General features: G+C 39.0%; 1 protein-coding gene across 6 annotated transcripts; it reads right to left on the bottom strand.

The window, feature by feature from the left end:
• Positions 1–20,018: 20,018 nt before the first annotated feature.
• On the bottom strand, positions 20,019–81,989 carry TAB3 (TGF-beta activated kinase 1 (MAP3K7) binding protein 3). Of its 6 annotated transcripts, XM_023202942.1 has the most exons (11): positions 81,661–81,987; positions 64,023–64,124; positions 60,081–60,165; positions 59,724–59,827; positions 51,888–52,079; positions 46,536–47,982; positions 45,286–45,446; positions 38,738–38,831; positions 35,131–35,214; positions 26,345–26,446; positions 20,019–24,154 (listed from the first exon to the last, which is right to left on the bottom strand). In XM_023202942.1, exons 5-11 carry the CDS (start codon positions 51,987–51,989, stop codon positions 24,006–24,008), a joined length of 2,139 nt encoding a protein of 712 aa, XP_023058710.1. In that variant the 5' UTR covers positions 51,990–52,079; positions 59,724–59,827; positions 60,081–60,165; positions 64,023–64,124; positions 81,661–81,987; the 3' UTR covers positions 20,019–24,005. The 6 variants fall into 6 exon arrangements, with proteins under 6 accessions (XP_023058710.1, XP_023058714.1, XP_023058713.1 ...); XM_023202946.1 differs by lacking the exon at positions 26,345–26,446 and having other exon boundaries at positions 81,661–81,989; XM_023202945.1 differs by lacking the exon at positions 35,131–35,214 and having other exon boundaries at positions 81,661–81,988.
• Between the last annotated feature and the right edge of the window lie 59,676 nt (positions 81,990–141,665).

Raw genomic sequence — 141,665 nt, 5'->3', positions numbered from 1 at the left:
CCGTGCCTCATCTTGCCTTGCCTTGCCGTGCCTCATCTTGCCTTGCCGTGTCTCGTCTTGCCTTGCCATGCCTCGTCTTGCCTTGTCTTGCTCCTTGCCTTGCCTTGTGTTGCCTTGCTTGGGCATTGCCTTGCTTTGCCTTTTGCCTTGTCTTTCATTGCCTTATTTTGTGCTTTGCCTTGCCTTGCCTTTTATCTTTTCTTGTCTTGCCTTGTGCCTTGCCTGGACTTGCCTTTTTCCTTGCCTTGCCTTGGTCTTGCCTTGTGCCTTGCCTTGCCTTGCTTTGCCTTGTACCTTGTCTTGCTTTGCCTTGTACCTTGCCTTGCTCTGCCTTGCCTTGCTTTGCCTTGTGCGTTGTCTTGCTTTGCCTTGTACCTTGCCTCGCTCTGCCTTGCCTTGTGCCTTGTCTCTTGCCTTGCTTTGTTCCTTGCCTTGTTTTGCCTTGCCTTGTGTGTTACCTTTCCTTTCCTTGCCTTGTTTGTGCCTTGCCTTGCCTTGTGTGTTTGTCTTGCCTTGTCTTGTGCCTTGCCTTGCTTTGTTTTGCCTTTTGCCTTGCCTTGCCTTGCACCTTGACTTGCCCTGCCTTGGTTTGTGCTTTGCCTTGCCTTGCCTTGTGCTTTGCCTTGCCTTGCCTTGCAGCTTGCCTCGCCTTGCCTTGTGCCTTGCCTCGCCTTGCCTTGTGCCTTTTCATGCCTTGCCTTGTGCCTTTTCATGCCTTGCCTTGTTTCCTGCCTTGCATTGCCTTTTGTTTTGCCTTGTACCTTGCCTAGCCTCGTGCCTTGCCTTGTCTTGTTTTCTGCCTTCCTTGCCTTGCCTTTTCTACATTTGCCTTGTGCCTTGGCTTGACTTGCCTTCCCTTCCCTTGTGCCTTGTCTTGGTGTGCCCTTCCTTGTGCCTTGCCTTGAGTTGCCTTGCTTGGCCTTGCTGTGCACCGTGCCTGGCCTTGTCTTTTTCCTTGCCTTTCCTTACCTTGCCTTGCTTTGCCTTCCTTTGTCCCTTCTCTTCACTTGCCTTGCCTTGTGCCTTGCTTTGCCTTATGGTTTGCCTTGCCTTGCGCCTTGCCTTGCGCCTTGTATTGCCTCAACTTGTGCCTTGCTTTGCGTTGCCTATTGCCTTGGCTTCCCTGGCCTTGCATTCTACCTTGCCTTGCTCTGCCTTATTCCTTGCCTTTTGCCTTGCCTTGCCTTACCTTGTGTCTTGCCTTGCCTTGCCTTGCATCATGCCTTGATTTTTGCTTTTCCCTGCCTTGTGCCTGGCCTTGCCTTGCCTTGCCTTGTGCTTTGACTTGCCTTGTGCTTTGACTTGCCTTGCCTTGTGCTTTGACTTGCCTTGCCTTGTGCATTGCTTTGCATTGCTTTGCCTTGTGGCTTGCCTTGACTTCTGCCTTGCCTTGCCTTGCATTGTCTTCCCTTATGCCTTGCCTTGCCTTGTGGCTTGCCTTGTCTTGCACATTTCCTGGAGTTACCCTGCCTTGTGCCTTACATTGCCTTGCCTTGTGCCTTGCCTTTCCTTGCCTTATCTTGTGTCTTGCCTTTGTCTTGTGCCTTGACTTGCTTTTTCTTGCCTTGTGCCTTGCCTTGCTTATGCCTTTTCTTAGGTCACATTGCCTTGTGCCTTGGTATGCCTTGCCTTGTCACTTTCCTTGCCTCTTTTTGCTTTGCTTTGCATTACCTTGCGCCTTGCCTTGTTTTGCCTTGCATTGTGCCTTGCCTTGTGCCTAGCTTTGCCTTGCTTTGCCTTGCTTTGTGCCTTGCCTTGTCTTGTGCTTTGCCTTGCCTTCCCTTGAGTTTTGCGTTAGCTTGCCTTTCCTTGTGCCTTGCTTTGACTTCCCTTGCTTCATTTTGTCATGTGCCTTGCCTTGTTTTTTCCTTGCTTGACCCTGCCTAGACTTGCCTTTATTGCCTTGCCTTGTTTCTTGTTTTTTCTTGTTTTGCCTTGTTCCTTGCCTTGCTTTTTGCCTTGCCTTCCCTTGTACCTTGCCTTGCCTTGCACCTTGACTTGCCTTGTGATGCCTTGCCTTGTGTCTTGGCTTGCCTTGCCTTACCTTTCCTGAGCCTTGCCTTTCTTGCCTTGCCTTGTGTCTTGGCTTGCCTTTCCTTGTTTCTTGCCTCTTTTGCCTTGCCTTGCATTTTACTTTGCATTGCCTTGCCTTGTGTTTAGCCTTTCCTAGCCTTATAACTTGCCTCATCTTACGTTGCATTGTGTTTTGCCTTGCCGTGCCTTACGCCTTGCATTGCCTTTTGCCTTGCCTTGCCTTGCGTTGTGCCTTTCCTTGCCTTGTGCCTTGCTTTGCCCTGTGCCTTGCCTTGCCATGTGCTTTGCCTTGCGTTGCCTTGTGCCTAGGCTTTCCTTACCTTGTGACTTGCCTTGCCTTATCTTGCATTGTGCCTTGCCTTGCCTTCTGCCTTCTCCCTTGCCTTGACTTGCCTTGCCTTGCACCTTGCCTTTTTTTTTTTTGCCTTTTTTTGCCTTGTACCTTGCCTTTCTTTGCCTTGTGCCTTGCCTTGCTGTGCCTTGTCTTGTGCCTTGCATTGACTTGCCATGCCTTGTGTCTTGCCTTGCCTTGCTGTGCCTTGCCTTGCGCCTTGCCTTTCTTTTCCTTGTGCCTTATCTTGCCTTGCCTTGTGCCTTGCCTTACCTTTCCTCATGCTTTCCCTTGACTTGCCTTGTGCCTTCCCTTCCCTTGCCTTGTGCCTTGCCTTGCTTTGTACCTTCCCTTGCCCTGCCTTCTACCTTGCCTTGCCTTGCCTTCTACCTTGCCTTGCCTTCTACCTTGCCTTGCCTTGTGCCTTGCCTTACCTTGCTTTATACCTTGCTTTGCCTTGCCTCGTTTTGTCTTGAACCTTGCCTGACTTGCCTTGGGCCTTGCTTTGTGTTGCCTTGCCTTGGCTTGCCTTGTGCCCTTGAATCTCCTTGCCTTGCCTTGGAATTGCCTTCTTTGGAGCCTTGCCTTATGCCTTGCCTTGCCTTGCCTTGTGTCATGACTTGTTTTTTTGCCTTGCCATGCATTCTGCCTTGCCTTGTGCCTTGCCTTGCATTGCTTTGCCTTGTGCCTTGCCTTGATCTGCCTTGTGCCTTGCCTTCCCTTGTGCCTCATCTTGCCTTGCCTTATGCCTTGCTTTGATTTGCCTTGTGTTTTGTCATGCCTTGCCTTGCCATGTGCCTTGTGTTGCCTTGCGCCTTGCCGTGTTTTGCCTTGCCTTGTTTTGTTCTTTGCTTTTCCTGGCCATGCCCTGCCTTCTGCCTTGACTTGCATTGCCTTGGCCTTGCCTTGCATTGCCTTTCCTTCTGCCTTGCCTTTCCTTGCCTCGCCTACCTTGTCCCATTCCTTGCCTTGCCTTGTGCCTTGCCTTCTCTTGCCTTGCTTTGTGCCTTGGTGCTTGCCTTGCCTTGCCTCGCCCTGTGTCTTGCCTTACCTTGCCTTGCCTCGTGCTTTGCCTTGCCTTGTGCTTTGCCTTGCTTTGCCTTGTGTCATGGTTTGCCTGGCCTCGCCTCGTTTTGAGCTTTGCCTTGCATTGCCTTTGGATTTGCCTTGCCTTGCCTTTTCTTGGGCTTTGCCTTCCGCCTTGCCTTGCCTTTCCTTGTTCCTTGCCTTGCCTTGACTTGTGCCTTGCATTGCCTTGCCTAGTTTTTCTTTGTGTCTTGCCTTGCATTGTACCTTGCCTTGCCTAACCTTGCATTGTGCCTTGCATTGGGACATGCCTTGCATTGCCTTCCCTTGTGCCATGCCTTGCCTTGCCTGGTCTTGCCTTGCCTTGTGCTTTGCTTTGCCTTGCCTTGCCATGCCTTGTGCCTTGCATTGCCTTACCTAGCCTTCATTTGTGCCTTGCCTTGCCTTGTACCTTGCCTTGCCTTGCCTTGCCTAGGCTTCCATTGTGCCTTGCCTTGCCTTCTTCTTTGTCTTGTCTTGTCATTGCCTTGCCTTGCCTTGCCTTGTGCCTTGTGCCTTGGCTTGCCTTGACGTCCCTTGTCCCTTGTCTCGCCTTGACTTGTGCCTTGCATTGCATTGCCTTGTGCCTTGCATTGCATTGCCTTGTGCCTTGCATTGCATTGCCTTGCTTTGTGCCTTGCCTTGCCTCATGCCTTGCTTCGCCTCGTGTCTTGCCCTGCCTTGCTTTGTCCTGTGCCTTGCATTGCCTGGTTCTGCCTTTGCCCTTGCCTTTGCCCTTACCCTTGCCTTTGCCTTTGCCTTGCCCTTGCCCTTGCCTTGCATCTCATTCTATCACCCAGGCTGGAGTGCCTGGGTGGTGTCATCATGGCTCACGGCAGCTGAGCCTCCTGAACCCAAGCAATTCCTCCACCTCAGCCCCTTAAGTAGCCGGGGCTACAGTTGCATGCCACCACACCCAGTGAATTTTAAAATTTTTTGTAGAGACAGGGTCCCACTATGTTGCCAAGGCTGGCCTCAAACTCCTAGACTCAAGTGATTCTTGTGCCTTGGCCACCCAAAGTTCTGAGAGTACATGTGTAAGCCACCACATTTGGCTTCCCTGTTGTTAATTAATTCATGACTGATAAGAATTTATCTGGTGCTGCTTAGAGAACAAAAAATTGTAGAACAATTCTATTTTTTATCTAAGATACTTGCATGTTGAGATGCCATCCACATTTAGCCATTTAATACATAATATTGGTTAACATTTTATCAAGGAAAGCCTGCCCTAGTACCAACAGAAAAGAATGAAGCAACAAACAGATGGGCAGTTAGATCTTTCAAAACTGTTGATGGACCAGGTGCAATGGCTCAGGCCTATAATCCCAGCACTTTGGGAGGCTGAGGCAGGAGGATTGCTTGAGCCAGGAGTTCCAGACCACCCTGGGCAATGTAGCAAGATCTGCCTCTGCAAAAATAAAAAATTAAAGACAGAAAACCCTAGCTGGCCATGGTGGTATGCACCTATAATTCTACCTGCTTGGGAGGCTGAGGTGGGAGGATTGAGCCCAGGAGTTTGAGGCTGCAGTGAGCTGTGATTGCACAGCTGCATTCCAGCCTGGGCAACAGAGCCAGACCCAGAACCTGTCTCGAAAAAAAAATTGCTTAGGGAATAATGCTCATATTGTTTTATTGTTACTTGCTTGAGAGAGAATTAAAACTGGGATATTTTTGAAGAGAAATGTTGAAGGTTCACAAAAACAAGTACTATTATTCTTCAATTTATTACTACTTTCTGGGTGGTAGAAAAATAACCTGATAAATATTTCAGAACTTTTCCTTTAAACGTATTCATTATTCATTAATTCAACATTCTTTCAGTAGATATTTATTGAATGCTTAGACTATGCCAAGCACTGTTTTGAACTCTTGGGACTCGTCAGTGTAGGGTGGACATCCTGACTATAAAAGGCTCTCAGCCTCCCTTCACACACCGCAGCAACTGTCTTTTAATTACTGTAGATTTTATTGTTCCTTTTGCCTCAGCATAATGATCCATGTGACACTGAAATGGTAAACATTTACTGTCCCTAATGAGACTCCAATATCCAAGACTAAATCCTCCTTTTTAAAAAAGCAGAGTGTTTTCCTTAGCTGCTATGAGAAGGATTTTATAGCTCACCCTGGCATTTTTGGTAGGAAGAGAGCACTTCTAGAATGATTATGACTTGGAATGGGTCTCCTTTATACTCTATGATTTTTTTTTTCCTGAATCCCACCATCAAATATTCTCTGAGCTACAGCAATCTTAGTTAAAATTTTTCCTCTTCACCAAAAAATACAAACTGTAGATCAATTTCAAAGTGAGCAAAACTGATTGGTAATAAAGCAATGGTTACCCTTTCTGTAGATCTAACTCAGATGGGTAGCAAAAGAGCCTTCTGAGATGCCTGAAATATTCCATGTCTTGATCTGGTTGAGTACATGGGTGTCTATATATGTAAAAATTTTCAGGCTGTACATTGAAGATGTGTGTACTTCTATATATCAGTAACTTAAATAAGGAAATAGATTCTTATCCTCTCTCATTAAAATAACTCATCTGTTGCTCTCTCTCCAGTTTTTCCATTTAATTTTTTCATTTTAATTTACATGTTTATTTTCAAATATCTCTTGAATATTAAACTCTTTAGTTTTGCAGCATAAATTATTAGTAATTAAAGTCCCTGGCATGAGAAAATGGTAGTGATTCTGGTCTAAGTTGTAATCATGTGGAGAATGAAATAATGGAAACTCACATATAGCTCACAAACAGAAGCCATACTCTTAGGTTCTGTAAACTAGAACTCAGAGGTTTCTAGTACTAAAGGGAAGATGTGGAAAATGAATCCTGAAGGACAATTAAGGGCTATACCAGACCAAGTATTTCTGGGAATTCTCAAGATCCTTTACCTATGTCCACAGTTCCAGTGGATAAAGAGTTACCATGGCCAGATAAGCTGGGATCCCACTGCTGAACCTCCCTGTCCCCCAAACTGAAGTTCACATCTGTGCCTTCATGTCCATCTGTGATGATTTCAAAGTTTCTTCACCATTTACACACACTCCTTTAAAAATAAGAGAGCATCGGGCACCCCCTCCGTCTTTCTCAGTAGTGTTAATAGAATGATCCTAGAACGGGGTACTCGGGCCTGGGAACACTGCAGAATGGGGTTCCTGCATGCAGGCTTCGCCCCAAGGGCATAGCACACTTCCGTAGTGGCCCGGGCCAGGGCTGCTCTGGCACTGTTGGACAACCTGTGTTGTCCTCATACTGCGATCAGAACCATCACTGCCTCTCAATCCTCCACTGAGACTGGCTGGCTGTATTAAGCTTCTCTTTCCTTTGTGACAAAATACCTCAGTAGCGCTACCTTTCATTCATGAAATATGACTATTATCAGCTCCCCATCCCCACCCCCAACAATCTTCTTGACTTATTGACCCAAGTATACCAGACATTCATTCAATCGAGTCTTTGTTTTTGCTTCTTCTTTTGAGACAAGGTCTGGCTCTGTCACCCAGGCTGGAATGCAGTGGCACAATCTCGGTTCACTACAACGTCTGCCTCCTGGGCTCAAGCCATCCTCCCACCTCAGCCTCCCAAGTAACTGAGACCACAGGTGTATACCACCATGCCCAGCTACATTTTGTAGAGATAGGGTTTCACTGTGTTGCCCAGGCTAGTCTCAAATTCGTGAGCTCAAGTGATCTACCTGCCTCGTCCTCCCAAACTGCTGGGATTACAGATGTGAGCCACTGCACCCAGCCTCAATCAAGTCTTTATGCAGCTCCCATTATTTGCCAGGCGGTATGTACAACTGTATATACGTATAGGAAAAACCTCATTTGAAGACATGAGGTCTTTTTTTGTGTGTTAAATTGTTCCTCAGCAATGTGTGAAACAAGGGGTAGCATTAGGTAGAAAGATGTGACTTAAATCTACTTACCAGAATATTCAAGTCCCAGCTCCATGTCAGAAAAAAAAAATGCCCAACCCCTAATTTTTTTTTTTTTTTTTTTGAGATAGAGTCTCGCTCTTGTCGCCCAGGCTGGAGTGCAATGGCGCAATCTCGGCTCACTGCAACCTCAGCCTTCTGGGTTCAAGCTCAGCCACTTATATTTTATGAGAGATAAACCTAGAATGTTCCAAGTGGAAAGCCTATCTGTTGACCAAAGGTAATGTGTTTATACTAGTCCAAATAAGTGGTTATGAAAAAGCCAGAGTTCTAAAGTTAAAATGGAAAAGTAAGCCTGTGTATGTGAATTTTTTTTCATTTGATCTCTCGTGTCAAAAGCACAAACATCACAAAAGCTATAAAAATTTAAAGGGTTAATGATGTAAGAGTACTTTAAGCCAAATATATTTTGATGACCATGCAACTCAACCAAATCTACGACTCACTTTCAATGCAAATACACTTAAAAATCTCAAAAAAAGCCCCACTTTAGCGAAGTCAAATTTTCATGACAATTGCTTCACATCCATAGGATCTCAGGTATTTCACCAAAGTAGATGGTGTATGGCTGGTCATGGTGGCTCATGCCTGTAATCCCAGCACTTTGGAAGGCCGAGGCTAAGGGCCCTCTTGAGCCCAGGAGTTCAAGACCAGCCTGGGCAACATGGCGAAACCCTGTCTCTACCAAAAATACAAAACATTAGTTAAGTCTGGTGGTGCGTGCCTGTGGTCCCAGCTACTCGGGAGGCTGAGATGGGAGGATCCCTTGAGCCTGGGAGGTGGAGGTTTCAGTGAGCTGAGATTGCACCACTGCACTCCAGTCTGGGTGACAGAGTGAGACCCCCTATCATAAATAAATAAAAAATAAATAAAGTAGGTGGTGTTATCAGGGGGTCAAAATCCTAGTCCTCAGACATTTTAAAGCAAAAACTTTTGCAATTCTAGTCCAGTGGTTCTAATCCCTGGCTGGAGATGAGAATTATTAGGGAGTTTTTAAAACATTGATTCCTGGGTCCCAACAGCTATTAACTTCTGAGTTAGGTGGCCTAGGGTGAGGTCTGAACAAGATCTAGTCATGTAAAGCATGACTGTACCTTCGATTGGGGAATAAAAATCTGCAGCTCACATTGGCTTAAAGATAATACAGGACATAAAACAACAATCCATCCATCAACTGAAATTGTATAACTCTAGCAATCTGAGGGGGCCCAATCATCAGGCAAACATCCTTAAAGATCACACTAAAGACAAAGATCACGTGCTCAAAACGGGTATAAAAATCTCAAGTTTCTGAGGCAGAGATAGGCATCTTCCATTCCATTGCTGGAGATGATATGTGGGACTCCCTCAGAGAAGACTTAGAGACCAGAAATGAAATCAGTAGGTGCTTTTGTCAAAATACCCATTTGTAAGAGTTGCATAGAGCTCAGGAGCACAAAAAAGCACTACAGAGTGGGTCTAGTGGCTCACGCCTGTAATCCCAGCCCTTTGGGAGGCCGAGGCAGGCAGATCACTTGAGTCAGGAGTTCAAAACCAGCCTGGGCAACATAGTGAGACCTTGTCCTTACAAAAAATTTAAAAATTAGCTGGAAGTGGTAGCATGTGCCATAGTCCCAGCTACTCAGGAGGCTGAGGTGCCTGACTTCATAGAGTTAGGAAACTCATCTGCTGCCAAAACCTGCCTGATCCTTCTTTTGTGAACAATCATAATCATTTTTAGTGTGGTTTTAAAACCATGGACTTTTCCCACAGTTTAAAATTCAAAACTTATGTTTTTGGTGAAACAACTCAAAAGACCCAAAAAATCTGACGCATTTTAATTTGTATTTTATTACTCCCTTCTGAATCATAAGAGGTTTTCAAAACTATGGCATTAAAACCGGGGTATGGTGGCTTCTGCCTATAGTCCCAGCTACTCAGGAGGCTGAGGTAGGAAGATTGCTTGAGCCCAGGAAGTTGAAGGTGCAGTGAGCTGAGATGGCACCACTGCACTCCAGCCTGAAGGACAGAGTGAGAACCCATCTCTTAAAAGAAAAAACTAAAAATAAAATGATGGAGTTCAAGTTTATGGTTAAACTTCACCAGCGTGGCCAACATGGTGAAACCCCGTCTCTACTAAAAATACAAAAATTAGCTGGGCATGGTAGCAGGCACCTGTAATCCCAGCTACTTAGGAGGCTGAGGCACAAGAATCTCTCGAACCTGGGAGGCAGAGGTTGCAATGAGCCGAGATCACACCACTGTATACTATAGCCTGCGCAACAGAGTAAGATTCCATCTCAAAATAAAACAAAACAAAAAGCAACAAAAACCTGCCCTGTGAACAAATGTTAAGTATATAATACAGCATTGTCAGCACTATGCTCTACAGACCTCCAAAACTTAGTTTGCATAACTGAAACTTTGTACCCTTTAACCATCACTTCCCCATTTCCTTGTTCCCCTAGCCCCTGGCAACTGCTATTCTACTCTGTGCTCTATGAGTTGACTCTTGATTCCGCATATAAATGAAATCATATAGTATTTGTCTTTCTGTGCCTGGCTTATTTCTCTTGACCTAATACCCTCCAGGTTCATCTATATTGTTGCAAAGGGCAAGATTTCCTTTGTTTTTAAAGTAGAATAATATTCTGTTGCATGTACATGCTATAATTTCTTTGTAACATTAGAAAGTTATATTTCTTAATAGCATTTGCTATATGTGTGTCTATACACACTGTTTTACATCTTCAGTATACACTGCTTCATTCATTTGAGCTCCATGGGAGAGGGTATGTGGTAGAATTTATTTCCAATTGGGGAAGTGAGGCATTGTCTATAAGAATTTTTGTCAGGGCACACATAATTCTGGAAAAAGTGGACGTCTTAGCAGACAGGGTCCATCTGCCTTGTGCTTTATGTTTCTCTAAGAATGAGCAAAGATTCATATTCCCAACAGCACAAATACTTGCAAACTTGAACTCCATCGCTGCAACCTCTGCCTCCCGGGTTCAAGTTATTCTCCTGCCTCAGCTTCCCAAATAGCTGGGATTACAGGCGCCGACCACCACACCTGGCTAATTTTTGTAGTTTTAGTAGAGATAGGGTTTCACCATATTGGTCAGGCAGGTCTCAAAGTCCTGACCTCAAGTGATCCGCCCACCGTGGCCTCCCAAAGTGCTGGGATTACAGGCATGAGCCACCGCTCCTGGCCCCAGATTTGGATATGCTAGTTTCCAATAGTAAACATGAATTGCTTTCAGGATTAACATTTAGGTACAAAGAAAAAATGTTTACCTTCTGAATGGGCACAATGAATGAAACACTATATTAACTCCTCCATTTGGGTTAAGCTCATTTTTTAAAAATACCCATATATCTGCAAGGATAAGCATACACATATACTACATCTTTTTATGCCATATGAATTCCTATGATGGTGTTTTATTTTTGTTTTAGGGTATAGCCTAGACTATTAATGGTTAAGGATTCTATCTATGAAATCTTTGTTCCACCTTCCACCTACTTGCTTTGTCATCTACAAATGTCTTTATTTCTCTCAAATTCAGCCACCTCATTTTTAGAATGTAAATGATAATAGCACTCTGCCTCATTGAGTTGTGAAAATTAAATGAGTTATTACAGTCAAGGCACAAAGAATAGTGCCTAGCATATCCTAACTGCTAAAAAGCTGTTAGCTATTATTATCATTGTGCTATAATTACTATTTTAAAACTATCATTATTACAAAACATATGATGCAAACTGACAGAATTGATGGGCGAAATACACAGTTATGCAATAATAGTTGGAAGCTTCAGTACAACACTTCAAATCTTGGATAAAACATCTAGACAAAAGACCAATAAAGAAATAGAGGCCTGAAACATTAAACCATCTAAGCCTAACAGACATATATAGAACATTCCATTCAACAACAGCAGAATGCACATTCTTGTCCAGTGCACATGGAACATTCTTCAGGATAGACCATATATTAGGCTTTACAAGTCTCAATAGATTTAAAAAGAGTGAAATCATACAAGGTATCTTCTCTGACCATAATAGAATAAAATTAGAAATCAATAAAAGAAGGAAAACTGGAAAATTCCCAAATATGTGGAAATTAAACAACAAGAACAACCAACGGGTCAAAAAAGAAATCAAAAGAAAAATTAGAAAATACCTAAGAGATGAATGAAAAGTAAATCACAATATATCAAAACTTACAGGATGCAGTGAAGGCGCCCTCAGAGGAAAATTTATAGCTGTAAATGCCACTACTTGACCCGATGTGGTGGCTCATGCCTGTAATCCTAGCACTTGGAGAGGCCAAGGTGGGTGGATCGCTTGTGGCCATGAGTTCAAGACCAGCCTGGCCAACATGATGAAACTCCATCTCTACTAAAAATACAAAAATTAGCCAGATGTGGTGGTGCATGCCTGTAATTCCAGCTACTCAAGAGGCGGAGGCATGAGAATCGCTTGAACCCAGGAGGCGGAGGTTAAAGTGAGAGCCAACATGGTACCACTGCACTCTAGCCCAGGAGACAGTGAGATTCTGTCTCAAGAAACAATAGCAAAAACAAAACAAAACAAACAACCACACAACGAAAATCTTAATAGCTAACTTTACACCTTGAGGAACTAGAAAAAATAGTGAATTAAACCAAAAGCTGGCAGAAGGAAGGAAATAATGGTTAGAACAGAGATAACTAAAATAGAGTATAGAAAAATAAGAGACAATAAAAACAAAAGTTGGTTCTTTGAAAAGGAAAAGAAAATGGACAAACCTTAAGCTAGACTGACAAGGAAAAGAGATATAAATATCTAAAATCAGAAATGAAGTTGGAGACATTATTACTAATATTACAGAAATAAAAAGGATTGTGAGAGAATACTATGGACAATTGCACACCAAGAAATTAGATAACCTAAATGAAATGGACAAATTCCTAGAAACACACAGGTTACCTAAGGGACTCAAGAAGAAATGTAATGTCTTAGACTTACAACAGATTGAATGAGTAATCAAAAACCTTCTAAAAAGGAGACATCCAGGACTACATGGCTTTAGTGGTCAATTCTACCAAACATTTAAAGACAAATTTACACCAATTCTTCTCAAATTCTTCCAAAAAATAGAATTGAAGGGAACACCTCCTGTCTTATTCTATGAGGCTAGCATTACCTTGATACCAAGCCAGACAAAGACATCACAAGGAAATTACTGACCAGTATCCTTATGAATATAGATGCAAGAATCCTCAACAAAATACTAGCAAATTGAGTCCAAGAGTGTATTTAAAAGATTGTACACCATGACCAAGTGGGATTTATCCTAGGAATGTAAGGTCTCAGGTAGTTCTCTCTCTCTCTCTTTTTTTTCTTCCATAAGTTGGGGGACTTTTTCACTAGAATCAATCTCTCTCTCTCTCTGTCTCTGTGTGTGTGTGTTTTAAATTTTTATTTCAATAGATTTTGGGAGAACAGGTAGTATTTAGTTACATAGATAAGTTCTTTAGTGGTGATTTCTGAGATTTTGGTGCACCCATCACACGAGCAATGTACACTGTATCCAGTGTGTAGTCACCCCTCACAGCCTTTCCCCCGAGTCCCCAAAGTCCATTGTTTCATTCTTATGCCTTTGTATCCTCTTAGCTTGGCTCCCAATTATGAGTGAGAACATATGGTGTTTGGTTTTCCATTCCTGAGTTACTTCATTTAGAATAATGGTCTCCAATTCCATCCTGGTTGCTGTGAATACCATTATTTTGTTCCTTTTCTTGGCTGAGTAGTATTCTATGGTGTGTATGTGTATGTGTGTGTGTGTGTATATATATATATACACCACAGTTACTTTATCCACCACAGTTTCTTTATCCACTCATTGATTGATGGGCATTTGGGCTGGTTCCATATTTTTGGAATTGCAAATTGTGTTCCTATAAACGTGTGTGCAAGTATCTTTTTCACATAATGACTTCTTTTCCTCTGGGTAGATACCCACTAGTGGGATTGCTGAGTCAATGGTAGATCTACTTTTAGTTCTTGAAGGAATCTACACATTGTTTTCCATCATGGTTATACTAGTTTACACTCCCACCAGCAGTGTAAAAGTGTTCCCTTTTCACCACATCCATGCCTGCATCTATTATTTGATTTCTAGAAGTATGGCCATTCTTGCAGGAGTAAGGTGGTATTGCATTGTGGTTTTGATTTGCATCTCCCTCGTATGTAGAAGCTAAAAAGGCAAATTCACAGAAGTAAAGAGAAGAATGTTGGTTATTTAGAGGCCGGGGAGTGGGAAGATTGGGGAGATGTTGGTCAAAGGATGCAAAATTTCAGTTAGGAGAAATAAGTTCAAGAGGTGTATTGCACCACCTGGTGACTGTAGTTAACAATATATTGTATTCCTGGCCAGGCGCAGTGGCTCATGGCTGTAATCCCAGCACTTTAGGAGGCAGAGGTGAAAGGGTCACTTGAGGCCAGGAGTTCAAGACCAGCCTGGTCAGCATAGTGAGACCCCCCCCCCCCACCCATCTCAAAACAAAGCAATATATTGTGTTCTTGAAAAATGCTGGGAGAGTGGATGTAAAGTGTTCTCACCATAAAAATAATGATGTGAGGTAATGCATATGTTAATTAGCTCAGTTTAGCCATTCCACAATGTATACATATTTCCAAGCATCACGTACATAAGACAATTTTTATCAATTTAATAATAAATTAGGGGAAATAGGATGTGGTATGAGGTGCTTTTACTTTGGTGAATGAAATTTTTACAAGAGATATTTATGTCTACTATCAGATATTTTAGTCATTTCATACTCCTCACAAAGTCAGTATAAGTTATTGCAAAAAAAATCATCTCTGGCTCCCAGCTAACCATGAGTAGGATCTGTCGTAAGAGCCTGATTATTGATAACAGGTCCTTAGTCCCAAGAGGAAGAGTCAGTGTTAAAGCCTTTTCAGAAACTTTCAAATCCATAGTTTCTGATTCAGGATTTTTCTGTATGGAATCTTACTCACTCCAAGCATGATATGATCCTCTATACTGAAATCTAGAGCTTTGTCTGTTCCAGAATGAACTTCTGTTTTGTTCTTTATATTTTTTAATATCTTTGTGAGAATTTTTGCATCATAAATGGTCTGTCTTATTGATGGGATTCAAAGTGTTTGACTTCTGAAGAAATAGAAGTTTTCCCACAAATACTTTGTATATGTTTTCACCTGTTTGTTTCAAGTATGCGTGATAAGAGAATTAGGGGCAGGAAATACCATCTTCTGGGTGTGACACACGTAAGGCTTCCTTTAATACGCTTGCAAACCTGACAGGTCAGTTTGCTGCTAGGTTAGGCAAATCTCTGTCCACTCCTCTTTCTTAGACGTATGACTTCTCTCCACTAGGTGTCTGTATTAGTCTGTTTTCACACTGCTATAAAGAACTACCTGAGACTGGTTAATTTATGAAGGAAAGGGGTTTGATTGACTCACAGTTCCACAGGCTTAACAGGAAGCATGGCTGGGAGGCCTCAGGCAACTTACAATCATGGCGGAAGGCAAAGGGAAAGCAAGCACCTTATTTACTTGGTGGCAGGAGAGAGAAGAGAGTAAATGGGGAAGTGCTACACACTTTTAAAACACATCAGATCTCTAAGAACTCACTAAATGAGAACAGCAAGAGGGAAATCTGCCCTCATGATCTAATCACCTCCCACCAGGCCCCTCCTTCAACACATGGGGATTGGATTACAGTTTGACATGAGATTTGGTTGGGGATATAGAGCCAAACCATATCAGTGTGTTTGTGTGATACTGAGACTGCTAGCAGTTGCAAATTGTAAATCACATATATCACATTTACAGGGTTTTTTTTTTTTTTCTTACCATGATACATGTGACTATGGGTGATTACCGGGCATGTTTGAGCTAAGCCTTTATCACATAATTCACATTTGTAAGGCTCCTCACCCGTATGAGTTCTTACATGCGTTTTCAGCTAGTTACAATGCATACATACCTTTCCACAGACGTGGCAGATACAGAGTTTGACTCCTTTATGTATACTCACATGCATTCTTAAGCTGATGGCTTCTAAAAACACTTTCTCACACGTGTTACACATCAGCTTGGCCTTGGAATACTTCTGATCCAACTCTTTCCCCAGGGCTCTCCAGTTCATAAGGATTCTTGACACTGGCCATATTAGACCGAGTGTTCTCTCAGACTATAGCTGGGCTGCAAATTTTGACATGATTTCATTTCATTGTTAGAGTTTGCATAGAGACATCTTGTGTTGGAAATGTATTTCCCACAAGTGACATCAACTACAGTTCTGAATTATTCCTTTGTGCAACAGCTTCTATTATGAGTGTGGACAATTCATTTACATCTAGAAATAATTCAACATTTGCACAGTATAAAACATCACTGGGATATGGCACTCTTTGATTTTCTCCTGTTCTTTGGGAGCTGAAAATCTTTTTAGTTTGAGATAATGTCTTTGCCACAGGCTCTTGTTGAGGAGTCACCTGAACTAAATCTGACATTAATTATTTTTTATTCCATTTTTGAATTATTTAGAAGAGCTTTTTCTTTTAATTTTCAGGTGGCTTGATTTTAGTTATTTTTAGATTTGATGCCTTACAGTCAGAAAAATGTAGCCTGTATAATTCTGTTTTAGGAATCGAGGTTTTCTCGATTTTTTGAGGGGTAAATGTTTGGACATTTGAAAGAACAGTTGGTTATTGGGAGGTATAAAGTTTTATTATAGTAGATTTAACCAAACTGATAATATTCACTATTTGTCTATTTTGCATGTGAAAATCAGACAATTGTGTTCCTTTATTTGACCTTCATAGGTAAGATTTTTTCAATCCTCCTGTCTCATGTTTCTTGTATCTTCATTGCTTCTCTCCTATCTGCTGTGTTTGTTTTTTCTGGTATTCCTTATTGCATCTCCTGAGTCTAGTTTCACGTTTATTTTTTCTATATGTCAGCTCTTCATCTCAGTATCTCTTCCCTCTGAATTCTAGAATCTCTATTGACTCAGTTTTCTGAACTTCACTACCTGTATTTGTATTTTAGAGTTTTAGCAAAAATTAGTTTTCCTGTGAAGGAAACCTTTTTTGATCTGATTGTTCCTTTTTGAGAGATACAACATGGTTGTAAATTTTGTTTGGAATTCAATTTAGAAATTAAGGTTTTCTCTTTCCCTTCTGTAGAATGAGATTCTTTTTTCAGAATGCTACATCTTCATGTACATTTGATTTTTAAAGAATTGTAAATACCATGTGGGTCACATTGTTTAACTCTTTTAATATCTTAAGCAAAAATTTGTCTACTTCTGTAGTCTAATTTTTCTTGGTTGGAAATTACTAAAAGTATTAGAAAGATGGGGAAGTTCAGTGCTTTGCTAAGCATTTCTTTTCAGCCACTCAGTAACAGGCATCAATGGGTGCTGTTTTAAATATTCATTGCGGAGTTGAAAACTGCTGCTCCCTGGAATCCTCAGCTGCGCCAAGCAAGCTCTTCCTCTATGTTCATTGTGGCAGCTTGAAGTTACTTGGTGCCTTATGCCCCTTAACTAGGTGGCCAAACCACTCCCATTAAATGCTTTGTGTAGTGAACTGTGGTGCCAAGTGAGCCAGAAAGCAAATGCTGCAGTCTACATGCTTCCTGTCCAGCACACAGATCCCTTCCCATTTGCCCACTGCTCAGAGTTTGGGGGTCTTCATGGGTTCTTTTGAGGAGTCCCATAGACTTGATTTGCAGGTTGACTTTCACTGATGGCTGGAATTGTGGGCTGGCTGACATTGGTTGCTACTGCCCTCCATACATCCGCATCTGCTTCCTGTAATTTCTGACCCTGAGAGCCTATTCTCTAGTCCTTGAAAATGCTTTTGTTAGTTACACCAGTGGAATTTGGGAAGAGAATCTCAAATAGTAATCTTAAAATCAGAGTCTTCCTGCCACATGTGACCATTTGATTCACTGTCAAAGTGTATAGAGAATGCAAGCTATTTCCATATGCTAACCCAATTTTCTCCTCTCCCAACCCCAAATACCTTCCATATATCTTTTTTGGAATCTTGCACACCCAAATCAGACTAAATGATTTGAAAGAAAACAGAATTGGGGGATAGGATTTAGAAATTGCTGTAAATGTTAGCAGTTCTTGATCAAGGGAATGGAATTGCCTGAAAACTGCCTCAGTCCCCAGGAATAAATGTACAAGTAAGTCAAAAGAAAACAAAGTAATATAGAATGTAGTAACTGGCATTTTGTTCCCACCACAGTGCAAAACTCGAGAGAGCTAGGCGGCACCACTTTTCTTGCACAATATATTATCACTGTCATGTTATGAAAGGGTGGTCAAAAGCACACCCACCAACGTTCATGAGGCAGGACAAGTGAGATGGTTTGACTGCTCTGAGAATAAGGAACTTGCAAAACAAAATCTCACTCACATATTCTATTAATATCTTTGAAATCTCCATCATAAAACATTACCTGGTCAATGTTCTAGAAAAAAGGTCAAGAGGACAAAGTCAAGTCAGGAAGTCTTTGGAGGAATGCAAGTGGGATATACACTGTGCATCTCCTACACTACAGTCCTCCAGTCCTCTGTGTGGAAAACTGAGCTGGGCAATACCTGAAATCATCATAGTGATAGTGGGATTAAAGACTAATTATGGGCCAGGTGCAGTGACTCACACCTATAATCCCAGCACTTTGGGAGGCTGAGGTGAGCAGATGACGTGAGCTCATGAGTTCGAGACCAGCCTGGGCAATATGGCAAACCCCTCTTTCTACTGAAAATACAAAAGTTAACTGGGCATGGTGTCACACGTATGTAATCCCAGCTACTTGGGAGGCTGAGGTGGGAGGATCATTTGAGCTTTGGAGTTTTGAGGCTGCAGTGAGCCAAGATCGTGCCACTCACTGTATTCCAGCCTAGGTGAGAGTACAACCCTGTCTCAAAAAAAAAAAAAAAAAAAAAAAAAATCAGCTATGTCTCTGAAAATGAGCACCACAGTGAACCACTGTTGTGGTAACCAAACAGATTTGAAGTACTTTTCTATTTAAAAATCAGTCGTTTAAAAGGGACAACCCAGGGTGCGGGAAGCAAGGGGAAGGGAATACTGCACACACTATTTAAAAAGTTATCTTAAAAATTATCTTTGACATTCTATGCATAATTGAACTATAAGATGTGGTGGAGGATACCTCAATAGTAGATGAGGGAATTTCCCTATAAAAATATTCTGAGACTGGACAACATAGCAAGGCCCCATCTCCTAAAAAAAAAAAAAAAAAAAAAAAAGCTGGGCATGGTGACACCACTCAAGCCTGTGGTCCCAGCTACTGGGGAGGCTGAGGCAGGAGGATCACTTGAGCCCAGGAGTTGGAGGCTGCAGTGAGCTGTGATCGTGCCACTGCACTCCAGCCTGGGTGACACAGTGAGATCTTGTCTCAAAAAATCCAGTTAACACATGACTGGGCTTCTGACAGAGACTATGAGAATGCATATAGACTTAAAAGACATAATCAATTTCATGTACTCTATTTAGACCCTAATTTGGATAAGCTTGTTAAAAAATCCTTGAAACAATAGAGAAACTTACCACTGGATATTCAGTGTTTAAATTATTTTGTAAGGTGTGATGAGTGTACTTTGCTTATGTTGAAAGTTTATTTACCAGTGAATTGACATGATGTCTGGGATTTGTTTCAGTATAATCTAGAGGGAGGTGGGATGAAAACATAGATGAAATAAGAACGCTTATACATAGATAATTTTGGAAGCTGGGTAATAAATGGGGGATCATTATATCTCTACTTGCGTATGTTTGCAATTTTTCATGTATTAAAACAATGTAGTGGAAATGCCTTTTTGAGACAGTTTCGCTCTGTTGCCCGGGCTGAAGTGCAGTGGCACAACCAGGGCTTACTGCAACCTTGACCTCCTGGGCTCAAGCGATCCTCCCACCTCAGCCTCCCCGAGTAGCTGCATCCCAGCTACTCCGGGAGGCTGCTAAATATGCAAATTAGCTGGCCTGCGCCACCATGACCAGCTAATTTGCATATTTTTTGAACGGACAATAGTTTCACTATGTTGCCCAGACTGGTCTTGAACTCTGGGCTTAAGCCTTCCTCCCACCTCGACCTCCCAAAGTGTTGGGATTACAAGCATAAGCCATCGTGCCCAGCCTGGAAATGATTTTGAATTTAAATGTGCTTAATCACTGAAAATGTTACCTACTATAATTCATTTGTGGCAATTTCTGTGTAAAAGTTGTAAAGGTTTACTACAGACCCTAACAAAATATCAGAACATTATTTGCCTCTGAAATGACAAAGATTTTTTAAAAAAGAAAACTATGTATTCTTTTGTAAATAACATTCTAAAGTGGAATGAAAAGAAGTTCCTAACATATTCCAACTTTTATATAAAACCTGCTTATGTATAATTTTACCAATTTTTCCAAATGGAGTAATGTGCACTTAATACCCCAAATCTAACATTACATGTTCTAACAAAGGAAGACAAATGTGATGATTAGGTTTGTGAGACAGCATATTTCAGTCCAGACATATGAGTGCTGACACTAGAACTACTTTGATACTGTAAATTTCTAACTACACAGAAAAGATGCAGAATGTAGTGTTTGCTTTTAGTTTATTTATTTTGCAGGAATCTTTGACTTTCCGAATATGTACTGTTTGGAGGTACGATGCATGCAGAGCCTTTTAAAATGCCTTTGTACAATTTCATCTCAAAATGATTTCATTCACAGCATACACAGAAATCTAAAAGAGACATGGTATTTACAAGATTTAATAAGTTTTTGCTGCTTTAATGAAGAAACTGATCAATTCTTTTACAGTAGGGAAAGAAACATGGACATTTGGTATCATAAATAATTCAGAATTGTTCAGTCTTAAAGTAACTTTTCATGGCTTTAGAATTAAAATTGAGTCATCATTCTATTAATCTCTGAATGCCCAAGCCATGCAGAATCTACTTGTATTAAATATTTGGGGATGCAAATAATACAGGAAAAAAAGTCTGGTGAGTGTGAAAGCGTCATCAGAATTAACTTTTACAATAGGCAAATACTGTTAATTCTTTCGAAAAGATACAGTAGTGGCGCAACACAGGCAGTGCCCAATTTATTCCGATTTTAAAAAGTAACATTTCAGTTGTCATTTTTCTTTCTCTACAGATATACAGACACACATGGTAACATGGACTCATTCAAAGTCTAACAATGGTACAATATTAAAATAATTCGATTTTTAACTCTAAAGAGACATCTTCACATTCCAGGATACATCATTGATATTTTTAAAGGACAATTCGTCTATGCCTTATATTCTTTTTGTTTATACTGTCAGAAATACATTACAATTACCTCTTAAAAGGCTATATAAAATTGAATTGCCACAGAAGGTTAGATAAGAACCCTAGACAACTGTGACAAAGCAATGACAAAATTTAAGGAAACAATGATTTATTTGCATAATTAAAAAGTACTAAAATTGAGACCAGCTCCTTAAAAATTAAACTGCTTATCACACTTCCCATTTCTTCCAGGGAAATAAACAAATTAGCAACACTTTCCCCACCATCATTATTAATCTGCTCTAAAACTACATTTTTACAATGCATTTCTTTGTTTCTTTAAAACCCCCTGCCTCTACTCTCTTCCAAACAAAGTCAATATTAATTCAAAACATTTTACAATGCTTAGAAAGTTTCTGGCTCCTCTATTACCATTTTAAACTTTTAAAAACTACTCCAAAATTTAAGGGGCAATGTACTTTAACAAAATGGCAAACGTGCTTTCTAAAATCCCAGTTTACAAAATAGCGAAATAATGTAAAACGTATAGTCAGGTCTGTATGTTACCAGATACATCAAACTAGTCATTTTAAAGAAGCAAACCTCTTACAAGAAACAAGAAGTGCCCCAGCTGATCCAGAGAGCACAGGCACCTCAGCAGCCAGGCATCATCCGATTTATATCCTACCACTTTCATGCCAATTGTCTGTACATACCAACTGATTACAAGATCCTTTTGAAAAGGCACCTTGAAAGTTCGGTGAATTCTTGTTCAAACTGGTCATAGGCAAAAAGCAGTATACATATGGGACACAGTTAAATATATCAGATTTATCAGTGTCAAGTCATTTTGCCTGTTTTAAAACTGAATACAGCCTATGCTGGCATATGAAACTTATGCACAATTAAAAATTAACATGTACAAAACTTCCTTAAAATCAATCTGATACTGCATACCCCACCCTTTACACCTATCCAATAGACTGTTTGCTCTCTTTTCCTGGCAGGTGAAAACAATGATTGACTAGATATATCACCAAAGAATTGAAACCATGCATCTACTGTATAACAGCTAATTAACCTTGATGTATTTTCATGCAATAGTTTTAAAGTCATCTACGTGGTTTTATAAAGCATCAGACTGTTTTCAGACATGCTACTTTCATTCTCAACTGACAACTGCCAAGTTAATTGCCTCCACTTCAGCATATCACTATGAATACTGGTAAACCTTTTAGCTAGGACACCAAGCAGTATATATATATATTTTCCCCTAAATTGTAACTTAAAAACAAGTGGGGTTGACCATCACTAAAGAGATATGAAACCATACAAAGGCAAAGGCATATTACAGAACAGTAGGACGGCTAGACTGTTATTGGAGACAGAGACCAGTGTTACAAAAACCTTTAAAGAACATTCTTTTGGGGACCATGCTTTTGAGCCCATCTGCTTTCTCACCGTTATTTTCACAGTTTTGCCACAGTTGTTGTATGAGAGATGTTTTATCAGTGTAATTACCACGCTTCCTTTGGGAGACAAGTGGATATATTTTGGGGGAATTTTTCACATATGAAAAAATGTTTTCAAAGCTGTAGGCAGTGTGAAATGATGATTCTGATGGAAAACTATGATGAGTTATTACGCCTTTGGTTTCATTATGCTATTAAGAGCAGCTTGCTTTTCCAGGTCTGCCAGAGGTTACTGCTAAATTAGAAGGGGTGTGTGTGTGTGTGTGTATGGGGGTTGGGGGAGATACCTGATGGGAGAGTCAATGGATATTCCTAAGATGATATCCTCAGGTAAAATCCTTTAGGATGGGAGAACCTACTGACTTTATTGCTGTTTATACTCACCAAAATGAGGGGAAGATTCCAAAACTCCAATTCTGAGCTAAGAAGGAACTCCAGCAATGGCAGAGACTGAAACATGCTATTAAGTTTCCAGTGATGCGCCTTAGTGAGTCACATGATTTTATATCTCTTCACTTTATCCACACCCTGCAGTTCTATTTCATAAATAAGGAGTGCTTTAAAATGACCTGAACTGCCTGTAGAAACTCAACTGACCTCTAGATACAGTTATGTTAAATTTTAAAAGTTCTGTTTCAAAGTCCTCTATATTCACCTTTCTCTTAATAATTTTTGACAATCCCTCTCGTTTCCCAAATAATGCAGTGTGCAACTTTGTCATTGGCCAACTGTAATTCCCCTCACATTGGTTTATTAAAATGTGCAAGTAAGTTTTTATTGAACAGTTAATATTGATTTCAGCTAAATTAGGATTATGGCACAAAGTTTTATCTGTGCTGTAAACATCATGAATTTATCACAAAATTGGAAGGAGAAAAAAAAAAAAAAAGGCCCTATGGACTGCAAAAGTTTAAGAACCACAGCTGAGTTCAAGATTGCCAAATGGATTTTGGAATGGACTTGCATTTGGCATACATTCTCTGTGCTACTGGCAAAGCGCAGTGTTACGAGAATATCATTTATAAAATCATACTTTGTAAGGACTTGTTACTTTGAAAACTGGTGGCCTTAATAAAAACATGCATCTCTTATGTGGCATAAGTAGGTCTTAGTTACCAGTGTTGACAGAGCTTGATGAATCACTGTACAAGCCAAAGGCATCTTACCACCTCTGATTGTACTTTTAAACAAAGGCATGATATGCCTAGTTCCTGACTGCTACAAATCACATTTTAAAACATTTTGTTTGTGTGCATGTATGTGTTGGAAATTACCCCTGAAAAAAGCAGCAATTACAAATACGCTTAATTAATTTGCCCCCCGCCCCCCCAAAAAAATATTCTAGGTGCTTTTTCCTGTTGTCCTCTTTAGTAGGAAGCAACGGGAAGCAGCACGGGGAGCCTTGGTTTTCTAGAGAGCAGTGACCAGGTAAGTCTGCTCTGGGAATTCACAGTTTGCATAAACTGTAACATTTTATACTATGAATCAAAGTTCTAGTTTGAAAAATAAGGGCCACTCAGCAGTAACTTTAACAATTGGGATTCCACCACAGAAGAGCTCCTGACTTCTGTGTGTACATTCTTTCACAGAGTGAATCCTTTCCCAGTTTCAAGTATCCCTCCCTATCTCTCACTCTGTAGTGAGTTAAGAAAGGAGAAAAAAAGACCTCCCCATTTTTCCTTTCGTGAGCACAACGACCACAAAGCCATTCCTCCTCCCTGCTGTGCAATCGAAAATGAAAAGGCTGGGTGGATGAATAGAGTCCCGAGGTTTCCTTTTCTTCTGGTGGTGCTCAAAGTTTCACTTTCAACCTGGCGCAGACTTTTCTGAATTCAAGTGTACCGTGGCATCTCGCACTGCTCACAGCGATTTAGTGCTGGGTGGTTAAGAAAGGTGCAGCTATCACAATTCCATGGAGCCCCTTCGTAGTCTTCATCTCGAGGTTGTGTCCGAGGACTTTGTGTGGAGCCAGTTCGATGCTCTGAGGGAGGGTAGGATTAAGGGGGGGGAAGGGAAGGTAAATAGATTAACCTTTTTCCAAGTATAACCCAAACTGAAAAGAAAAATACCACAAAAATCAAGGGAGTTAATTGCCTACTTTAATATATAAGCCAATTAGTAAACATATCTACTGGAAATGCATAGTTGAACAGAAAGTTGATCTTTTACTTTGTTCTAATTACTTTTTTTTTTTTTTTTTTGGCTATAAGAAGATGGATATATGTCCAGAATAGACTGCCTTCCTAGGTCATTACCTGTAAATAGTGGAGAGTTATGCTTTATTCCAGCCAAATGAGAAAAAAAAGAGAGATGTTTTATAGCATGTTAAATTCTGTCGCCTCTGTAAGTTTTCCCTGACGTTCAGCCCACCTTGACTTTTCCTCTCTATAGTATAATACTATCCACACTATATTAAACATCTGACTAAATGTGTGCCTTCTTCCATGACAACTTAAGTTCTACAATATGCATGTATTTTATATTAATGGTTCATAAATAGCAGTGGCAGTTCATACCAAAGTTTTCCCCAGAACAGTGAAAAGAGAAAGATTCTACAGTTCATTTTTCATAAAGCTAAATTCATTCAGTATAAAAGACTTTTATTCTCATATTCTTTCCTACATTTTTGGCATTAAAAATCCTTCATATATCATCAGTTTTTAAAAGTGCCCATACCTGGCAACCTTATGTTGGTTCCCAGGATTTGATAAAGAAATCCAAACTTACATTCCTCTTAGGTCCTTATTCCCTCTGGCTTTGTGCTCAAAAAAGCTCTTTGCATCTAGAGTTAACCTGTAATTTCTGTCTTTTAGGTCCCTGTTGAGACTGAGGTCAATGAATAGGAGACTAAAGATCTCCAGATGGAATTCACCCTGGAATCTGGGGTAACTGGAAATGGTCACTATGAACTGGAAATGAGATTAAGATCTAAGGTAAGCAACACCTTTTTAAATAGGTAACAAAAGAAACAGATCTAGGGAAGCTTTGTCAGTTACTACTTTGGGCTAGGCATATCTTCCACTGGCAATTAACAAGCTGACTTCTAGTTTATCAATTTGCCTTATATGACAAATGTCATAACATTCCCCAAGAGGTAAAGAGAACTGAATTTTAGACCCTGAACCTTACCCCAAGGTATGATAATGCTCAGCCTCAAACAGGAAGGTGATCTTAGCCTTACGATGTAACAGAAAATTACTGGGTTCTTCAGTCGCTTCCTATGACTATAAATAGGAGATGGGCTTGTTTCTCTTGCTTCAACTATTGCCTTTTAACTGCCATTATCACCCACCTTGTGTCTTTTGTTTGGCTCATGACTCTAAAACATGTAGATTTAATACAGTTTTCTTTTTTGTCTCATATGGAGGAATAAAGCCTTCGGTTGGAGGAAAAATGTTTACTATGCCATTTTCTTTTTTTTTTTTTTTTTTTCCTGAGGAGGAGTCTCGCTCTGTCGCCCGGGCTGGAGTGCAGTGGCACGATCTCGGCTCACTGCAAGCTCCGCCTCCGGGTTCACGCCAGTCTCCTGCCTCAGTCTCCCAGGTAGCTGGGACTACAGGCGCCCGCCACCACGCTTGGCTAAATTTTGTATTTTTAGTAGAGACGGGGTTTCACCATCTCAATGGTCTTGATCTCCTGACCTCGTGATCCACCCTTCTCGGCCTCCCAAAGTGCTGGGATTACAGGCGTGAGCCACCACACCTGGCCTACTATGCCATTTTCAGAAAAGGACCTCTTTTGTCTTTACCTTTTAAAAGAACAATATGCCCCAAAACCTAATACTTAAAAAAAATTCGTATCTTACTGTTGTTGGTTTTTAATAGACATGCTCTAAAAAGTCAGTGTTGCTATAAGTATAAAATATACACCAGATTTCAAAGACTTAGCATAAAAAGGATGTAAAACATCTCACTGATTTTATATTGATTTCATATTGAAATAATAGTTTGTATATACTGAATTATATAAAATGTTAAAATTTCATCTTTGCTACTAGAAAATTTTAAATTATATATGTGGCTTGCATTATATTTCTATTGGACAGCACAGCCTTAGAAACTCGGTAATTTTTTAAAGCAGAAAATAAAGGTACGGTTTTACTTATAATTCTACGTAGATTAACATGTGTCTTTAGACATTCTGCACAAACTCTGGACACACAAGTACAAACCATCTGCAGCTGCTGCATGGGTGTCATGGATGTCTGCCTGTACTTTGGAGGTCACGCTAATTCTTCGGGCTTTTCTCTCAATTGTGCAGGGGTCTGAGGAGTCTGCATAAGAAGAAACAACGCCAGAAAGAAGTGATCCAGTCTTTCAACTCCAAGAGTGAACAGGCTCACAAGATCTTTCATGCAACCCACGCAGCTGAGTGCATTTACCCTTCCTATTACTTCATGTTACCTTTTTAGCAAGGGCAAGTACCATATTTAATACTGCTTTTACAACCTATACACAGCAGTGGTTCTTATGACTTTTTCCATCTTCTCCAATTACATCTTGTCCCATTACTTAGAACAAATGCCCTATTTCACTGTTTTCTACTTTTTAATGGATTAAGGGTACAAACTCAGTGATAGCAAATATATGTCAATGTGAAAGCAAAATTTGGGAAAATATACTTTAGCAATTATCTGATTAAGCAATAATTATTTAAAAATTATTTTAAAATTATGGGTACTATCCATACAGTAAGGCTATTAGAATGATGAAATGTGATGAAAATGACAGCATTTTTTTTTTCTGAGACAGGGTCTTGTTCTGCTGTCCAGGCTGGAGTACAGTGGCACAATCATGGCTCACTGCAGCTTTGATCTCCTGGGCTCAAGTGATCCTCCTGCCTCAGCCTCCCAAGTAGCCAAGACTACAGGTGCATGCCACTACCATGCCCAGCTAATATTTTTAATTTTATTTTTTGTAGAGACAGGGTCTCACTGTGTTGCCCAGGCTGGTCTCAAACTCCTGGCCTCAAGTGATCCTCCCACCTCAGCCTCCCAAAGTGTTGGTATTACAGGCAACTGTGTCTGGTGGATTTTTTAAATATAGCAGTACTTGAAAAATCAGAATCAACTCAATATTATATACTGACAACCACGTGCTCCCAAATCATTTCCTGAATTCCAGTTACCTATGTGTGCAGAAGCCCAGCAGGCACTTTGCAACACAGACAAGAACTGTAGGCATCCTAATATCTTGCTAGAATATTGTTTCTATAAATTTATAGTTTATTAGTAAGCAACCCTTTATATTATTTGCCCTTAGGAACCAAAGAAAGATCTTGCATTTTCTAATCAATTCTGAGCTGACAGTACAACTCATCTTTGGAAATCACTGCTCCAGAATCCAAAGCATGGTGCTCAGGTACTTAAACACTCCATTGTCCAAGTAAACAAAAGCAGAATTAACGTCTCCTTAGGCTCCAAAGAATAAGGTAAAGTTCTGTTTCTTAGATTTGCAAAGTACTTCTACAGAATCACATACCTTATCTCACTAACTCTTACAACCTTTGGAGTACTTGGCAGGATTGTCCCTCTGTGGTGCTCAGATTGAGTCTGAACAAGGTTAGGTGGCCAAGATGACCAGGACCAGTGCTCAGATCGTGGGACACCAAGGTCAGTGTGCTTGCTTGCTTACTGATGAGGATTGGGGACACTTTCTAAGCCCACTGGAGAGCACACATACACACTGTATTGTTTAACTACAAAGTCCAATCTGCCACTGTTATGAGTTACTAGTAAGGGTTGGGAGACTTTCTAAGCCCGCTGAAGAGCACGAACACATTGTATTGCTTAACTACAAAGTTCAATCCAAAAAGGCTTGTTCCTCTGTCTCTTTCTCTCTCTTTCCTTCTGTCTCCCTCATATTCTTTCTCTAATTATCACACTTACTATTCAGATAAACTATATTCCACTTGGATTTCTGGTATATATCTGTAATAACTCCAAGACATTTATTCAAACCAATAAACCTATTCTACCAGTAATTTGTGTTTTACTGGTTTATCTTTTTTTTTTTTTTTTTGTATTTGAGTGGTATTGCAAGCCAATCTGTGCTAAACTATATGTACTTTTAGAAAAGGCCGATTTAGTTTTAAATACAAAATGAGAATCTGCAAGTGCTTCATGGAAAACAAACTTGATTTTATGGAGAAAACTAAATAGCTTTTATAAATACGATAAAAGGCTCACCAAAAAATTATAGAATTTAATCAAGTTCTACTGTTTCTAAGTTTTAACAGAAAAAGATAAAAAAACGGGTTAAAGACAATTTGGCATATAACAGAACCATTTATACTTTCACCAATAATATATATTATTATAGAACTACAACTACTACATTTCTAAAATAGAAATTCATTTATAGCGAAGATGACTGTTGGAGATGGCTTCCTGGTCTCCTTTTTATTAAAAGTGTACATATGTAGAGTATAAACTGCTTGGGGTAGGAGTCATGTTTTCCCTTTGTAACATCAAGCATCTATCTACATAATACATAATCGAGATACGCACTGAGCATTCAATACATACTTAAGAAATTGTAACCGAAATCCCATTATAACCAACTCTAAGGGACTATCAGTTTTAGCAAATTGTATTTGAGTCAAATGAGCCATAGAAGAGAGTCTTTCAGACCAGGAACAGTGACTTATGCCTGTAATCGCAGCACTTTGGGAGGCCGAGGCAGCAGGATCGCTTCAGCCCAGGAGTTGGAGACCAGCCTGGGCAACATGGCGAAACCCTGTCTCCACAAAAAATACAAAAATTAGCCAGGTGTGGTGGTGTGCGTCTGTAGTCCCAGCTACCCGGGTGGCTGAGGCAGGAGGATGGCTTGAGCCTGGGAGGTCGAGGCTGCAATGAGCTATGATCATGCCACTGCACTCCAGCCTGGGCGACAGAGCGACCCTGTCTCAAAACAAAAACAAACAAACAAAGTCTTTTTAGTGTAAAGGTACCTGTAGAGAGCTAGATGAAGCTTGATATTAATGGGACCACATCATGGAATATTAATGCAAGCCTTGTTCAATTCCCAGCCAAGGAGTATACCAAACAGGAACCTCCCACCTCGAATACATGGTGTTGGTCCCAAAGACAGAAGGCAAAATGACTTTTTTTTTTTTTGGAGACAGCATCTCGCTCTGTCACCCAGGTTGGAGTGCACTGGTGCGATCTCGGCTCAGTGCAACCTCCACCTCCCAGGTTCAAGTGATTCTTCTGCCGCAGCCTCCCAAGTAGCTGGGATTACAGGTGCACGCCACCATGCCCAGCTAATTTTGGTATCTTTAGTTGACACGGGGTTTCACCCTGTTGGACAGGCTGGTCTCGAACTCCTGACCTCAAGTGATCCTCCCTCCCTGCTGGGCCTCCCAAAGTGCTGGGACTACAAGCATGAGCTACAATGCTGGCCTCAGAATGACATATTAACACGAACATCACCATTGCTAGAAAACCACAATCTGACTATACAGGATCCTGGCAGCAGATCCATTTCATTACCAAATTTCTTGATATTTCTTTTTTCATGGTCTTTCATATCTATTCCTTTGTCAAGTGTCTGTTCAAGTGTTTTACCTTTTTTTATTGAGTTGTCTTTTTATTACTGTGTTGTAGAAATTCTTTATATACTCTGGATACCATCCTTCATCAGATACATATTTTACAAATATTTTCTCCCAGTCTGTGGTTTGCCTTTTCATTTTCTTAATAGGGTCACTTGATAAGCAGAAGTGTAAAACTTTAATGAAGACTAATCTATCAATGCTTTTCTTATTGCTTCCTGCAACCTGTCTAAAAACTTTTATACCTATATTGCAAAGATATTCTGTTTTGGAAGCTTTATAGTTTAACTTTTATACTTAGGTGTATGATCTATCTCAAATTTTTGTGTATGATGTGAGGTAGAGATCAGACTGTGTGTTTCTTCCACATGGCTATCCAGTTCTTCCCAGCTCTGCCTGTTGAAAAAATGTTCCTTTCTCTATTGGTTGCTTTGGTGCTTTTGTCAAATATCAAATGACAGTGTGACTGGGGGGTGTAAACCTGGGCTCCCTATTCTGTTCCAGTGATCTATTTCTTTATTCCTATACCAATATCACTCTGTGGTTACTGTAGCATTATAGTAAGTCCTGAAGCGGGTTATTTTAAACTTTTTTTTTTTTTTTTGAGACAGGGTCTTGCTCTGTCACCCAGGCTGGAGTATAGTGCTGCAATCACGGCTCACTGCAGCCTCAACCTCCTGGGCTCAAGCAATCCTACTGTCTCAGCCACCAGAATAGCTGGGACTATAGGTGAGGCTGCAGTGAGCTATTTTTAAATTAGCTCTACACTAATACACTTTTAATTACACCATGTCTGGCTAACTTTTAAATCTTTTTGTAGATGAGGTCTCACTATGTTGCCCAGGCTAGTCTCGGACTCCTGAGCTCAAGTGATCCTCCTGCCTTGGTCTCCCAAAAATGCTAGGTTTACAGGTGTGAGCCATTGCACTGAGCCAGTCTAAGACTTCTGGCTGCTCTTTTTCAAGATTGTTTTGGATGTTCTAGGACTTTCTGTATTTCCATATGAATTTTATAATCAGTTTGTTAATTAAAAATGCACTACCACCTAATGGGGTTATAATTGGTTTTACACTGTATCTATACATCAACCTTGTAAGAACAAGTATCTCAAAAATATTGATTCAGTCAGTTATGAACATGGTATATCACTCCATTTACTTAAGTCTTATTTTAAATATCCTTTGACAATGTTTTATAGTTTTCAATGTATACATCTCTGGATCAATTTATTCCTGTTACATGGTTTTTGATGGCATTGTAAATGAAATTCTCTTTTAAATTTTATTTTCTAAGTGTTTACTGATATTGTAAAAATATGTTTATATATAGACTTTGCATCCTGAGGCCTTGTTAAACTCACTTATTAGTTCTAATAGTTGTTTTTCAGTATCCTTAGGATTTTAAAAATAATTGTCATCTGTAGTATATATAGTTTTATTTCTTCTTTTCCAATATTTATTTATTTATTTATTTTTTTTTCTCTTACTGCATGGGCTTGGAACTCCAGGTTCAACGTTGAATAAAGATGGTGAGAATAGACATCCTTGCCTTGTTCCCAATGTTAGTAAGTTCAGAATTGCATTATTTAAGTAATAATGGTAGCTAAAGGTTTTTGAAAGACGCCCTTTATGAGACTGAAAGAGTTCTTTTCTATTCTTAATTTGTTAAAAGTTTTTGTCTGTCAGGAATGGCTGTTGAATTTTGTCAAATGTTTTTCCTGTATCTGGTGAAACGATCACATGCTTTTTCTCCCTTTGTTTAATATGGTAAATTACACTGGTTGGTTTTTTAATGCTTATACCAAGATTACATTCCTAAGCTAAACTCAACTTGATCATGATGTATTATCTTTTTTTTATATATTGTGACTATAAGTCAATGAGATAGAAAACAGAATTACGGATTTTTTGTTTCTATGTTCATGAGGGATATTGATCTGAAATTTTGTTTTCTTTTTGTGAGGGGCAGATACATAATGTCTTTACCAGGTTTTAGAATCAGAGTTCTGCTAGAGCCATAAAAAAAGATGGGGTACAACACCAACAGCGAACCCTAATGTAAACTATGGACTCTGAGTGATTATGAGGTCTCAATATAAGTTCATCAATGGTAACAAACGCACCACTCTGGTGTACGATGCTGATAACGGGGCAGGCTTTGAATTTGTCGGGGCAGGAGGTATACGGAAAATTTCTGCAACTTCCTCTCAGTAACATGAAAAGGAAATGAAAAAACAAAAAAGAAATATGGAATGCATTCCCTCCTGTATTTTCTCAAAGCATTTGTGTAAGATTGGTATTTTTACTTTTTTAAATATTTGGTAGGATTTACCCACCAGTGAATCTATCTGGATCTGGAGTTTTCTTTGTGGGGAAAATTTTGATAGTAGATTCAGTTCACACATACTTACTAATATTTACTGTTTTGTGTTGTTTTCAGTTTGGGTAGATTATATGGTTCAGAAAATTTGTCCACTTTATCTAAGGTGTCAAGCTTACTGGCATAAAGATGTCCATCACTTTCCCTTATTATCATTATCATTGTAATGGATAACCCATCTTTCACTTTTGATTGTCGTAATTTGTGTTCTCTTTTTTTTTTTTTTACAGATCAGTCTACCTTGAAGTTTATTGATTTTATCTTTTCAAAGATCAAACTCTTGCTTTGTTAACTTTTTCTGTTTTCTATCTCATTGACTTATCTTTCCTTTCTTCTACTTTGTTTTTACTTTGTTCTTGTCTTGTTTCTTAAGGTAGAATTTTAGAATCATTGATTTTGGATATTCCTGTCTTACATGAGCATTTAAAGCTATACATTTCCTTCTAAGCACTGCTTTATTGCATAGGAAAGAATTCTGCCTTGCCCAAAGAGAGGTCTGGCTTTGTCCCTGGCTCAAAACCTTGACACTTCCTGAGTAACGGCAGTGTCTGTTATTTATGGTGGGTCCCTCAGACCACATGATATGATTTGGCTGTGTCCTCACCCAAATCTCATCTTGAATTCCCACGTGTTGTGGGAGGTGACTGAATCATGGGGGCAGGTCTTGTGATAGTAAGTCTCACGAGATCTGATGGTTATTATAAGGGAGAGTTTTCCTGCACAAGCTCTCTTTAAGATGTGACCTGCTCCTCCTTGCCTTCTGCGATGATTGTGAGGCCTCCCCAGCCATGTGGAATTGTAAGTCAATAAATCTCTTTCTTTTGTAAATTGCCGAGTCTTGGGTATGTCTTTATCAGCAGCATGAAAACAGACTAATACACCACACCTATAGGGAGTTTATGCTGAGGAATGGCTCATGGTGCATATGTTTTCCACCATTTCTAATCAGTCAACTTGGCCCTGTTTCCAGGGTAAAAACTTTCCAATGCACTCCCTTAGATAGGGCAATTCCTCTAAGACAGCTCCTTGAATCAATGAACTAAAGTTTGTCTGGCGATACTTCTTTAGTAGACATTCAAGCAAAATCAAGTTTAAAGATTCTGATTTTATGAACCCAAAAGACTTAAACTGATCAATGATAACTATATACCTCAGTGACTTTCAGCAAGAAACTGCATATAATGCTGCCAAAGTGCCAAATCTGGCACTTGGCAGTCATCCACTAAGATGATTCTTTGTATCATTTTTAGAAATCAATAAAACCATTTTTTGGCCAGGTGCGGTGGCTCACGCCTGTAATCCCAGCACTTTGGGAGGCTGAGTCACTTGAGGTCAAGAGTTCAAGACCAGCCTCGCCACCATGGCGAAACGCCGTCTCCACTAAAAATACAAAAATTAGCCGGGCATGGTGGTGGGTAATCTCAGCTACTTGGGAGGCTGAGACAGGAGAATCGCTTTAACCCGGGAGGTGGAGGTTGCAGTGAGCTGAGATCGCGCTACTGCATTCCAGCCTAGGTGACGGAGTGAGTCTCCATCTCAAAAGAAATCAATAGGCTGTTTTTAAATGTAGATCAGATGAAACATCCATGGTAATATTAAACAATAAAAAGAAGAACAGATACTGTGTTGCAACTTATAAATGAAAAATAAAAAACACTCTGTAATGAGCTTAATACACGTAGAAAACTATTCAACCAAAATTTAAATAATTAGGTAAGGTAGTATTAGGCATTCTCCACTATTCTTTGTGTCTTCATGATCAATCTACCTTGAGTTGCTTAAGGCAAAAAGAATTAAAATATTAAGAATGAGGCAGAAAGTTAATCTACATTCAATGACTACTTATTTATGAATGAATGAATAAATGACAGGGTCTCTGTTGCCTAGGCTGGAGTGCAGTGGCACGGTCTTGGCTCACTGCAACCTCCGCCTCCCGGGTTCAAGGGATTCTCATGCCTCAGTCACCTGAGTAGCTGGGATTACAGGCGCGTGCTATAAGGCCTGGCTAATTTTTGTATTTTTAGTAGAGACGGGGTTCTGCCATGTTGGCCAGGCTAGTCTCAAACTCCTGGCCTCATGTGATCCATCCGTCTCGGCCTCCCAAAGTGCTGGGATTGCAGGCATGAGCCACTGCATCTGGCTTAAATGACTAAACGTGTTAAGTTCAATTAAAATTAAATTTTTAAGATATGGAAATGCCAATTAAACATTTGGTACATAAAAATAAGAAGAACACATTTGATATCTTTAATTTTAAATCATTTCTATGTTAACAATTACCCGAAAATGATTCCTTCAGACCTTGGTTATGTAGGATTTCTTTTGTTCTTGATGGGAAAACACCTAGTCGCTACTAACTGCTATGCTCCCCTTTTGAGTACACAGGGATTCTTTTGTTGTCTGAAAAATAAGTCTACTGCAAATCTAACTTTCTGTTCTCACATTAGACCTTTAAAATCCTCATTATTTTATGAGAATCATCTTTTAGGGTTATAGTTTTTACAATGCTAAGTAAATTTATAATGTTAACTATGTAATATAGTGTTTCAACTTCTGTTTGTAAAAATTATATATTCCATCAAATTACCTCTGACAGTCATTCTAAGAGTTACTAATTTCAGTACTTTTTAAAAACTAAAGTTTGGGGACATTTCATTATTGCCACATTAACACCAATATGGTAAATTTGTTGAGACCAGTAAGCAACATGGTGAGATCTCATCTCTACAAAAAATAAAAAAAAATAGCCCGGCATGGTGGTGTGTGCCTACAGTCCCAGCTACTTGGGAGGCTGAGGCAGAAGGATTGCTTGAACCCAGAAGGTCAAGGCTGTAATAAGCCAGGATCGCACCACTGCACTCTAGCTGGGCAGCAGAATGAGACCCTGTCGAAAAAGAATAAAAATATGGTAACTTTATGCTGAATAAGTTAACCTCTAGTGGAAATTTCTTCAGATATAAATGTGAAATCCCAAATTATTTTGATATTTATTTCTATCATATTTGTGACATTTTTCATACTCACCTTTTTTAGATGGCTTGGGTGGTACAATTGGGCCAGGCTCTATGTTGTCATAAAAATTATTCATGGCTTTTGGATCAAAGTTTCCTATAAAGAAAGTAAATTCATCAGGCATTTAAGAACTCTTTTTTCCTGTTATTTGATTTTTTAAAAGAAAATATGTAAATAAAACACATAAGGGAAAAAATGTTTTCCAGGATTTCAGAGCTCATTACATAATTCTATCCTCCCAATGAAATTGTATTTTCATTGCTATGAGAAAAGACCCAAGAAAACCACTACATAGATGTATGTCTACAATGTATTACACCTAAAGGAATATTTTTCTAATTGTAAGGGTAGTCTCCTTAGGCAGGATTAGGCATGTGGGCCTTTGGGGAGATAAATGAAGAGAAATGAAAGGATGGTTGAACTGTTTTCTCTTTCTGCTTGTTTTGATTTTTAATGAACAAACCGTGAGAAAGAACACTTAAATAATGAAAGCTTACTTTCATATTTTTCATAATTTACCTTAAAAATTCATTATAAATTGAACTATGGAAGAAGCCAAATATAAACATTTACAAGGATTAATCAAGTTATATTTTGAGACTACTGAACAACCTCAATACATGTGAAATAACATCAACAGTTTATGTATTTTTATTTTCAAGAAAAGGAGAATCTTAAATGGTAAATGTTTCCTAAAGATTTATCAATGATAAAAGGTGCCAGTTTCAGAATAGATAGAACAATACCTGAGAATTTTGTCTTGCCACAAAATTTTCACCTGTCTTCAAATGTTCATTCCCTGGTCTAGTGTCTATTTCAGCCACATCTCCTGCCGTGTCTCCTCCAAGGTTGGTTTTGATCTAGTGCCAGTTTTGGGTGCTGCCTTCACTTCTATGAACCTATCATTGTGCTCTGCTTGTTCTAAACAATTACAGTTAACTGTAGCCATACTTATTTATAGAAGATGCTGTATGGTACTGACACTGATAGTTTAAATATATGATTATCTCTTGATTTCCAGATCTACTTTTTTTTCCCCAACAAGTTTTCCTTACCAAAAATCACAAAAAAAGCTGGTTTTCATAAAATCATGCACTGATTTGCATCTATTCTAAATGCTTATTTCTCTGCTTACCCCCTCACCACCAAAAAAGGTTTAGATTCCTTCCCTAGCTTAAAAGTTTAGATTGGGAACTCAGTATAAAAACTTTTCTGCAGTGTAGAAGAGTAGAATTTAGTATAAAATGGATACATTTAGATTCGTTATGAAAAGAGATTTAGAAATGCCTAAGTATCCCAAAGAGCTCATTGTCCAATGCAGACAAAAAACACAGCTCTTTGCTTATAAAACCTTAATAGTGGTTTCCCTTGCAGGCCCTTTCACAAATGTTTTATCCACTTGAATATGCTGTTTTAAGATAATTTTCTGAAAATAATTGCTGTGATAGCTCATAAAAGCCACAGTGCTATCTGATGTATTAATTGGATCTTTTTATGCTTTCAGAAGCTGCATATGTATTTCTTCAATTACTTGTTACAGCTCATGTTCTAATTTCTAGATCACAAAAGGCTTACTATAAGTATCCTAACCAAATGTTTCACTGTTTTGCTTCAAAGACCACACAAGTAGAAAAAATTGATACAATCTTGTAAAATATAGTAGCAATAGTTTATGTAACCCCTACATCATGCATAGTCATTCTTTGATTGCTTCAAGTTAGTGGGCTATAGAGTGACTAGGCTTCTGCAAATAATTTTAAGGGTACCTGACTAGATTGCTCAATTTTCACATTCAAATTTGCTTCTGTCTGTTGTTCAGATAATGCCATGTCTTTTGGGTTCACCTGCCACTAATCTTTAATCTCTCTCTGTTTTTTAGACCAAGTCTCTTTCTGGTGCCTAGGCTGCAGTGCAGTGGTGCAATCATGGCTCACTGCAGCCTTGACCTCCTGGGCTCAGGTGATCCTCCTGCCTTAGCCTCCCATGTAGCTGGGATCACAGGCACACACCACCACACCTAGCTAATTTTTAAAAAATTATTTGTAGGGATGGGGTATCCCTATGTTGCCCAGGCTGGTGTCTTAACTCTTAGGCTCAAGTGATCCTCTTGCCTTGGCCTCCCAAACTGCTGGGAATACATGCATGAGCCATTGTGCCCAGCCTACTGTTTGTTTAATCTTGCCTAAAAATGGCAATGAGATATTTTATTATATACTCTTAAAACACTGTAGAAACTCTTAGCTGCCATAATCAAGAAAAGTAAGTGGGGGGGATGGGGGGGGCAGGAAAGGTGATTAATACACAGAATTGTTAAGAAAAATTACATGTCAACTTTAACGTAACAAAACACTTGTATATAGCTATATTTTAAAGTTAGACGAAGACCTTATTTTTATGTGTCTGTTGGCTGGGGTTCCATATTGTATTTCTTACATAAACCACACCCATGATGACCTACAGCAGAGGTTGGCAAACCTTTTCTGTGAAGGGCCAGATAATATTTTAGACTTTGTGGACCTGTGATATAGTCTCTGTTGCAAGCAGTCAACTGTGCTGTTGAAACACAAAGGCAACCATAGACAATTTGTAAACAAATGGGCATGGCTATCGCTCCACTAAAACTTTTATTCACAGAAACAGGCAACAGGCCCTAGTTTGCTGAACTATAATTTTAGCAATCTATAATTTTTATTGCTTTAGAATGGAGCAAGAAAGATATTAAGAACACTTATAATGCAATTTGAGTACAGAATCCTTTTAGACTTATATGATTTTCTCCCTTAACCTTTTTCAGTTGTTTTCACCAATATCTAATTCACAATCCCTATTTTTTGAGTGATCTGATGCCTTTGGCTTTCATAGAAAGAGCAACTTTCTCCTTCATGTCAGTTTATGAAACATTAAAATGCAGAAATACAATAACTGGTATAAACAGGTTTGGGGACAGAATCAACTCTTGGTAAGCAGACAATTCAACCGATGGGAGCAATATTCATAGGCCTACCAGAATGCAGCCTACTAGTCAAAAGTATGCAGCAGCTGTGGACATCAGTCAGTATATTTTCCACAGAAAATGAAGACCATCTCTAATCTGGTGAGTTGGGTAAATGAAAGTTTAAGAGAGCTTCTGCTGTAGTATACTTCTGTAAAAAAATCCAAAAAACTAAAACTATGATTATAGTTGAATGTTTTCACATAACATAACATGAAAAATAACATACAGAGTTTATTTTAAAACTGAGAAATCTGATACTCTGATTTGGGATCCCTTTTTACAGATACTTCAGATGTCTATCACATAATATGAACTCTACTAAGTTTTAGAATTAAAACCCATCAATTTATAAAATATTCACAGTAAATGACAAAGGATAAATGCAAAGTAACAACATAGAACAGTCTAAATGATAAGAACTTGATGAAACTGCCAAAGTAAAACTATTTTTTCATCCCCAAATCTGATCCATGACCATGGGACAGGGCGATCTCTTTACCAGGATTGTAATCTTATCATGGATAACAACTGTCTCTTAAATCTACAAAACCAAAGTTATTGCTATTTAAGCAGCTTAAAATACCACACTATTACTTATGGTTTACCAAATAATCAAGTCTATACCTCTAGATTGAAGGAGGTCAACTTCTTTCAGTGTACAGTCAACATTTATCTGGAGTTGTCTGTTCATGCTTCTCAATCTTGTCATTTCCTCAGGCTAGTAAGAAAGGACCCAAAATAGCAATTGTGGGAAAGTCATTATCAAGCCCAGCATTTAAGAACTGCGTTTCATGTTAATTGTAATGATTGGGTATTACCAAGGATATGGCCTTAGTCCATAAGAGGGCATGTTTAAGAAGTCCTATGTGTATGTTTTTAAAGGAATAGTCAGGTAAAATGGGGACATCAAAATGGCCACATATCAACAAAATCTGCATATAAAGTGGCGAGCTGCAACAGTGGACTGTGTTCTACCATACAAGATACTACCATTTTAATCACAGAGCACTGAGAATAATTTGTTTCTATGTTTTCATGGTAAGGGAAAATGTAAGAATCAACCTTTTAAACAAGTCATGTCCATGATCTTAGTCTTGTCCAGCCTGGTAAAAATTACAACAGTATGGTGTTTGCCAGAATTCTCTCATTCCTTCTTCTTAACAATCTTTTAAGGTAGGTACTAATACTGTGCCCAATTTGTAGATGAGGAAACCGAGGCACAGAGAGGTTATATACTTCTCTTAAAGTTATAAAGCTAGTAATTGGTAGAGCCAGGATTTATATAAAAGACTCCTATATAAATTCATATATAAATATTGTCATCTTTTTTTCTAGATTGAAGGAGGCAGTTACTCTAGTGCATGAAAACTTCAGAAACAACTGAATTCCATTTTTTCCCCGACTTTGTTTTCTTCTGCCTCCACCTCTTCAGGCCAGCCCACTCCTTAGGCGTTTCAGGGGCACATATGAGGCACTGATTTGTGAAGAGAGTCCTAATCTTCCATTCAATAAAGCTTTTTGGAAGCCTTTACTTCCCATGCCATTCTTAATTTATTTTATACATACATGTGTATATGTGTACATATATACACACGTGTATGTGTACATATATACACATGCATGTGTCTATATACACATGTGTACATATATGTAAAGTCAAAAGTTTAGAATCTAGAGGCTGAAATACTGAAGCTTTCAGCACAGCCCAGTTATTAATTACTAGGGTGATTTTAACTATAACATAGAAAGTGAAAAATATCTGCTACTCTAGGAAGACAGAACAAAATCCTATTGTTAAAAACATGTACTTTGCTGAACGCTAAATATGTTAATATGCCAGTGAAAGAAAAATGAGCAGAAAGAATATCTTAATTCATATGATGTTAGGAGGTATTATCAGAATAACTGAGAATGCCCATTAAATAAGCAGGTATCAAAGTTTAAAATAAGTGATAAAAGGCAGAATATAATAGCTACAATTCCACAGAATGCTAAAGGAACAAAAAAAGTCATTCAGAAATATTTATTATGGACTGCCTTTTCTAATTCCTATGGGCTAAAACTACGTGACACTAATGTGTACAATGCTTTGTGCTTTGCCTATCAAGCAATATTCAAATAGTTTAAAATATATACTTGAACATTTAAATTAAAGATAATGTATTTAGTTAAGGGCTCCACACAGTGATGCTGTCTTCCTAGGAAGAACCTATCGGGAAAGTCAAGCACCTGAAAAGGATGATCTTTTCCATAGGTTTTAGGGAGTTGGGGACAAGAGAGACGTTTCAGCCACAGTGGCCCTAAACAGTGAAGCGGCCACCACACATTTGCTCATAACAAAAAACATACTCTCATCAGGCCGGGCGCAGTGGCTCACTCCTATAATCCCAGCACTTTGGGAGGCCGAGGCAGGTGGATCACTTGAGGTCAGGAGTTTGAGATCAGCCTGGCCAACATGGCGAAACCGTGTCTACCAAAAATACAAAAATTAGCTGGGCGTGGTGGCGCATGCCTGTAGTCCCAGCTACTTGGGAGACTGAGGCAGGAGAATTGATTGCACCTGGGAGGTGCAGGTTGCAGTGAGCCCAGATTGTACCACTGCACTCCAGCCTGAGCAACAGAGCGAGACTCTGTCTCAGAAACAACAAAAATATTCTCATCAACAGGCTCATTTCCAAAGATAGTAGAACCACTCGATCTTACTAAGGGTTTATCAGTAAGATTATGTCCTTTTTCATATAGCTTCTGATTAAACTGAGGGGGGGGAAAGCAGTTTCTGAGAAATTACCGCCATTTGTCAAAAGTAGTTTTTGTAGAGAAGGAATTTCAAAATTGGGTATGTATAATTCAAAGTTGTCTGTAAGATAACAGGATGTTTGTAGCTAACATTTCAAAATAAAAAACGGTAGGCTTTTTTTCCAAAGCTGGCATAGACCAGCGTCAGAGACCACTGATGTTCTTTTGTGGCTTGGCCTCAGTTATGCCTCTGGGACTCAAAGCTGTAGGACAGTCCAAAAACCTAATGAGAACAGGAAGAATGGGGGGAAATAACTTGAGGGAGGGGGCAACTGGCAGCTTTCTGCATATTAAAATCTTATCTTTCAAGGTAAAACTTAAATTTCCCCCTTCTCCTTGAAACTGTTTCATCTATAAACTTTATAGGCAAAAAGCTAACATTTCTATCTCTATACTCTGAAAGTACTTATATTTTCTCTCACACACAAATACATATAGACTCACAGATATACCTATCTCATTTCACATGCAGACCTAAGAGATGACATCTTCGTCAGCATTTAATACAATGCTTTGCAAATAACAGATTAAGGGAAATGACACCATCATGCATCTTACATGTTGTACTTCTGCTCTCCTTAGAAAAAGATTATTTCACTGCTATTCTAAGTTTCTACAACTCCCCCCACCCCATAGCTGGTCACAAATGTGCACTGCAGTATCATTAGGCAAGCAGCTTTCTAATCAATTTTGTATACAATGCCTGATAAGCAATTTGTTTGAAAACTTGAAGGTAGCAATGTGTGCTTTAGTAGCAAAAACATCAGTTCTCTACTGGGTATTCCTATACACAAGTGGGACAATGATAAGGCTAGCTATCTACTGATTACCTACTTCATGCTAGGCTTATTACATACACTGTCTCTGTATCTTGACAATTATTATAATGTACTTGCTATAATTCTCTTTTACAGATAGGGAAAATCAGATGCAGAGAAGTCAGATATAGCCAGTGAGCACCTGAGCAATTCTGACTCCCAAGCCTATGTGGGCTCTCTTTCTACTATGTCATGGTTCCTCAAATGAGCTTTGATGAGCAAAATGGGCATTCTGACTAAATGATTTGTTTCTTGATTAATTTCCTACATAATAATAATCTTATATATGTTCCTCAAGTTCAAAGGAAGTCAAAGTACAAAATGCTTTAGATTTGTGTGTCTAAACCTCAAGCAAATTTTTCTAGTATTCTGCAACCAACACTTATATTTTATAAGAACACTTACTATTCGTTGGGCATTGTGTAAACTACTTCACATATATTACCTCATATAATCCTAATACAAATCCCGTAAGATGGGTACTATACCACACATTTTATAGATAACAAGCATAGAGAAAGTTACTTATCCAAGGATACATGAATGACACAAATAGAAGTAGGATTCAAACTGGCACCTGACTTGAAAGCCTACTCACTGTCTCAACCACCATGTACAACTCTCCCTCTGCCATGTACTACAATTGTCCTCCATTTTACTCTAGGCTTGGCAACGGAAACACATGGGAAACACACTTAAATGTCTTATCTCTCAGATGTTAGCACCCACATGAACTACCAATTTCTCAGTCTGGGGGATGGCTACATGGGGGTTCATTATACTATTTTATGTATCTTTGAAATTATAATAAAACTTAAAACTAAATTACAGCCCAGGGCAGCAGTTTCACCAACTTCTCTTTTTCCTTTCTCAAGAAGATAGATTGGGGACCAGGTGCAGTGGCTCACGCCTGTAATCCCAGCACTTTGGGAGGCCGAGGCGGGCAGATCACAAGGTCAGGAGTTCAAGACTAGCCTGGCCAACATGGTGAAGCCCCGTCTCTACTAAAGATACAAAAAATTAGCCAGGCGTCGTGGCGCACACCTGTAATCCCAGCTACTCGGGAGGCTGAAGCAGGAGAATCACTTGAACCTGGGAGGTGGAGGTTGCAGTGAGCTGAGATTGTACCATTGCACTCCAGCCTGGGTGACAGGGTGAGACTCTGTCTCAAAAAAACAAAAAAAGAAAAAAAGATACATCAATAAGAGCTCTGATATAAAATCTGGGGCTTTTTTTTTTTTTTTTTAAGTACTAACCTATGCTACATTAGACAGTTCTCCACTTCCAATGAAAAACAAAACAAAAAAAAAAACAATATTTTATTTAGCAGGGATTATCACACAGCAAGTAGTTGCTAAATAAAATGTATATGATTAAAGAAAATTGGCCAGGTGCGGTGGCTCAAGCTTGTAATCCCAGCACTTTGGGAGGCCGAGACGGGTGGATCACGAGGTCAGGAGATCGAGACCATCCTGGCTAACACAGTGAAACCCCGTCTCTACTAAAAAAATACAAAAAAAAAAAAAAAAAAAAAACTAGCCGGGCGATGTGGCGGGTGCCTGTAGTCCCAGCTACTCGGGAGGCTGAGGCAGGAGAATGGTGTAAACCCAGGAGGCGGGGCTTGCAGGGAGCTGAGATCCGGCCACTGCACTCCAGCCTGGGCAACAGAGCAAGACTCCGTCTCAAAAAAAAAAAAAAAGAAAATTACTATGCTAAGAAAATTTGTTTATGCTCTATAGGTACCTAAAGGTTTCCAAAGTACCCAACCACCATAGGTGGATTCCCATATGGGTTATGTCCTTCAATATCTTCCACAATCAGAGGATTCAATTAAGATTTCAAATGGAGAAAATGAGGCAGAAATTTGATTTGTAGTAACATCACCTTTCCATTAAAGATGGCTCTGTTATTTTTCCATTGCTTCAAGTAGTTAAAATCTTCCTCCTCACTTCTAATATTGACTATACTGAGGACTATAGATGATATTACAAAAAAGTCATTAAATTAGTGAATATGCCTATTTCTCAAGACTCTCTTTCTCAAAAACTCCCACTTGTTCCCTGTTACCAGCAGAATAAAGTTCAAGCACCTCGACCTAGCATTCAAGGTCAAAGCCCCACTTACCCTCTGTTAACTCTTCAGAAATCTCATGCTTATGCCAGGGGATTGTAGTCACTGTCTCCTAAAAGTCACTCTCCATCTTGACTTCAAGCCTTCATTACCTTATTATTGTTCTTTTCTCTTCTAAAATGCCTTCCCCTTTTCTCTCTGCCTATTGTTTAGGGTAGTGGTTCCTCACTCTTTTTTTCCTTCAATGTAATAATCTTATGAAAATCTGATGAAAGCTATAGACCCACTTCCCATATTAGACACACTTACGAAACTCTGCATATAATTTCAGAGAATTCACAGATCCCCTTTGAAGCCAAGAACCTCAAGTAGAAACTTCTCTATGAGGGAGTGGCTGCAGACATGCTGACTGCAAGAGGCCTGACATATGCCCACTTCTCTAAACCTGTAAACTCAGAGATTGCCCTAAGTTTAGAGAGGGTAGGAAAATGAGGAAAGGCTTCATGGAAAAAGTAGAGGTTAAGTTGAGCCTTGAAGAACAGAACAGACAAGATTTACACGTGCAGAGCTTTTTAGAAGGGCATTCCAGCAGGAGGATAATGTAAGAGCAGAGAAGTGCATTGAATCTGCACAGAAACGAGTTGATGTATGAATTCTCTCATTACCCATGAACATACAGAGCACTTACCACACTATTATAATTATCTGTTGATGTATCTATTTTTCCCACTGGTAGGTATGTACTAAGCATCTAGCATAGTACCACATTTCATAAACTATATGCACAAAACTGCTAAATGTTGAAAGGTAAAATGATAGGTTGGATCATAGCTTGTGAAGTCACAAGATTTTAAACGTTTCAAAATTATCAGTTGCTTGGGATCGTTAGAACTCATATACATTAACCAACATGTTAAAAAATATATTATCTGAATCTTTTCATTACAGCAGTTCCCTTTAAGACTGCTATCAATCAATACTGTTACCTCAGTTTCTACAATTATTTATACTTAACAAAACTGCTCTGCCTTAAAATACTCTACAGTCAACACTTCCCCAAAACTCATATTGATCTATTCTAAATCATCTGAATTAATGTACTTACAAAAATAATTTTAAATGTTTAAAAATATATATATATATCATACGCTTAGAATAATAAATGAATACACAAAGAATAATTCATCAAATTTTTGGTCAGTGTGCACTTTTCTATTTTGACAGAAAGCAATTTACAAATAAATGAGATGCTATACCTTGATTATTATCATCAGTGTTTGAAAATACTGATGAGCCTATGGAATTTGCATACATGAATTATTTTGACACGAACTACTAAAGGCAAAAGTCCTTCATCTGTTGTTTTAAAAAACAGCAACAACAACAAAAAAACCCAGAACTCTGCCAGGAATAAAACCTAAAGAAAAATAAATGACCTGATAGCCAATATCCCGACCCACCTATTAACACATCTAACAGATCACTTACCGTAGGGATCGCAGTGGTGCAGCTGACTCTTCTGAGCCGTCTCTGCATCAGGTCATGCTCCATACCGTTAACTTCGGACTTCAACCGCTCTAGCTCCTCTTTCTCAAGTTTCAATTGCTTTGCTAACCTCTCCATCCTTGCTCGTTGATGTAACAGCAAGGCTACAGCATTATAGATAACGTCATTGCAGAGAACAACACTGAACAAGTGACTGGAAAATTTCGATATGTATTACTAATGTATAAAAGACTCATTCAACTTGGGGGTTGGCATTTACTCTCATTTCTTTCTAATGCTATGCTGCCTCCATATCTGCTTCAATTTAGCTCTCTGAATGCTACCAAAGTGACATCACCTGAACATCCCTCTTGTTCTGTTGTCCTAAGATTCTCTTTGTACTTGTGTGTGTTTTGAACAGGCTGACTACCAGACATACTTAATCATTACTTCCCTTCTTATATACTGGAAGAAAACTAAATTCTCAGGTATCTTGAAACAATCTGAATAGACTTTTTAAAAACTCTATATCTAATTTAGGTCTACTATTAACTAATCCAATAATTCCACTTCTTACATATTATTTATATGTAAATATCATTATGCCCTCTGGGCCATCCTCTTTAGAAAAGATTCAAATTCTTTCATTTGATGAACTTTACTCCATTCTCCATGAATCTTTTTTCCTACTCTGTAGTTTGTACTTTTGACAATTTCCATTTCACTTGTATTTTTTTGCTCTATGAATATTCTTTCTAAACTAAGCCTTATTAGGCCTACAATTTCATGTTTTAAAACAAAGTCTATAGATGACCCTGAAGCACTAACTTCATTCTTTTTGTTTGTTTCAGACACAGTCTCCCTCTGTTGCCCAGGCTGGAGTGCAGTGGCGTGATCTCAGCTCACTGCAACCTCTGCCTCCTGGCTTCAAGCGATTCTCCTGCCTTAGCCTCCCGAGTAGCTGGGATTACAGATGTGCGCTACCACACTTTAGCAGAGGTGGGGTTTCTCCATGTTGGCCAGGCTGATCTCAAACTTCTGACCTCAGGTGATCCACCCGCCTCAGCCTCCCAAAGTGCTGGGATTATAGGCGTGAGCCACCACACCCAACCACTAACTTTATTCTTAATAGCAATGCTACTGCCCAACATTTAATACTAAACATTTAATTAAAACTAAACAGCTAATATATTTGAATGGGAGATTGCTGCCTCACCACAGAAATGAAATTTCATAAAAGGGTTAAAGTTTACCTTGTGTGTAGGCATAGTCATCTGATCCAGAACTAGAACTCCTCTGATATTTATGGCTTCCCTTTTCTCCCCCAGAGCCTGGTATCACTGAAATGGGCTGAATAGGTTCTGGTGCTGCAGAGCGCTCTTCTTGGTCCACTAAATTTAAAAGATTTTCAGTCGTTGCTCGGCCTACGGTAATTTTAAAAACTGTAGTTGGGTTTGGTATCACTCGAGGAGATGGTGATGGAGTACACGAAGGTCCAGTTGGCTGTGTGTATGTAATATACACAGGATTAACACTAAACGGAGGTTTTGGTTGACTAGATATCCCTCTTGAAGGAGAACTTGAAGGTGGCGTGGTGGCTGTGTATAGTGAGTGTTGATTCCGTGGAGATGGTTGATTACTGATGGGTGAAGGACTCCTATTAATTGCTGTCCCAGGTCTTTGAGAAGGTTCAACTGTAATTTCTATCTTCTTCATGGAACCTTTGGATAAACTAGATGCTGTATATGGAAGATAGGCTACTGAATGGCTTCCCTGTTTCTGATAGCTAGGAGGTCCTTGTTGATATGGATGGGGTGGAGTAGTTGAAGGACTAGGTGGCATAAAGATGTGGCCCAACTGGGAAGGTTGCACTTGATGCTGTGGAGAGCTGAAGGGGGAAGGACATTGAGAAGGAGGTGGTGAATGGTAAGCAGACTGAGGGATCTGCTGCTGTTTGGGAGAATACTGAGAAGGTTGATAGTTCTGTTGGTGTGGATAAACAGGTAAAGGACGCTGGCTATAGTGAGGCACTGGGCCCTGTGGTGAGGACTGCCACGGCGTACTCTGAGGAGTTTGTCTTCCTGATGAACTCTGAGATGTCTGTCTAATATAAATAGAACCAGGAGATCCATAGAGATTGCTTGGAATTTGTGGAAGAATTTGTAAAGCTCTTGGTACAGTCTGTCCAGAAGGGAGGTTCTGGGATACTGTAACAGTAATTGGATTTGTACTATACCGAGGTATGTGCATGTATGAAGGAGGTGGCGGTGGTGGTGAAGGCCCTTGCATAGCAGACGGATTCATTCCTGTTTGCATGGAAGATGGCTGTTGAGGTGGCTGTGAAGGAGGAGTAGCTGCACTTCTGTTCTGTTCATTCATAAAAAATGGATTGTAGTTGGGAGTAGCAGCAACAACAGCTGGAGCTGAGTGTGGTTCTTGAACTAAACATATCAGCTGTTTACCTGCTGCATGCTGTGGATCAATATGTCCATCACTTGAGCTATGTACCAGTGTTCGACCACCATTAAGTTGGGCTCCATCTCCTGGGTGATAGCTACTAGGAGAATGGACACCCAGGTTAATATGTAAAAGGCGATTTCTATTCATCCTATTGTCATCTGGACTATGGTATTCCATATATAAGTATTTGCTACTCTCCTGGGAAAGGGCTCGGCAACAGGCTTCAAGATTGTTGTTATTCTAGGGGAGAAAAATGGTAAAAGTAACATTGGCAACATTAACAAATTCTAATAGTGGAAGTCAGGCTTTGCCAGAGAGTTATGCAAATACTACTGTCACAGAATAAATAGAAAGCAGTATCTTAACCACAAAAAGCTTCATGGTCATCTATCCTGAAAAGGAGATCCCAAACGATCCATATTATTTTACAAACATTTAGCTCACATTACTAGTACTACCACTACTGCTACTGCTACAGAAATGTAAAGTACCTACTAATGAACACTGTGACTCAACCCCAAGTTTTCTGACTCCAAATCCAGGACTCATTTTATACTTGTTGCATCTCAACAAATTAAAATGTTGGGCTTATCTCGGATTCACCACAATTGCTGCAATATAAGTATAAGTAATATCCATGATTAATATTTAAATCGATAAAAAACATAAAAATAACCATGCTTTAGTTTTTAAAAGGCACTAAAACCACAAAAGGAGAAAAAGAATTACAATAAAATTCCTCAAGAGTTAAAACAATAAAAATTCTAAAGCAGCCCTCATTTTTCTTTTACCTAAATTTATCCTTGAATAACTTCAACTGTCTGAACCATTATATAAGATTTAAGCAAAACAAGTAAGTATTTAAAAAAATCCGTAACTTGAACTATGGCTCCATGACTTTGCCCGAGTTAGGGTAATTTAATTAAAAACCTGGTGTCGACTGCCTTAATTAAATTCATTCATACTCTCACAGTCTCAAAAGTTTTTACCCGCTGAAGGGTGTCTTGGTATACTTTCAAAATCACTGAAAGATTTGAATTGTTTAGTTCTACACACTCACAAAGAAGGTAATAGCAAACTGACACTTTAGAAGTTCCAACTGACAGTAATCAGACTAATAAAAGGTTCCCTCTTTGTAAAATTTTAATATATCAAAAAGCGGTTTTCTATTGAAATACAGAATTCCAAACTATTTTACTAGTGTAAGACACATATTATCCACTACTTTTGAAGTAATCCATAAAAGTTTCCCAATTATTGTGACTTTCTCTGTAGTTCATAAATATACACAGAGATATGCACATGCATCGATATTACTATATATTTTAGGAAAAGCATTTTATATAAAAACGAAAGGAAATAATTCACTTCTGCTGAGAACCAAATGAAGTTAAACCTAAAACAGGACCCATGATGTTGTAATTTTAGAGTTGGGAGAACTCCTATTAGAGTTCATCTGCTCCAATGCAATTCACATTTACAGATGAGGAAAGAGATGCCTGGGAAGTTACAGATGCCTGGGAAGTTACATGGCTTGACGACAGGCACTTAACTAGTTAACTGGAAAGTCAATTCTAGATTCTTACTCTCCTGAGTCCCAGTGCTCTTTCCACTTGGTAATTTCAAGGGAAAGGATGTTTGGCCAAAAGGACATTATTAAACTAGAGCTTTAGGGAAGTTTAAAAAAAAGTCAAGCAAATCTTTGCAAAATGAATTCTTAGAAATTTAATGAATTGGCTTTATTAAAACTCTATAGATCATTTTTAACCTTTTCTTAATATAAAGTTTTTGATACTAAAATTCAAATACTTTAAAAAATGAGATCATGCCTGTAAAACATTAACATCCTACCCAGATGATAGTAACAAATAGTAATTATCATCAATATAGAAAATTTAAAATTCAAATACTTTTAAAAGTACTTTGAGTCACAGAAGGATGTATTAATTGAAGAAGAAAATCATTACAACTCAAAGATCTGAATTATTTTTACCTTGCTTGAAAATTGTATTGAGCAAGGAAGGGAAGATATTAAAAGCAAATTTGGAGCCAAAGGATTCAAACCGATTGCCAACTAGAATGTGTCACTGACAGACATCTGAAGGAAAAAAAATATGGAAGGTGAAATAAAGTATTCTTTTTTTTTTTTTAAATACACCTATGGATTAGGGGAAAACAAAAACTGGAGAGTTTTCTTTTAAACATAAGGTAGTCATGGATACTTTACCATCTGATATTTTTATTATTAATAACCCTGAAATTCCATGTTCTCTACGCTGAGTTAGATAGCCTACTTAGTATTGTCACAAAAAGGATCCAAATTCAAAATGATATAAAGTTGGAATTGTCAGCATGTCTATAGTGACAAGTTGAGTAAATTTTCCTATGAAGAAAATTTAAAAACCACAAAACCAAGATATTAAAGTATTATTTTTACAGGAGTATTTTAAAAAGAAAACTACCAGAATAGATTATAATAAGGATAAAAAATGTATCAAACAGTAAACATGAAGAAGAAATCAAAATCATTTCAGAGGTAAGAATTTTTAAGACATATAATGAACACTTTTGAAAGGAATGAGGCAAAAAAGCATCATATTCCTAAAAAGTGATCCTAAATTGAGGATGATACCCCTGAGTGAGGCTCTAAGGCTTGCGCATTAAATGCAAACTACTGAGCCTCATACATTTTAATGTGAAAAACAGTTTTCCAGAGCCAGTAGGTGGTAAATCTCCATACAATATATTTTATTAATCCCAAAGGAAGAAAAAAGTAGAAGACTTAGGACAGCGTAATTATCAACAAATGTTCACTGAGCTGAATGTAAAGTTCTATTCCTTCAGTTTAGTTAAATGGTCATGAAAAATGCAGGTAATAAAGGGCTAAATGAAATAAAACAAGGTCACGGCTAGGTGGGGCCCTAAGATAGGTGAGGAAGGTGATTGCTAGGAAGTGGTTTAAACTAAAAGCTTCATCCTTACTTGGTTTCACTCTGGTGGGAAGTATCTTTGCTCTACCAGAAACCAAAATGGGGCTAAAGAGCTGAGATTCAGGCTGGGAATGTGTGTGAGAAAAGGCAAAGGCAAGCTGTAACACAAAAACCATAAGCCCAAAGCTCTAGACTAGTAAAGGGCTTGCAAACAAAGGAAGCACCTCTGTTACCATCATTGTTCTGTGAGGCTCTATTTGTAATTAACCACACCTGTATATAGGTTTAGGTTATATCCCGAGCTGCTCACACTGCCATAAGGTAGAGTTTGAACATGAGTACTGACTGTGTGTGAGGAAGACCAGTGAGCATGGTAGAAGTGGTGCTGCCCAAAGTTAAGCAAATAGGTAAGTGCCATAACCCAAAACACTACGATCCTGTGAAGGATGATATAAAACACAACAAGGGGACAGTGGGACAGGGGAAGTGGTAGGCCTACTTCTCTGTTGTCCCCTGAGTGCGAAAGACACATTCTATCTTAGAGATGAGATGTAATTCAATGTAAGACACACAGCAAGACAAAGGTAATGTGAGTGAAAGTGGGCTTACATTTAAAATTAGGTATCAGTAAGGATTTAGCATTAGAAAAACAAGGAGTAGATTATCTACAGACTTTAAAAAAAAAGACTCAAAAGTGTATAGTCTAAGAAGTTAAAACGATAAATTTGAGATTCAAAATTCAACTCTAAGGACTTAGGGACTGATAGTACAACCCAAAATCTTCAAAAAGTGAAACATAAGGAGAATCTGTTTTTCTTGTTGCTACCTGCTTTTACTCTCCTCTCCAATCTGTGGTTCTCAATGGTGGGAGATTTTGCCTCCCATGAGACATCTGGCAATGTCTAAAGACATTTTCAGTTGTCACAATTGCGGGGAAGCTACTGGTATTTGCTGGGTAGAGGCCTCGGATGCCTAGAATGTTTAGTAATTCTACAATGCACAAGGCAGACTCCCACAACAGAGAATTATCCAGGATAGACTGTCAACAGTGCCAAGGTTGAGGGGAAATCCTGCTCTAAATGTTCCCCCCGACCACACACACACACACACACATACACACAAAGAAGACATAACTGGGTTCTAATTACATCACACATCACCAGCTCTAATAGGAAAAACTAAAACTTAATATCACTATCACTGGTGGTAACTTACCTGTAACATGCACTGAGACACCACGCCCTCTGGAATTTCAGGGAAACGTTGTCGAAGATCATGGAGAACCTGAATATCAAGCTGTGGGCTGCTTTGCGCCATGCCAGAGCAAATGGTGGCCAAGTTTCTCTTAGGAAATGGATGTTAACTGGCTTTCCAAAAGTAATGATCTTCTAGCACCACAGTCATTTTCTATTTAAAAAAAAAAAAAAAAAGTATGGTTAAGTCTAGTTACATATTTTACTTTATTCCTATTGATCCTGTACAACTCAGTAGTGGTGGCATCTCCTCTGAGGAGGCTTCCACTGACACTCCCCATCTTAGTCCTGCTGCCTTGCCTCTCCCCTCCATGATGCTGCCAAAGCAGGCTTTGCTTACCCTCACAGGAACACTAAACACACTATACTGAAACCATCTATGCACCTAAAGCTCTCACCTATTTAAAAAAAAAACAAAGAAACCTGAAGCCCCACCTGGAATATAGCTCATTATTACAGACAGTGAGGATGTACTCAAGAAGTGATGGGAACATATAAGGACCTGGAAGTCAACTTGAAGAGGTGCACTCACTGGCCACATTTGCAACAATTTGAATACCAAAATAATAGAAGACAGTAATGAGTTATAAACCTGTAGAAAAGAGGGAGCCATGCATCCGTATCAATGAAGACAGCTAAATACATACATACAAAAATACCTGCTTACAGTAAAATCCAATTGGTAAACATGCAGGAGTGCTGGAGCTAGAAAAATCATTTTGCAGTCATCATAGTATAGAGACTGCTTCAAGCAAGTATCATCAATGGATGCTAAATCTAGGGGAAAATCTGCATGAAGAGTAGGAAGTACACACAGTTTTATAATTGTGTACCCAAAGCTTATTAGTTGCAAAGGGGAAAAATTTAATTATACAGTGGACAAATTGAACAACATCTTGACTGGGTGATCAAAATGAACATCACCAATGAGGGCCAGATGGACTGCATAGGCCTCCAGATGTGACACCATGAGAAGAACACATCATTTTATAGTATTACAGTGAGGAATGCATAACCTGAAACTAATCATGAGGAAATAGAACATTTCTCATTTTGGGTTTTTCTATAAAAAAGGTTGGGGGAAGGAAATGTCATTTTAAGACAAAGGTTTGAAAAATGTCCCAGGTTAAAAAAGAGCCATGACAACTAAATCTTTTACCTGATCCTAGATTGGATTCTATACTAAAAGGGAAAACTGTTATAAAATAAATGAGTGGATCTGTTGACCGAAGTGAAATGTTGACGGTAAATCAGAAGTATTCTGTGTCAATAAATGTATTGAATTTCCCGTTTACTGAATTGATAACTGTGCTGTGGTTACATAAGAGAATATTCCTATTTTTAGGTATTAGACAATGAAGCCTTCAGTGGTAAAGGGCATGCAACTTACTCCCAAATAGTTCAGAAAAAAAATGTACGTGTACATACAAATGTGTACATGCGCACATACGTGTGTGCACAGACAACTATAAAGCAAACAGGAAAATGTTAATAGGTGAATTTGGGTAAAGGGTATACAGTGTTCTTTCTCCTATTTTTATTCTCATAATTCCTGTCAGTTTAAAATTATTTCCAAATAAAAAGTAAAAATGAAAACAAAAACCAGCTAACCAAACAAAAGCCTGTAGCTCTACTCAAGGTCTGTGCCTTGTTCACCACTGTATTTCCAGAGCCCAACCTCATATCTACTCAAGTATCGTTAAATGATGAATCAATTTCACTATACTAAATCAATCTACCTAATAAGATAGATTTGGATAAAACAATATTCATACTCAAAAATATATAGACAAGCCTTTTAGATGAATCTTGTCCCCCCATCTCCTGCCATCCCCCACCCAGCAAATATCGAGGGAGTGGAGTCACCTATATAGGGTAACTTGTGAACGCTTAGGGAAAAAAATTGGTTTAGGCTACTAAATCAATGGGTATATTTTTCCAGTTTGTCCCTGTTGAAAATCCCAAATCTGAAATACTAAGAGAGTCTACCAGATTAACAATCCAGGATTTAAAATGTTTCAAAGTCCTTAGTGTTAATTTAACTTTTTTCTGAATGGGGTTTGAATTACCTATCTTCCATTTTCACAGCAAAGCAGTTTCTAATTGCCACTGGCCAAAGGAGCCCTAGCTAGATGTATAATCTTACCAAGTCACTGAGGCTCTAAGGCAGCGTTGTCCAGTAAAAATATGTGAGTCATATGTATAATTTGAAATGTTCTAGTGGCCAACTTAAAACAGGTGAAAATAATTGTAACATTTAACCTATGTCAAAAATATTGTTTTAAATGTAATCTACATAACATCATTGTTATTTTATATATATATTTCAAATGATATCTTTGAAATCCAGTGTATATTTTATACTTACAGCACATCTTAATTCACACTGGTCCCATTTCCAGTGCTCAGTAGCCACCTGTAGTTAGTGGCTACTTTACTGGACAGTGCAGCTCTAAGACTTTAGGATCTTCATTTAAATAATAGGCAACAACCTAGAACTCTTAGATTCCTTAATTCAGCATCTCCTTTTAGGGTATACAATCAAGTAGGCACACGGCCTAGCACACGCTAGGTGTTCAATAAATATTTATTAGGAGAAATGGGGAGAAAAAAGGAATTCACTGAATTTAATGCTAGGGATGACCTTAACTCATCAAATCTGCTTGTATTTACAGAAATAACAGTTTTCCTAACAGGAAGTGATCCCAATATTTGAGGCACTAAACTACATTCAGAACACTTCATGGCTATTTAATCAAACCTTCAATAAAAAGCTGCTGAAGCAGCCAAAGGCCTAACTCCAGCTTTCCCAGTGGCTCCCAAAAACGGTTTTATTCATTTCCCAACCTTAATTACAAGCCTTTAAAATACAAGGGCAATACCATTGTCTTTTTTGTGAGATAGAAGAAAAGGCAAGAAGGATCAAAACAAGGACAGACAGGCTTCAGGTGTCAAAAGCATAGGCTCTATATACTTCAGAGATCTTGAGAGCGGTTAGCTCTCACCTAGCTTTGTCAGAGCCTTCAGAAACCTCAGATGCTACTGAATCCAAGGTTACCATTATTTTTATCACTATTATTAGCTACCATTTATTGGTAGCTAATGAACTCAAAGAATGAACATACAGCAGAATCATGACTCAAATCCATGCCTGCCTTCTCCAAAGTCTGTGTTGTTTCCACTGTGTCACTAGTAGGTATCAGAGACATTTCTAATTATGAGTGCCTTTCTTTGACTGGCTAAGGAGCACACCCTCATTAAGTTTATCATTCAAATAGGGAGCTAAAGCTGTGTGGTGAGGTGGACGACTGAGAGGGAAGGAAAAAATTCTTGTACAAATAAGTTAGCTGTTTAAACACACAAGAAGAAAATGCCTTTTGAAAAAATGGTTATAAATACTTGCCTTTGAAGAAACACGTGAAAGCATCTTTCAAATGGAAGCCAACAGCTTATAAAAATGGCTACCATCTGAAAAGATGATTAATACACTGACTTTTCACAACAAATAGGAATCTAAACTGGTAAACACATATCCTCCTTAAGGGATTATGTATGTAATCTTAATAGTGGTTAGCACTCTGCCCTGTACAAACATTCACTCACATAAGCACTAAATGACATGAATAATCATTTAGTATTTCACTGTAATATATAACACTCAAACTTAATTTTTTGATAACTATATCATGTTAAAATACTTTAAAAAAGTAATTTCCATTTTGCTCACTGGGAGGCTTTCTGTTTACAAATAGAAAATATTCCAGCCAATAAATTCAGTGATACAGTTTAGACGTTTGTCCCCTCCAAATCTCATGTTGAAATGTGATTCCCAATGTTGGAGGTGGGGCCTGATGGGAGGTGACTGGATGATAGGGGCAGATCCCTTGTGAATGTAGCACCATCCTAGGTGAGTCCTTGTTCCATTCACTCAAGATCTGATTGTTTAAAACTCTAGGACCTCTCCCCCACCTGCCTTGCTCCCGCTCTTGCCATATTACATGCCTGCTCTTGCTTCACCATCTGCCATGATTGTTAAGCTTCCTGAGGCTCTCACCAGAAGCTGGGCAGATATTGGTGCCATGCTTATGCAGCCTGTAGAATTCCGAACCAATTAAACCTCTTTTCTTTAGAAATGACCCTGCCTTGGGTGTTTCTTTACAGCGATGTAAGAATGGCCTCATATAGTCAGTTTCCTTTAAAAACACAAAGTTTTACAGTAAAGTATTACGCTGTACTTTTATATTTAATCCAATAGAAAACAAAATGAAAACACTGTCATATAGTATCATATTACAGATGTGGCTACCATGCAGATCAAAGCATGTAATCTATTCTTGTCCATATATATCAATGTAGGCAACAACTACTAAGCAAAATACACATTGAGTTTGTTTCTTAACATTATAATGGGCTTAATACAATAAGCGCTGAATGATGATTTGTCACTTTAAAACCAGACAGAGGACTCAAGCAGTATCTAAACTGTACAAGCTAGGCTCAGGCATGACCAAACTCCTGGGATACCCTTGAAACACCCCCACTAAAGTCCAGATGGCCACAGCTGTGGATTGTGGAGCTGTGTAGGCGGTAACCCTAGATCAAGAAAGAAGAAATACTAAAGACATAAACCCTATGATCATCACACAGTTCAGGGGCCACATGAACCAAGAGATTCTGCAGAGTTTTAAGCCTTTAATGCATGTCAGCTTTGTGAGGATTCTTTTCTTAAAGGCAAGACACACTATGGGGCCCAGATGCTATGCTTAGCAGTGGAATCAGAGGCTTCCTTCAGTGGTGCAGCTACCTCCCTAATTGAAGACTGCTGGTAACACAAGGCACAGTGGTTTCTGTTCCTGAAAAAGCAGTTGCTAGGATGTCTCCCAACAGAATTGCTCCTCCCAATCAGAGAGGAAGCTCCCCCAGAGCTCTGCTCTAATGCCACAATTCCCCACACTCTAGAAAATGATGTCGACATCCAGTGCTTTGTTTCCACAGTTTTTTTCTGAGCTCAGCAAATAAACAGGGTGGTGCCATTATGGCCCAAAGTGTTTTACTTCTGTCAGAATTTTAGGTCACTTCCTAAAACAGTTGTATCAGAGGTAGTAAAACCAATGGTCTGTGCAATGAATTCACCCCACAGATTTGCCTGGTTTGGCCGCCGCAGTGTTGTTTTGTTTTAAGTTGAGCTACATTTAAAACTGGGAGACTGGCCCGGCGCGATGGCTCAAGCTTGTAATCCCAGCACTTTGGGAGGCCGAGACGGGCAGATCACAAAGTCAGGAGATCAAGACCATCCTGGCTAACACGATGACACCCCGTCTCTACTAAAAAATACAAAAAAAAAAAACTAGCCGGGCGAGGTGGCGGGCGCCTGTAGTCCCAGCTACTCAGGAGGCTGAGGCAGGAGAATGGCGTAAACCCGGGAGGCGGAGCTTGCAGTGAGCCGATATCTGGCCACTGCACTCCAGCCTGGGCAACAGAGTGAGACTCCATCTCAAAAAAAAAAAAAAAAAGCTGGGAGATTTCACATAAAAATTTACATATCTAGCTTTTCTCTGAAAAATCACATGATCTAGCAACTGCAGGCAACAACTGGCTGAAGCTAAGGTACCACTCCCCTTTTAGAAAGGACAGTTTGCCTAGTTCCTATACTCCCTAGCTGGTCCCAAGCACTGCAGCCTGGCCTTGCGTCACTCATCTAGGTATCTCCTGGGTTTGTGACACCCAAAATGTGTTCTGCAGAAAGGTTTAAAGATACAATAGTAAGTATCAGTGTACTCTAGTGTGTCTCAACGGCATACTATTGATACAATAATTTGGGGCACAAGAATTCCTTGTCATGCAAGACTATTCCAGGCAATGAAAGGTATTTAGCATCCTGGCCCCTCCCATAAAATCTCAGTAGCACCCCCAAGTGGCCTCTAGAGAGGCAATACTTTCTTGGGCTGACAGCCACTGCTAGCATATTAAGGTAATGAGGTGAGTGAGCATTTCCGAAGGTTTGAAAAAAAGTTAGTCTTGTCTTGAGAGGAATTTTATGATTGCAAAATAAAAGAATCATTAATTTTTCTGGTTGGTCTGGCCCAGTAATAATTGTTGAACAAAACACAGTACATATATGAGTATAAAGCTTTCAAGCTTTCACCCATTTTTTTGCTGCTTTGGAGGTTTTGATTTTAGATCATATTTATTGAGCCGTATCTGTGTACCAAGTACTGTACTAAGTGCTTTACCTCATTTAATCCCCAAAATACTTCCATGAGAGAGGTAATATTATCATCCACATTTTACAAATAAGTAAACTTGAAGTTCAGAGAGGGCAAATAAATTGCCTGTGGTTACACAGTCAGCCAGTAGCAAAACTAAGATACAAATTTAAGGTTATGCTCTTAACCATTATTCTTCCATACTACTGGCTACCTGGTAAGACTATGATGATGTCATAACTCTTAACAACAGTTTAAACCAAACCTTGCTTTTAAAACAGAAGAGTTTTTATACTAGAGTGTGAATTATTCAAGTTAAACAGTAATAAAAAGTGGCTGATATTGAGGCATAACAAATGATATTTTACTGGCAGAGACAAGAGTTCCATTTTTCAAGATTTTTAATGCATATATGTAAAGGTGCTACCAAATAACAAGGGAGAGAGGAATACGACAGTTATTATTTCCCCTAAATTAAGCCTCCTAAATAATTTATGAAACAGTCATCCTATAGGATTTTTATTACAATAGAAACCATTTTGAAATAGTCACATATTCACTGCATCTATCTCATATTCTGTTATAGTCTCAAGAGATATACTATGAGACTGAAATATGTATATTAAAATAATCCTCAAAAACATTTTCAATTTAAATATGGCCTCCAGAAACAATATATTCATATTTAATTTAAACTTAACACCCCCCACAAAGAATGTCTGTTAGCTGCCACATTAAACTTATACACAAGAATATTTATAAATATGCATAAATATATAGAGACTACATACGCAGAAATTTCAGCTGAGAGGACACAGAGGCAACAATACCCCAGGAGTAATGAGCACACCCAGCATCTAGATCTTGATTTCTAATTGCATTCTCTCTTTAATAAAGGGAACCAAGGCCCTGTGGAGAAATGGATGATTCTAAAACTGGGGCAGGGAATATATAGGATGAGCCTGGAGCATCTTGTAGTACCAGAAAGTAAGGAAGTACTAAAAAATCAAAATCCCATGATGATGAGGGCATGTCAAAATGACACAGGAGCCAACTGAAGGAGCTCCCAATGGTCAAAGCTGGAAAATTTTGAACACCAAAATATAGTATTGTATTATAACCCAATGTATAAAATAAATAGCCATGAGCCCATGCTGATATAAAGAAATGACTGAATAAATGAATGAATGATAAATAAATGAGGGTTGGGGGGAGCCTCCCACGCAGAAATCCCAAGCAATTTACACAGATAATTCACCTCAAGGAGGTGGAGCATAACTTCCCACCTCTTCAGTGTGGACTGCACACAGTGACTGCTTTCCAAAGAGCACAATACAGGAAAGAGGTGTTTAAAAAAAAAAAAAAAAAAGATTACAGTGAAGAAACCTAACAATCACGTTCTCAGCCAGGTGATCAAGGTCAACATCAACAGTGATAAGTCATGTTGATAGTATGGATTGTTTGCATGGTGTGATGAGAATGTGAGAGTGGCACTTTATCTTTGTGGTCTTCCTCCTCAAAACCCATAACCCCATTCTACCCACGAGAAAACCATCTGACACATCCCAATTGAGTGATAGTCTACAAAATACCTCATCAGTACTCCTCAAAAACAAAAGTCTGAGAAACTGTCACAGCCAAGAGGAGTCTAAGGAGACATAACAACCAACTGTGATGGGGTTTCCTGGATGGAATCCTGAAAGAGAAAAAAACATGTTCAGTAAAAGTTAAGGAAACCTGAATAAAGTAGTACAGACTTCAGTTAATAATAATGTTTCAATATTGGTTCACTAATTGTAACAAATGTACCATGCTAATGTAAGCTGTTAATAATAGGGGAAACGGAGTGCAGGGTATATAGGGACTCCCTGTACCATCTTCTCAATTTTTCTGTAAAACTAAAACTGTTCTAAAAAATATAGTTATTTAAAAATAGAAAAAAAATATACCTCAAGATGGTTTATCAACCCTGGCACAGAAATTTTATTCACATCTCCAGCTCTGAAAGCAACTTCTTTTCAGTAGTCTAGAAATCTGAGAAAACGAAAAGATGGTTATCTTTTTGCTAACTTCCCAACTCAATATGGAAAGTAACAAAAACTAGTAGACTTCTGGTGCCTCAAAGTAACAGCAGACAGGATGCTAGACCACACTTTCAGGGCAGGTTGGCTCTTTCCCAAGTATCCTTACAAGCTGAATCTTCTTTTCTTTAAATATCTTCTACAGCAAGTAAATTCTACATTATCCCACAGAAGACAGCAGAAATTCAAAAAGAAAAACAAGTCCACTACTTATTTTCTTAAGTCAACACCTGGTTCTGACTCAGCATCCTGAGCCTCCATTCTATTTAGAAAAGAGGATTAAGCCCAGGCCTATGAAGCATGCATATAATTTTTTTGTTTTTGTTTTTGTTTTTTTGAGACAGGCTAGGGTATAGTGGCATACTCACGGCTCACTGCAGCCTTGACCTCCCAAGCTCAAGTGATCCTCCCATCTCAGCTGCCCAAGTAGCTGGGACTATAGGTGTGCACCACCACACCTGGCTAATTTTTTTATTTTTCATAGAGACAGGGTTTCACCATATTGCCCAAGCTGGTCTCAAACTCCTGGGCTCAAGCAATCCGCCCACCTGGGCCTGTAATCCTAGGTGCTGGGATTACAGGTGTGAGCCACCATGCCCAGCCTGTATGATTTTTAATTGCATAGCATACAGTGTGTATAACTTTTTGAAAAATGCTACCTCTATTATAAATCCTGTTTCTGGTCTGTGAAAAACTACATATATATATATATATATATATATATAGAGAGAGAGAGAGAGAGAGAAATAGTAACCTTATTCACTTATTTTGACAGATGAGCACTCTCCCCATTTAGAGATTATCTGCATTCTCAGTAAACCTAGTAATTCAATGTTAATATTATCATTTTAAGGCATATATTGGCTTTTATCAGAGCTATCATACACACAAGTTTCTAATTGATCTCCTGAGTAAACTTCATTTTACAACCACAGTAGAGCTAAAATAACATACCCTGTTTATATCATATATTTAATTTAGCAGTTTACCAAACTTTCTTATTTTTTAATTTCTCAGTTACTTTGATTATCCAAAAAAAAAAAAAATGAACTTCAAGTATGAGCAAGAAGCACTGTGCACTGGCATGAATGCTGCTTCTACCATGTGTAATATTTTTTTCTACTTTCTGATACAACAACGCAAAATCCACCCCACATTTTTTTTTTTTTTTTTTTTTTTCCCTTTTGGGACAGGGTCCCCCCTTTCCCCCAGGCTAGGGTGCAGTGGTGCGATCTCGGCTCACTGCAACCTCCGCCTCCCAGGTTCAAGCAATTCTCCTGCCTCAGCCTCCTGAGTGGCTGGGATTACAGGCACCCTCCATTATGCCTGGCTAATTTTTGTATTTTTGTAGAGATGGGGTTTCACCATTTTGGCCAGGCTGGTCTTAAACTACTGACCTCAGGTGATCTGCCCACCTTGGCCTCCCAAAGTGCTGGGATTACAGGCGTAAGCCACTGCGCCCGGCCTTTTGTTTGTTTTTTGCCATCCCACATTTATGTTAACCCCTTCTTACATGCCTATAGTTTTCTCCCTTTCGTAAATGCCTATAAAAGTCACCGTGTGTGGATTATCACTTTCAACATTTAGTATGTTAACTTTTTAGTCTCCTCTAGGATTTTTCACTATAAATCTTGAGAACAAGAACCAAACATGCTCTTTTGGCTCCAGTGCCTTGTACACACTAAATATTCAATATAAATGAGAAAAATAGGCCTTGAAAATAACTGGAAATCTAATATGCTCTGGTTAAGGTGTTTTAAGGTCTTGGTTGCATCAATTCCTAAATGACGTCATTTTAAAAGAAAGACAGAACAACCTATTGGTGACATATGCCAGAGGCAGATCATCTGCACATTTTATTAAAGAGATTACTTAGAACAGTGTTTTTTAAATGGTGGGTTTTGACCTATTAATGAATTGTATAACAAATGTACTAGGTGATGACTATCAGGGGAAAAGAAAAAGAACAGAAAATATCGAAGTGTTTCACACACAGTAATGGCAAATACTAATTCAAAAAACTTGTTTCAGGTATGTACATATGTATTAGATCACGATTAAAATGTATTTCTTACTGCGGGTTTGAGAAACAGTAACTTCAAATATGGTGATATATTTTAGGTTATATAAGGAAAAATATTACTACTTTCCTTGTTACCTTTTTCTGAATAGATGGAAGCTTTCTGATTAAGAAGCAAAGTGGAGGTACTGGAGAAACCCTCTAGATATGAAAGTTGAAATGACTTAACTCTTCACGTTACGAATTTCTGTGTGATTTCTCTCAAGTGCAGCCTAGATGTGTTCATGTAGCATCCTCACATACATATAGGAGGCTCCTGCCTTATAATATATTTAAAAGATTTTTTTAAAAATGAATAATCAGTCTCATTAACCCTGAAATCCAAGATCACAACTATGGGAATTTCCTAGTGGAAGAGTTTGAAAGATTAACAGAAATGCCATTTATAATCATTAACTAAACAATTTCTAATGCATTGCCCATTCATTTAATACAATCTAAGCTTGGCGATACTGAAGACCCATGTCCTCGTAGTGAGAGAAACACACTGGCAGTTATAATAGAGTGGGGTGAGTTCCATAATTAGTAGTCAGAAAAAGAAACAATGAAGGTAGAACAAAGAGAAGGAGAGCTGAGGAAAGCTTCAGGGAAGAGATGACATTTAAGCTTGATTACAAAAAATAGGTTTTTTTGTTTAAAATAAAAACTATAGAATTATAAAGCTGGAAGAAACTCCACATCATCTAACCCAGTAGTTCCCAACCAGGGGTGACTTTGCTCTGCAAGGGACATTTGGCAACGTCTGAAGATATTTTTGGTTGTCATACAGAGGAAAGGTGCTATTGACATCTGACAGGCAGAGTCCAGAGATGCTGCTAAACATCCTACACTGCACAGGACAGCCCCTGACAACAGAAAATTATCCAGCCCAAGATGCCAATAGTGCCAAATCCGAGAAACCCTGAACTCAACCCAAATACAAACACTTCACACAAGAAGATAACTAAAGGCTGGAGGGATTTTAAAACTTGTTAAAAGCCAAGATTATTAAACAGGTGTCACAACATCTTGCCTAAGTATTTAATTCATAGCACATACCCATGTGTGTTATTATACTAGGAAACAGATGTCTAAAAAAGTGGGAACATTTTCATAAGGTAGAAAGATAAACTGTCTAGAAATCACAACTGATATTGTTATGTAGTCTTTCCTGATACAGATCTACCAATGGTTCAAAGCAAGAATTATGGTTACAATACCACTAACAAAAGTATACCCTTATTTGTTCATAATACTGTATTTACCATCTGCTTAATTCAGTTATTCAACATGGATTTGAGAATAAGAAAGATTACAAAAACTAGGAAGTTGGAAGATTTGTATATCCCACACACATCTAGTTATTTCTTGGGGCAGATTTTTCAATCTCCACCAGCTCTAATGCTGGGGATCTGGCACCTGAGTAGGATTAGCCCCTTTTATTCAAAATAAACTGCTAAATTACCCTTCTATTTTCTGGTGAGGTTTCTAATAGCAAATGAATTGTCCAAAGAATTTGTAACTCCCACTAGCAGTAGTAGTAGTAGTATTAGCACTAGTAGTAGCAGTAGCAGCTGCTGCTCTTAGGGTCTTGACTTAGGGCCTAAATCTAAGCACATGAAATCACTTGGACATCTTTTGTCATCCCTGCTCTTAAATACACAAAGGACACGGAATACAAATGGAGGGGAGGGTGTAAACATGTTAACAGTAATATAGATTCAATTTCAAAAAAGAAATATACTCCTTACCTCCAATTTTCAACTGGTGAAAATTCAACTAAGATAATTCATCCAGTTTGACACAACACAATTCACGGTTAGAAACTTGAAGAAAAGGCTGAAGACAGTATCCTAAAAAATAAAAGGCTAATGAGGTAAGATTCAAACTGTGAAAGCTTTAAATACAACAGTGTGAGCAAGTGATATAGTGTATGAATAAAAGGTCATGAAAAAGCAGGCAGCCATTTTACTACATGAAATTTCAGTGAATGAAATTTATGTTTAATTGATACTAAGAGATAGTTTTCCTGACTGACTGAGCCACCCTGCTCCTCTCTCATCACCTCGAGTGCCTAAGGCAGAGCTTTACAACAGCAGAGGGGATGAACAAAGCTTTCCTGAGATTTTAGCTTCAGAGAAAGCTAGCAAGAAGAGCTTTAGCTGCATCCCTGGAAAACCATCAGGAGTCCCTGCAGCTTCCCAAGATGTACTAGTCATTAAAATTAAATGAATTTGATTGCAAAACTGTGCTGAGGCCCTTTTAGGGCCATAGGTCTTTAAAATTTAAAGGACTCCGTGGTGAGTCTGATTTAGTCTCTGGTAAAGTAAAGGAACTTTTTAAAATTCCCACACCCCAAGTAAGCACCACACTCGCACTGCAAGCCCACAACAATGACCAGAGTATACAATCTTTTCTTCTGTTTTGTTGTTTGTTTGTTTTTCCCTGTTACCTTACCTCTTCTCAATAGGATTATAACTGTTCACTCAGGATTGGAAGGCCTTCCCCATGACCAAACCCACAAAAATCACTAATCTAACACTCAGGAATAGCTTTAACTTCTTCAAGTTATCAAGTTATCATGAGCCTTAGTAAAATAATAGAGCTATACATTTAACAACTCAATAAATGACTACATATTTCAGGTTAATCAAATAGCTCTTGTGAATGAGAAAACAGTTTGTCCATATATAAATATTTCAGCTAATAACAGAAGTGACCAAATTGAACAACCACAATTTTGCAACCTTTAATTACATAACTAAATTCATGCACTGTTAATCAATGGATGGTAAAAGCATTAGGTAAAAGGTTGGGCTTCACAAAGGGATCAAGCTGTCACCACTTGAACCCTCTGATGAACCTTCACAACACTTAAGGTGAAATGACCAGACAATATATGCCTCCAGATGTAATGTAATATGAAGTGACCACAAACACTCTTGCCCAGCCCTCCAAGAAAATATATTCTGAACCTAATTAAGTACATAGATCTAATTTCCAGTCCATATGAAATAAGAGGATAAAGAAACAAGTTAAACAATACCTCACCAGAATGGGATAGTCTGAGGATGAAAAAAAGCAGACAGGATTGTTATAAATTATAAGAGAATTAAGAGACTTAAGGGGCATAACCAAATACAACGAGTAGATCCTGTTGCAAAGAAACCAACTATAAAAAAAGAATTTTTTTTAGACAATTAGGGAAATTTAAGGATGGGCTAAGTACAGGTGGCCATTGAACGGCACAGGTTTGAAGTATGTGGGTCTACTTATATGTGGATTTTTTTCAATAAAAAAAAGTTACATCAAGTGTGCTTGCCTCTCCTTCCACCTCCTCCCCTTTTTCTGCCTCTGCCATGCCTGAGACAGCAAGACCAACCCCTCCTTTTCTCCCACCTCCTCAGCCTCTTCAACATGAAAATGACAACGATGAAGACCTTTATGATGATCTACTTCCACTTAATGAGTAGGAAATATATTTTTCTATGATTTTTAACATTTTCTTTTCTCTAGCTTACTTTATTGTAAGAATACAGTAATCTATGTAACATACAAAACATGTGTTAATTGTTTATATTACTGATAAGGCTTCTGTTCAACAGTAGGCTAGTAGTAGTTAAGTTTTGGGGGAGTCAAAAGAAGCTCACGCTGGTAATCCTAGCACTTTGGGAAGGCAAGGCGGGAGGATCCCTTGATCCCAGGAGTTCAAGACTGGCCTGGGCAACATGAGGAGACCGTATCTCCACAAAACAATATAAAAAAATAGTCAGGTGTGGTGGTGCATGCTCATGGTCCCAGCTATTCAGGAGGCTGAGGTGGAAGGATCACTTGAGCCCAGGGGATTGAGGCTGCAGTGAGCCATGATCATGCCACTGCACTCCAGCCTGGGGGACAAAGTGAGACCCTGTCTCAAAATAACAACAACAACAAAAGTGCAGGTGGATTTTTGGCTCTGCAGGCAGTCAGCACTCCTAATTTTGGCTTTGTTCATGGGTCAACTGTATTGTATATGCTATTAAGAATTCTTATTACGTGTGCTGTATAAGATAATAACATTGTAGCTATGTAAGAAAATGTGTTGTTTTAGAGATGTTAAATTATTGAGGAGTGAAATTATGTCTTGGCTATGCCTTAAATTCTTGGAAAAAAGAGGAGTAAGGAGATGAAACTAGTATGGTAAAACGTACATAACTGTAGCATCAGAGTTTCATTAGACTTTTCATTTGTGTACATTTAGAAATGTTCAAATAAAACGTTCAAATGTCAAGTACCTACAAATGAACAACGGTATTTGACATTCACAGGCTTAACATAAGATAATTGTTCAAGGTTATCATTGTAAGTGAGTAGCAAGGATGTTGCTGGATGCTGAAAACAATGATTTGAAAATGAGATATGAGGGGGATTCAGAAGCAGAATCACCACTAGAAGTATAGGAGCACTGACTCTATTGCTGGGAAAGAAGTACAAGGCAGATAAGCTTTTTGCCCTTCTTAAGATTCAGAAGGATAAGGCAAACAAGACTGGCTAGGATTTCATCAAGAGTGACTAGAGAAGCAACAAAGGAAGCCTTGAGTGCCAAGAAAGACGGCAAATGAACTGGAAAGCAAAGACGCATCTCTTTTAGAACTGGAAAAATTGAGGCATGTCTAAAAAGAGATAAAGGGACTGTATGTGTAGGGATGAGAAAGGACTAGTGACATAGCAAGCTTTCTTACAGGGCAGAGAGGTTGGCAAATTTCAGAGCTGGTGGTACCATGTTCTAGAAATGGGGTGGGAGGCGGTGAGGATGAGATATGAAGGAGTAATCTCCTAATTGTCTCAATCTTCAGGACGTGAGTCATGGGGTCAGGATATTATATGACTTACGGAAAGAAGAAAGCATAACATGATAAAACTGGGAAGTCAGTGAACATCTGCAGGCAAGAGTTACCTGGCCATTATAGCTGAAACACCATGTTGTAATAGTAATAGACAAAGAACATATGCCATTCACCAGGTGTGGGACTACAGACAAGTTACTTAACCTCTTGGGCACTGTTTCCTAATCCTTTGCTTAACATCACACCTAACTATCACATATTTACCTCACAAGGCTGCTGTGGGTTATTGATTTACATAGAAGGAAAAAAGTTTGTAAAACACAATGTTCACTGATTAGGTTGTTTGAGGGTTCTTATATGGCAGAAATCTAAGAATCTCAGCAGAATTGCCTTTTTTTTTTTCCTATTTCACAAGGCAGATATATATTATACCTACATATAGGCATGCTAAGACAGAAGTTGTGATTGCAAAAGTGTAACTAGAAAAGTATTCTCTTCCATGACAGGAAAAAAACTTTTGTTGGTATTATGCATGCTAATTTCAATAGCAATTAAGAGGGATTTCATATTTTGAGTCATTCCAGACATAGCTGAAATTTAAATAAACCTGTCCATTGTCGTCAAGGTCTAGCAACTGACCAAGGTTGAAGAGACTTAAAATATTGTTGAGTGTTTAGTAAACAATTTACTTATATTTACGCACATACAATGTGACCTTTCAATTTAAAAATGTATATAATTATACAAGTGAGTACAGCTATATAAAACAAAGCTTAAACAGAACTAGGGCTGAGTCTGAAGTCTTAGAGAAAATGATAGTCTCTGCCACTTCTAAGAAAATCCTGCCCATAAAGAGCCAACAAAACCCCTCCCTATCTGAAGGCAAGTAATAGGGTTGGTTAAAATATAAGAAATGGCTTTCTTAAAAGTGTCAAAGAGCTAAAACAGAAGGACAAAAGGGAAAATCCTCTTCACCCACTTTCGGGCTGGGACCCTGAAGGGCTACACCTTAGAAATAAGGGTGAACCACAATAAATCAGTTCATACACTGAATGCAGTGTGGCCTTGAGTCATCTGGTTGGCCTAGGAAGGTCTCCAAAGCTGAGATTTGATTAAGCAACTCTGGATTTTCTGGATTCCCTTAAGCAGATGTACACACACACATATACTCCTTTCTGAAAAATTATCATCCTTGGTCTCAAATGATTTTTCAAATAATTTTTCAAATACAATGCCCAGCATGCAATTAAAGACAATCAGGTACACGAGGAAACAAGATAAGATGACCACAACAGATTCAGAAGGACTCCCAGTATTGGAATTATCAGACATGGATTTTAAATTGTGCTTGCTATGTTCAAGGAGATGAAAGCCAAACTTAAAAACCTCAGCAATGACCCAGAAATCATAAAATGTGACACAGCAGAATTTGGGTGTTTTTGAGACTGGGTCTCACTCTGTCACCCAGGCTGGAATGTGGTGGCGTGATCACAGTTCACTGCAGCCTTGACCTCCGGGGCTCAGGTGATCTTCCCACCTCAGTCTCCTGAGTAGCTGAGACTACAGGCATGCACCAGCATGCCCAGCTCATTTTTGTCTTTTTTTTTTTGTAGACATGGGGTTTTGCCATGTTGCCCGGGCTACACAGCAGATTTTTAAAAGAAGCAAAGAATAATTTTATTACTGAGAAATGCAAAAACCGAAATTAAGAATTCAACAAACAGGTCTAACAGCCAATAGACACCGTTGAGACAGTGAACCAAAAGATAGGTCGGGGAAAATAAAAGGCTCAGAATGAAGATAGGGTAATAAACCTGGAAGATACAGTGAGAAAGGTCTAATATCCAAGAGTTAATCAGAATCTCAGAAGGAAAAGAGACAGAATGGGGCAAAGGCAATATTTGAATAAATGTTCCAAAAATGATGAAACCTGTCAAACTACATGTGTAACAATCTTAATGAATTCCCACCAGACAAAGGAAAGTTTTAAAGCATACTGATGGAGGGGCAGTGGGGGCAGGGGTGGGGAGATTACTTTCAAAGAAGCAACAGTTAGATTGACCGCTTAATTTTCAACAACAAAAATGGCAGCTAAAAGACTGTGTATCTCCAAGGAGCATGAAGAAAACAACTGCCAACCTAGTATAGGAGAAAATATCCTTCAAGAAAAAAATTAAAATACAGGCTCAGACAAATAAAAACAGAGTTCATCTCCAGCAAACCCTCACTACCAATGAAGCAAAAGAGAACTGCCTCAGGATGGAAGGTCACAGATAGAGAAAGGAATGAAGACCCATGAAGTTCAAATAAGCATGTGAAATCTAAAGGAATATTGACTGTATAAAATAATAATGTCTTGTAAGGTTTAAAATACATACAGAAAATTAAATTACAGGACAACAATATGTATGTCACAAGGTAGGTAAATGGAACTAAGGTGCTTTAATATTCTTGCTTCAACTAGAAGGAAGGTAGAAGTATCAGTTAACACTAGACTTTGATAAGTGAAGAATACATGCTATAAATGCTAGGGTAATCACAAAAAATACAAATGAATAAGTGATATCTGAAGTAATAAAGGAAAAATGATATAAAAATAATCAGTCAAATAAAAGAAAAATACAGGGGGAAAAAGAAATACAGAGTTAGTAGAATAAAAATACGATGCTGTACTTAACCCCAAAATGTCAATAATTATATTAAGTATAAATGAATCAAATGTTTCAAAAAAGAACGATTATCAGATTGGGTTAAAAAATAAATCTACAAATATATGTTGCTTTCAAGAGACCCATCTAAAACATGAGAATATAGAAAGGTTAAAAGTAAAAGGATAAACATATATCATGCAAACATTAGCTAAAATAAAGATGGTATTGCTATATTAAAGATGGTGTTGCTGTATTCATTTCAGACAAAACAGAATCAAAGAAAAAGGATCACTAGAGTTAAAGAGTCCCTTCATAGTGGCCAGGCACGGTGGCTCAAGCCTGTAATCCCAGCACTTTGGGAGGCCGAGACGGGCGGATCATGAGGTCAAGAGATCGAGACCATCCTGGCTAACACGGTGAAACCCTGTCTCTACTAAAAAATACAAAAAACTAGCTGGGCGAGGTGGCGGGCACCTGTAGTCCCAGCTACTCGGGAGGCTGAGGCAGGAGAATGGCATGAACCCGAGAGGAGGAGGTTGCAGTGAGCTGAGATCCGGCCACTGTACTCCAGCCTGGGTGACAGAGCAAGACTCCGTCTCAAAAAAAAAAAAGAGTCCCTTCATAGTGATAAAATGCTTAATTCACCAGAACAATATAAAGAACTAAATTTGTATGCACTTGATAACATGGACTCAAATTATTTATAAAGCAAAAGTTGACAAAACTTCTCAGAGAATTAGACATGCATTAGTATCTCAGGGGTAAATTTTAAGATATCTCTTGGCTGGGCGTGGTGGCTCACGCCTGTAATCCCAGCACTTTGGGAGGCCAAGGCAGGTGAATCACTTGAGGTCAGGAGTTCGAGACCAGTCTGGTCAACATGGTGAAACCCCGTCTCTACTAAAAATACAAAAATTACAAAAACTAGCCAGGAGTAGTGGTGTGTGCCTGTAGTCCCAGCTATGTGGGAGGCTGAGGCAGGAGAATTGCTTGAATCCAGGAGGCAGAGGCTGCAGTGAGCTGAGATTGCACCACTGCACACTCCAGCCTGGGCAACAGGGCAAGACTCCAACTCAAAAAAAAAAAAAAGAAAGAAAGGATATCTCTCTCAGTAGTTAAAAGAATAAGCAGACCAAAAAAGTTAGTAGGGACAGAGATACAATATGATTACCAAACTTGATCAATGGGCATATAGAGAATACTATATCCAATAACTGCAGAATATATACTTTTCAAGTGCTTACATATTTGCAAAAACTGACCTCATGCTGAACCATAAAGTAAGTCCCAGGGCATTTTAAAAGATTGAAATCACTCAAAGAAAATTATCTAAGGAAAATGTGTTAAAGCCAGAAACAAAATACAAAAAATACACAGAAAATTCTCATATTACTGGAAATTAAGAAATATACTTTTAAAAAACCCATGGATCAAAAAAGAAATTACAGTGAGAATTTAAAAATACTGTCAAATAATTAAAATATTATATCTCAAAAATGATGGGAGGCAGGTAAAGCAATACTTGAAAATGAAATGTATAGCTTTAAATATGTATGTCAGGAAGGAAACAAGGGTATAAACACCTACCTACCCATCTCAAGAAGTTAGAAAAAGAGCAAAATAATTCCTAAAAAGGTATATAAAATATAATGAATATAAAGGCAGAGATTAACAAAATAGAAACACTTGAAGAATACTATTAGTATTTTTAAAACTGCGTCTGTAATTAAAAGCTTTCCCACAAAGAAAATTCTAGGCCTAGATGGCTTCACTGCTAAATTCTATCATTCATTTAAAGAAAAAATAAAACCAAATTTAACCTAAACTCTTCCAGAGAATCAAAAAGCAGGTATCTTCCTTAGCTCATTTTACAAGGCTACTAAAGCCTGACAAGGACAGCACAAGAAAAACAAAATTTCAGGCCAACCCTACTCACGAACAAAGATCTAAAATTCCAAAGTAAAATTAGAGGAAAATGTGATGTTGACCATGCTGAGTTTATTTCTGGAATGCAGTTTATTTAGCATTAAGAAATCAATCAATATAATGTGACTTGAGGAATATCCTATGGTTATATTAACAGTAGGAAAAACATTTGATAAAATCCAGTATCTATTCATGATGTAAGCTCCTAACAAACTAAGGACAGAATGAAACTTCCTTAATCTGATGATAGCTAGAAAAAAATTAAACTAAACATCATATTTAATGGAGAAATGTTCAAAGTTTTCCTTTCAAGAAAGTTAACAAGACAATAGCGCCACTATTACTACTTCTCTTCAACATTATAATCGAAATACTAGCCAGTACAGTAAGATAAGAAACAAAAGTATAACATTTCGAAAGGAAGAAACAAGACTTTATTTGCAGATAAGACTGAATACATAGTAAAAGATTGAATACATACTCTAAAGATATATAACTAAAAGTTTAGCAAAACTGTTAGATACAAGGTCACTATAAAGATATAAACAAACAAAATAATGGCTATAAACATTTACAATATCAAAAAATATCAAATATCTACAAATAAAACTCTCAAAAGTTGTGAACAATCTTCTGGAGAAAATCACACCCATTACTGGAAGAAATTAAAGACCTATTTAAATAAATGGAGGGGGGAGGGGGGAGGGATTGCATTGGGGAGTTATACCTGATATAAATGATGAATTGATGGGTGCTGACGAGTTGATGGGTGCAGCACACCAACATGGCACATGTATACATATGTAACCTGCACGTTATGCACATGTACCCTAGAACTTAAAGTATAATAATAAAAAAAAAAATAAATAAATAAATAAATAAATAAATGGAGTAGTGTATCATGTTCATGAATCAGAAAATGATAAAGATGTCAGTTCTTCCCAAATTGCTCTCTAGATTCCATGCAGCTCCAATCAGAGTAGCAACAGGTTTTGTGGGTGTGTGTGGAAAATGACAAGATGACACTAAAATCAAAGAAATGTGCGAAGGGTCAAGAATAGCGAAGATGCTTTCGAAGGACAATGTGGAAGAACTTGTTCTACTAGATATCAAGTTTTATGATAAAACTATAATAAACAAGACAATGTGGCATCAGTACAAGTAGAGACAAACAGACCAAAGGAACAGAACAGAGAGCACAGAAACAGAACCACAGATATATGGACATTTGATTCCTGACAATAGCAGGGAAATAGTGTGCTGGGACAATTAGCTATCCATATAAGAAAAAACAGTATTATCCCCTACCTCACACAATATACCAAAATCAATTTCAGGTATATGCTAGATCTATATGTGAAAGCCAAAACAATAAAGCTTCTAGAAGATGAGAGAATACCTTGAAGGTAATCTTATGAGAATACCATGAAATAGAAAAAGCATGCCACACAGTGGGAGAAGATATTTACAACCAGCAAGGGCTCATTTCCAGCATATAGTAAAAAACTCCTACAAATCGGCAAGTCAAAAATTCCTCTCAAAATAGTCATGAAAGCACAAACCTGTTACCTGGAAGATTTAGTTAAAAATATTAACATTCTACCTGAGATTTAGAGAGTATTTTTAACTATACATTAACATTAAAAAAAAAAATTTAACTGCTCATATTTCAATAAACCAGTTCTCCCATTCCTTATCCAATCTAAACTGTAAAAGAAATAATTACTCTTGAAAAGTCCTGTTGAAGAAATCTTTGCCTACTCCAAGGTCACAAAGACATTCTCCACAAACTGAGATCTACCTACATATCCATCAACAATGATATATAATGATCTATTCATACAGTGGAATGGTATACAGTAATGAGAATGAACAGACTACAACTACATACAATATAAATACATCTCAAATTCACAATGTTGCATAAAGGAAGTCAGAGACAAAAGAGTCCATTTAGATAAAGTATAAAAGTAGGCAAAACTAACCTGTGGTGTTAAAAGTTAGGAAAATATGCGGGGGTGGGGCTGGAGGGGGGTAAGGTGGTAAGAATTTCTTGATCTGGGTGCTAGTACACAAGTGTGCTCAGTTGGTGAAAATTCACTGAGTTGTTCACTACCATACTTTCTGTGTACTTTCTGCATATTAAACTTCAGTAAAAGGTTATTTGGGTTTGTTTTAGGTGTGAAGGAATACATTTTTCACAATTGTTTAGGAATATGAGAACAAAAAAGTTTGAAGTTCATTGCTTCAGGGTAAAGCACAAAAATCAGATAACAAAATTTTAAAAAGCAATATACTAATTACCAAAAATATATAAGAGGTGTCAAACCAACTAGTGACACTCAAACTTACAGTAATATTGGTTTGAAACTATTTGAACCCAACTGATAAATTGACTTATATCTAGACTTAGTGACTCGTGTTGATTCATAAAGATTTCAGATAAGCAACTTGATCTTGCAGGTTTTTGTTAAACAAGAGGGTTTTTACATCTTAGAAGTTAACTAACAACTAGATTTACATATCTAGTCAAACTCCCAAATTTTACAAATGAAGAAACCAAGGTCCTTTGAAGTTGGGTGATTTGTTCAAGGTCATAAGACGCTCTGAATACGTCTAAACAATTCAAGTTATTTAATTAAGTTAACCTCCTCCCAATTTTCTGTAACTTCTAGGGGATTTCCACCTACCAAGAGAGTTTGTTTACTGGCAGTGTCCCTCAATACACACTATAGTCAACTGAAACATTTTTATCCAAACAACTCAAAATTAATTTTTTTGCCATCCATGACTAATAGCTAAATGCTATTTCTGTGGCATAAAAGATAAGACTTTCTAAAAGTAAAGTTCATGATGTGCAGCCCAACAGATAACTTGCTGTTTACACTAAATGATGACTTTGACATCAAACTGAAGGCATGTGCGAAAAGTGAGAGTAACAATGGCACCTATTACATATGGTATCCCTGAAAAAAACAAAAAGACTCTATTGCTACCACAAATTGAAACCAAAGATTTTCTAAAAGCACATATAAACAAATGTTCTAAATTACTGAAATTTAATTATACTAACTTAATATTAATTTATTAAGTCAATCACAACTGTGATGAGTACTAAAAAATTAAATTCTCCAATTCATTTCAATTAGCTTCTATATCCAAGAAGTATGCTTAACACTTTTAATAGGAAGAATGACTCGTCATTTTGAAATCAAATCCATCAAAAGTGAATAGTGCATAAACAAACTCATTTAGTCCCATGAAAACACAGTTTTAAATTATAAAAATGCTTTAGCCTAAACTCCATCACCATAGTGTTCTTTCCACTATAATAGGACTCTCTCCTTTTATTTCAGCCTATAAAGTTCAGTGCCAAGGTAAATCCCTGGACTTGCCATCCCTAGAGGAAACACCTAGCCGTCGAGTATGTGCAGAAAACTTCAAACTAAAACAGAGAATGGTTTTATAGCCACAGAAATCTATTCACTAAAGAACTGGCGGTCTCCATGATATAAATACAAATAATTAAAAATGACTTAACAACTAAGTGCAACATGGTATTCTGGAACAGAAAAAGGACATTAGTGAGATTCTGGTAAAATCAAGTAAAATCTACAGTTTTGCTAACAATAATGTACCAATGTTAATGTCTTAGTTGAGACAAATGTACCAGGGTTATATATACTTGGGTATATGGGAATTCTGTATAATCTTTGCAACTTCATTGTAAGTCTAAAATTATTGCAAAATAAAAAGCTTATTTAAAAAGAAATGACTTAGCAAAAACTACTAAAAGTTGAGAAATTTGTAACTCAATTCTGACTCAATTAAATGCCCGCAGTCAATATATTTCTTAAAATAATGGTCTCCATCAACACAAGGCCTAAATGGGGAAACGGAGTGGGTTCTCAGAAGGGACTCTTTAAATGCTATTTCTCCAACATTAAAAAATAAAATAAATCCCCCAAAACTCCTTAAAAAATACTTCAGGCAGGAATGAAAAGTCTGAAACCATTCCAAAGTGGAAAGGAAAGAGAAGAATCCTGTTTAGTGCAAAAGATGTGGGCAGTGGACAGCCAAGCAGAGAAAGGTATTCTAGAGATCCTAGACCAGTAGAGCTTAATAATTAAAAAATACATAACATTTCTTATGCACTCACTTATGGGTCAGGTGCTATTTTAAGCGCTACACACATATTAACACATTTAATCCTCTTAAGAACCCCATAAGGGAGGTACTACTTTTATCTACATTTTACAGATGGGAAGTTCTGTAAGTAATGGAACAGAGATTTGAAGATAAGCACTCTGAGTGGACAGTCCATGCGCTTAACCACTATATTATACAGCCTTTTGAGGAGCCAAGCCAGAAAAAAGCTACTGCCTTCTAGAGACCAGTCTCCACTACTTACCCTCGGCCTCTACCAGAGGAAAGAGTTCTCTTCCCAAGGCTTGACGGTCCTTACTAGAACTGCAAAGGAAGATAGCCCTACTGCCATATATGCAAGATTGTGGTCATAATCTTTCAGTACTTCATGTATTCAGTGCATGTTCCTGCTGAGACACTGTTATACATAGAAGTTAGTTTTTATAATACTATCAGTATTCAAATTCAGATATGTTGGGCTGGCTTGGGAATCTGAACACTATTATGTGACATTTTTCTGTGGGAAAATGGTGCTGCTTAAAAAAAGTCTTACCAATGGATCATTTAGAAATTGAGGCTCCCCCTGCACAGACTCTAGCCTGTAGATAGCAAGATAACTGAATTTTAATAAAGACATTGCAATTACTCAAATAATCTAGTTTTGCTCAAACATCAAAAAGGCATAATTCTTTATACCTAACAAAAGGAATGGTGTTACTGAAAAAAATAAGCTTAATATTCTATGAATTTCCTGCACTATGGCCAATTGTGGATGTATCCAGCAGTTAACATACTGCTCTCTCCCTGAACCTCTCAAATAAACTCTGCATTAAAAAATTGCTACCAGGTAAACAAATATATCTTTCATGCCCACACCGCAGAAGGCATATCATCTTAGAAAGTAGCTAAAGTAATAACAGTAATAGTAGTAATGATGATGACAATGTAATAATAAGAACTAACTCTTTTTGAATATTCACCATTGCTAGGCATGTTTTAAATATGATACATCCTCTGGCTCATTTAATCCTTATATGAGGTAGATACCACATTATCCTCACTTCAAAAATGGGGGAACAGGTCAAAGATTAAGTAATTTGCCCACGAACACAGAGCTAGTGTCAGATCTGAACATTTGAGCATTTTACCGCTAGAGATCATATTTTTAACCTCTGCACTCTGTGTGTAATTAAATAACTTGGTAAACTCTTAAAATGAACAGAGCATGCTTACTGAAAGTCATTTTTCAAACGAAAGAGTGGTTTGGAAACTAAAAAAAAAACCCATCTTGCCTTTTATTAGGAGTATTTCCTTCAACCAAGATAAGACTGAACACATTTATGGAAAACAAATTTAAAATGTACTTAGTTTTGTTTTTATCACCTTCAAATCCCTCACTTAATTGTCTGAACATCACAAACAGTAGTACAGTATGTAACCTCAACACACTCTTTATTTTAAAATCTTGAAGTAAAACAAACACACTGTCCCATGTTATTTACTCACTAAATAAATGAGGGTAAAATAACTGCAAGAGATCCAATACCTCTGAAAAGTTTCAAATCAGCAGTAATTCATGGTGGGAACGAGATATTCCTTTTATGAAAAACCAAAACTATGCTCTTTCAACAAAACTTCAAGATCTGCCTGCTTTAATGACAATATTAGGCTGAGATGGACTAACTTAAATTTTATTTCAAAACATGTGACTAAATTTAGAAATTCTTCATCGACAGTCTAAAAAGCCTATCAGTTTATCTCCCAGAAGAGCCATCTGATCCACATAAATCTAATTCCGGACAGCTAAAGGTGTACTATTAATACCTACCATTTCAGTAAATAATTAACAAAAAGCAGGCAACCCTCAACAATTTCTGGAGCACAAGCTGATTTTTAAAATCATCTATTTGAAACTCAGACTTTGCCTTTCCAGGAGACAGAGATCAATATACTAGGTTTCCAAGCCGGCTCACAAAAGCCTAAATGTCCAAAAGGTTACAGAAGTATAACAAAACACAGAACCTGTGTGGGCAATGTTTCTACAGGAAAATCAATTTAGCATTCCAACTTAGGATAACAGCAACTACTCCTGACCCATTTAGCCCTGGAGGTAGAAAAAGGAAATCTTCCCTCCCATAACTGAAGTCTGAGGTTCTCTAGGATCACAGACTTCGGCTTCCACTATGAAGGAGGGCAAAAAGCAGAGCTGGGGTGGGAGGAGATCCAGGGATGAGGAAGGCAAGACCAACTGGGAAAGAAGGATGGAGGGGGAGATGGCAGCTGAAAGGAGTGAGGAAACAGTGCGAAGATGGTGGGCTGCTGAAGAGGATGAGTGTACAGTGCCTGTTCCTGCAGCACGTGGGCTTTTACCAACTTTCCTCCTTGATGCTTAAGGAGAGGGAAGAGGAGGAGAAACCACTGGAGGGTCTTGACAGTGCCTCCCTCACTCTGGCTATTCTCGTTCTCCTTTTCAAGGAAGAACAGGGTGGGTTAAGAGGTCTTATCCACATCCCTCTTGACCTCCTAGAGCACGGGAATGTGGAGAAGGGACTTGGAGGAGTTTTGGTGCCTTCCTTGTTAGTATCCACCCTATCAAAGACTTCAATGTCAACGGAAAACTAAGGGTGCCAGGTAAATGGCAGAAACAGCATCAGAAAGAGAGGACGGAAAGTAGAGAAATTTGAAGCAGGGAGGGAAGTAGGATGTTAGAGTTGGACAAATAGAACTGTCCATGAATTAAACTATAATAAATGTTCTTATTTAGGATTAATTCAGTTTGATAGTTCCAAGTATTTCGTCAGGTCCATTTCACTTTTAGAGAAATAAATATTTGTGGCCATAGTAATAATTTGAGGTTTACTATATAGAAGGTATGAAAATAAACTTATAAGTAGATATGAGGCAATTTCCCAGTGTTTTATCTTTATACAGTGGCAATATAAATCATTTCAGAAAGGCTTTGTTTACTTGGTAAGCATTCAGTTACATTATCATTTGTTGATTTTTTTCGCCCTAATAAACAGCCCAAATACCATGAGTAATTACTTTCACAAGTAAGGAAGTATATTTTATTTAACTCTTTCTTGGGAGTATAACTATATTTAAAAACTTACTCAGATCAAAGATTGCCCATCAAGATGCCAAGGGATTATTTAAAACAGTCTCTAAAGCCACATAATACACACACATGCTGATGTGTACTGAGGAACACAAGACTTCTTTTTCTGTTTCCATGAAGACAGGACTACTTAACTGAAGGCCCCCAAGCAATGTACTTCTTAAAAGATGAAGCAGCAAATCCCAAATTTCATAACTTTTCTAGAACTTTCAGCCAGAGATAATTAACTAGGCAGCTAAACCTGACCAAATGACTTGGTGGAGGATGAGTACCAGATATTTAGTATCTTTTTCTCTTTTTTTATGATTTCTGTGGCTGTTCTTCCACTTCAACTCTACTCAGATGTGGAGCCCTTCTCTTGAGCAGAGATAAGGGCCAGGATGGCAGGCTCTGCAGCACATAAGAAATGCAACAGCAGAGACAGTGGGAGATAAAAGTGACCACTGGCAAGATGTTCACACTGTTTCACCAACACCTCAGATACTGCCTGGGAACCTGTTAAAGTCTTTCATTCCCTTGCCCCATAGCAGATTATGGTGGATCCCAGAAGAGCTGCCGTCTTTTCTGCAAATCATGAATAGGGTCCAAAACCTTTGTATCAAATTATTAGAGAGAAGAAAAACAGGATCAGCTGTCAAGTACTCCACTTGCTGGAGAAGGCAGGGGTGTGTATGTGTACCTCCAAGCTCTGATAAAGCAAATTCAAATCCCTATAGATAGTTGCCATTTTAATAATGCAATGTGAAATACTATTCAGGACCAGAATAAACAAAATATTTGTTCTTTGAAGTATCTTGGGCATGCTGACGCAAGAGGCAAAGTTGCTGAAAATATCTGAATTTCAGATAGGTCACTACCAGCTATTAGGAATCTTTACAGATTAGCAGACTTCTAACTCAAATATTACCTCTGGCTAGAAAATGGACACATCTGAAAAGAAAAAAAAAAAAAAACCTTGAGATTATCTGGAGCCAAGGACACTGAAAGCTTTCAAGATTACCAACAGAACTGAAAGGTTTCTTTGTAACACACATTTCCATTTTCATAAAGTTTGTATCAGTCAGCACAAAAACTTACGCACAGTATGGTGAAAGAACACACGCTCTAGAATCAGACCTACATGGGTTCGTGTTCTAGCTCTGCAATTTAAGGGCTATATAATATCCTCAGGGAAGTCACCAAAGAATATTCGAGGTTAGTATTGTTCTGTGCAATCGGGATAACATTATCTTTTTAGCACGGGGTGGCTGTGAGGATCTCCAGTGCCTGAATATAATCGACGTTAGCTCTGTTTGCTCCAACAAACTGTACACAATGTGGTATCTATAATTGAGGAGAAGATTCCATCAAATGAACATATGGAAGAAAATTCAGGGTGATTGAATGCAAATTATGTTCTTTCAGATGTGAAAATGAAAATCACATATTTAATATTTACCTTCACTGAAGTCTAACTTTCCCTTGATTAAGTCAGTTGTAAGCAAATGGGGGCGGGGGCTGTCCCTAAGGCTGTAAAGATTCATATCACACACTGACTAAAAAGCATGTATATGTATGTGCCTGCATTCTTCCGGTGTTCATAAAAACACACCATCACAAAATTTACCATGGGTGATGAGGCCCTTTATAATTTAACACTGTGCAAAATTAAACTCTCATCTCAAAAAACCCTTTCTTTCTTCTTCCACGTGTTCTTGTATACTACTGCAAATCATTGCTAAAGCAAAGAAAAAAGTAAATTCTCTTATCCTTTCAAAATGAAAAAGTGCGCAAAGAAAGCTCAGTTTGCCAAACCGCTCCCTTTTTCCATTCATTCTTGTTCTTTTAGAAACCAGAAGTAAATATACTGTATGCCAAAATGACTGCCTGATTGACAAACGTCACTGAAGAAACACACCGAACTGACAAGCCCGGTCTGGACCAAAGGTGGCAAGTTTTCTTAAATAATTCAAGTAAGTTACATTTCAGTAGAAACAGAAGGCTTTACATTTGAACACATTAACAGTGCTAATTTTAACACATTAACAAACTTCAGATTTTTTAAATGCAGCTTACTTTATGCCTCACCTGTCCCTCACCCTTCAAATCCTGCTTTTACGCACTTTATGAGCTGGCACACGGTAGTAAGCTACAGAACTCCAACTGGGAATAACTAATCTGATGTTGGACCTCAGAGGACTGCTTGTGTGATCTTTAAAGGAAAGTAATATTTTCTCCTTACTCAACACCTACCAACAGTCATCTGTAAACCTCCTCTCCAACAATTATTACTACACTGCTACTAACCTTCACATCTCTCAACACCCTCAACGGCCCCTACGCTGGTGCTGCTAGTCCTCATCCTCAAACACCTTCCTGGGGGCTTAAAGCCGGTCCACAGAGGCTCACTCTCCGCAATGCCTAGGGTCCGGCGAGGAAGGGCATCTTCCCCTCCGTTGGGGGGACCAAGGCCAATCAAGTCGACACCCCACCCCAGCCACTCCCTCTCCCCTCGGCCTCTCAGGGCGTCTGGGGCGGGCGCGGACGCGCCAGGCCCTGCGCAAACCTCCCGCAGCCCCGCAGTTCCCGCTGTCAGCCGCAGTCCCGGGCCGAGCTGAGTCCCCGGGACACCAGCAGTTGCGCACACGCCCACCGTCTCAGGCACAGGGTCACTGGGACGATCCTGGGGGCGCCTCCGACGTCCCAGCTCCGGCAGGTGCCGGGCCTCCCCGCGGACACTCACCAGGCGGCTGCTGCTCTCTGGTCGCCGCCGCCGCCGCCTCGCCCTCACGCCCGTTGCCTGCTCCCGCGGGGGGTCCGGGCCGGCGCCGCTTCCCCGCCCGAACCCCCAGGGTGCGCGCCGTGCGGGGCCGGGATCCGGTGTGAGCCGCCGCCGCCGCCGCCCCCTTTCCTCCCTCCTCCCTCAGTGCGTCCCTCCCACCGAGGCCCGCCTCGTATTTCCTAGATCCGGTCTGAGCGAGAGCTTGGCAAGCAAGCTCTGGCTTCAGGGTTTCCGTCGGGCGCCGTCACTCGCCAGGTACAAAGATGGCGCCGCCGGGTACGGCCAAGGGCGATCTCGCGAGGCTTCCCCCACAGGAACAGGAGGGCGGGGGCCCTAAGGAAAGGTGATAAATTAGGGAAGCCTGAGCAAACACTTCCCATATCGGAAATGGGCAGTACCAGTTACCGAGGAAGTTACTGCGCCTGCGTGCGCGGGTAATGACGCATGCCCGGAACGGCCCCTAAAGTAGGACCTGGTTCTCCAGGTTTTACCTGTTTCCACTAGTGGCGCGGGGCGGGGTAATGAAACCCAGTCAAGAAACCCAGTAAAGGGCTTGGCAGGACCAGGCACCAAGTGACAGGCGTCCCTTAAGGCTTGGTCATCCCTCAGGAGCCCGAATGGCCAACACACTTTTGCGTCCTCGGGAATCTTCCAACCCTTTGCTTGTCCTTATGGGTTCTGTCACCGAGTAGTCTTTGCAAAGCCTCAGCTGCACCTTCTTCATCCTGTTATGCGTTCACATTATTGATCAAGAGCTTCTTGCTGTGTGCTTGCAGATGGCCTCACAGCTGGCAGCCACAGTCCTGTTTCCCACCATCACCATCTAACTTTCTCTTTCATTTTTGGTGCTACATGAGCCATCTGATACGAATAACTCTTCTTCCTATTTTATTTTTTCTTGCTCATTCATTCACACGTGTGTTGTTCAGTTTCCTATGTGCCAGCTACTGAGGAAATGCTGTAACCTCAGGGAGCTATTGGCCTGGGATGGAGATGAATGAGAAAAAACAATGATGACACTTTAGCACAGTAAGTTCTGTGATAGAAATGAGTACAGAGAGGAGTGACAGATATGGGGGGAGGATATCATAAAATACATCAAAGAGGAAATCCCTTTTTTTTTTTTTTTTTTTTTTTTGAGACCGAGTCTTCCTCTGTTGCCTAGGCTGGAGTGCAGCAGTGTGATCTCGGCTCACTCCAACCTCCGCCTCCCGGGTTCAAGCGATTTTCGTGCCTCAGCCTCCTGAGTAGCTGGGACTACAGGTGTGTACCTGTAGTCCAGCTGATTAGTTTTAGTAGAGACAGGGTTTCACCATGTTGACCAGACTGGTCTTGAACTCCTGACCTCAGGTGATCCGCCCGCCTCAGCCACCCAAAGTGCTGGGATTACAGGTGGTGAGCCACCGCGCCCAGCCAAAGAGAAAATTCTTGAGAGGTGTCTAACAGGTATAGGATTTAGTCCAGTGAATCACTTGGGGTGATAGCAGGAAACAAACCACCCCAATTATTTCAACCAATAGAATTTAATATCAAGAATTGATTATTAGGCAACTGATAAGGTCAGAGAGAACTGTTAATGTACCACAGAGGTAGCAACTGCAGGAAGCAGCTACTATGCCTAGAGCTAGAAGGAGGAAGGGAAGAGGTTGGGATTATTACAATTTATACGTTTAGAGGAGTTGTCTTGTGGAGGTAAAACTCAGACCTCTGAGAAAGGAGCAGCATCCGCTGGTGTTATGTCTCTGGGCAGGGCTCAAGGCGTTGCCTCTGCAAGTGTGGGCAAACTGCAAACGATCCAACTGCTGCTATGGGAAGGAAGTTCTCCTGTCCCTCTGGGAGCTTCCAATCTCCCTCTAGCCTGGGGATGAGAATGTAACAGCTGGACTGGAGCTGAATTTGACCCACATCCTGAAGTAGAGCAGCTGCAGTGTCAAGAGCCACTCATTTTGGAAGCTGGATGTGGTCAGAAAGGGGTTCATTCACTCCTATCACACACCCCACACAGTGGGGCCCAATGTGCTGAAACATTTGTAGAAAACAAGTTCAGGTTTCGGAACAAGGAGAGCAGCCCCAGCCAACTCACAAAACCATGAGTGAGAAATAAATGCTTATTGTAGCATGGCACTGAGATTTTTGCTTATTACATGGCAAAAGTGGGCTAACACGGCAGCTCTGTTCTACAAACTGAGCCATAGTCTAGTCTCCCTATGTCTTCTTGCTCCACCATTCCTAGACTGTTGTCCTAGTCTACATGGTCCAGAATGGCTCAGCACCACATCACATTTCAGTCACCAAGGGGGAGAAAGCCTACCCATTTCCTTTAAGGGCATGACCCAGAAGTTGTTAGCATCAACTTATGTTCACAACCCATTGGTCAGAACTTAATCACGTTACTGCATCTACCTGCAAGGGAGACTGTGAAACGTGGTCTTATTCTAAGCAGTCCTGTAACTAGGTAAACATTCCATGACTTTGGAAAAAACATTGAGGGGACAACCAGAAGACCCATAAAATAATCAAAACTCGGACCTTATTTGAAGTTATATCTTGTCCTTTCTCCCAGTTGGATCCTGCCACCGATGAGGGGCTTCGAGTCAAGGAAGCAGGTGTAACCCTTCTCTTTCTGTCCCTTAGGCTTCTACTTCTCCTACCCCATCTTGCTAACCATAGCTGTATCTCCTCCGGGGGTGATAGAAATGGAGGTGACAAGGTGTTGCTTTACTGATCCTTTCATAACATGGCTTTGTCCTTTCTGGACATGGCAAATGCTGAAAATTGGCTCTCTGTTGATTTCTTCTGTGACTTCTTCTTAGGGTCCCACTGGGAAGATTCAGGAGTACCTGTCAGGACACAAATGAAGCTCTTTCTTCCATCTAGCCTCTCTCTTCTCAGCCTTTTATCTCTCTTACTTTTCAGTGCTGCTGTAAGTCCTCTCTTGGTTGTCAATGCCTTCTATGTGACTGGCATCCGAATGCTGGCTCTCATAGGGTGAGTATGATTGTTCAGGACCCCCTTCACTACACATTTCTTAAATATGGACTCAATCCTTTTAAACTTCTCCTCAGCCCCTGTCTCTTGTGGAATACCCATAGTTTCTTACTGCCAGTATTACTTCAACAACTGGCAAGCCCTTTGACAGGCACAAGCAAATGGCTCAAGCTATTTTGCCTTCTGAGACACTCACCTGATCCATGAGAAGTTCACATGTCCTTGCCATACTGAACAACAGACATGCTGCCTTGTCATTGCAGCTCCAGCAAGTTTTCTGCCTTTAGAATTCTGACAAGAGGCAGTGTCAGTGTCTACACTGACATGGGCCTCCAAACTCCAGGGATACATAGCAGGCTCTCCCTAAAACTTTCTCTCTGGGTTGGACCTACAGATAGCTTCAGTTCAGTGACCAAACATCTGGAGGGTGATATGTCTTGAAGACATTCTTAATCAGCTCTCAGAGGCCACCTCACTCTCATTTTTCTCATTGGCTTCCCCCTTTTCAGTGGGAGAGAAAATCTACAACACCCCCTCGAAGGTAATAACTAATAAACCTCTACCTTGTAGTCTTCTCTTATTTAGGCTGGAGGAAGTGTTTGAGTGAGGTCATAGAACTGGTTTTGTCACCTCTTGGTGAGTCCTGTAGAGAAGTGCCTAGGAGCTCTCTTTGGAATGTGATAGTACTTAGTATGCATTCTTTTCACATGTATCAGACACATCTTATGTACCATGTCCGATATTTTTGGCCTCACCTGTTGTATCAATATTCCATTGTCCTACAGCAAACCGCTTCAAAACATAAATAGTCTAAAATAATAATCATGTTATTTGCTCATTATGCTGTGGGTCAACAAATCGGGGTGGGCTCAGCTGGGCAGTTTTTCTTCTGGTCTCACATGGGGTCACTCATGGTAAAAAGAATAGAGGCTATTCATGGGACCAACGACATTCGGTGTCACTCCCAACTCCACAAGGTATGGTCTAAAAGCTAAAAAGTTAGTTGGGCCTTTCATGGACCATTTCATGAGGCTGTCTGCTTTTACATGATGAGGTATATGATACCAGCAGTTCTCATTGTCATGTGCAACTCCTTGGCAGTAAAATGGGTCCATTGGTTTAAGGCAATACTTTGTGGAATACCATGTTACTAGATGACCATTTGTAAACTCCTGAATGGTGGTGCTCATGGGAAAACTGTGGATAGGTAAGCCAAACTCATATTCAGAGTATGAATCAGCTCTGGCAAGAATGAACTGCATGCCCCACACCCCATGTGGAAAGGATCCAAAGTAATCAATCTGCCAAAGTGGCTGGTCTCCTTGAGAAATGGTGCTGTACCCTGGGCTCACTGTTGATCTCTGCTGCTGGTAGATCAGGCCAGTAATAGCTAATTGAGCCTTGGTAAGAGGGAGCCCTTGCTGGGCCTGAAGGGTAACACTGGGTTCACTTGAGAGAATCCCTTGCCCCTTTGCTTTCCCTTCTTATAGTGCAAGTCTAAGAGGAGCCTTGTCAGTGATGGACTACTCAGGCTGCTTGATGCCAGGCAATCTGAAGTTGTGGTGCCAACTGTTTATAGGCATTGTCTGGGACCTTGGGGTTAATTAGATATTACAATTCTTCTATGAGGGGAAGAAGTCCTATGAGAAGCTGAAATTGGGTGCAGCTTTTCTCTTTGATAAAAGGGCAGATCCCTGGTTCCAGTTAGCTTTTTGCCTGTAACCCAACATGAGTTCTCAGGATCACATTTAGACAAATTTGCTCTTTGTACTAAAATACCCTATTTAAACTATGTTAATGTTCTGTGTAGACCCCTTGATTTTTACTTTGTGATTTAGTGATTCTCAATGGAAAAGGGATTTCTCATAATCTAATTTTTTCCTGTATATTCTACCCCCTACTCTGCTTCCCACCTAACCTTCATTTAGTACTTGCCCCTGTACTGGCCAGCACCTTAAATAACAAGTGTCAGAATGCCTTCTGAGCTTGCTAGAAGAATTAAGAGCAACCTACTCTAATTTTCCCTATCATAAGCACAAGAAACAACTGAATTGAGCCCTCTTATACCAAGACACTGAAAGAGGGAATATAAAATTATTAATTAGTTCTATATCATGACTATAGTGGGGACTCTGTCTAAAGAACAGTACCAACCCAAAGGTAATGAACTGAGGGATAAAGAGAGAGACAGAAGAACTAGGTTTGGGGGATATCATTTGTACTCCTGCATCATGCAGTACTTAAAACCAGTCCTATCTTCTATACTATTAGTTACATGATCTCTTTTCCTTTTGCATAAGCCTGTTTGAGATATGTTTTCTGTCACTTGCAAAGAAAAGATTCTAAATGAATATATCATGAATGAATGAGTTTAAGAAATGAATGGTTTGAATACTCAAGATCATGACTGAGTATAGGGAAGGTGATAAGGTTTGGCTCGATGTCCCCACCCAAATCTCATCTTGAATTGTACTACTATAATTCCCACGTGTTGTGGGAGGGACCCAGTGGGAGATCATTGAATCATGGGGGCGGTTTCCCCCATACTGTATTCCTGGTAGTGAATAAGTCTTCCGAGATCTGATGGTTTGATAAGAGGAAACCGTTTCGCTTGGCTCTCATTCTCTCTCTTGCCGCCACCATGTGAGATGTGCCTTTTACCTTCCACCATGATTGTGAGGCCTCCATAGTGATGTGGATCAGTAAGTCCAATAAACCTCTTTCTTTTGTAAATTGCTCAGTCTTGGGTATCTCTTTATTAGCAGCCTGGAAATGGACTAATACAGAAAGCAAAGTGACCAAAAATATTTATATTGTTTCAATAAAATGAATCCAATTTTTGCCTATTGCTTAGGGCTCAACATGTAATAAATACTCAAGACATAAGTGCTCAATAAGCATGTGTTAAATTAATTGTAATTCTACAAAAGGAAACACACCTGGAGAACCTAAGGTGACACAGTGAGTGGACAGGGGCAAGATTTAAAACCCTCCCCACCCAAAGTAAGTGATTTATGAATCAATACTGCTTACAAAATATTGTAGCTGAGAGTGTTCTTGGCTTTTGGGAAGACTATAGACTACCCTTCAATACACATAAAAAATAGCTTGTTTTAGCAGCTTTTTTTCCTGATGGTTTTGAGGTTTTCCTGAACCACAGAGTTTCCTTTTCATAGTAAACATGTAATAGTACAAAGAGACATTTGACAGATGAAAACTGAGGTTAAGAGAATTGCCCAAGGTAATAGGTAACTGGTCCAGCCAAGATGGGAATTCAGCCCTTCCCTTCCCAAATGCAATGAGCTCTCTGCCAGGAACACCAGAAACAGTAAGTGTCATGTATTCACAGCCTTAGGGATTAATTCATCGTTCAACATATATTTATTGAGCCATGTTCTGAGGATACCGAGATGAATAAGACAAAGTCCATGGCTTCAAGGTATTTGCAGCCTATTAGAAAGAATGTCACATAAACAAATAAGCATAATGGAATGTAGCAAATGAAGCCATGGCGACACTTACCTGTGGTCCCAGCTATTTGGGTGACTGAGATGGAAGGATTGCTTGACGTTGGGAGGTTGAGGCCATAGTGAGTCATGGTCATGCCACTACACTCCAGCCTGGGTAACAGAGCAAGACCCTGTCTCAAAATGAAATTCCAAAAAACGAAAAAACCCCACTAGTTCATATTATGATTCATGTGTGTAATGTCCAAAAGACATGCTGAGGAATAATCATTGATAATACTTAATTTGGCATATTTGATTAGAAAATTATAAATAAAGCATATTAACTTATAGTCAAAAGTCAGTGGATAATTATTTAAAATATTACATTTAATTGTCTATAATTCTATTATTATGAAACAATTACTTTCCTTTTTACTCATTCATTCATTCAACAAATATATAAGGAGGCTCTGTGATGTTATGTCTTATGCTAGAAGCCAGGATCATAGCAGTGAACAAAGATCTGTGGTTATAGCTTTCCATTTAAAGGGATGGATACACAAACAAGTACAATAAAGTGTAATAAGGGTAGATATGAGGAGCACCTAGTAGAGATACCTAATTTGGATTGAGGGACCCATGAAAGGCTTCATGGAGACAATGACATCTAAATTGAAGGAAGTGACAGGATCATTTACTTTTACAAATGCAGTAATACTTGTATCAGTTAGAGTAGGCTAATAGAACCCAAAAGAAATCCTCAACATTTAGTGACTTAAAGAACACAATTATTTCTCCCTAACATAACAGTCTAGGTCAGGTGTTGTAGGTTGACGGGTGTTCTCCTCCACATGGTGATCTAGGGACCCAGGGTCCTCTTGCTTTGTGCCTCTATAACTTCTATAGACTTGTTACCTACAAGGTTGAGATTGGATTGCCACAAACAGATATCAGCTAGTAGATGACAAAAAATGTGTAAAGGAGGCACCTGGCCAGGGAGTATTAAACATCCCTTCTACTCATATCTCATTGACTAGGACTTAATCATATGACTACATCTAACTTTATATGCCTAGGAAGCAGGTTAGAATGGATTTTGGTGAAGAGTTACCAGAATTCACCATGATGGTATATGTAAACTCTTTTTGTAGATTCTTACTTTACTTTTCTTCATATCAAACATTTTCCATGTTTCTTCATAGTCTTCATTAATGTGGTAAGTTTTATTATTCTTCAACAAATTTCCTTCCCTTCTCCTCTGGGTCCATCTCTATAGAACCTCTTCCGGGGGAGGGGCCTCTCTGAAGGAGTAGTATCTGTCCCATTGATAGCAGGCTTGGTCATGTGACTTTCTTTGGCCAGTGGAATTTGTCCAGAAATGAAATATTCCACATCTGAACATAAGCTTTAAGAGCTATTATTCTGTCCGTACTTTTTGTCCACTGCCATGAGACCAACATGGGGACTGGTCCTTCCAACTGGGTCCTAGGATGAAGCAGAGCTATAGCTAACCTGCAAAGGGTAGGTAATGTGAGTGAGAAATAAATCTGTGATAAATCACTGAAATTTGGGAATCATCTGTTACCGTAGCATTTAATTTTTTAAATTTTTTAAGCCATTTAAAAATATTGGACATTTAAGTGGTTTCCAATTTTCTGCTATTATATGTCATGCTAAAATGGACATCTTTATGCAAATATTTTATTTCTTTTATATTATTTTCCAAAGCCACTTTTTTCAGATTAAAAAATTGAGTCAACATATATGACTATCATTATTGCTCTTGTTTCTAAGAGGGTTATATTGTCTGTATATTAAGACAGGGTACAGCAATAAGCACAGAAACTACTCTAATACTGTCAAAAAAGGAAAAATTAAAGAGGAAATTGATTTCACAAATAATGAAGAAGCTGAGAAGTCAGTGATGAAACTACCCTGAGATTGGCAACAGCAGAAAGATGCTGCCATCCCTAGGGATGGGAAACATTTATTTGGAGGAGGTGGTTTTACCAGATCCCAGAATCCAGGGCAATTTAAAGGGAACCTGAACCATGGCTATGTCTGCCTGGTCAGAATTGTCCAGTAGTAGCTTGGACCATCAAGGGAGGTTTGGTTTGGCAAAAGCTAAATCCATGGAAGAGATGCTTTAAGAATCAGAAAAAGCGGGAGAGAAATACTGCAAACTCTTCCCTCTTGCTCTCCAGTCTCTCCAATCTTCTGCCTGTACCATTGCTATAGTTTGGATATTTGTGTCCCCTTCAAAATTCATGTTGGGACTTAAACCCCAATGTGGTAGTATTAAGAAATGGAGTTTTTAGGAGATGATTAAGTCATGAGGACAGAGCCCTCATGAATGGGATTATCAACTTTATGAAAGGGCTGTAGTGAACTAGCTAGCTTTTGCTTATCTATCTCTTCTGCCATGTGAGTGGGGAACGTTTGTCCTTTTTGCCCTTCTGCTCTTCTGCCGTGTGAGGACGTAGCAAAAAGGCCCTCACCAGGCACCAAATGGCAGCTCCTTGATCTTGGACTTTCCAGCCACACATAGAACAAACTCACCAGTTACCAATGAAGAAAACTCCAAAATACAAGCCTGTTACCACATACATCTCAAAGTGCAGGATCTCTGAATGATGTGCTGATGTGTGATCCTCTATATCAGACTCAGATGTGTCTCCTTGTGATCCTGTGATTTATAAAAAGCAAGACAAGTTATGTGCCCCATTCACAACATAATGGTGGACTAGGAACAAAGTAATAAGAACGGAAACGCTGATGTTGGAAAGGGAAAAGGGGAACCACTCAGCAGTCATTATTAGTTCATGGTAATTATTAAGTCCTACTGGCTTGGAAATGCAAAAGCTCCTTGTCCTAACATTGGATTGAATTTCTTAGTTAGCTCATCTGACAGCCCTTAGCTCTGCTCTCTTAAGAAAATTCCTTGTCCATTGTCCTTTATGGACCTTGTCTCTGCTCTCTGGAAGGTTCATTTTCATTGATTACTATGGCCACATTTGCAGTGGGTGGTTCTTGGGGATTGCTCAGCTTTCACAGCCTGTTTCCTACTGAGAAGTTTGGGGGTTCCTAACACTACATGAAGGCTCTAATCATGATAGGCATTTGCAAACCAGCCTTTTGGTTTCTGTGGCTTTTGGATTCCCTCTACTACTCAATAGGATTCTGGTCTATTTGCTACTTGCCAATTACATATAGAAGTAACCATAGTTGGCCGGGCGCGGTGGCTCACGCCTGTAATCCCAGCACTTTGGGAGGCTGAAGCGGGCGGATCACGAGGTCAGGAGATCAAGACCATCCTGGCTAACATGGTGAAACCCCATCTCTACTAAAAACACACACAAAAAATTAGCTGGGCATGGTGGCGAGTGCCTGTAGTCCCAGCTACTCGGGAAGCTGAGGCAGAAGAATGGCATGAACCTGGGAGGTGGAGCTTGCAGTGAGCCAAGATCATGCCACTGCACCTCCAGCCTGGGCTACAGAACGAGACTCCGTCTCAAAAAAAAAAAAAAAAAAAAGAAGAAGTAACCATAGTCTAAGACCTCTTCTAGGTAAATTCTTTCGCTGTCACTGTTCTCTGTGCTGATTCATCTTCCTCTCATGGAACTTAATAGTTGTTTCCTTAGGTTCTTCTTAATAGGTTTGTATGAGAAGTTGACATACTTAACATGATCTCTACCTCTGCTCTGGTTCTGATTTACTGGTCAAGAGGAAGATGTGTGAGGAGCCACAATATTATTTCCTGCCAAGTCTTCCTTTATCTGCAGCCTCTTTAAGCTGCTTTACTGTGAAGTTGCAGAAAGCAGATGGCTTTTTCAATCGCGTAGGACTCTGAAATTGCAGGCCACGGGCAAAGAACATACTCTTGACAGAGCTATGTTCCCTTCCATTTTTTGTTGCTTTCTGTCTAACTCTCACCAGGGTCCATCACTCTATAGGATGTTGTTAGAAGTACTCAGATACAGCATATACTCCCCCAACATTTGGAATCTTTCTTATCATTTACCCCAATGCCATTGCTTGCTATGCTCATGAGTTATCTTCTAAGATCTTGCTGACCTTTGTTAATACTGTTCCTAGCTAAAATTTCTATTTCCATGGAAGAAAGAGAAAATGGATATTGGGGAAGAACTTGCATGCTCACACAAATGCCTATTGATTTGGACAGGTTCTTAATTCCATTCCATAAAGTGAGTCAGCAACTTGCAGAAGGCATGGGGCCAATGAAATAGAAAGCTGGCACCCTCAGATTGCCATACAATACAGCATGAAAGGACTCACTGTAAAAAGGAAACCCAGACAGCCTCCTCCTCACCAAAACAAAAAATTGTGGCTAAATTTTTGCTAGTTTTGATATGACTGGTATAGATGCCTAAAGATTATCTCATAACCAGCAAATCCTGACTTTCTGGGTCATGTCAAAAACTAAATAAAAAAGAAGTTCATTTTGAAAGTCTAACAAAACAGTTACCTGCTGATTTTAAAAGCTATAAAGGTGAGAAAAGCCATGCACTATTATAATTTTTTCAATATGGTTGTCGGATTGCTGAAGTTACTTCTGAAATTCTTTTGTTTCCTTTTAGAAATATTCAATGTTGATTTGGAGCTTATAACATATTCTAAATATCTCATGATATTTCTTTCCTTCTTACGTTATAAAATAAACCTTTAAAGAGAATAAAAAATTAATGATTGTCACAGAGATTTTTCCTTCTCTTCTCAGCATGTTCATATTATTTATTATGTCATTTTCTTGATGTTCATTTCATCTGATAACTGCACTCCAGATTCCCTCATTTCTAGCACAAAAAATACCTTCATTAGTTTGCACTGTCAAAATACAAATTAAATATCAATTTTATTTAAAAATGGGAATAATGGCTATTCTAAGAAGTTCTGGGACAAAGCCAATAGACTTTGAGAAATGCATATTGCTATAGTTTTTTATACCAATAGAAATATAAGAAATTTTGCCTATTTGTTCACTGCTACATACCTGGCGCCCAGAACAGTACTTGGTGCACACTCAATAAATATTTATTGAATTAATACATTGAAATCAATGAATTTCCTTTTAATAATTCTAAAATACACTGGAAATATTTAACTAAAGTAGTCAAAAGAGAATTAGGTCTTTTCAAGTCTAAAGAGGAGACAGCATGATGTGTGTATTTAGTGATGGCCCTCCAAAACTCCAAGTGGACATCTCAGCCCAGGTAACATAGACTGGATTGGTATGGCATTGAGCACTGTTTTTGCCTAGACTGGAAACTAGCCTAAGGGGCCTTTCCTATGTGTTCTTTCTCCTGAGCCCAAACTTAATTTCTGCTCAAGTGTCTAAGGGGTATAAGTAGGAGTAGAGGTCTTTTTCTTAGCCGAATGAGTGAGGAAAAGAAGGAATATGGTTGGCCGGGCGCGGTGGCTCAAGCCTGTAATCCCAGCACTTTGGGAGGCCGAGACGGGCGGATCACGAGGTCAGGAGATCGAGACCATCCTGGCTAACACGGTGAAACCCCGTCTCTACTAAAAAAATACAAAAAACTAGCTGGGTGAGGTGGCAGACGCCTGTAGTCCCAGCTACTGGGGAGGCTGAGACAGGAGAATGGCGTAAACCCAGGAGGCGGAGCTTGAAGTGAGCTGAGATCTGGCCACTGCACTCCAGTCTGGGTGACAGAGCGAGACTCCATCTCAAAAAAAAAAAAAAAAAAAGAAGGAATATGGCCCGTTTGTCATCACCAGTCACAGAAAGAGGTCATGAGTAAGGCTGGGCGTGGTGGCTTACCCCTGTAATCCCTGCACTTTGGGAGGCCAAGGCAGGTGTATTACTTGAGGTCAGGAGTTCGAGACCAGCCTGGCCAACATGGTAAAACCCCGTCTCTACTAAAAATACAAAAATTAACCAGGTGAGGCTGAGGCACGAGGAACACTTGAACCTGGGAGGTGGAGGTATCAGTGAGCCAAGATCATGCTACTGCACTCCGGCCTGGGTGACAGAGCATGACTCCATCTCTAAATAAATAAATAACAATAAAAAATAAAAGATTCTGAGCAAAAAACCTCCAAAAAGGGAATTCAGAGGGAGAGGAATCCCAATGGCTTATATACCATTTAAGTTACCATTTAACTTCCTAGTTTATCACGCAAGCTGAGATCATTGATTTGAGATCTTTGCTTTTTTCTCAAATAGGTGTTCAGTGCTGTAACTTTTCTTCTAGGCACTGCTTTAGGTACATCACACACATTTTAATTTGTTATAGTTTTGTTTTTATATAATTAAAAATTCTTTCTAATTTCTCCTTTGATCTGTAAGTTATTTAAAGTTGTTATTTGAGGATTTTCCAGAGATCTTTCTGTTATTGTTTTCTAATTTAATTTCATTGTGGTTATAGAACACATCACAAAATTTGGATCCTTTTAAATTCATTAGGACTTGCTTTGTGGCCCAGAATATGGTCTATCTTGCTAAATATTCCATGTGTAATTGAAAAGAATGTGTATTCTGCTCTTGGTACACAGAATGTTTTATAAATGTTAATTAGGTCACTTTAGTTCATAGTATTATTCAAGTTTCCTACATACTTGCTGATTTTCTGTTTACTTGTTTTTTCTGTTTACTCTGGATTGATTGTTGAGAGCGCTGTTTCAATCTCCAACTGTAAATGTGGAATTATCTATTCCACCTTTCAGTTCTATCAGTTTTTGTTTCATGTATTTTGAAGCTCTGTTATTAAGTTTATAAATACTTAGCATTATTATGTACTCCTCATGAATTGACCCCTTTATCATTATGGAATGACCATCTGTATCCCTTATATTCTTAGCTCTGAAATCTACTTTCATGTTAGTATAGCCACTCCAGCTTTATTTTTACTAGTGTTAGTGTGGTATATATTTTCCCATGCTTTTATTTTTAACCTTATTTACATCTTTAAATTCAAAGTGGATTTCTTGTAAGCAGCATATTTGGGTCTTGCTTTTTCATCCAATCTGATGATCTCGAAAATTATCAGAAGTTCTTTTCATATTTAGTTTGTATTACAAACTTTTAAAAGTTTTTTAAATGTGTGAGTATGTATATATTGTATCTGTGTATGTATATGCAGATGTATATATTTTATCAATAAAGGTATGCATATATGTTGGAAAGTGTCATCAAAAATCTTATTTATTCACAGGGTAAACAGTAAACAAGACATGGAGACCACAGCTTTAGGGGGAATGTGAACAAGTGACCAGTACTTATTTCAGGTGAAGAAAAATAAGGACTGAGGGGTGAGACAGAGTCTGGACATCACACAACTCTAGCTGAGTGGCATCCCTCTACCATATACGTGAATGGTATTCACTGGAATTGTGTTAAGCTATGGCTTTTGCTAGAGGATCCATTTGGAGGAAAGAATAACAGAGCCATGTGTGAAAGAGGCTTTGAAGGGTCTGTTCCCAAGTGGACCCAAGGCCAAGCAAGCTGTCCCAACTTACATCATTGGTCATGAGTCCAGAAGGATTGTCCAGTGGAGGGAGATATGTATATTGGGGAAAGGACTGGAGGGAAGAAGGCAAGACAGAAAAGATCCAGAAAGCTGCATAGGGGGCCCTTCTAGTCTGTGGCTAAATCTAAGTTATGCATGTTCATTGTTTAAATACATAGTGTGTCCAAAAGTTGGAAAGGCAAAAGGTTAAAGCACCATCTCTGAAAAGGAGATATTTTATAAAAGCTCATGCTTACAAAACATGCTGTTAAAATAGTTCACTTGGATAACAAGTATATTCTGCTGAAGAATATTGGTAATAATAGTTCTAAGGACTAAATGTGTGTGTGAACTGTCTAAAGATTACTTCACTCAACATCAGATTTCTCGAATTTATTTTTTGAACTTCCAAAAGCAATCTAAAGCCTGCTATTTTCCAAGTTGTGCACTGAAGGTGTGAATTTCCCTCAGCCCTTATAGGGAAGCACTTTGGAATTCATTTCCCTGACATGAGATTGCTTTCCCCAAAGCAATTTTGGAGGGAACATTAAGTGCTATAGAACTAGAATAGGAGAAATGAGCCCCACAAAATGTTTTTAATCAGAGTAGGAGCACATTTAATCACTGTGTAATAGAAGACTTTAAAGGAACAACACTTTAAGAGACTTATTGACTGGGAAGTTAATTTAAACTGGTCGTCGTCTTCTCTTTCGCTTTCCATTTTGGAAATGTTTGGCCAAGGTTGAGCTCAATATTTTATTTCTTTTTGGTAGTTATTCTACAGCCCACCATTGCCACTCCCTTTAGCATCTTCATCCTTTGAACTGTAAATGGGAATTCTCATGTTTTGGTTTTTGTTTTTGCAAGTTATACTTGTCTCTGACAATTCCCTTTTCATTTGAGAAAAGTCAGAGTGGCACTGTGTATTTTCAGTCATATTCCCTCTGGTATCAAATGTCACAGCTGGGTTGCAAGAAGGTTTATTTGTATTATCATAGCATTTCCTTTAGATCTCAAGGGGCCTCTATCCCTAAAATCACTTGTCTACAGGAACTTCAGGGAGAATAATTTGACCTTTTAGAAAGTAAACTTTCCAACTGAGTATCTCCCTCTGGATCTAGGTTCAGATGGTTGTGCGTGCGTGAGCGTGCATGTGTGCCTTGAGCTTTTAGGTTAATATAGATTCTGACTTTTCAAGGTGATATAGTGTGTCTTTGATTTCCCAAACAGAAATAACTTTTGTTGATTGTGATAATGAGTAAACTATAAATATTGTGGCAGGATAATGTATTGAGATCATAATGTATGTTCTTTTTTCTTATTTTTTCCTCCTTCATTCCGGAAAGTTAGTAATTTTTTTTGTGCACCTTCTTAGAGGATAGTTTGTATTTTATTTGTAGGCAGAAATAGGGTAACTAACTATCCCAGTTTGCTCAGGATTTGTAGGGGGGTTTGAGAGGGGAACAGTTCCTAGCACATGAGACTTTCAGTACTGAAACCAGGAAAGTCCCAGGCAAGCCAGGACAAGTTGGTTGCCCTAAGCAGAAGTCATGTACGAGATCCTTCCCATCTGAATTTTTTTCTAAACCCTGAGCTCATTGAGGAGAGGTGCCCTTAAAGGTAAATGGGGAGAGGAATACCATGTTTGTGTAAATTTCTTATTGAAATATAACATACAAATTTAAAATGCACAAATCATAAGTGTGCAGTTCTACAAATTTTCACCAAGTAAACACACATGTAATATCCAGATCAAGAAAGAGAATATTTTCAGGATCCCTGAAACCCTCTTTTCTTTTAGTCACCACCCCCTTGAATAACCATTATCCTTACTTAAAACATTTTAGATTAGTTTTACCTGGTTTTAAAATTTATTTCGATGGAAACATACAATTTACAATCTCATTTCCAGTTTCTTTCATTCAACATTATGTTTGTGAGATTCATCCATGTTGTTGTATGTTATCTAGTTTGGTCAATTCTTATTGTTATATATATCCCATTATATGACCATATCACACTCTTAATCCTTTTCTGCTACTCTAATAGAATGTCACAGACTAGAAAATTTATAAAGAAAACAAGTCTATTTGGCTCACAGTTCTGGAGGCTGGAAGTCCAAGATTAAGGGGCTGCTTCTGGTGAGGGCCTTCTTGCTGTGTCATATCATGGCAGAAGGGCAAGCAAGCATGTGAGAGAAAGGAAATCAGGCCAAACTTGCTTTTGTAACAAATTCAGTCTCATGATAACTAACCCACTTCCATGATAACAGCAGTAATCCATTCATGAAAGTATAAACCCAAAATAAAATTCTAAGCTCTACAAATGACCACCCCCCACCCCCTCAGCCAAGAACATTCCAAAGTAAATGTGAAGATCTAATTCAGGCCATGATGGAAAGTGAGGGTCAGGCATATTATACCCTCCTCCCTTTGGAATTGAGGCACAACTGACCAGTGCTACCATTAAAACAGAGATCTTGAGACTGACCAAACAGACTGTAGCGATAAGATACATACATGACAGATAGAGGATCTGAAATAAATCAAAGTATTTTACCCTGAAATATATTTCTTTGATGTATTTAAAAATGGTTCTGCAAAGCTGTCTGTTGTGGGGAAAATCTACATTCTGTAGAGAGTCCCCTTCCCTTTCCAGGTCTTTTCCTGACCCAGGAGAGATTAAAAAAGAGTCTGGCACCTCTTTAAGTCTGATAGGAAACATTTACCACGTTCTCTCTCTGAAGCCTGCTACCTGGAGGCTTCATCTGCATAATAAGAACCTTGATCTCCATAACCCCTTACCACAACCCTGACATTCCTTTTTATTGATTCCAGGCCTTTAGGTGAACTCAACCATTTGCTAATCAGAAAATCTTGGAATCCACTTATGACCTAGAACCCCCTCACCCCCACCCACTGCACTTCCCCTTCAAGTTATCTCACCTTTTCATACCAAACCAATGTAAGCTATACATGCATTGATTGATGTCTGCCTGTAACTCCTATCCCCCTAAAATGTATAAAGTCAAGCTGTAACCCCACCATCTTGGGCACATGTTCTCAGACCTCCTGAGGCTGTGTCATGGTTATGCCCTTAACCTTGGCAAAATAAACTTCCAAATTGATTGAAACTTGTCTCCGATACTTTATGGTTTACAAAGGCAGAGCCCTCATGGCCTAATCACCTCTTAAAAGTCCCACCTGTGTTATAATAGCAATTAAATTTCAATCTGTGTTTTGGAGGGGACATTCAAACCATAGCAACCACAATTTACTTATCTATTCTATTTTTGAGGAACATCATTTCCACTTTGGGACTATTATATTAAAATCAGGAAAAGATGCATAGGGCAGAGTGTGGAAGGATTCCCAAGGATTCCAAATGTGAAGCTCCCATTGTTCTCAGGATACATTACTCTCATGACATCAATGTGTAACAATATCCACAAAGGATTGTCAACAATATTCTGTGCAAACTGTCAACCGAGGAAGCTCACTTCAGCTTTTATATCCAGAGTTTTTATTGGGGCTTCATTGTGTAGGCTTGAGTTGTGGTTGAATTCAATCTCCACCTCCCACCCCCATCACATAGTTAACCTTTCTGGTATGTCTAGCCTCCACCAAAAGACTATCTAGTGTGGCTTGCCCCACCCTGAGTCATCCCCTTAGCATGCACTGTTGGGTGTGGTCCAAGTGGCTGACCATGGATAACAAAGACAGTCCCATTTAAATTCCTTAATACACAGGACCCTTCCTTTCCCCTTTTTCTATAAGACTCTTGGATTCTGATATAACAATGAGAGAGGAGCTAGGCTAGTAATGATTGGGATCATCTGCCCAGTGGGAATGGAGACCCAAAACAGAATTTAAGGTGATTTATAGAAAACAAAGCAATACCATGTTTCCTATATGTGTGATATAGCAGAATAGTATTTTGCAATATAAACCAATGTGTTTTTCATTATTGGTAATTACTTTTTACCCCCACAGCCCTCCCCTTATTAAAATGAACAGAAAGAAAAGAGAATCATTTACTTTTGTGCTACAAAATAGGCTTTTGAAGCTCTTTGTGGAACTTATATTTATGAAAGAAAAGGTTTTGGGGCTGCAAGAGCCTGAGTAGTTTGAGTATCAAAACCCAAGGTCCTGAAGGCTTCAGGGTAGACACAGAAAGATCTGGAAAAAGACCAGCTCAATAATAGCTGCCTAAAGCTATATAAAGTTTTCCCAGGACTAGCAGAGAGGAGACTCATGGGAAAAAGAACCCTATAAATGTGTTCCTAAGAAGGGGCTCGATTCTCTGCATGCACTCTCTCTACCCCCACTTAGGTTCTCTAAATAAAGGTGGGAACTAGGAAGGGTTTTTTCTGTCCTTTGTCAAAGAGTAGAAGTAGAACACACACAAGTAGTGTACCCACCCTGGGCCGTTGGCAAAAATAGAGCTACCTGCAAGAACTTGGAACCCTGAATATGATCTCTGCCTGGGAGTGAGTACAAATTTGTAATACCTTGGACTGTGAGTATGGCAAAGAGAACAAAAGGGCAGAGACACAGTCAAAAGTTGCTTGTAGCAGACACTCTCAGTGCCCCATCCATGGCCCCTTGACCTTCATCATTTCAACTTGTTCTCTGTGACTTCTGCTGGCCAGTACCTGCATCTCTGGACCTACAAGCCCTTCTCCCTCCAGCAGGACTACTCTGTTTGGTGCAGCAGATTAGGAGTGCCAGGGAATCAACTCTCTGAGGGCAGTCCTCAGCCCAAAACTCTTATTATAGTTATTATCACCCATTATAAATTATATCTCATTATTAATACCCCAGATCCTTCACCCCTTGGGTAGTATAATTCTGATGTGTGTATATTTTACACTTTTCCTCCATGGGGTTGTCCTGTGCGGTCAAGTTCCAGGTGCCCATAGTAGTTGGCTTAATAACATATCTGCCTTTCCTTCTCTGCATTACTCCCCCTACCCCTACTCCCACACACAGGTGATTTCTTTACCTCCCAAAGAACTACTTGTACTTGAATTTTTATCTCAGAGTCTACATCAAACTAAGGCACAATTCTTCTTAATGTTTGTAAAGATGCAAAGGTTTTTTTGTTTTTGTCTTTTTTTTTTTTTTTTAAGAAGAATAAGGGAAAAGGGAGAGGATTGTTCCTCCTACACCTATTAGATTTCTTTGCTGGTTCCCTGCAATGGATTCGCTGATTAACAGCGTCTGCTAATACTCAGGGAAGAAAATATCCTCATGTGCTTTGTGATTTTTTGCTGTGAACTCATCTTCCATGGAAATTAACTTCCATGAGAGTCCTCTGTGTGTCCTGGGTTGAGGAGGTGTTATAATTGGATGGTTTAACATTTGCCTTTGCTCTGGCCTTGCAAATTTCATAAATTCAAGATCAGTTTTAAGTAAATTTCTCAGCAAAGGATATTCACCGTCCAAGGTATTACAAATATGTACCCACTCCCAGGCAGAGATCATATTCAGGGTTCCAATTTCTTGCAGGTAGTTCTATTTTTGCCAATGGCCCAACGTGAGTATACTACTTGTGTGCATTCTACTTCTACTCTTTGACAAAGGACAGGGAAACCCCTTCCTAGTGCCTACCTTTATTTAGAGAACCTAGGTCCAGTTTTCCAGTTTGACTTGTTCCTTTAGCCTGAATTCCAGTGCTATTCTTATGTTAGAAACCTGTGCACCTTGAGGTGCATATCTAGGGCCAATACTACAAAAGCCGTCTGACCTCAATTCCTTCTCACTGCTTTGACCCCTGCAGATTTGCTTTTGAGCTCAACTATGTTTTAGAGTATTTTTTCATATCACTTATCTAGCATGTCTTTCTTTCGTTTTTCTTTTCTTTTTTTCTTTGGGATATGGTCTCACTCTGTTGCCCAGGCTGGAGTGTCATAGTGCAATCACGGCTCATTGCAGCTTTGACCTCCCGGGCTCAAGTGATCCTCCCATCTCAGCCTCCCGAGTAGCTGGGACCATAGACACGTGCCAGCATGCATATACATATATATATACACATATATATGTGTGTGTGTATGTATATATGTGTATATACATGTATATATATGTGTATGTGTATATATATATTTATTGTGTGTGTGTATATATAGAGAGAGAGACAGAGTTTCACCATGTTGCCCAGGCTGTTCTCAAATTCCTGGGCTCAAGCAGTCCTCCCACCTCAGCCTTATCTAGCCTTTCACTGAGGTAGGAGTAAAAGGAACTTTAACATCTTTCCAGACAACAATAATTACTGTGAGTTAAAGCACTGTAAACTCTCAGCATGTCACCCTGCCCACAATGAAAACAATTTTTCACATTATGCAGAGTCCATTCAGGCCTCCCAAAGCAAAAGAGCCCTCAAAGAAGAATTTTAGCCTCTGTTTCAAGCACTTAGGCTTTGTTTCAAGATTTCAACAATCTCTGGAATAATTTTTAGGCAGATTTCATGGTCAATCTACCTGAGCTGTTCCTTTCACCAGAAGTCTTGGCAAGAGGAAAACTCTTCCCCAAAACATGGTCCAAGATGGAGGCATAGCCTTAACATAAGGAGAGACACAGCATAAGATTTCTTTCCCAATTCCAGAGAAAATTAATCTCAGGGAGCATGGCTCTTCTCCTAGTCCCATATATATTGGCATGCTCATCTTGAAAGGTAATCTAGTATAGGAAAAGACCAAGGACTTTGAAGTCAAACATTATAGCACCAAAGAGTGATTTTCAAAAGTTAAAAACATGACTCTCATACAAATAAAAAATGGAAATATATCAGAGATTTTATTCAATTCATGAATGAGGGAAGCAATAAGATGGTAAGTTAACCAAAATGCTCTTCTGTGGAAATTAACTTCTATGAGTGTCCTCTGTGTGCCCTGGGTTGAGGAGGTGTTATAATTGGATGGTTTAACATTTGTCTTTGCTCTGGCCTTGCAAATTTCATAAATTCAAGATCAGTTTTAAGTAAATTTCTCAGCAAAGGATACTCACAGTCCAAGGTATTACAATTTTGTACCCACTCCCAGGGGTGGTTCAAAGAGCATTTTTACTACTGGCATATTTATAGTCACGGGGAAAGCCACTTTGAAATAAATGTACTAAGTTAGAGACAAAACGTGTTAATATCCAAACAGCAATGAAACCGTTCCTTTGGGGTTATATTTTCTACTGGACATAAAAATTAACATATAACTACAGAGTCTGAGCCCTTAATTAATAGTAAATGGCAAAGTTGCCCACAGATACATCTCCCTTGAAAATTAAATAATGCTTAGGTAATCCTGTCAATACTGCAGGGTGACATTAAAATGTCATATAATCCAATTTCCTCCCTTATTTCACAAGTTTTAAATATGTATCTTAACAATAGCTAGGATATCTAACTATGCAATATACTAGCTTTTGAACAATTACCTAATTTCTCTGGGACTCAATTTCTTCATCTGTAAAATCGAGATAATAATATCTGTCTTGCCTGATTATCTTTTCTTACTCTCCAACTAATGGGAGACTAAGTAGAGATGACCCCTGGGTAGTTGGAGTTGGGTAACTTTTACACTCGTGACTAGGAGTAGAAACCTTTGGATCCTCGGGTCAGGCACCAGAGCCTAGGTCACCATATCTGGAGATGAGAAACCTTGAAAGAAAACAAAGTGAAAAGGAGTAGCAAATCTAAAGAGGAGTCAAAAGGAGAAGAAACCCAGAGATAAAGCCAAGAACATGTGTCAGCCAAAGTCAGACACACTTTTGGAGTTCAAAAACTAAAATGCTAAGAGAAAGGAGACGAAGATGAAATGTGAACCTGAGTCACAGAATGTGGCAGCTTTTGTACTATTCAGTGTTGCCAGTCATGTGGGATGGCCTATCCTTGAAGATTAAGGTTATCCTTGGACAGTGAATAGTGTAAAGGTTAAAGATAATTTATGCCAGCCTCCTTGTTTCGTCTCTAAAAATAGCAGGTGTTTAATAAATGGTAGTGATTATACTTTTTATCTGCTTTTCTCTCAGTGGAGGTTGTAGGTGAAGCAGTTATCTTTAAAAATAAACTATGAGAATTAAAGTCTCTGTGACTTATTTGTTTAGTATAGAAGAGATTCATACTACTGATGAAAATGAGGTGGACATCTGTTGTTTTTGCCTGCTGTGGCAAACAAGGTATGCCATTTGCATCTTCTTTAAAGAAAAAAACTTGTTAATCAGCTGCAGAGTGCAGTTATCTGACAGTCCCCAACTACAGTGTCTTCAGGATCTGCCTCAGCATGTAATTGTGAGGCCCTGCTCTTCCTGGGCAAGCATAATGTGGCCACAATGACGTGGCCATTTCTGCCGAACATAGGTCTTCATTAACAGGCAATCTTTTTTCAGAGCTCCCCACTGGGTTGGCTGAGTCTTTGTCAGATCTGCATTGCAGTCTGAGGCTTTCTCTGCCTATTTCTACTTCCTCTCTCACTTTTTTTTTTTTGATAGATGTCAGATTTGCATCACCATCTTAAGGCTTTGTATGTTTATCCTGCTTTCTACTTCTTCATTTTTTTCTGCTAAACCCCTCAATAAACTTTTTGCACTCCTCATTCCATCTTACCATTTACTTCCCAGGGGACCTGAACAGACGCAGTTGGTACTGGAAGTGGTCTGAGAAATCAGGAGAAAAGATGGGGAATTGTGACTGAGTCACTCACCACCTGATTGGCAATGAGGAACCCATGCTGGGAGGTATGATGGACCCTGGCCTAATCTTGCAGTCTAATTGCTATAACTTCCACTGGTAGTGATTTGAGAAAAAAAATCTGATGGAGGGAAATGCTCTGGCTGGTGTAAGGATTGAAAATTCCATGGTGTGGGGAGGTAGGAGTGGAGGTGTGGGGTCATAATACATATAAGAACAGTGGAATTGCCTGGTTGTTATTGAGATTCAATGACACCCTACAGAGAGATAATGAAATACTGAGGGAACTTAGTAAATAATTGAAAAACAGGTGTGAAGGCAAGAAGTCCTCTTTGGTAGTTTACAAAGAGGCCCTTACGTCCAGGGGTGGGATAGCAGAAAAAGCTGAGGACAAAACTCAATAATTAATAGTTATATTCATTGACCTTCAGAAATGATTGAGTGTTTAGCTGAGGGAGTTTATTATACAAAAGTTGGAGCCCTGTTTGGGGCAAACTTGGACTCTGGTACATGGGATCAGGACATATGGGTGAATGCTCTTGATGATTTTGGCTCCCCAGTCTCTTTAAACTCTGAGAACCTTCACAGGGGCCCACCTTTCCCTATTACAAGCTAGCATGCTCCCTCTTACCCTCCAGTGTAGAAAAATACACCAGCACTATCTTCTTCCCCACAAGGCTGTAGAGGCTGCTCTCAGGATCTGTCTCCACTGTATCTCCTGATTGCCATGGCAATAACTAGGATTATGTTATGTCTCCATTGGGAAAGTGCTGAGTCTGATAAGGGAGGAAAGGGAATTTACCCCAAAGGGGTAAGACCATGCAAGACCTGTCAAGCATGCACTGACAAGAGCTGGGGAAGTACTTACCAATCGGCTGGATTTTGAGGGTAATTGATTAACGGGGCTGAAAACTATGACTGGATAAGGGAGGGTTTATTGACTTGATGGTACTTTCTTGGGACATGCTGGCAAGGACCTCGGGCATGGGGTAAATTTACTGCTGGGTGGTTCCAGAGAAAGTGGCAGCCTAAATTGAGCAAAATTGAAGTATCTAAATTGCTATAACAAACTGTAGAGCAAGGAATAGAGTCTGAGATAAGTAGGCAGACAGGAATGCATATATTATGCAAGGCCAAAAGGTCCACCAGTGGATTATGCCCATGGAAATGCCCAGAGGACACACTACTTGCCAAGGCCATCAGAAATGTGCTGGTGAGATGGTCATCCATCAGCATCATTAAGACATTTAGTGGTGGCTTCTGCTGCATGCCGGCCTGGGTTAAATCAGGGAGGCTGTCACAAAACTTGGTTTGTTGATAGCAATAGGGATGATGGGACTCAAAAGCAATAGAGGCCAGGTGATGGTGGCTTTAATCACCAGAAGCCATGGGGGTGCAATTATCATTATGACTAGAAAGACTGAAATGACTGCCAAAGGGCCTTAACTAGCAGATAACTGTGAAGAGGGTTAAAAACTACAGCTCCCTAAGGGCAAAACCAATGAGCATACAACCAGGATGCTGGTTAATCAAAAGGATGCAAAAATGTACGCATAGAAGGCTTAGAGTGTCGATTCAATAGAAAATCCTGACACATTGCCCATTTCCTGGGTCTGAGCCAGATTTTAGGACCAAAACCCATTGACTAAAGAGATGATCAGGGAACCAGGTCTCCAGGTCCCCAGGAGGAAGGACACTGAAACACTATGACAGTGTAGAGTGTGACAATTCCCCCAGTCCTTTCCCAAAGGGACTGTTATTAACTTAGATGACTGTTACATTGGGGAAAGGGAAATATGTAGACAATTTGAGGACTATTGGATCCTAGTTGACATTGAGGTCTAGACACACTAAGCATCATCGTGGCCCCCTGTTAGAGTGGAGGCATATGGGAGCCAAAGTCTAGCTTACTGATTTTTTTGACTCACCTGGTGGTTATTTTCCTAGTCTCTGTGTAATTGGGATGGATATACTTGGCAATTGATTTAACCCCCACATTGGGTACTTGGCCTGTGTAGGGCCAACAGCTATCATAGTAGGGAAGGCCAAGTGGATGAAACATACCTCTTTCTCTATCACTTACCCCAACCCCCAACCTACCAAGGCAGTAACTCAAAAATAACATCACATCCCGGGGGGTTGCAAGAATTGGTGCTGCCCTTAAGAATCTAAAAAGATCTCATGAATTATTTTATTTGCTAGTGTGGCCTCTGCAGGAACTGAATGGATCCTGGGGCATGATCACAGATTGTTCCAAGCAATAAGCCCATCCACAGCTGCCAGACTGAACATGGCGTCCATGTTAGAACAGATAAATGTGGCTTCAGGTAAATGATAGGCAGTCATTGATTTGGCGTGTGTTTTCTTTTCTATCCCAGTCAGGAAAGAGGATCAGAAACAGTTGTCATTTATCTGGAATGTACAAACTATGCAGTCACAGTTTTGCCACAAGGCTTTCTTAACTTGCCTGTCCTCTGTCATAACATAGACCAAAGAGATCTGGGCAGTCCCACAGAATATCACATTGATCCATTATATTGATGACATTATGCTGATTGAGAAAAGTGAGGAAGAGGTGGCCAGCTGGAATTTTATACTTCAGTAAAATTTTTAAGGGTCCAGTGCTTGGGCACGCTGGGACATCCTCTGTAAAGTAAACTAATTGTTGCATCTTATATCCCTCCCACAAAGAAGAAATCATAACATCTGGTGATCTCTTTGGGTTCTGGAGACAATACTTTTCATCCCTAGGAATAGCATTTTAGGCATGTACTGGGTGACACAAAACACTACCAACTTGGAGTGAATCTAGAGCCTGAAAGGGCTATGTAGACCAGGGTACAGTGCAATCAGCCCTACAGATCCAGTCCACCCGGTGGCATTGGAGGTGTTGGTGGTGGAAAAAGATATAGTATGGAATTTATGCCAAGACAGATATGATCCCCAAGACTATGAGGTGGATGCAATAACCGGATAGGACTTTGGATTTATCTTTCTTAGAGAGGGTGTGTGTATACGTGTGTGTGTGTGTGTGTGTGTGTGTGTGTGTATGTATTTGAAGATATACAGTCATGTGTCACTTAACAATGTGGACATATTCTGATAAATGTGTTGTAAGGTGATTAGTGTACTTACACAAACGTAGATAGTACAGTCTACTACACACCTAGGTTATATGGTACAGCCTATTGCTCACAGGCTACACACCTCCATGGCATGTGACTGTACTGAATACTGTAGTCAGTTATAATACAATGGTAAGTGTTTTTGTATCTAAACATAGAAAAGGTATAGTAGAAACACAGTATAAAAGATAAAAAATAGTACCCCGGTATAGGATACTTACCATGAATGGAGCTAGCAGGACTGGAGTTGCTCTGGGTGAGACAGTGAGTGAGTGGTGAGGAAATGTGAAGGTTTAGGACATCACCGTACATGACTACAGACTTTATAAATACTGCACACTTAGGCTACACTAAATTTATAAAACATTTTTCACTTTATAAACTTAATTTTTAAAAACGTTTTGACTGTTTTGTAAAACACTTAGCTTAAAATACAAACACATTGTACAGCTGTGCAAAAATACTTCCTTTATACCCTTATTCTACAAGCTATTTCTATTTTAAATTTTTAAAATTTTTACTTCTTAAACTTTTTTGTTAAAGACCACATTAACCTAGACCTACAAAGGATCAGGATAATTAATATCACTCTCTTCCACCCCCACATCTTGTCCCACTGGAAATTCTTCAGAGGCAATTAACATGCAGGGAGCTGTCATCCCCTATGATAACAATGCTCTCTTCTGTACTACCTCCTGAAGGACTTGCCTGAGGCTCTTTTACAGTAACTATTTTTTTCACAAGTAGAAAGAATACACTGTAAAATAATAATAACAAGTAAGCACATAACCCAGTTACATAGTCATTTATTATCATTATCAAGTGTTACGTGTTGTATGTCATTGTATGTGCTATGCTTTTACAAGACTGGTACGCAGGTTTGCTTACAGCAGCATCACCGCAAACACATGAGCAATGTGTTATGAAAGCTGAGAAGTCACCAGGTGATAGGAAGTTCTCAGTTCCATTATAATCTGATGGGACTACTGTAGAATATGTGGCCCATCATTGATGAAAATGTCACATGACTGTACATTGATATCTACTCTCTACTTCCTCTTTACTAATAGAACCTACAACAATTTTTAGGGAGGCACATGGATGTCTGAAATAAAGACTAAATTTCTCAGCCTCATTTGCAGTTAGGTGAACTTTTGACTAAGTTCTGGTCAACAGACTACAAGTTTAAGCACCATTATAAAGGGGAGAGTAAATACCTTCAATTCTTCTGCTGCCTGGAAAGTGGATGTGAAGACTAAAGCTGAAGCTGAAACAACTGTCTTGAGCCATAAATGTGGTAGCTTGTTTTAAGGATGGTCAAACAGCAAATTACACAGAGCACAGGTCCCTGATAATAGTCTCCTTGCCAGCTCAAGATTGCTTAGGACTCCACTTAGGTGAAAGAGAAATAAACTTCAATTGGCTTTAAGCTAATGTTACTTTGGGGTTTTGTCACTCACAGCCAATCCTAATCATGAAATAGGATTATTTGCCCAAAATAATTGTGGTGTTTTAGAGTAATTGATCTTAAGAAGTATTTACTGTATTTCTGATAATTAGATAACATAACTGCCTATTGATATTGCTGCCAGTTCATGTTGATAAAAAAACATAGCGATCTTTCTATTCTACAATGGGAGTTAAAGTGAGAGGGTATGATTCTAAGTTATCTAAAAGCTTTGCAAATAGTCAAGATACGAGGCAAGGGAAGGGAGGTAGAATGCAGTCTTATATTACATCACTTTAAACCATTGATTGTCTGACCTCCAGACCTTTAAGAGAATAAATCTGTGTTGTTCTAAGCCAAAAAAAAAAAAAAAAAAAAATCCCATCATTGATTGGCTGGGGGCAGTGGCTCATGCCTGTAGTCCCACCTACTTGGCAGGCTGAGAAGGGAGGATCCTTTGAACTCAGGAGTTCAGGGCCAGGCTGGACAACAAAGCTGGAGCCTGTATCTAAAATTTTTAAAATTTTTTTTGATTTATCTGTTAGGGGGCCATTAGGACAGACCCCAAGTCTCACAACAATGCTGAGGCTATGGGTCTAGTAAATATGAATAATAAGTGGTCCATATTGAGATCACAGAATTGTTATTCATATCTGTCAGTGAATGGTTAAGGAGCAATCAATTAAATTAGACCTGCAATTGACTCATATTTCTTAATAGATTATTGGCAAAAATTATAAGTGAGTATATTAGTGGCCGCTCATGCCTATGTGAAATATTGTCTGCACAGTCTCACACATATAGTTTTTCAAGTAGGAGCAGACGCTGAATTTAAATTCATTGATCAGCAGACCAATAGGTCTGTAGTTTGGGCTGAATTAGAGAAATGTCCATAAAAATAATGATACTATGTGAAAGCCTGATCAGGAATGCAATTTAAGAGGCTTAATAAAATTATAAAATTATAAGCAGTTGCTTTGGATTATGAAAGATGAGTAAAGGAAACTTTCTGGGTGTCAGCTGAAATCTGAGCATGCTGCTTCAATCTCATTCACCAGATTCAAAATACGGATTCATAATGTCCTCTAAACTGTGTTCATTAGTGGTTACAGAGGCCTAATTTAGGTCAATTGTGTAATGTAACAAGGACATGTTTTACATATGCTTTTTTTTTTACTTAAAATATTTTAAAACTTATTACTTTAGTTAAGCAATTCTTATGCAATAAGTTTGTAATAAGGGTTACCTTTAATAACCTCCTCCAAGGTGACCTCTTCTCTATGTCTTTTCACATGACACCACATTATCCTAGTTAAGGTTATGTTTTGTTTTGTTTTGTTGCATCCCAATGGTGCTTGTCAAACCACATACTGGAAGGGCAAGGCCCACATTTATCAAAACCTGAAACACGATTTTAATTGTCAATGGTCTGTTGTTAGACATGAAAGGGGAAGCTCCTCTCTTTGGGTATTCAGGGCAATTTCAGGAAAGAGTAGGAAATTGCCAATGAAATTTAAAAAAGAAAACCCTTGCTCTTGATTATTTTTCTCAGCCTTTTAATATCCCCATCCAATTAGAGTAATTAGACTTTATGACAAGTCAACAGTTGAAGTAAAACTGTACACTGTCTACAGAGTACAAAATACCTATAACGTATGGCGCTGACCTCAAGGGTATGAATAGTATTCTCCCAAGATTTGTCACATTTCCTAACACTCATCAATGTGCAAATTATAATTGTATATTGTTTGTTGAGAAATTTTACATGTAAGCAAATACAGCTCTCTTCGTACAACTGCTTATGGAGAACCAGCCTTGGCTGCCCTCTGTCAATTGTGATGTTCAGGTTTTCAAAGCTCTACAAATAAAGATGATTAAAACCGGGAAAGACTAAAATATATATAAAAAAACACAATCTTGGACACACTTAAAACTGTAAAATTGAATACATTTTTTAAAAGGCCATCTTGTCAATATGTATCAAGACTTTAAAAAGCATATGGTTTTTATCCAAGCATCTTCACTTTAAGGAATTGTTTTAGAAGAATATAATCATATAATTGAAAGGCATCTGTAAAATAATATTGATTATTTTGATTATGACAATATGCTACTTGGAACAATGAAATATATGACAATACGTAAGTGGTTAAAAATTATAGCTGGGAGCAGTGGCTCGTGCCTGTAATCCCAGCACTTTGGGAGGCTGAGGCAGGCGGATCATGAGGTCAGGAGATTGAGACCATCCTGGCTAACAAGGTGAAACCCCGTCTCTACTAAAAATACAAAAATTAGCCGGGCGTGGTGGCGGGCGCCTGTCATCCCAGCTACTCCGGAGGCTGAGGCAGGAGAATGGAATGAACCCAGGAGGCGGAGTTTGCAGTAAGCCGAGATTGTGCCACTGCACTCCAGCCTGGGCAATGGAGTGAGACTCCGTCTAAAAACAACAACATAGAACACAGAACATGTCTGGAAATTTATAGTAGGAAATATCAACTGATTTCTAGGTGCTAGAAACATTTTATAAAATATTGCAAACACACAAAGATATTTAAAAATAAAATGAGAAAAATTTGTGTACCTAATACTCGTCTTTATCAAATGTTAACATTTTGCCATATTTGCTACAGTTGTAAGTAATAAAACATTTCAGAGATAGACAAAGCCCTCTGTATTGACCCCTCTCCAACCGATTCCTCTCTCTTTCCTAAGGTTCACTACTTTCCTGAACTTGCCAAAATGTTAGATTTGCCAAAATCATATATTTAATATGTATATAATACCACTCCACACGTGTATGTACATAAATGTATTATGCATATTATATGTATATAATATTTGATAGTTTTTGCATTTTAAAAGCTTTATCGAAATATCATTATAAAGTACATGTCCTGCAACTTCCTTTTTTCTATTAATATTGTGTTTTTAAGATCTATATGTGCACACATATATATATTAATAGCTTTGGGTAATTTAAATATTTGAACCATATTCTACTTTTTTGACGTACCATAAATCATTTATTTATTCAGCTATTGATGCCAGTGTAATGTAAATGGCAGTAATGTGTCACTTCTGATATAAGGCAGTTGAGAGCTGGTGTGTGTTTGTTTTTCCTTTTTATTTGTAGAAATTTATGGGGTACATATGCAATTTTGTTACACGCATAGATTGTGTAGTGGTTAAGTCAGGGTTTTTAGCATATCCATCATCCAAATAACGTACATTGTACCCATTAACCAATCTCTCATCATCCTACCCCCTCCCACTCTTCTGAGTCTCTTTCGTTTATCATTCTACTCTCTACATCAATGTGAACACATTTTTAACATCCACTAAACAATCTTATGACTGAGAATATATAATATTTGTGTTTCTATGCCTGGCTTGTTTTACTTAAGATAGTGACTTCTAGTTCTATCTATGTTGCTGCAAAAGACATAATTTCATTCTTTTTATAACTGACTAGTATTCCATTGTGTACATATTCCTGGTGTGTATGTCTCACCCACACACTCTCTTTCCTCGTTTCCTGGCTGGATGTAGTGATTCCAGCGGAAGACCACAAGGATCACAAGGACTGAAAAATAGAAAGAGGCTGGGTCTTTGGAAAGTCATATGGAAGTCTTTTCTGAAGTACTCAACAGCTCTGTGAAATGAACAAGAAATACACCTTTTATTTTGTGAAGCCATTGAGACGTGAGTGTTGTCTGCTACAGCATCTAGCTTTACTTGAGTAGGAGAGTAAGAACCAAGATTTTCTTTTAGTTTTTGATGTTTTGCAGTTTTAAGCACAATGTATCTGTGGATTTGTATGTATTGAGCTTGGTGCTTAAGATGTACTTTAAAAAATGAAGAGAATTCTTTAATACAGGACAATTATTAATTATTACTTCTTTAATACAGGAAAAACCTTTCTTCAAATATTACTCTTTTTGTTATTTCCCCTTTTTCTTCTTCTGTAACCCTATCAGACGTATTGTGTAATTTCTCAATGTATTTCCCATGTCTCTCATTTTCTGATACTTTTTTTTTATTGTGGCAAAATATACATAACATAAAATTTACCCTTTTAACTACTTTTAAGTCTACTATTCAGTGGTATTGAGTACATTCACAATGTTGTGCAACCATCACCACTATCCATTTCAGAACATTTTTATTGTCTCCATCAAAAACTCTGTACCCATCGAACAGTAACTTCCCATTCTCCTAGCTTTTTAAGGGCGGGTATAGATTAGCCTTTACTCCAGGACTAGTTTAGCTTCTCTCATAAAGAGTGATCCTCTGAGCTCTTCACTGAAGGCCTGGATGTTCAGCACGAAATTTCTTCTCTGATTAGTCAGAACTCAACCAATGCACAGTCGTGCGTGGTCTCTGGGAATTGTTCAGATTACAGCTCTAATTTATCTTTTGCCCAACATCAAGCATGTTCACTCTATGCACGTGCAGCTTAGTATTCAGCAACAGACTCAAGGGAATCTCTACGTTTATTTTTGGATCTATTTCTCTGCACATCTCCCTCCTCCCTGGTACTTTATCCTATAAATTCCAGTCATCTAAGTCTTCCTGAGCACTGATAGCCATCTCTTCAATTCATCAACACCTCCTTGCTCTGCTTGGGATTCAAGGTTTGGAAATTGCCTCTAAGCAGAAAACTGGGGTGATTGTATAACTCACCCCATCCTTACATCCTTATGGTCCTGTACTGCCTGTTGTCCAACATCTACAAATTGTCTCATATACTTTGAGCAGTTTTGTAATTATTTATGGTGGGAGAATATGTTAAGCCCCACTTACTCCACCATGGCTGGAAATAGAAATTTAAGTTTTCAAGCCATAAACTCAAATTTCCTCCAGAAGACCTTAAATGTAAAGAAAAATACTTTTCTACTAATTCAGGTGTGGTGTCTACTGGAGAAAATCGTGGGGGTGGGAGTTAACTGTGGCCTTCCTGAGTTATTGAGAAAGATAACTAAATGTGGATAAATTAAATTTGGAAGGATGAAAGAGCTTTCCTTGGAGACACTGAAACAGTTCCAGGAGCCATTAGGGAAGAGAGGGTATCTAAAATAATAGATGCCATTCATATTCTGTTCCAGATCTTTTTGTCTTGCCTGGGTCACTTGAAGCTATGGACACTCCCAGCAAGCTAACAACTTCCCACTGCAAAGTATCTGGGTATCTCTACTCTTGTGCCAAGGGCTTTCTCTGGCACTGCAAAAGCTTGCTCAGCTTCCTGTAGGCGCAACTTCTGCAGAGTAGTTTATGGCCCTGGAGACAACTCTCAAGCAAGGGAAGAGAAGAGTTGCAGCATAAATTCCTCAGCGTCCTCAACCTGCACTGGGGCAATTTTGAGGGGCATTCCATACATATCTCAGATAATTCTCAGCAGGACTGAGCCCTAATTGCCTATAATGACAACCTTATGAACACATATTTTGCAGGCTTTTTTCTCTTTCTTGTCTCACTTTTCCCAATTCCTCACATGTGCTTCCTGGGACCACTTTCCAAATAAACAACTCATATTAAAATCCTTGTCATGGGGTCTACTTTTAGGAAAACCCAAGCTCAAACATCTATTTTGCCCAGTTTTGGTTTATGCAAATAGTTTTTACAATGATGGATCCTCTACAAAGAATATGTTTCTTGCCTATAATCACCAAGTTAATACCAAAAGTAAACTTAGGGGTTTAAAGACATATTTGTTTCTTGCCCATTTAATGAGTTTCTTCTATTTAAATCCTAAATGAGTGATCCATTTTTTTTTTTTTTTCCTTTTTGAGACGGAGTCTCACTCTGTTACCCAGGCTGGAGTGCAGTGGGGCAATCTCGGTTTACTGCAACCTCCACCTCCCAGGTTCAAGCGATTCCCCTGCCTCAGCCTCCTGAGTAGCTAGGATTACAGGTGTGTGCCACCACGCCCAGCTAGTTGTTGTATTTTTAGTGGAGACAGGGTTTCACCATGTTGGCCAGGCCAGTCTTAAACTCCTGACCTCAAGTGATCTGCCCGCCTCAGTCTCCCAAAGTGCTGGGATTACAGGCATGAGCCACGGCGTCAGGCCTGAGTGAGCCATTTCTATGGTCTTTGGAATTGAGTTTACACTCAGGTAGGAAAGCAGGAAGGGGAAGGCATGGTTTGGATTTGGTTGCGAACTTCAGAAAACTACTCAAAGTATAGCTCAATCAGAAAGGAGCATTTATTGGCTCACGTAGTTCCAGGATGTACCTGGGTCTCAGGAATATTTGGAACCAGAGGTGTGATTGCCAATATTTCTTTTTCTCTCCCTGAATTTTATCTTCACTTTTCTCTGTGCATTGACTGGACTTTCCTCTCATTACAGATCAGCTCTCTTCTCTTTTTCTTTCTCATCCTGATAGCTAATATTTATTAAGCTTCTACAACATTCTAATATTTTATTTCATGGTCCACCAACCTTATGAGTTATGTGCTTTCATTATCCCAATATTCTATCTGTGTGATGATCATGAGCAAGTCACTTAAATCCTCTGCGTCTTAGTTTTCTCATTTATAAAATGGAGCTAACGAGAGTGTCTACCTCATGGAGTTGTTGTGATTATTAAATCGGATAGCGTAAGTGCAAGGTCTAGCACAGTGCCTTGCCTACAATAAGTGATCAATATTACTATGATTACAGGGTGCCATCATCAAAGTAAAATAGGTAGATGCAACAAGCCCTTCTCCTTTCCATATACTCTCTTCACGGTAACATTTTTTTTTTTTCTTTAAGGCTGCCTCTAATTTTTAAAAATCAGATTATATCAGGCTAAAATTGTTTAAAGTACAAGAATCACAAAATATCAGGGACTGTGGTTCAACTACCCTAAGAATGACCTGATGCATGATCGAGAATGAGAAAAGATTATGAAAATGTCCCTTGATGTGTAGAATTCTCTGATACTTCTTGGGCACCATATTTCTGATTTCAAGTTAAATGTCACACATTTTCTTCACCATTTTAATTCTATACCATTGACTGGGCTAACCTGAATATATTAATAGTGTGATCAATGTGTTTTGAGGGAGTCATCTTAAAATTAATTGCATATGACACAAAGAGCAAGAAAAATAAAGTCTAAAACTAGTTTTGATGCCTAGAATAAAAATCAACTGCTATTGTGGCTAATGCAAATTTCTGCAAAAGGGAATCATGCCCTAGAGAGATAGGGTATTTTGTTAAAGAATACCATGTCCAAGCAACTTTGTAAATTCAGATTTTGGGATAATAAATCGTGTACTGCTTATTTTTCCCTTCCCCCTCCCCCAAGTTTAAAGACACATTAAGTTCAAACTAAGCAGGCATTATCCATTATGAGGACATTAGTTGAAATGCCACCTTATATTTTTAAAGAAGTTTAGAATTTTCAAAGAGCATTTTTTTTGTTTTGTTTTACATTTCACACCCTTTACAAATTCTTAAGTGAAGTAGAACAGGAGGTTTAGCCATAAACAACAAAGTGAGTATGAATGCACAGTGATGTAAAAGTAATTCCTGCCCCATACCGGGTGATGACTCCATTAGGGAAAGGAAGAGTTCACATTTGGAGAGGAAAATGAGAACATTTGAGATCAGTGAGTGTCCCTCAGAGTACGGGGACTCAGTCCCCATTCTCTGGAATGGATCTGGAGTGAGAGGGGGTGATGCGAGCCTCAGATGGGTTTTAGGGGATCTGAAAGTGGAAGGAATTGCGCCACACATTTCCACTGTAACCAGGAGACTGAAAGCCTCTAAGACAAGCCTCTCATTTAGCAAGGCACCGGAACAGAGGACACTGAGACCGAGAGGTCCCCAAGCAGATCAACCTGATGTCAGCTTCACAGGACCTCATGCACATTAGCCTGGTGTGGGGAAAGTAGTGGAGTGTTCCTAAACCTCTGAGAGTCTAAGATAGCACCAGTGGACCTGAGGGTGCCAGGGGTCAGCATGAAGAAGAATCAAAGTTGTGTCCTGGTGGCCACAGGCCATGAAGGGATTATGGACTTCAGAAACAAAGTGAACTTTATTCCTATCAAAACATCACACTCTGACCCATGAAAATCTACAATTAGTATTAAAAATAAAATAAAACAACAACAAAAGAACTACCATATGATCCAGCAATCCCATGACTGGGTATATAACCAAAGGAAATAAATGCCAGAACTTAATGACAAAGACCAGATAAGCGAGTTAAATTTCAATAAACTCTGGTAAAAGACAAGCCTTGCATGTAAGCCTTTCCATACTGAAGTCTGATCTGTAGTAAGCCACCCAGAAGGAAACTAGCTCATTCCTGGGGAGGAGAAGCGGTGAGGAATATTAAGTTACTCAAAAGAGTCTAAGTTTCAAGCTAGAAATGGCTGAGTTACCTTGAATTGGCAAAAATAAGTTTTATACAGCTAACTACTTTGTGAGCTTAATAACTAAATTAAGTACAGTTAAAGAGAAAGAAAGAAAGTTACACTTTTTAAGGGTCTTTGAAAGTTTAATGATTTTTAAGTAACATATATATAAAGCACATTATTTTAAGGATTTCTATGGTGATTAAATGATAAAAATTGTCTCATAATTAATTTATGAGTTTTCTGATTTCCAATGAAAGAGTTAAACATCAGATTTGAAAGTTAAATGTTTATGCATTCAGATTTTTGGGTTGTGAATTTAATACCTACTGTCTTTGTGCAGATAAGTCACACATTTCCCCATCTCACAAACAAAGGTCTTTTGTTATTGGAGGGATTGCAGGTAAAAGATAAACTATGAGGCCGGGCGCGGTGGCTTACACCTGTAATCCCAGCACTTTGGGAGGCCGAGGCAGGTGCATCACTTTGAGACCAGCCTGGCCAACATGGCAAAACCTCATCTCTACTGAAAATACAAAAATTAGCCAGGCGTGGTGGCACGTGCCTGTAATCCCAGCTACTTGGGTGGCTGAGGCAGGAGAATCGCTTGAACCCGTGAGGCAGAGGTTGCAGTGAGCTGAGATAGTGCCACTGCGCTCCAGCCTGGAGGACAGAGTAAGACTCTGTCTCAAAAAATAAAATAAAATAAAATACAAATAAACTATGAGATCATAAGTAAGGGTGGGGTGGGGAGGTGGGAGAGGGAGAGAGAGAAAGAGAGAGAGAGGAAAGGATTTTTCTGGGTTTTCTAAATTTGCTGCATCTCTAGTATTCTCAATATCTGAGTCAATATATTTTATTTTTTTCTTCTAGCTCATTTGTTATGGTTTGTGTCACCTGCAATTGAGATTCTTGACTAATAATAGAAACCCAACAAAAACATGCAAGTCTTGTATGGAAAAAAACCATGACACTTTACGTTCTGGAAGAAGACCTGAATAAATGGAGAGATATAACAAGTGAACATCCAATAAAACATTCTATTTGGGAGGGATCTATTTTGTGTAACATTGGCGCAACCACTATGAAAAAGAAAGGAGGGTGACTATAGTTAACAATATTACATTGCATATTTCAACATAGCTAGAAAAGAAGATTTTGAATGTCCTCACCACAGAAAAAACAAGTGTCTGAGGTGACAGATATGCTAAATACTCTGATTTGATCATTATACAATGTATACATGTATCAAAACATCACACTATACCCCATGAAAATCTACAATTAGTATTAAAAATAAAACAAAACAACAACAAAAGAACTACCATACGATCCAGCAATCCCACTCCTGGGTATATAACTAAAGGAAATGAAATCAGTATGTCCGAGAGATGTCTGCACACCCACGTCCATTGCAGCACTAGTCACACTAGCCAAGATATGAAATCAACCTAAGTTGATTGGGTAAAGAAAATGTGGTACATATATGCAACTATTTAGTCTTAAAAAGGAATGAAACCCTGTCATTTGTGGCAACGTGGATGAACCTGGAAGACATTATGTTAAGTGAAATAAGCCTGGCACAGAAAGACAAATACCACTTGATCTTACTCTTATGTGGATTCTAAAAAGTTGTTCTCATAGAAGTAGAGTTCCACAGTTGTTATCAGAGGATGGGGAGTTTGGGGGAAGAGGCAAATGGTGAGAAGTTTGTCAATGGGTACAAAGCTACAGTTGTTGGAATAAGTTCCAATGGTCTCTTGCATAGGAGGATGACAAGAGTAAACAATATTGTACTGTATGTCAAAAATAGCTAGAAGACAGGTTTTTGAATGTTCTCATCACAAAGAAATAATAAATGTTTAAGGTGATAAATATGCTAATTACCCTGATTTGATCATTACACAATGCATACATGTATCAAAGCATCATGTTGTACTCTATAAATATGTACAATTGTATGTCAATTATAAATCAAAAATAAATTTATAAAAAAGAAAATAAAGGAAGGAAATTCTCCCTTTCTTTGCCATCTAGGAAGGGAATGAGTGAGCACATGACAAGAGTTCAGTCAATGAAGGCTACATACCTTGAATCTTGAAGGAGTGAGGTCAATATACAGGGAAATTTAGAAATTATTCATACCATGGCAGTCATAAGAGTCCGGAACTAGTGTTGCGTGGTGCTGATATCAGCATCTATCTGCTAACTATGGTGGACACACCCTTAAGGAATCCCTTCCTTTTGAGTGTGGGTAGAAGCTGTGACTTGCTCCTAGCCAATAGAATATGGTGAATGTGATGGGACAGTCATTCCCTTGATTATGTGATATTATATAAAACTCTGTCTCAGTGGACTGGAGACAGAGATCCTCCTGCTGCCTTGAAGAAGTGAGCTGCTATATCGTGAGAGGGCCACGTGGCAAGAAACTGTGGGCAATTTCTAGGAGGTAATAATAGCCCCTGACGAACAGCCAGAAGGAAAGTATGGCCTTCAGTCCTACGATCACAAGGCACTTAATTCTGCCAACAAGACGTGAGTTTGGTCAAGGATCTGGAGACCCAATGAGACAGCAGCCCTGGATGGCATCTTGATCAGAGTCCTGATCAAGACTTGAGCAGAAGACCCTGTTGTGCTCTGCCTCTACCCTGAGCAGAGGACCCAGTTATGCCATGCCCAGTCTCCTGAGTCACGGAAACTATGAGATGATAAATGTAGGTTGTTGTAAGCTGCTACATTTGTGATAATTTGTTACATAGCAGTGGAAAACTAACATGCCAAACATACTCTTTCTGTGCCAAATGATGCCTGGTGTCTCTCACCTCTGTACTCAAATCTTGGTCTCACTTGTGAATTGCTGGTGCTAAAACCCTGCAAACGACATCCCCCAAACCCCCTTAGTAGCTGTCTTTCTGCTAGATTCTGCCAATGGAAAGTAATGAAGAAAGACTTTAAGGCAAGGGAGAAATCTTTCCCCCGACTTTTGGAGGAAGTCTCTGGCAACAGCACCATCAGAGAAATTAATTGAAGGTAACTAGAAAGCTCTGGGCTCTAGCATCATTTGTGAGATATGGGATCCTGGTTTCCTGCTCAGCAGAAATGGTTCAGTTTCAACAGTAGTGGTGGCAATAGTGGTGTCTTCGGAAGCTCAATGGTGAGTGCAGTCTCATGGTCTCCAGCTCAGGAGCGGTAGTATCATACTCATCCCTGAGTAACTCCTATCCATAGTTGTTCCTTCTGCTCACTTTTTCTTTGGTCCCCCACCTTTGCATTTTGCTCTTTCAGCACTTCCAACATCCATTTAATCAATTCCCTATATTATATTCCCTTTGCTTGAATATGTAAAGTGGTTTCTGATTTTTCAATTGAACACTTACTGATGTCAAACTCTGGTTATGCATCTTGCTGTCTGGCCTCCCTTGGTTCTTGCTTCACTTCCAGATCCTAATTTCCAAAGATTTTGATATTTATACAATCTCTAATATTATCACAATAAATTCCTCTTGTATTTAAGCTAGCCATAGTCTATTTCTGCTGCTTGCAACTAAATATCCCAACTGTTACAGAAATTTCAATACTGTAGAGTGTATTAGTTTTCTATTGCTGCTGTAAACATGTAAATTAGTTCAACCACTGTGGAAGACAGTGTAGTGATTCCTCAAAGACCTAGAACCAGCAATACCATTTGACCCAGCAATCCCATTACTGGGTATATACTCAAAGGAATAGAAATCATTATATTGTAAAGATACATGCACATGTATGTTCATTACAGCACTATTCACAATAGCAAAGACATGAAATTAACCCAAATGCCCATCAATGATAGACTGTATAAAGAAAATGTGGTACATATGAACCAGGGAATACTACACAGCCATAAAGAGGAATGAGATCATGTCCTTTGCAGAAACATGGATGGAGCTGGAAGCCCTTATCTTCAGCAACCTTAATTTAATATGCAACTTTAATTCCCCTTTGCCATGCAACGTAAAATATTCACAGGTTTCAGGCATTAGGACATGGATTCTTTAGGGAGGGGAGCATTAGTCTGCCTATCACATAAAGCTATCATTTCCCCCCCACCCTGAGTTAATCTCTAAATTTAATGCAATGCCAATTAGAATCTTGATAAAGTGATTCCAAATTTAATAAAATTTAGATATGGATAATATACAAGAATAACAAAGACGTTTTTAAAAAATAGAAATAGTGATGGGGACTTGCTCTACCAGACAAAAGACATGCTATAAAGCTGATATGGTTTGACTGTGTCCCCATCCAAATCTCATCTTGAATTGTAGCCCCCATAATCGTCACATGTGGTGGGAGGGACCTGGGAGGAGGTAATTTAATCATGGGGGCAGTTTCCACCATCCTGTTCTTGTGATAGTGAATGAGTTCTCACGAGATCTGATGGTCTTATAAACATCTGGCATTTCCCCTGCTGGCACCCTGTGAACAGGCACCTTCCACTGTGATTGTAAGTCTCCTGAGGCCTCCCCAGCCATGCAGAACTGTGAGTCAATTAAACCACTTTTCTTTATAAATTATCCAGTCTTGGGTATTTCCTTATAGCAATGTGAGAATGGACTAATACAAAAGCTAAAATAATAAAAATACTTTGGCATACAGGTAGGGTGTGTGGTTGAGGGGGAGGATGAAGAGAGGTTGGTAAATAGGTAAAAACATACAGTTAGATAGAAGATATAAGTTCTAGTGTTCTGTAGTAGAGTAGGGTGCTCACAGTTAGCAACAATGTGTTATATATTTCAGGATGGCTAGAAAAGAGGACTTGAAATGTTCCCAACACATAGATATAATAAACACTCAAGGTGATGAATACCTCAGATATCCTGACTTGGTCATTACACATTCTATGCATGCAACAAGTACTTACATGCACCCTCCCCCCAAATATGTAAAATATTATGCATCAATTAAAAAATACATTGGCATAGAACATGGTGGGTGATAGAAGATAGTGTTGTGGAAACTGGCAATCCATTGGGTTAAAAGTCAGCCCCATTCTGTACATCAAATACAAAAATAAATTCCGGTTGAATTAAATACCTAAATGTTAAAAAAAATACCTTAGGAAGTACTAGAAGTACACACACACACACACACACACACACACACAATCTTAGAGTAGGGGAAGTCATTTTTAAAAGCATAGAAGCCATAAAAATAGACATCTGAATACATGCAAATGTGACATTTTTGTACATACCATAAAGATAAGTGACAAATTGGGAGAATATTATATATATATATATATAAAGTATCAATATCCATATTACATATAATTATATGTCCATTTTATATATATAAAAAATATCTGGTTTCCAAAGCAAAACAAAAACAATTAAAATTGAACACAGGAAATACATTAATAATTTATTGAAGAAGAAAATCAAATGTCCAATAAGCTTACAAACTAATGCTTGTTCGAAAATCAGGAAAATGTACATTACACAATAAAAGTCTGTTTTTCTCTAATCAAATGAGGACAAATTTTAAAAATATATAATATCTGGTATTCACTAGTGTGGTGGAAATGGGCATTTATATCCTGTTTGGAATTGATCTTCTAGAGGGTAAATGTGGCAGTATTTTTGCAAATTAAAACTATGTTTTCATCTATAAATAGAAATTCTTTCTGTTTACAATGCTATATGTATAATTACATTTGTTGCAGTAATTTTAAAAGAAAGGATATTCATAATTATGTTGTAGCAACATATTGGAAACAACCTAAATGCTCACAGATAAGAGAAGGGTTAAATAAAATATGGTACATGCACCTTTTGCACATTTAAAAAAATGTGGCAGATCTACATGTCCTAATGTAGAAAGATCTGCAAGACATATTGCTAAGAAATTTGCAACAAATATAGCTAGACTTATCCCATTTATGTGAAACAAAAAAGTCTGCATGTAAGTAAGATACAATATAATACAGTATAATCCTTTTTCTAATATGTTTGCAAGGGTACACACCAAACTGATACTTAAAAAAAAGTCTTACAAATTTTTGCTTGCTTAATTTTTTTTTTTTTGTCTGAGATAGGATCTCACTCTGTCACCCATGCTGGAGTGCAGCCTCGAACTCTTCAGCTCAAACTATCCTCCTGCCTCAGCCTTCCCAGTTGCTAGGACTACAGGTGCCTACCACCATACCCTGCTAATTTGTTTTTACTTTTTGTAGAGACAGGATCTCTCTATGTTGACTGGGCTGGTCTTGAACTAGATTGCTTAATTTTTTATAATAAACACTTGTTCATATATTATTGGCATGATTTTAAAAAAATAATTAAAATGCTTTTTTTTACTTAATTAAGAAAACCCAGTATAGAGAAAGTACATGGGAATATATGTCCCAGTATTTAATAGTAGTAGTTTTGAGACAATAGGATCTTGCAAGCATGGATACTACTTTAACGCCAATGTTTCCCATAGGCATATCTTTCTGTCGTAAGACGAAAATATGAGAAATAAAAATGTTTAATGATAACTAATTTCAGTTGACTCTGCTGGGTGGCATGTCAACAACTAAGGTAGTGATAGGAAAGAAATATCTTAGGCTCTAAAGTCCAAAGGCCTGTGTGCATACCCTGGTTATTGTATCTTATTTTGTTTGAACTTAGGCAAATTATTTACCATCTGCAAGCCTTATTTACCTTACCTGTAAGAGGGACTGATAATAACAAGTACTTTTCAGGATCGTTTTGAGGGTGAAATGAGCTAATGCATAGTACATAAATAACTGGGAACGTTGCCTGTGCTCAGTAACTGTTAGTTCTTCGCCATTTCTCAGCTTGCCTAGGAGATGGAGCATCCCTACATAGTCTTGCCCTGGTCTTAATTTATTTTCCTTAGACTAACTTTGTACTCCCAATTTGTGTGTAATTACAATTACAGTTTAACTTTGTATAATGCTTTAATGTTTACAAGCATTTTTATGTATTATACTATACACCTTGAATCCTTGCATATAATCATGAGGATCCCATTTTAGCTTCCTACAACTCGAGTGCTCAGGAGTAAACAGGGTGGTACATTGTATTAGTCTATTTTCACACTGCTATAAAGAACTGCCTGAGACTAGGTAATTTATAAAGGAAAGAAGTTTAATTGACTCACAGTTTTGCATGACTGCGCAGGAAACTTAAAATCATGGCAGGAGGCAAAGGGGAAGCAAGCACCTTCTTCACAAGTTGGCAGGAAAGAGAAGAGCAAAGGAGGAACGTCCAAACACTTATAAAAGCCATCAGATCTCACAAGAACTCACTATCATGAGAACAGAATGGGGAAAATCTTCTCCATTATCCAATCACCTCCCTCCCTCGACATGTAGGATTACAGGCCCCTTCCTCAACATGTGGGGATTACAATTCAAAATGAGATTTGGGTGGGGACACAGAGCCAAACCATATCACACATATATTATTGAGAATGTTTTTACAATGAGAGAATTGTAGTGCTACTTCAATCCCCTCATTTTACAGAACCCAGAGAGCTTAAGTGCTACTATATCAGTTACCTTTTTGCTGTGTAACACCCCAAAACTTAGTGTCCTAAAATAGCAACTATTGATTTAGCTCATAATTCTCATGGCCGTCCTTATATTCTGAACCAGGTTCAGCTGATCCTGACTGGGCTCACTTCTATGTTTGGGGCCTTGGCTGGGATGGTTGGGACAGCTAGATCCTCTTGGCACATGGCTTCATAACCTCCAGCAGGCAAGCCTCAGGTCTATTCACAAAGTGGTGTTTGGTCTCAAGAGCCATAAGTGTGGACTTAGAACTCACACAACATCACAGCAGCATTATAGTGGCCAGAGCAAATCACAAGAATGGCTATTATTCTAAGAATGGGGAAATAAACTCCATCTTTGGATGAAGGAAGCTACAACAGAGAAAGGTGAAGGACTGAGGACATTTTTTGCAATCTATCCCAGAGACATAGCTAATCCATGGGTATGCTGTGATTAGAAGTCTGCCTTGGTGACTTATGAGTCCAGGTCAACTGTAATATAGTTTTGTAATAAAACAAAATACACTGAAATCTGAATACATTCTCAATTTGCTCTTGTTCTCTTAATGTCCTTAGAAATGTATCATATTCAGTCAAAAGACTGAACTGGAGAATTTTTCATAAAATCTACCCAGAATGGAGTTAGCCATCTCAGAAAAGTAGAGTGACTTCTTAGTGACATTCTTAAAGAGTGACAGTAAAACCTGTCTTCCATAGGTTGAATCTAGGACAAAATTGTTGAAAAAGATGAGGAGGTGATGACAATATACATAAGGACTTTAATGTGCCTGAATCAGTCACGAATGGAAAGTAAAAAAAAAAAAAAAAAAATACCCACAACACTTTGAAAAGTCTGCCTCAGGCAATCTCAAAGCATTTGACATTTCATTTATTGGGAAAATGTAGCTTTTTGTAATTAAAAAAGTTTTGACAAGTGAAAGTGACTTTAGGACCTGTTAAAATCAGGTCAGCAAAGCTGCTTATCATCTCAAAGTTTTTAATCTTAACACAGAGAGATTGGAGGCTGTGGCTTTTTAGCTATATGTGTAACAGATACTGCAGAGGGAAAATTTATCTCAATGTAACATTTTTAGATTGCAACAATGCATAGACTTGCAGAAGCTTAGGGAATCCAAAATAAGTTTTATTCATGTCTTACTTTTATATGTACCTGTAAGATAAATGAACCCCATTAAGATCATATTCTGTTAGAAGTAATCTTTATTTGATTTGTCAATTCTGTCAGCAGCATCTTGGCTACGATGGTCAATAACAGTATCCAATGGATTGAGATAGCTACCTACAGCAGTGCATGAAGACGATAAAAGCATTCATTACGTCAGCGAAATCCTCATTTCACTGCTTGCATTATCTAGGTTCAATGCATCCCTTACTGTTTGTGCCCATACTAGTGGATGCTGGGATGGTTGAATCATTGCTCATAGTTTACTCTAGATACATAGTCTATGCAACAGTAATTACTAAGCGAAAATCATCTACTTTCCAATCTGTTCCTGACTGATTATTGAACCGCAGCTTCATTTTATTTGCAAGGCCCTGCAGTCTTCAGCCTCCTTCACTATAAGCTCTATTATCTAATCAGTTTCCTGTGTTCTGCCTCTTCTAGGCCTATAAAATGAACGTTCCAGCCTCTTTTCATGTGGTGGGAAAGGTAACATCAAGTTTGGGTTCTCAGCAAATAAGACTCTTGGAATGCCAACTTTATATTTTGTGTGTGTGTGTGTGTGTGAAGAAAGTAACATACTTTTATACCTTTATATGAAAAGGGGCTTTATTGGAAGGATATGGGATTGCCCACGAAATCAGAGAAAAAGCTGAACAAGTAGGCGTTATAACATACAGGAACCAGGGACCCTCCAGGGATCAGGCAGCAGGAATTAAGGAAAATTCAAGATTCAATTTCTAGATGTGGCAGGTGGGGATTTCCTTGGTCTGGCTTGTATTGCACTGGCCAGGTGAAGGGTGGGACATCTTGATTGACAGTCCCATGGAGACTGTATGCAATGTGGAAAAGGGTTGCCCAAGGGAAACTTATGATGCTACTCTCAAAATGTTGGGTGGCAAAAACAGCAGATATCCTTGCACTTGGAAACACAGATGCCACAGTACTTATGGTCAAATATCTTCTTTGGGTGTAGAAGTCCAGGGTTTTGCTTTTTAAACATTCCACACCTGAACTTCATAGATCTCCTCTGGGTGGCATTTATTTGGATTGTGGAGCCCAATTGCCTGGATTTGAAACAGTGCTGCCATTTCTTAGCTATGTGTGAGCTCAAGATTGTTTCCTCATCAGCAACATGAGGATAATGAAGGTATTTTAATCATATTGTTGTGATAATTAAATGAATTATCGCATTTAAAACCCTTAGTTTAGTGTCTGACGTCTAAAACCTATATACATTTAAGCTCTTATTAGGGTGAAATGGTGCATCATTGTATTGTAGGAGATCTCTATGGCTTAAAATACCAATTGTGGTTATAAAACTTAAGAAATGGCTTCCCTTTCCTGGCTTCACAAAACAAAATAATCCTGTTAGATTTTCCCCATGACGGTGCTGTGCTCATAGACAGCCACTGTACTAGTTTTCTATTGCTGCTATAACAAAGTACCATGTATTTAATGGCTTAAATATACAAATTTAGTATCTTACAGTTCTGGTGGTCAGAGTCTCATTGGGCTAAACTTAAGGTTTCATCAGGGCTGAATTCTCTTCCTGGAAGCTCCAGGGGAGAGACTCTGTTCCTTGTCTTTTCCAGTTTCTCAAAGCCACCTGCGTTCCTTGGCTCATGGCCCCTTCCTCCATCTTCAAAGCCAGCAATCGCATCACTCTAGCCTCTGTGTCTGTCATCACATCTTCTCTGACTGTCCTGCCTCCCTCTTTCCCTTATGAGGGCTCTTGTGCTTACATTGAGCTCACCTAGATAATCCAGGCTAATCTTACCATCTCCTTAATTTAATTACATCTGTAAAGTCCCTTTTGCCTTATAGGTTCTGGAGATTAGGATGCAGACATCTTAGCTGGCGGGGAGGGGCAGTATTCTGCCTACCACAGACACTTTATAATGAGTTACTGCATTTAAAATTTCTAATTATTTCTTTTCAAGAATGGCTAAGCTTGTTCACTGAGGTCAACATAGCTCTTTTGTCATCTTGGATAGTATTTGTTAGAAGCCAAAAATCAAAGGGTCAGTTTTTGGGTTTTTTTTTCGTGAAAGAATATATTAATTATTGAAAAATACTCTTCCTCTATTAGGTGTCTCTCGGCTAGATTTTGAACAGTAATTATATAATAAAAAGGATTTTCTCCCAAATACAGTTCTGACAAATTTGACACTTTCAAATTGGAAAGTCAAATCCTTGGGGTTTAGATTAGGGGAAAGGTTTGTGCGTTGTCTCATGTTCTAATTTACAGACCCCATCTTATCCGTGAATGGCTTTGTGTCTCATTCTAGTGTAGCGGTTCTCAACTCCCTCATCCAGTGGACATTTACATGGTTGATGACTGGAGGTGGGTGGGCGCTGCTGGCATCTAGTGGGTAGAGGCCAGAGATTCTGCTAAACATCCCACAATGCATGAAAAAGCTCTCTCTCCCTACCTCTGCAAGGTGGAGTAATCCTACCCAAAATACCAACAGTGTTGAAGCTAGGAAATCCTGTTCTAGTGATTATCCCATTGTTTTCTCCTGATTATTATTTGACTCATTTTGAAAGAGTACTTTACAGGGTATAGGAAAGGTTTTTCTAGCCAACTGAATTGAGATTTTACCAAACTGTGTTTTTCTATTATTAAGCAAGAATAACTTTCTATGTTAAAAAAAAAAAAAAAAACACACAAAACTTTATTATTCTTCTAGAAACATGGTATAAAACTGAAGAAAATTCAGGAAATAGGTAAATTCATTTTAGACTGAGTGTTTCAGGTGTCTTTTTATTCTAAGATTGCTCTAAATAAAACATTTATTTTCCTTTCTGTGGGAGGGAAACGTAACTATAACTGCAAATGTTTTCTTAAGGGAAGGTTTGTGAATCTTTTAAGACGTGGACTTTCCAATTCTCTACATTAATCTCTCAAAAAACTCCCTGGCTTTCAATGGCAATTTATATTTTAGGAGTTTTCTTATGAGGCTATACATTCAGAAATTATTTGCTGTACAAGAGTAGACAGTAGAAAATGGTCTTCTTGTCTGTACCTGACAGGAAGGCGTGGGGTTTGTAATACCTCTCTCAGAGACCTGGAAGAGAAGGGGTTAGAATGAGTTAGCATCCATGAAGCTGGTTTTAATTCAGAGCTGTGACTTTCTCCCAGCAGCTGGAGGCCAGCAGCTGGGTGAAAATCAACCAGTCCCCTGGAGATGGCAGTAGAAGGCAGGGATGAAGATCATTTGCTAACCAGCCACAGCCAGAATTGCAGGCTTTGGACTCCGGATCATGATCTGTCCAGAGAGGCAGCCATGATGGATCCCTGTGGCTGCAGGGGACTGCTTTTGCTGCTGACTTGTTACAGTGAAATTCCACCTTCCCCTTCTCTGAAGTTTAGTTCTCAAGTGCTGCCTTAAGTCCTTTCAGTACAAGGTCTTGTGTAAGTGATTTAAATAACATTCGTAGTGCTGGTTAAGCCCTACTACATTTGCTTTAAGGTTAAGCCCTACCACATTCAAGAACCTATTGAGTTGCAGGTACAATATTGAGAGGTGCTAAGCTATAAAACGTGGTAAGAGCAGGTTCTTGGGCTGGAGAGGCTTAAACACACACAGATCAATGATTCTAGTATTAATAAAATGTCATATGACTAAATAGCGCAGTGCTATGAAAGCCAGTGGGTAAACTTAAGCCAGCCAGAGGGGTCAGAGACATTGTCCTGATGTGATAGCACCTGAGCTGAATTGAAAAGAATCAAGAGGAGTTAGCCGGGTGAAGAAAGATCAAAAGAGTGACACAGCATGAATAAAGATCTAGGGGTGGGAAACTTCATAATATTTACTGGATTACTGGGTTGCAAAGTGTAAAGGGGACCTTATCCTTGGTTCCACTCCCATTCTACTTCCCCTCTGGTACCCTATTTATGTGTCTTTATTAAAATAGTGTTTAAAAATATGAATTTTCAATTTGGATAAATAGCATATTGCTCTAAATCATGTTTCTTGCCATTTTTGTCCAACTCTTTAAGATCTTGTTGCATAGCTCTATGATACATGTGGCTTTGTACTTCTAACTGCCATATGCCTCCACGCATTTTGCTTATCCAATGCATCATAGTTGATATTTGTTTTTCTTTACATATCCTTGTTGTGACAAACAGCTCTTTGACGGGCATTCTTATTCACATTCCCTAACCAGATGAACATTTTTCTACTCCCAAATGCTCTGACTCAATAGGTCTCAATTGGAGCCCAGATGATATAGATACAATTAGGCTGCTATCGCAGTGAGGTGATTTACTGACAAGAAAGGTGACAAGAGTTCTCAAATTCTAGCAGGCATCCGAATCCCCAGGAGGGATTGTTAAACAGATTTCTGTCTCAGGGCTGACACACTCTCACACACGGCACTTGCACCACCCTGAGTGGGTGCCCCCTCACATTTTGTGCCCTAGGCAACTTCCCTTTCCTAACATTAGTCCTGGCTCTGGCTGGACACACCCAGAGTTTCTGATTCAATAAGTAAGTAGATCTGCGGTGGGGTCTGATAATTTATATCTCTAACAAGTTCCCAGGTGATGCTGTTGCTTCTGGTCTGGGGACCACACTTTGAGAATCATTGCAACCACTGTTAGGATATTGCTACTTAAAAAGTTTGGCCTGCAGACCAGCAACAGCCACATCACCTAGGAGCTTGTTAGAGATGCAGAATGGGGGGCACCACTCCGAATCGAATGAACCAGAATCTGCATTTGAGCAAGATCTCCAGGTGATTGGCAAGCATGTTAAAGTTTGAGAACTGCTTTGGGATGGATATAGGGAGGGTACATCTTTCTTTTTTTCTTTTTTCTTTTTCTTTTTCTCTTTTTCTTTTCTTTTTGAGACTGAGTCTCGCTTTATTACCCAGGCTGGAGTGCAGTAGCACAATCTTGGTTCACTGCAACATCTGCCTCCCGGGTTCAAGCGATTCTCCTGCCTTAGCCTCCCGAGTAGCTGCGATTGCAGGCGCCCGCCACTATGCCCCGTTAATATTTGTATTCTTAGTAGAGATAGGGTTTCACCATGTTGGCCAGGCTGGTCTCAAACTCCTGACTTCAAGTGGTCCACCCACCTTGGCCTCCCCACATGCTGGGATTACAGACGTGAGCCACCGTGCCTGGCCTGGGAGGGTACATTTCTGCCAAGGGAACTAAAACTACAAGCAGGCCCCACGTTTCCTGAAAGCAATCAGTGGATATCTTTCAGGTTAAGTTTGTCACTTTAGAGCAATGAAGTGAGGTTGTATCCTACCCCGGGTATCTCATCTGGAGGCACAGCATATCTGCTTGCCCTTTATTGGCGGTGTTAGTTTTGATCACTTAGCTAGACAATGGTTGGATTTTTTTCTACTACAAAAAGATGTGTTTAGAACTTATGTTCACTTCCTGTTTGATGCAGTCACTAGAAAGAGACTAGCACTTGATCAGCCATGAAGGTCAGTTTGGCTGTCCCTCTAGCTCTTTTTGCCCCAGGATAAGCCACAAAATGATCAGAACATCTCTCTCCTTCAAAGAATGTACCGGGCGGACCTACAGGGCTTGGCTGTGGAATGTGGTCAATCCATTCTTGAGACCAGATGAGCTAAAGCAGCTCCTGACCCAGAGCAGCTCAGAGGTGAGAAGGTAAAATTCATTTTCAGCAGAAGGGTAGAAACTGCAGCTAAAGAGATAATATACTATTGATGTCACTTACAATTATCTTGGACAGGGAAGAAAAAGTTATTATAAGAATCACCCTCACAGATAAACACACCTGATTCCTGATTCCTGATGTTCAGAAACTTCTGTCTTGATTTTTTTTTTTTTTTTGAGACAGGGTTTTGCTCTACTGCCCAGGCTGGAGTGCAGTGGTACGATCATAGCTCACTGCAGCCTCAACCTCCTGGGCTCAAGCAATCTCTATCTGAGCTTCCTGAGTATCTGGGACTCAGGCATGCACCACCATGCCTGGCAAATTTTTTATTTTTAGTAGAGATGGGGTCTCACTATGTTGTTCAGGCTGGTCTTAAACTCCTGGGCTCAATTGATCCTGCCACCTTGACCTCCCAAAGTGCTGGGATTACGGGCGTGAGCCACTGCACCCAGCCTTGTTGTTGATTTTTAAAGGATCAAAATGATAGCAGTGTAAATTAGTTCAACCATTGTGGAAGACAGTGTGGCAATTCCTCAAGAATCTAGAACTAGAAATACCATTTGACTCAGCAATCCCATTACTGGGTATATACCCAAAGGTTTATAAATCATTCTACTATAAAGACACACACACACATATGTATATTGCAGCACTGTTCACAATAGCAAAGACTTGGAACCAACCCAAATGCTCATCAATGATAGAAATGGATAAAGAAAATGTGGCACATATATACCATGGAATACTATGCAACCATAAAAAAGGATGAGTTCATGTCCTTTGCAGGGACATGTCTGAAGCTGGAAACCATCATTCTCAGCAAACTATCACAAGAACAGAAAATCAAACACTGCACGTTCTCACTCATAAGTGGGAACTGAACAATGAGAACACTTGGACACAGGGAGGGGAACATCACCCACTGGGGCCTGTCGGGGGGTGGGGGCTAGGGGAGGGAGAGCATTAGGAGAAATACCCAATGTAGATGACGGGTTGATGGGTGCAACAAACCACCATGGCATGTGGATACCTATGTAACAAACCTTCATGTTCTGCACATGTACCCCAGAACTTAAAGTATAATAAAAAATTATTTTAAAAAATGATGCCTAGTCTAGGGAACAGAAGTCATGTCTAGCTTTTTTAGCAATCTAAAACACCACCCTGTCTCATTCCTCCTTTGAGGCAGCACGTACGAACTCACCTATCTGTTAGAACAAGGAGAAACAGAGGAGACAGCATTAGGGAGAAAAAAAAATACTAATTAACATTTCAGAAATATTATCTGTCCGTGCACCTAACAATATATAAATAGATTTTGTGGATGAAATTCTCCAGAACACAATGATGCTCCCTTGCAAAAGGTAATAGATGTTTATTGCATAGTTACATAAATTCCTCTCGTGTGAACAAAGTAGAAAGACTCATGTCAAGTGACTGAGGGTCACTGTTGCTGCTCCTGTTAAGCCAGGCAGGAGTATTCTGTGCCCCAGGTGCTGGGAAGTATTGAGCAACTAGCAATCACCCAACATAGTTCCAAGGGAATACCATCAGTAACCCTAGCGAGGGAAAGCAGGAGACGTGTTGAGTAAACTAGGCTAATCTCCATTTCTTAATATACCACATACTTTTATTACTCTGCCTTCGTTCACACTTCCCCGCAGCCTGAAATACATCTTCCCTCTGTCCTCTTCCTCTCCAAATCCAGCTTGAAATTCTCCAATGCCCAGCTGAAGTAATTCTGTCTTCTATGAAGGCTTACTAGATTCCTCCCATCCCCATCCACCAACTGGAATCTTTGTCTGGCTCTTAACAGATTATTTGTTTCTCTATTAGAGAGCCCATGTCCCTCATTTTTTCTGAAAATTTTTTTATTGTGGTAAAATATATACAACATAAAAGTTATAATTTTAACCATTTTTAAGTGTACAGTGTCACTAAGTACATTCACAATGTTATCTAATCCTCACCACTATTTCCAGAACTTTCTCACCATCCCAAACAGAAACTCTGTACCTGTTAAACAATAATTCTTCATTACTATTTCCACACAGCTCTTGGTAATCTCTATTCTACTTTCTGCCTCTATGAATTTGTCTGTTGTGGATACCTCACATAACTGAAATCACACAATATTTGTCCTTTTGTGTCTAACTTATTTCCCTTAGCAATGATTTTAAGGTTCATCTATGTTGAAGCATGTATCATAATTTTATTCTATTTTAAGGCCAAATACTATTTCATTGTGTATATATGCCACATTTTGTTTATTCATTAATTTGTTGATGAACATTTGGGTTATTTCCATTTTCAGCTATCATGAATAATGCTAAGAACATTAATGTGCAAGTATCTATTTGAGTTTCTGCTTTCTTTTTGTTTGAGACAGGATCTCGTTCTGTCACATAGCCTGGAGTGCAGTAGTGCAATCATGGCTCACTGTAGCCTCAGCTTCCTGGGCTCAGGTGATCTTCCTGTCTCAACCTCCCAAGTAGCTGGGATTACAAGTGCACCCCACCACACCTGGCTGATTTTTAAATTTTTGTAGAGATGAGGTCTTATGTTGCTCAGGCTGGTCTCAAACTCCTGAACTGATGCAATCTTCCTACCTTGGCCTCCCAAAATGCTGGGGTTACAGGTATGAGTCACCACATCTAGCTCATACACCAACTCCAGGCTTGGGGTCATCAAAGCATAGCAGCCATTTTATCAGGTTTTTGACAGAGTTATTCTGATCTCAGACCTCTGCTGTTTTCTGTTTGTTTGTTTTTTCCTTCTTCTCTGGCTTTTGGATAACCTAACGTTTGCCACACAGGGTTGTTCTTTTGGTCTCAACTGATGATGATTTGCTTGCCTACTCCCAATATGGAACATAGCATTTAAAAAAAACTTTTTTTTTGGTAAAGGCAGAGTCTCACTACGTTGCCCAGGCTGGTCTGGAACTCTAGAACACTGACCTTAAGTGATCCTCCCACCTCAGCCTCCCAAAGTGCTAGGATTACAGGCATGAATCACCGCCATGCCCTGCCTGCACAGCAGTTTCTGCTCAAAGAGTAGAATGCTACTCCCCATCCCCTGCTTTATGGAATCTCTTTCAGCTACTCTTGAGTAATTGAACACTGCATATTTATAGTTCTCAAATTGCTGTGGTCAGGACTGTTGGCATTCACCAGTCTGGTTCTCCTCTTTGCTGGGCACACAGCTAAACTACATTTCTCAGCCACCTTTGTATCTAAGTGGGATTGTGTAACTGACTTCTGGTCCTTGGAATGTGGACTGAATTGATGTATGTCACTTCCAGGTGTAACCAAAAAACATTCCACCTAATCTCCTATGTGTGTGTTTCTCCATCTCCGTTTGGTGCTAGATGGCAGCAGAGCTACTCTGAAGTCACAGAATGGAGGAATCCGGATCCCAGTCATCACTTGGAGGCCCAAGTGAGTTGCTCAAACAAGACTGTCTACACAGCACTTTGAGGGAGGAAGAAATAAACTTCTATCGTGTAAAACTGTTGAGATGACTTACTCTAATAAACCTACCCTTCTAGTTTTGCAACTTTCTTTAATGTAGACCTAGCCAAAGACCACGTGAAGCTGTTCTAGATAGCCCTGCTCTTGACAATTCTAATAACTATCTTCCATCATTCCCATCCCTGTGTCTCAAAGTAGGTGCTCACCCCTTGACTCAATGTCATCTTAAGCTTGTCCCCTATGTTCCTGGCCATCCTTTTCAGGGGAAGGAAGACACCCCTGTCCTAAGTTTCTGGTGGAAGAGTATTTATCCCAGTGCTTACTAATCCATTCTTGGGCTGCAAAGTCCCCCTCGAAATTCTTTCCAGAGGGCTTAGAAACCATGTATAAATAAGATATCCAACAGCTTGTTGTGACGTTCCTGAGTATTAAGTGTGCATTAAGCAGGACCCTATGCTCCCCACTTATTCTTTATTTTACAGTTATTAGTTGAGTGCATGACCATTGTTTTTTAAATCACCATTAGGCCAAAAATAATTAGCAACTGGAGAGTGGGAATTCTGAACTATTCATCTTTATATCTCCAATAAAGCCTAACATATCATACTACAGATTGAAGCACTCAGTGACTATCTCTTGAATTTAATGAGGCAGATAGCAGGAGTTTTACCAATACACTCGTGACCTCACTGATTCAACCCACCTCCTCTAGCCTACCGAATATGTGAATTTACAGAGAGGCTGATGCAAGATTTGTCCCTGTAATCTGGGAAATAAATATTTTCTAAACTCTTTCTTAGACATCAGTATGAATCTTTCCATCAACTTTATTGAGGCATAATTTACACATAACAAAATGCATAGTTATTAAATGTATAGTCTAATGAGTTTTGACAATTACAGACAGGCTTAGAACCACGATATAAATCATTTCTACCGTACCCAGAAAGTTCCTTCATTCTCCTTTAATATCCCTTCACCATTACCATTCCTGTTGCCCCAGGAACTGATTTTCTTTCTATCACCATAAAATAGTTTTATTTGTTCCGAAACTTTATATAAATAAAAAGCATAGAGTATGTGCTGTTTTGTGTCTACCTTCTTTTATTCAACTTGATATTGGTGAGATTCATCCAGGTTAGTGCGCGTATCTGCAGTTTCTTTCTTTTTATTGCTGAGTAATAATCCATTGTATGAACACACCACCATTTGTGTATCAATTCACTTGTTAATAAACATCTGGGTTGTTTCTGGTTTTGGGGATATTCTGAATAAAACTGCTATGACATCTTGTACAAGTCTTTTGTGGACATATGTTTACATATGCTTTGAGTAAATACCTAAGAGCAGAAATGCTGGGTTATAGGGTAGATACATGTTTTAACTCTGTAAGAAACTGTCAAGCCTTTACCCAAAGTGGTTGTTCCATTTTACACTTCCACCAGCAATGTATGTCTAGTTCTTCCACATCTTTGCCAACACTTGGTATTGTCAGCCCTAGTATAAGGGTATTTATAGCGATTATTTATTTATTTATTTATTTATTTATTTATTTATTTATTTAGAGATGGAGTCTCGCTCTGTCACCAGGCTGGAGTGCAGTGGCATGATCTCAGCTCACTGAAACCTCTGCCTCCCGGATTCAAGCAATTCTCCTGGCTCAGCCTCCCAAGCAGCTGGGACTACAGGCATGCACCACCATGCCCAGCTAATTTTTTTGTATTTTTAGTAGAGAAAGGGTTTCACCACGTTGGCCAGGATGGTTTCGATTTCCTGACCTCGTGGTCCACCCACCTCAGCCTCCCAAAGTGCTGGGATTACAGGCGTGAACCACCGCACCTGGCCGCGAATATTTAATTTTAGAAGGAGAGAGAGAGGGAATGAAGATGAGAAAATGAGGAGAGGAGAGGATAGAAGGGAATGTCAGGAAAGGGGAGGGTAGGACAGGAGAGAGCAGTTGGGGAGAAGAGAGGAAAAAAAAAAGGGGAGTGGAGGGAAGGGAAGAGGAGAGGAGGAGAGAAGAAAAAAACACAGTCTCTAAGAAGTAGAGTCATAAACACAGCCAGGTTTTGTGGTATCTGTTCTGATCTCTTATCAGCTAGAGTGCATTGCCTTTCAAGGGAGAAATATGAAGCAGTATTCTTCCTGTTATTGTGGGGGTGGTATGAGCTGGACATTGCATAGAGTTTATTCTAGGGAGCTGGTATTTTTTCAAGTATAATTTGGACTGGAAAAAACTGCAATTCTGGAAGAATTATCTGCATGCCAGGAACTGGCAATAATTTTGAAGTTCCTGTTCATGTTGTGAAACCTGGCTGCTGTGTACTCGCAGAGGGAGACATCTTTTTTTCTCTTTTGTTAAAACATAAAAATGAAGGCTTTATTCATAGTAGACACATTCAAACTCATGATCAGTAAAGAGGCAAAAGCCAGTGGCTATGACAGATAACATGAGGAGAGGAAAAGAAGGGCAGGACATACACTTTTTTTTTTCCCAAGACAGAGTCTCTCTGTCACCCAGGCTGGAGTGCAGTGGAGCTCAAAACTGATCTTGCTCATCAGGAAAACAGAATGAACACGATTATGGGGTATGATTCAAGGAGGTAGTCTTTCTAGAGTAAAAGTATGGTCCTTCTGGGAATGATGAATTTGAATACAGAAAGCAAAAGAAGGATTCTAAGTAGTGAGGCCAAAGTGTAGATTAAAAAAAAAACATTAGAAATGAATATCATTGTGAATATTTGCTTAGTTTCCCAATTATTCTGCTTGTTGAGACATAATTTAATGCTACTGTCTTGTCACATACTCCTTCAACTCCTGATTCAGAGTTCTGGATTGTTGGAGAAGGGCCCATGAGCTTTAAACCTAGAAGAGAGTGAAGGAGAAGAGTGTTCCTAGGTCTCTCATTTTGGGTCCCTCACTGTGGATCCAGTGGGCAGTGTCTCTGGGGACAATTCATGAGCGCGATAGAGGCAGCTCCTCAAGTTTACATTAAGAGATATTTGGCTCACTTATCACTACTCAACTCTTACCCAGCACCCTCACAACCACTAGCAAGGCAAAGAGGGTGAGCTCCCACTATCCCCTTTAGCTATGCCTCTTGTGTTGCCCATTTGTGATCCATTTTCCCTAAAATCCATCCTTAACTAATTGAATTAAAGCTCCTGGTGCATGGGATACATATAGCTTTTATTCAGTCCTCCATTTGATTAATATTGATTGAAGTTCTGCTGTGTGCCAGGTACTATTCTAGGGCTGGGAATATAGTGGTGAATAAAGCAGACAAAAATCTCTGCCTTAGTACCAGGAGGAGGAGAAGGACAATAAAAATAATATCTCAATTATAGAAAGTACTAGGAGATGATGTACATGCAGAAGGAAAAAAGTAGGATAAAGGAGAAGTGTTGGGGACAGGCAGGGAGGTGTCACTAGGGTAATAACAAGTTATTGTTAGTATCAATGTTATTGAAGCCAGATTTCACTGGGCCCACAAAGTGGGATTTATCTTACTCCTTCCTAAACCACCACTAACATGACAACCTAGAACTGTCAAATGATTCTAGATGATCCACTCCTCATTCTGGGGAAGGAGGCTACATTGAGATCTAATTACGTTCTGTGTAGGTAGTGACATCACTACCATGCATCTCAGTACCTACTGGATATCTGGTGATTAACCAAGACTAGGGAATAAGGCACAAGTGCCACTGTATACAGTTTAAATGATGGTGTGAATTCACCACCACACTGCGGTGTACAGGGTACGTGTTGGTTGATAGCCTTTTATTCTTTTCACATAAATAGCGTATCTTCCAAGCCTAGAACTCTTTTTATAACATGGTGTTATAGCTGGTGTAGTATTTTTCTTTATAGATGTCATGATTTCTGAACAATTCCATTATTTAAGAACATTTAGTTTCCAAATTTTCACTGTGATGAAATACTTATAAATGTTACTTTGGGCATATTTGTGGTTTTATCCTTAAGATAACTAAGAAAAGGTAGAATTGTGTATTCAGAAGATATGAGTAGTTTTAAGATTTTTCTAACACAAATTAGCAATTGCCCCATCTCTCTAGCCAGGTATGAGAATGTTTATTTCTCTATACCCTCACCAATGCCTGTTTTGTCATTCCTTTTGTTAGCTTGAAAGATGACACTTAGTATCTCATTAATGTTTTCAATTGCATTAGCCTTGATTGTGAGGTTTTTATGTCTCCTTTTGGAAATTGTCCATTTTTAATTGGAGTGTTTATCTCTTTCTCATTGATAAATTGATTGATAAGAGCTTTTTACATATTAAGGATCCCAGTTTTTAAACTGTCATATAGTTTGCAAGTATTTTCCCCAGTTTTAAAATTGTGCTTTTCCTTTACGGAGTTTTAAAAAGAAATGTATTGATGTTTTTGCACTTAAACTTTTTTTAAGTTTATCATGACTTTTCTCCTATGCTTTTTTGATAAGAAATGTTTACTCTACCCCCTAAATTATGTGAATATTTATACAAATTCTCTTAATTTTCTATATTTTAACATTCAATTACAAATAAATATCTGGAATTTATTTTTGTGTATGGGTTGATACAAGGCTCTTTAATCTGTCCCAGATACTTGTCTAATAGTTCCAGGAACAGGACCATCTATTAAGCAATCTCTACACATATAAAACACCAAATGTATCATATACTAATTATTCATAGGTACTGCTTGAGGCTGAACAATTCGGGATTGCAGTTTTAGGGTCAAAAATAGTAGAATATTGGCAATTCCATGTGATTCATCCTAATACTAACTTGTGGCAAAAGTTAAATTCCCTTTTATTAAAGAATAATGTAGAATATTTTCATAATTGAAAAAATAAGCTCAGTTTAAAAAATTCAGATGTGGCTGGGAATGGTGGCTCAAGCCTGTAATCCCAGTACTTTTGGAGGCTGAGGCAGGCAGATCATGAGGTCAGGAGATCGAGACCATCCTGGCTAACACGGTGAAACCCCGTCTCTACTAAAAAAATACAAAAAACTTAGCTGGGTGTGGTGGCGGGTACCTGTTGTCCCAGCTACTCGGGAGGCTGAGGCAGGAGAATGGTGTGAACCCAGGAGGCAGAGCTTGCAGTGAGCCCAGACCATGCCACTGCACTCCAGCCTGGGTGACAGAGTGAGACTCTGTCTGAAAAAAAAAAAAAAAAAAAATTCAGATGAGTCTAACCAAGAAATTTTAGCTAGCAAGAATAAATGAGTTGTAGATATGAGATCAAATCAGTGGGTGGAGTTGACTCAAGCATTTTTCTGCTTAAAACAAAAGTAAATGCTGCACACTGCATTTTTAAAATATAGTATTCTTTTCTCCCCTGTGGACTTTTGGGTCCACTTCACAACAGCTGAGCTGGCTCACTGAGCAAAGCTCTTGCTATAAGGTCTTTCCAGATCTGTCTTTTCCCTGCTGGTCTCATTATTAAAAATGTGCTACTGTCGGATATAAATGATGTTTCTCACTAAGTACGTTCAATAGCATTTTCCTTTCACTCTGTTTTTCCTCTGAATCTAACAATAAGCCATTTTCCCTTGGTGAAAAAAGATCCCAAGCCTCTCTGACTGTTCCCTGGCTTGCAACTTGGCATGACTGGCAGTCTGAGTGATTGATCCATAACCTTTGGGCACTCAGGCAATTATAAGTTGCCCGTAAGCTTTGCTGTGCCAGCAGAGCAAATAAAAATACTTGAGGATCTAACTCTGGGTCAGCAAAGCTCTCTTTTCATGTTTTTATATGAAATAAGGATTTTCCCTGTAAGATGGAATTCTTTAGAGAACAATAAATATATTTATATATTTTTTTTCTAATCACCATAGAAACATAATGGTTATTTCTTTTTCTTTAGGCCTTTTTTTTTTTTCTTTTACATCCAACCTTCAACATTTCCTTCTAACACTGGATGGGAGTTCCTCCCACTAATCTAGGAATAGGGGTTAAGAACTCCAAGTTTCTGGGATTCAAAGAAAAATTAAAAATCAGAAATAGCCCTCGTAAAAGAAAGTTTCAATATTTCCATTCCCATAATTCTGGGAGTTGTCTATGATTTTTACTTTTGCTAATGAGGCAAAAATAACTCAAGGGCTGGTCCTCTTCTATCAGGAGACAAATATTATGAAACAGGACTGGCATTTGTTTCAGAGTTCTGCCTTATGCAGAGGCATATGTGTATGTGCTTGTAAGAAAAAAGGACATTTTCTCAGCCAAGACAGAATGAGCTGTAATAGACTGATGACTAAATGGTTTATAACCAAATCTCAGTAGTGGAAAAGAACATTAAAGGTCATGTGGTTCAATCTCCTGTCTACGAATATGCTCATTAAAAACAGAAGGGCCAAGTTAACAAGTTTTGGAAGCTTCTAAACACTATCATTATCTCAGTGTATGACTGCTGTCTTCCCAAAATGTTCAATAACACATGTATTTTTCAAATTGATTGTCTTTAGAATTTCATGACATTGAGAAAAATTGCAGGCATCCTAGCCTAGGTTATAAGACTCTTAGGAAAATGATGTTTTTCCAGGAGAGTAACTGGCTCACTTTTCTGTTTTGTTTTAGCTGTTGTTTACTGGCTGTAGGAA

This window comes from Piliocolobus tephrosceles, chromosome 12 (assembly GCF_002776525.5).
Source record: "Piliocolobus tephrosceles isolate RC106 chromosome 12, ASM277652v3, whole genome shotgun sequence".
In the NCBI taxonomy this organism is placed as follows: Eukaryota; Metazoa; Chordata; class Mammalia; order Primates; family Cercopithecidae; genus Piliocolobus; species Piliocolobus tephrosceles.
Note: the sequence above shows the minus strand (reverse complement) of the source record. Positions and strands in the feature narration are given on the sequence as shown.

Excerpts from the sequence above, each read along its gene's own strand:
- TAB3 (XM_023202942.1), bottom strand. The coding sequence starts at position 51,989 with ATGGCGCAAAGCAGCCCACAGCTTGATATTCAGGTTCTCCATGATCTT. Across the intron at positions 45,447-46,535 it reads TGACTATGCCTACACACAAG|CCTTGCTGTTACATCAACGA; the intron begins GTAAACTTTAAC and ends ATAATGCTGTAG. Across the intron at positions 35,215-38,737 it reads TGACCTCCTTCAATCTAGAG|GAAACTTTGATCCAAAAGCC; the intron begins GTATAGACTTGA and ends CTTTCTTTATAG.